This window comes from Manacus candei, unplaced genomic scaffold, assembly GCF_025592945.1.
Source record: "Manacus candei isolate 608988 ecotype Guabito, Panama unplaced genomic scaffold, ASM2559294v1 h1tg000025l, whole genome shotgun sequence".
In the NCBI taxonomy this organism is placed as follows: Eukaryota; Metazoa; Chordata; class Aves; order Passeriformes; family Pipridae; genus Manacus; species Manacus candei.
Genome location: NW_026138073.1, coordinates 11,221,334 through 11,361,265, shown reverse-complemented (window position 1 = coordinate 11,361,265; position 139,932 = coordinate 11,221,334). Strand labels below are relative to the sequence as shown.

Genomic DNA, 139,932 nt, shown 5'->3' with positions numbered 1-139,932 from the left:
TCCTCATGGGATTGCTTGGGAGGTCCAAACTCAGGTCTCTGGAAAAACCAAGCACACCCATTACAGGGAAGTTTTAATAAGTTGTACTCAAGAGAATTGTGCTCCAGGTTGCTTTGCAATCACCCCTGAGACTGGGAGCTCTAACACTGCTACAGACCTTGCAGCACTCTCAAGCAAGCAGATGACAACATAATTACAGCTGTTCCCAGGAGGGCAGAATTCTGCCATTCTCAACTGGAAAGAAAATTGGATTTTAATGAGGAGTACAAGGTGAAAAGTTCTGAAACTCGGAAGCATGTGGACAGTGGAGCAAAAAGCATGAAATGTGGCTCAGCCCTGCTCCTGCCCATTGTACCCACAGGGCCATCCTGTGAGTGAGGCTCCCTGGGGAGAGCTCCTCGCTCTCCTTGCTCCATCTGTTTCAGAGTAATTAGATCACTTTCATCCAGCCATAGGTTTTAGATTAAGTGATTTATAAATTTAAGTAATATTTCCTCTTGTTGCTCCATATTCCCACATATTCTTCCAAAAGCCCTTTCCAAGTTTCCAGGTTTTATCAAATCTGCGGACTGGGAGAAGCACCTTCCCTCTCATGGTGTCTGTATGTCCAAGAAGGCTGTGCCTGGCCCAGGGTTGCCCCCTCTATGTTTAACCTGGGGACCGAGTAGTTTATGGGAGTGGAGGAGAAGTGGTCATGGAAAAGGAGTGGTTGAAAATGTACCTTTGAATGTTAACTTGGGGAAAACTAATAGCCTTGGTTCTGGTTTTCTAAGGGTCCTTCAAGTCCTGAAAAGGCAGGTGAGTCTCAGAGCTGTACAATAAATCCATGGACTTTTCTGTGGCCCTGGGCACAGTGAATTAAGTAGGGCAATGGTGCCCGTAGTCTAAACTGCTTAATTTAAAGTCATAAGTGATTTTATAGCCCCTTACTGTTAAGGGAGATATTCCTTACCCCAGGAGTGAGACATGGACTTTTGGAAAAGGTTTAGATACTTTCTACCCTCCCTAAAGCACTCTGCAGGGCGCTGACTGTGGGGACATCTGTGCAAACTGAAAAGCAAACTGATCCTGCTGGTTCTGCCTCATTTTACTTCCCCTGACAAGTAATTGAGTGATTGCACTTTATTAATGCTAATAACTTTCTAGTTTGAGCTGTTAGTATACAGTTTGATATTTATATTTATTTATTTGTAACATCCAGACTTTGTACTGTCTGGATTAATCCTCGAGCTAATCTGATGCTGAGCCATTATTGTGACAATTGAGTATACAATTTGACATTCATGCTGTACCTGGTGTAGCTAATTTATGTAACTCAATTTATAAATTACATAAATTGGTTACATAATTTACCACATACCTTGTACACTTCACAGTAATATTCCCAGCTTGCAATTTAAACAATCTTTATACTGAGAATAATTTACGCTGAAGACTCTTGAATAATTTTGCAATCTATTCCTGGACAGATAAGGAGTCATGTTTGTTAAATAAATGCTTGCTAGTGTTGATTTTAACTTGTTAATCACCCTGTCCCACCTCCTAGATAATCCGTAGCCTGCGTGTGCGTCCTCCTGGGTGATGCTGTGCTGGCAGGGTCAGACCTGTGCAGAGGTCCATGTCTTCAGCTTCTGCCTTTCAGGAGCTGCTTGCCTGGGAATGATGAATTTCACCCTCTGTGATCCAGTGGAAACCTGACTTCAATGCAGCTGGTCCTGCCTGGAAAGCCAGCTCAGCTTCCTCCAGCCTCATCCAGGAGTGCAGACCTGGTTTCTCTATCGCCCACCCGAGCACATACCAGGTGGTATGATCATGGTGAGGAGGGGGCTTTGCATGGATCTGGGAGAGCTTGGTGGTGCAGGGGTAGAGGACACCTCCATGGGTGGTGGCCCAACGAAGTTATGTGTGACAAGTCCTTGGGAAGTCTCTGCTTCACCTAGCTGGTGTTAGAAGAAGACAGGTCCTGCTCCAAACCTCATGGCACCAAGGTCTCAAAAGGATGTAGGGAAAGGCATCGCTCACCCTGTTTGTGACAGCACCTCCAGGCATCTTACAGGCATCACCTCAGCCCTGAAGGTCCTTGCTTGCCTTTAGGAGCAGTTCCCAGCAAGCAACCCCAGCACTGGGACCCACAGGAGGAGGATGGTGCTGTTCATCGCTCCTTGCTCGAGTGGCCCGTGGGGCATTGACTGACCCATTTCCATCACTCCCGGTCACTGGTGTCATGTGAGTTGCCATAAATGTTATTGTGGGGCTTGTAGGTGTGAGCCTGGGTGTCTGACACTTCCTGTAGCCCAAAGGCAATGCTGCTCCTTACAGCTGGGCACAATGTTGACCTGCTGCTAAAAGCTGCCAGAGCTCCTGCTCTCCAGGTCTGGCTTTTCCAGGTCCCTTCCCCTCTTTTGGAGTCTGGGCTGTGACCAAGCAGCTCCCACTTGGGCAGCAAATCAGAGAGGCACCAGGGCACAGACCTGGCAGGCAGGCACTCCTGTTAGCATCAGCATCACTTTTCCTTTCCTTGTCATGTCACTTTTTATCCTGCTACCACTGGCTCCCCCACGTTCCCCAGGAGGGGCCAGTGGTGACAGAAAACATTAATTTTGCATCCAGCTGCTCCAAAATGCCATTCAATCCCTAAGCTGTTGCCCTGTGACTGATGCCTTTAAACACCACAGATACTAAACCTGCAAACAAGATATTTGGGAGAGTGGGCATGGAGGTCATCTCACAGACCTGCCAGCCAACTCCCACTGATGCTCAGTGTTCTTCCCCTCCCCATGGTCCTACCAGGAGGGGACATCCCCTCCTCGAGCCCCCTGGTATCTGGGGAACCATGGCTCTCCCCAGCTCTGCCTTTGCTCCTCCCACTCTACCTCCCAATTAGAGCCAATAAATGAGCTATTATGTGCACACAATCCCAGCACATGCGTGAGCCGGACCCATGCACCCCAAACCCGCGTGGGCAGACCTTGACCTGGCCAGCTCCCATAATTATCTCCTGCAAGGCAAAACAATTAGGAGTCTTTGCTCTCCTTTCCCTCCCTTACGCCTTCCTCTTCATTGTTCTTGGCAAAAAAAGGTTAATTAAACTCAGAAAATATCGCTTTTCTCCCCCCTCCTAAGCATGAGACTTAATTTTCTCTTTATATTTGTATTTAATTAATTCCTGCAAAAGCTCTGACTATATTTTTTTGGTATAATTTCTTCCTTTGTCTCTCTCTCTCATCGTTAATCCTTGCATATTCAGTTTTCCCCCTCCCTTTTCCCCTAGATTTGAAATTCTATTACCATTTCAGAAGGCAGGCGCTTGAAGAGAAAATTGAATACCCGTCCAGTCTTGATAAGAAGGGACATTTGGTACTAATGGTAATTTGTGAAGCAGATTTCCCCGCACCCTGTGGTCAGTCCCCACCTTGCTCTCCGTGCTTGTGGACAATGTGTGTGTGCCACGGGGGTGTGGGGATGTCACAGCATTTTGCAGCTGGATCGCTGCGTCAGGGCCACAATGCCCTGTAATCTGTGCATGGAAAAGGGGTGACATGGCAACATGCTGTGCCTGACACCTCCCTTGTGCCTTCACACCCTTCAGGAGCTGACTCTTCACCTCCTCTTTGCTTTTTTGCATAGGGGTGATGCCCTATCGTGTTGTCCCCGTGGTTTTAGGGGAAGGTGGCTTGTGCTGACTTGGTACCTGCTGTTTTCAGGAGAGCTCCGCTCCCCAATTCCACCAGCATTCCTGATCCCAACAGGAGTGGGTGCAGCTGCCTTCAGCCTCCCTGTGTGGAACACAAAGAATTGTTTTCGGGTTGTGGCTGTGGGAAGGTGTGTGGCTCATGTCTGTCTGGGTAATGGATCTTCAGTGAAGTGTCTGGGCTTTGGACACAGGGTCCTGCAGCTTCCCCACACAGCCTCCCCTCGTGCCCCTTCCTGCCTTGTTCTCGCACTTGGTGTAGGTGCAGGATGCTGGAGTGTGGTGCTGGGGTTCAAATACCTGCTGACGGTGGGAAAACAGGTCTAGGGATTTATGCTGACTTTCGCCCCCACTCCGGGCTCGCTGTCACCTCCTGTCACCTCCGTCGCACGGGGCATCCCGCGCCGGACCCCATCGTCCCGCGCTGCCGAGGGTGCGGAGCGCCCAGTGCCTGCCCATGGGGCCGGGCCCGCATCGTGGGCCGCGGTCCGTCCATCCCTCCCTCCGTCCCTCCGTCCGTCCGTCCCTCCCGGCAGCGGCAGCAGCAGCAGGTGGCACTGTCGGTCCGCGCTGCCGCCGCTCCGCTCGGCTCGGCTCCGCTCGGCTCGGCCGGGATCTCCCGGGGATGCTTGGGGCGCGGATCTGCGCTGACCGAGGGGCATCTCCGTGAGGGTCCCGGCCGAGCCCCCGTGCGGGACAGGTAACAGCCCGGCTGTGCCGGCTGCGGGACCTGGGCTGAGGCAGGTCCGAACTCGTGGCACTTGTGACTCACTGCGGACAAGAATCCTGGTTATGGCTCCGCGATCCTGAGCATTAATCGAGTGTGCCGAGGGGCAGGAAGCAGCCCCCGCCACTGGCTGGGTGATGCCCAAGTGTTCAGGAGAATGTCCCTTGCCCCGGGACAGGGTGGGGCTGTGACCCTCCCAACAGCGGCAGGACAGGGCCACGGTCATAGAATCATTAAGGCTGGAAAAGACCTATAAGATCATCGAGTACAACTGTTTAACTCCCCACTGCCAAGCCCACCAGTGAACTATGTTGCTATGCACATTTATGTGGTTTTTGAACAGATCCAGGGATGACAACTCCGTCACTTCCCTGGGCAGCCTGTTCCAATGCTTGACAGCCCTTTCAGTGAAGATATTTTCCCTAATATTCAATCTAAACCTCCCTTGATGCAACTTAAGGCCATTTCCTCTTGTCCTGTCACTTGTTGCTTGGGAGAAGAGACTGACCCCCACCTGGCTATGCCCTCCTTTCAGGTAGGTGTAGAGGGATGAGATCATGGCATTGCTGCCCCGTGCAAGTGCTCAGCCCGAGCTGGATGGTCACCCCAGAGACCCCCTGTGCAGGGCTGGGTTTTGGATCCTGCTTGGTGCCCTGCTGGGGCTAGAAGGTCCTGGGTCCCAGCAGGACAGGACTGTCGTGCCCATGGGTGCTGGAGGATCCAACAGGAGCCCCAGGGAGAGCCCCTTCACCCTGGCACAGCTGTGGCCCTGAAGTGGAGCTGGTGGGATGTGATGGGCAGCTGATATGGGACATGAGAGTCTGGAGAAACTTAGGTCCAGGGGCAGCAGCCTGGGAGTGGTGGGCAGGGCGGTGACTGCTGGAGCTGCAGAGCCCCCAGGGAGTGGCTCTCCCACCTCCCTCACTGCTGGGTAAATCATGACGGCTTGGACTGAGCTGAAGTGAAATATTCCCTGTTTCCTTGCCCAAATCTGTAGTTTCCTTCTGGCTCTGAGGCTCTGGGCCATATTGCACATTTGAATTTAAAAGCAGACTTGTGCTTGGGCTTGTTATTTATTTATTTATTCTAGAATTATTATTTTCTTTAAAATAAGGGTCCTTTTTGGCTGCAGCTCTGTGTTTCCTCCTGGAGCAGTGACTGATGGACCTGAGTGCAGAGGGCTGGGGGCAGGAGTCAGAGATTGGTCCCTGGTCCTGGAGGGTGTCTATGGGGATGTCTAGAACTAGGGAGAAGATGGTGGTGGAGGGGAGAGCCTGGGAGCCTGGTGCTGGCTCCCAGCCCTGAAAAGGGAGATGCAGAGTTAAGGCGATAGCTGGGGGTGCTAATGGGCACCCCTCTTCCCCTCCCTGCTGTAGGATTTGCCATCTGCTGTGTGAGAAGCAGCATTTGCTCGCTTCAGGGATGTCACACTGGGGATGACACGTCCCTACTCAGCATTGCTGGGCTGTCCTGGCTGGGCTGTGCTCTGCCTGTGCCCAGCAAGCCTCGTGTCCCTGAGGGCTTGAGTGTAGTAGTATGGGTTTGGGCTCTGGGGATGGCCTTGTGGTTTGGCACATCTGGGGTTCTATCTTATTCTCTGTAAAGCCAGGAGGTCGGTCATGAAATGCCCAAGTCCCAGCAGCTCATTCTTGGGGCTCTCAGTCACCTGCTGGGAGCTGAGCGGGGCAGGCAGGGACCAGCCTCACCCTTGCTTTGGGAATGGGAGCAGCACCACAGAGCACCTTTGGAGTGCAATGCTGGCAGGACAGGTGGGAAGAAAGGGTGGAGAGAGGCAGAAGGAAACAAGGATAACAAAGGAGATGAAGGAGAGGGAGCAGGGGAGGGATAGGCAAAGGAGGAGTGGCGCAGAGTGGAGGGCACTGGGGAAGGAGGGGTACAAACGCAGGAGAGAGCCTCTCTGCAGGAGCAGCCGCCCCGTGCCGCATGCCCAGCAAGCCCATCTCCCCGTCAGGCTGCTAACGAGGATTAATTGCCTGTGCTGGGCTCCCGTGCGGGGCTGCACGGCGCTGCCGCCTGCCCTTCGGTGCGGGTCCCCGATGGCTCCGTGGGTAATTTATGGCCACATCGGTGCAGGCAGCTGTTCGCAGGTTGGCAGCATTGCCACCGGGAACCTGTGCCTGTTTTGAGGTACTAAATAACCCCACCGACTCTGCTCCCCATCCTAGCCAGGCTACCCTAGCTGAGCTGCAGGTAGGAGGGCAGCAGGATGGGAGTCCTCCTGCGCAGTCCCAGTGCTAGAAATCACCAATCCATCCCCACAGACATCAGGGTCCCCGGGCCAGGGGAGCAGATGGCTGCAGCCAGCTCATGGCAGCCTTGTCACAATAGGATCCCTTAAATACCGATACCACAATTAATTGGGATTCACTGATCATTGTTAAATCTTACTACTTCACCACACATGGGGCAGGCGAGTGCAGGCAGCCGGTGTGTTGCCCAGCAGAGGCTGGCAGCACTGCTGGCACCTCGCTCCGTGCCCTGGGAAATGCAGGGAGACATATGCTTCCCCAATCTGCTCAAGCCTTGGTGCATTTTGGCCATTCCCTGCAAAGTGGTCTCAGAGGGTTTTAGCTGAAGGAGGAGGTGCCAGGGACACTGAGACAGTGAGATGGTGGCTGCCCTGCAGCCTCTGTCATGTCTGAATGGAAAAGGTTGAAAGGGGCAGGGAGAAGGTGGGGTTGCAAGAAAAGTCTCATGTGCTGGGTATTTTTGGGAATGTGGGCTCTGCTACGGTTGGATCTCTGTTCTAGGGTGAACCAAGTCATCCTGAACAGAGGCCAGCCCAGACAGAGGTATAACTCAACCTATCATTCTTTGTCTTTAGGGATTTAGTGTCTCTTAAACCTTGTTCTTCCTCACAACAATTGGAAAAGTGGGACAGAACTTCCAACAGCCTCCCCATGGTCCCCTGGCTGTGGTGAGCACTTCCAGCATCATTTCAGCAATTTACATCTCCAGAGGATGTGACCTGACCTGGTGCCTGCAGCCAGCATCACACCCCTACATGAGGAGGTCTCAGGGAAGGGTGGGTGACCATGTGGCACTGTGGAGCATTAGGGTTCCCACTGCTGCAAGCCAGGGGGCCGTGCTGGCTGCTGGCCTTGGCCATTGGCATTTTGGGGTCCCCGGGGGAGCATCTTACCTGCCTAGGACTTGCTGCCATGACTCTGTGCTCCAGCACCTTTGCCAGAGCAGAAAGGTGACGTGTTTCTAGTGTGCTGCTTCCCACAAGCAGTGATTTGCTTTCTGAGTGGTTGGCTCTGTGTTCCTGAATGTGCTTCGCTGTTTGCTACATGTGGAAATGTGTGCTCTTTGCTGCTCAGTTCCTCAGGTGCTTCTGCCATCAGACAAATTCTAGTCCCTCAGCATATGGGTTGAGGTTCATGGGGAAAGCAGGGGCCTGAAAGATGGGGAAGAGGCATGTGGGGGTCCTGCCAGGGTTGAGTCAGAATGGAGAGCTCCCCTGTGTGCAGGTGTCTTGGGAGGTCACAGCCAAGCCCCTGCCTGGGGCCAGGGAGGTGCTGGGACACTGGAGGTGGTGCACACCTGCAGGATGGGGGTTTTCTTGCTAGTAAAGTGGAGTTCCATAGCCCAGAGCCTGGTAGGATTGCAGCAGGCACAGTGTTGTGCTGGAGTTTATTAGGAGCCAGTTAATAACTCCGTACTGGATAGTTTGTTAAAGGAGTTAATTTACCCTAGGCTGTTCTCTAATGTGGGCTACAAGGCTCAGCTGTGGCCACATTGGGCTGAGCCTCTGCTGTCTCACTGCCCCAATAGAATTTGCCCTGTGGCCTCACTCCTCATACCTGGCAGCAGGGCTGGAGGGGTGAGGAAGAGCCCAAGGATGGGCTGGGGTCCCCATGGGATACCTGCTGGCATCACCCTCTTTGTGACCCCCAAGCTCTGGCTACTCCAGGGATCCCCATTCCTGCAATGGGGCACCAGCAGAGCCCTGTGGATTGGCTCAGACACCTGCCCTCCTCAGTCACCCCCCAGGTAACTGAGCTTCCTTGTGGCCCCACGTCGGGAACTGTCTTTAGGAATACGTATTGACATTAAAAAAGGCCCCTTTGTACCTATTAATTGAAGTCATTAAATTTAATGGGATGGTTATTACATGTTAAATAAATACTGGCTAATTATGAAAAACATATTTGCCAAGGTTTAACTATAGAAAAGATGCCTCAATTACATGGTTATTAAACCTCAAAAAATATACACTTTTAATAATGAAGTGACATTTAAATAACATACATTAGCTGTCTTATTAAATGTTGATTCTTTTCATATTTGAGGACTTCAATTTAGAGCGTTTTCCTTGGCATGAACCATATGATGCATCATTAGCTGTCTTTCACTCATCATTTTGTAAACTTTTTTAATAAATAGGCTGAAGTGTTTGTATTAGCCTTTGTTTTCCTAGCTCCTAGCTCTCTCTTTGGGCAGCAGGGATGTGCCAGGGGAGTGTGCAAGGAGAGCAGGAACTTCCAGGCAGATTCTCCAAATCACTAAACCTTTCCTAAAGATGGTAAACCCCTTCCTAAATCTGTCATCCTAGAATAGGCAGGCAGCCAAGCTCTTTGGGATTTCTGGCACATCCTTATGCAAAGGACCACTCTGCCTCACTCTTGGTTTTCCAGATCAAATCAGTTTGTTAGAAGTACCCAGGAGATGGGGAGCGGCAGGGTAAGAGGAGCTGCTCAAGGCTGCAGTGGAAGCACCATTCCACTGTGGCACAGGGAGGCTTATTGCTGTCTCTGATGCCAAACTGTGGGACCAATCCTTGAAGAAGTCAGTATTTCAGGATGCCTGCATCCTTCCCAGGTGAGGGGAACCTGCTTGGAGAGGGATGCTCCATGGGGCTCATCCCCAGCTGCTGCAGCTCCCAGCCCTACTGCTCACAGGGATTCCTCTGCAGGGCACTGAGCTGGGAACAGGCTCTGGGGATGGTGTGGAGCAGCTCAACCCAGGCTCCTTTCTTTAATGCATTTATTGATTGCAGTGTACACATCAGGATATAATTTAGAAATCACTCTCCCAGAATCAATTAAAGACTTTGCTGGCAATATAGGCACCTCTTCTTGTTAAAGCCTTCACCCTTCCCTCAAATGCACACCCCACCATCCCTGCTCAGCTTTTGGGGAGTTCCCGTCTCCCTCCCAGCCATCTGGGAGCGTGGGTGCCGGGATCACCCGCTGGCAGACCTGCTGCTTTTCTGAGAACTGGCATTGCTTCAGCTGCCTCCCAAACCAGCCATCAGTTATGGGCTGTCAGGGAGCCAAGACCTCTTGTCTTCCGGACTCGCTTGTAATGTTCCCTGTGTCCGCAGCGAGGTGAGTAATCTGTGCTCGGGAAGCGCTGGTGGGCAGCGCGACGCACGGAGGCACTTAAATTAATTATGAAGAAGTTAAGTCCCAGGGGAGCTCCCGCGGGAGTGGGGCTCAGGCTGAGCTCAGAGGCAGTCAATTGTGCTGACTGCTTTGGGCAGGGGCACAGCTAAGGGGGTGGAGGGTCCTCCAGCCTGCCCTGTGGCTGCTCCATTGGTGTGATGAGTTGTCCCAGCGTTAGATCACGGGTGGAGGGGGCTCCTTAAAGGCAGCAAGTGGGGGTGGCACTGTGGGCAAAAGGATGTGGCACATCCTCTGGCAATCAAATGGGTGTGGCCACCATGGGACGGCAATGTGCTGGCTAGTCCATTCTGGCTCTTGAGGGGTAGGTGTGATGGACCTTCAGCTGCTTGCACCCCATGGTGGCTTTTTCTGGGGCACAGGCAGGGCTACCTGGTACATGGGTATGGTGTTGGAGGTAAATGGCTTCCCAAGACCAACAGCTGATCCTTTTCCCCTTCCCCCTCTTGTGCCATTTGGTGTTGGCAGTGAGAGTAGGGCGCAGCTCTCAGGCGAAGGGGGCTCGGCCCAGCGGACGGTGGCTCCAGGTCTCCTAATGCAGTGGGGCATCAAGGCTGGGATGGCTGAACCAGCACCAGCCCAGCAGCGTTACAGTGACGGTCCAGCAAAGTGGAGTTTGGAGAACTTGAGATTCCAAAATGTATCTCGGGTACTGGGGTGATACAAAATTCCTGTGCTGCAGGATATGGGGCAGTCAGAATCAGCTGCTGTGGTAAGCATCAGGCTTTGTATTCTGATTTTGGCTTTGTTGATGTTATGGGGTTTATTCACAAAATGGAACTCAAAAATCCTTTCACAATGGTGACATCTCTTCCAAGACATAGAGCTTTGACTATGTCTAAAGAATTTCCCTCTTCCTTTTTTTCTTTCCTTTTCTTACTGTAGTGATGAACTTTCATCAAAACAATTGCAGGTCGGGTTTCGATTCTGTAAAACCACAATAGTCAATAATAATTTTCCCATGGAAGACTGGGATTTGGGTCCTTTATTTGCCCCCCTCTCTCCTACAGACTGTTACAGGTGTACAGACTGAAGTCAGAGCTGGAGTGAAACATCCTCGCTCCATCCCACCAGCGTTACGCACGTAGTGGTGATGCCAGGACTCCTCTGGCAGTGTGAGGAATAAACCCAGCTCAGCTCTTCCTGTGGCTGCCTGGTGAGTTCCAGGCTCTCCAGTTCCTCCTGTCTCGATGAAACACCATGATGTACAGAGCCACTTCAGGAGAGCTTGTGGCTGGGAAGCTCAAGCCAAGAGGGCACTGGTGCCTTCGAGCTGCAGTGCCCTGCTGCCCTGGGGCAAGGCTTGTGGAGCTTGGTATTTCTCAGGGTCAGACATTTCTTCCTCACCGAGGTTTGTGATGCTCCTCAAGGGATCTCTGTGCTGCAATATAACATCCCTATATAGGGAAATTGCCTTAAGTAATGGTTTCTGCAGATTTTCTTAAGGTATATTTATCCTATCTTTTATTGGAATAGAATTAAAGCGAAATTAGAAACTTAAAATAACTTTAATTGCGAACTTCATGATTCAGTATGTTGTAAATCTTTCAGCATAATATTGTGCCATAAAAATGCTATTTTGTGATAATTATTATTATTATAATTAATGTTCCTTAATTGCTAATGTCGCAGGCATGTTATCTCCCAGGTTTTCCTGCAGTGCCTCTGGAGGAGCTGCTCCACAGGGAGGGATGCAAAGGATCCAGGAGGGTGCCAGGGCAGGCACAGGCTGTGTGTGCATGCGGGTGGGTGTCCACGTGTCTGAGTGATGCTGCCAGCTTATCCCACCCTGGGGTTTGCCTCCAGTGCTTCCCAGACAGGAGGAGGCAGTGAGCAGCAAACAGGGATGGATGTTATAAGCTGTGGATAATGCCTCTGCCCCAGGCTTTCTGGTGGTCACACATGTGCTTGTGGTCACCCACGAGCTCCCTCTGACAGGCAGAGATGGGCTGAGCATGGTTTGTGGCTTTGCCTTTGGTTGGGTGGGAGCACTCTGGGGTGCCCCTCTGTCCTTGTAAGAGTGGGTCCAGATGCTTTAGTTGTGGCCCAGCAAAGGCTGAGGTATTTGAAGCGCTGACCCATTAATGAGGTGTTTGGACTTGTGGCCACCTGGTTGTTGAATGGCACGTGGTGATTATCAGCCAGACATTGGGAAACTTCACCTTCTTCTTACTCCCAGCTTTGGGTCTAGCCTCTCCTCCTCACCCCCAGCCGCCTTTTCCAGAGAACCAAGGGTAAATTAAATTCCTTCTGGTCCCTACCTGGAGCTATGCAAGATGCCAACTTTGGGTACTGCATCCCTGGAATGAAAACGAAAAGCAAACATGGCGCTGCAACCTGTGGATGGTTAATGGGCTGACTCCTCAGTGTCATCTCCAGCAAGGCAGGAGGATGCTGTGCGGGAAAGTGCCTCACTGTGGGCTTGGCTCCCACAAACTGTTAGCACCCAACCAAGAGCTGGTGAACCCCACCAGCAAGTTGGGCTGTGGGTGAGAGGAGATGCAGGGTGCAAGCAAGGGGAACATGTGGTGGAAAATGAAGACTGGCCAAAGGGAGGTGAGGAGAAGGCAGTGGGGTGGAAAAGCAGTGGGATTGATGTTGTGGCCAGACTGGGACTTAGCAGTTCTCGTTAGAGTCCTTTATTAGCTCAGAGGATGCTGCTGGGGTCTGGGAGGCAGTGGCAGAGAGAGGGTCTTTGGGCCCAGGTGTGGGGGAGGAGCAGGGAGCACGGGGATGGAAAACCCCTGATGCCAAGCGCGTGAATTTTTCATATGACCTGAAGGCCTCACTCATAACAGCGTGGGGCTGCCCAGGACCAGCTGAGAGAGGGAAGGCATGAAAACAGCCACCGAGCCACCTGCTTCACAGTGGTGAGTGTATATGGGATGAAGCTGAAACCAGGATACATTTTTAATGACTCAGGCAGGGCTGGGTTTCTTTAAATAAGACTAGACAATGAATATGTGCTCCCGAAACCGTGTAGTGCACCATGAATGCATTATTTACAGCAGCTTCTTCCTTGTCCATTTTAATTTTACATGGGTACTGGAGAAAGGGAAGGGACTCCTTGGTGTCTCGTGGCCACCCACTCGTTCCATGTGATGGAGATGAATTTCTGAGCCGCCAAAGGATTTGGTGTTAATCTTTCCACTGGCTTGAGTCATGGGGAGAACACCCATCCTGGGGATGGAGCCTGGCACCAAGAAGTAGGGGCAACTGTGGCCTGGAGTTTAGTCTGGCTGATGCCTCACCCAATCTTAATTGTGCCATTTTATGTCTTCTCCCTATGGAAGACCACTGCAGTCCCCCCTTGCCCTTATACATGATGAGCACAGCATCTCTGCTTCTGGCACAAGTGGAGGACCAGAAAGCCTTTGGGAAGTGGACAGTGACACATGTCATCCTAATAGCGAGGCAAGAGATGAGTCTGCTCCATGACAGTGGTCCTCAGCTGGTCCTGGCGAGGGAGGGTATCGGGCAGCTGTGAATAAGCAGAAGGACAGGGGCCTACAGCAGAGGGGGTGTGGAGGAGTGCTCTGAAGGACACAAAGTTTCCCCAGAAGGGATGCTCTGCCTGGTTCCATCTGGTGACAGGCTGGCTGTGGTGGTGACCACTGACCTCAGGTTCTTATTTAGTCCTCAACCATTAGGTTTCAGAGTTAACACCTTTTGCAATTAACAGGAAATCTCTTTATACCTCCGTTAGAACTGTTTGGTCAATCTGTCCTGCCTTTTACTGTCTCTGCAAGACTGGCCATGAACCTCAGCACACCCAAGTAGGGACCCAGCGCTGCTGGGTGCAGGACTCAGCGCTGCATCACAAAATGCCTCTGGCCCTAAACCTGCTGGGATGGCATTGTGCCCTTCTGCCAGCTGCAATAAATCAAAGCAGTCATGTCTCTTCCACTGGCTATTGCCGTGGTTCCTGATGGGATGGGTGTCCCCACACCATGGCTGGGGTGGTGATGCCACATCCACAGTGATGGAGGGCTGCATCTTGGAGACTTTGTGGACCTAGAGAGTCAGGCGGTGACTTTTTTCCTGTCTTCAAAATTGCCCTGACTCAAAGTCTGTGCTTGATGAACTCTGTGCAGGGACACTGGGCTGCTGGGAGAAGCACAAAGTGGTTCCAGCACTCCTGAGTGGCTGCAAAGGTAGGATCAGAGTCCAGGAGCTGACGGACATGAGGCTGCTTTCCCCAGCATCCTGGGAGGGTAGAGATGGCAGCTTGACGGCTTGGAAAATAGGCTGAGATGAAGGAATATCAATACGGAGAGCGAGCTGTTCCTGCCGAACAGCCCCGGGGCAGCTAACGTGAAATGCTGGTTGTCTCCGAGGAGTTGACAGGTGTCTGCATCAGGCATCCTGCTAATTAAGCACCATTGTGAGTCACAGAGCTGAGGGATGAAGGAGCTGGGAAGGAGCTCAGCCGGAGCAGGTATGGCCAGAGGGGATCTCTGCAGGACCTCCCTGCCCGCCGGGGAAGGACTGGTGCGTGCATGATTTGTCGGCTGGTGGATACACAGTCATCGGTCAGGCAAGTCTTTTGGGAGCTGGGGATCAGCTTGGAGAAGAGCAGAGAGGGTCATCCCACTGGGTGTCCATCCTCCCTCATTGCAGCTGCGTGTCCTGGGTCCCAGGTGCTGGCACTGCTGCCCAGACTGGCCTCCCATTACAGACCTGGCAGGGTCCCCCAGAGCATCTCCCACAACCACAGCCTCCAGCACCCATCCCACCAAACCTCTTCCCAAATCAAAGTGTGCATCACTGCCAGTGTGACAGGCTGGGGAAATGAGGATACTCCCAGACCTCTCTTTCTCCTGATCCCCTTCAAGAAGATTCTCTTCTTGCTGAAATACATAGTGGTGCTGCCTGCCCATCAAGGCCTCTGATAGAAAATTTCTCATTTCAAGGAACATGAGTATGGTGGGGTGGAGGAAGAGGTTGCTTGCCCTTTTGTGGACCCCAGTGGTCTGGAGGGTGCCTGTGGCAGCAGGCACAGGATAAAAGCTGCACTAGCAGGCAACAAAGTGCCTTCCTTCCTGGCCAGAGCTAGGAAAGGAGGAATGCTGCTGCCCTGCTGACAGCTCCTGTGCCACCCTGCATCTCTTCCCTGTGTGTCTCTCCAGCACCTTTTGCCCACTGCCCTTCACACTTCTGCAGCTGTGATCCCCTGAAATGGCTCTATTCATTACCCATTTTAATTCCACCCTGTATCCCCAGAGCTCTGCAGACACAGTTTGTTATATTGGCTGTCAAGAAGCTTAAAGAGCTGTTGATGCCTCCTGGAAAACTTTGACAAACCCTCTGGTTGGACCCAGTGCTGCTCCCCAGCCCAGCTGCCCAGAATTTCTGCTCCCAGGGCTGGATTAGCAAAGATGTCTGTGAGAACCTGAGGAGGGAAAAAAACCCATTACTGCCATCTGTGCAGAGCTGATACCCTGCTGGTGCCCATGCCCTTTGGGATGGATCCCTGAGACTGGCTGGGCAGAGTTTGGAGTGCAGAATTTGGGTGTGAAGGTCCCCAAAGCCCACATTTGGGTTCCAGACTGTTCTCTGGGCCAGCCAGATTTCACAGCCTAAAAACTTCTGGGCTGAGGCCACTGGGTTTTTCTCATCCCTGTGTGTTGCTGTTCAGTGCAGGGGGTTTAAACCAGGGTTGCAGGCTCTGGGGGGTTCATTTTGCAATGGCCTGTGGGCGATAACCAAGGGAGGTGTTGTGCTTGAGAACCTGGGTGCACCATGCAGAACTCTGCCTTTTAGCAGAAATTTTCAGCAGTCAAAAATTGCAAACAGTTATAAAAAACTGTGAATTTATCTGATTATTTTTGATCCTTCACCACTCAGACTGGGTTAACCCAGCAAACAGAGCAGAAGAGCCTCCCTATCTCTCTGGGCTCTCTCCAGCAACCCAATCCTCTCCCAGTCAGTTTCTCTTTTTGACAAAGTAGTTTTCAGGCTACTTTTAGAGAACAAAATGCCCCTCAGTCTCTTTGGTGATTTAGGGAAAGTGCCCCAGACATATCAAGAACAGATTGTCTCTCAATGTGATTTTAGTCAAAGTTGTGGGCAAGAAGTGCTGAGTCAGCGTTCAGTGTAATGAGAAGGAGCCAGGTGAACCCCTCGCCCCTCATGGCTGGGCTTTGGGTGCAGCTGCCACTGGAGCCATCTCCTGCCTCCAGCCCCCCCTCCCAGCACCCTGCAGAGCGGGGAGCTCTGTAGTGCCTTTGAGGTGCCACTCAAGCTGCTGTCCTCAGGGCACGGCGAGGCTGTCGAGGCTGTCAGCCCTCGGGGTCTGTCGGGGAAGGGGGGTGAGGATGCACGGGGAGGTTGGGGATGAACAGAGCAATTGAAGCCCCGTGGGAGGCAGGATAAAAGGCCAAGTTTCCTGAGATAACGAGGGTCTCTCTGCAGGGGTGAGTTGCCCAGACACGGGGGAAGCCATGTGAGTGACAAGCGTGTCCCAGTGCCCGCCGGGCATGGTGTCGGATGAGCCATCGGACCGGCCACGTGAGCTCTGTTGGTCACTGTGAGTCAGGCTGCTTCCCACACAGTACAATCCTGGGATCTACCCTGCCATGTCCCTCCTAACACTGTGCTGGGCTCTGGCATGGGAGTTCTTGGATTTTCTTGCTGTTTTGGTTTTTTCCCTTCTGTCAGGGCTGGGCCCTCATTGGTGGCTCAGGATGCACCCTCAGCCAGATGCTCATTCTTTTCGTGGCTCCAGCACCTTGGTTCCCCTTGTCACTGGATGGATGCTGTGGGTAAGAATCCATTTTTCAGCGAAAATAAATCGCCACAGTTTCCCATCCCAGGGGCACACGGGAATGGTAGCACTGGCCTGGAGGTCGACACTGCTGCATCGCTGAGTCCTGCTCTGGGGAGGGAGAATTCATTCCTCTTCTCTTGCCTTTGTGGCAGGAGATGGCAGCCGTGGGACCAAGGTGCCCATGCACCAGCTCTGGGAGAGAGCAAATTTAAAAGCAGTGGTGGGAGATTTCCTGAATATCTCTCCTTTCTTCTTTATTCGTTTAAGAGGTTTCGCTGTCTCGGTAACTCCCCTGAGAGACAGGAGCAGGAGCCTCTTTGGATGTGAATACCTGACAAGTTTTTAATGTGAAAGGAATTTACTAAATTTAGTCTCTTGGAGGAAGAAGAAAAAAAAAAAAGGAGAAGTGTTTCTTTCAGTCTGGGGGAAGCGATCCAAATCCCAGCCACTTCTCTGCCGGCAGAGCTTGACGATGTCTTCTCTGTCTCAAAAGCTTTTAAGTCTGGGCCCCATGTGTGTCTGTGCACAAATAAGAGATGGGAGAATGGCAGGCACCGATGCCGTGCCCTGGGGGAATGCGCCTGTTCCCAGCTCCCCCTGCCTCCTGGAGATGGATGCTGGTGAGGGCAGGATGGGGGGATAAATGAGGAAAAAACCCTGTTGTCTGAATTGCAGGGACATCATCTTTGCTCTCAGGTGGGCTCTGAGCAACGTGTGAGCATTGAGGTGCTGAGGGCTGGAAGAGAAGTGCATCTCTAGTGTTGAACTCAGCCAAATTACCCTTTTTTCCTCAATCTTTCTACCCTCGGTGGAGCCTCCAAGGGCCCAGTTTCTTCTCTTCTGGTGTTTGAGATTCACTAGGTGCCTCCTTTTTTCCCTTCCATGTCCTCTCCCAAAGTACCCTGTGGTGATCCTGCTTCCCATTTCTATAGTTCTTCTTGTCAGAGGGTCAAGGAGCTGCTACATGTTTGTAGCTCAGCCCACATGGAGACATGCACACCTGCTGGGATGGCGAGGGAGGAGATCTGCGTGTGTGACTGCACAAGGTAACCACACACCTTCTGTCATGGACAGGGCAACTCCCAAACTCCCACACTGTGTCCCTGCCCAAGGGGCAAAGCATCCCAGTGTTGAGAACTGGTGGTGATAAAGATCTGGCTGGTCACACCCTTGAAAACCTGGGTGAACAAGCCCCTTTCGCTGATTTTCCCCATGCTGCAGCACACGGTGGGCCCCAGTAAAACATAACCATCTGCAGCTCTATTTCCTAAGGGGCAGGTCAGAATAGAGCCATTCCCTGCCATTTCCATCCCAAAGGTCACTCCCAAAATCACTGGCTATCCAAATGACAAACGCTGTATTTATTCCTGGTGGCCTTTACAAAAGTCCCTTCCCCACGGAGAGATGATGGAGCATTTTGGTTGGACCTACCCAAACATGCAGGACCCCTTGCTGGGGGCAGGCAGGGCTCCAGGGGGACACAGCTGTGCCCATGAAGGGACACAAGGGCTGGCACAGTGAGAGGGAAAAGTTAGGGGAGAGTGTAAGGGTGAGGGAATGAAGGTGACAAAAGTGGATGGCACCGAGTGTGCTTAAAAAAAGACAAACAACCCCTTCAGACCCCCAATTAATATTTTTGAATGTTTTAAAAATTATTTTTATTAAAAATAATATTTTAAAAATAATATTTAAAAAATCAATACTTTGAAAAGTAAACACATAAAATATAAAATAATAAATAATATATTTATTATATATTTATATATAATATAGTATTATATTGCAGTGTATATATATTATAAGTATATATTTATATTTTAAAACATAAAAAATAATACATTGAAATTAAATTTTTAAGCAGAAGGTGTACGGTGCCAGCGGGACGATGCTGAACGGACACCCCTGGGGAACGCAGTCCCGCCGTGGGTTACAGGGGGGCGGCCGGCGGGGACTCTCAGGTGGGTCCGGGCCCCGCTCTTTGCAGTCCTCACAGCACCATCACCGCTTTTGGCCCCGGCCCCGCGCGGCATCGCCCTTTTAACGCGGGCGGAGGGCGGGCCGGCCCCTCCCTCCCTCCCTCTCTCCCTCCCTCTCCCCGTTCCTCCCCCCTCTCCCCCCTCCCTCCCTTCCTTCCCCACCTCGGGCGCCCCCTGGAGGCGGCGCGCGCTCGCGGGCGCGCCCCCGCCTCCTCCTCCCCTCCCCTCCCTTTCCCTCGCGCCGCCGGTGCGGGGCGTGCGCGCGCGCGCGGCGGCGGCGGGGGCGCGCGCGGCGGGCGGCGTTCCGTCGGGGCCCCGCGCCCCGTCCCATTCATGCGGGGCAGCGGCGGCGGCGGCGGCGCGAGCGAGGCGGGCGCGGAGCCCCGGGCGGCGGCGGCGGAGGTGGCGGTGGGGAGGGGAGGCGGGCGCGGAGGAGGAGGAGGAGGAGGAGGAGGGGACGGAGGAGAAGGAGGAGGCGGCGGCGGAGGAGAAGGCGGCGGCGGCCCGGCGGGCGGCTCGGTGTGGAATGCAATTATGGCTGGCACGGCGGAGGCGAGCGGGGACCGGAGCCGTGAGTAAACCGGGGTTGCAACTTTCGGGCGCGGCGCGCGATTGTGTCCGATCGGTGGGTTTGCTGAAAAAATAACGCAGATTTGGCTTTTATTGCCACCCCCAAAAAATTTTGGCTTTATCTCGCCATCGCTGGCCCGGGCAGGGCACGGCGGCCCCGTCGGGGGGCGCGGAGGGGCCGCGGCGGCCGGGCCGGGCAGAGCTGGGCTGGGCCGGGCAGGGCCGCGCTGCTGCCTCCCGGGGCCAGCCCGCATTGCGCCCCGCGGCCCCGGGAGCCGCCTCCCGCCGGGGGACAAAAACCCCGCCGGGACCGAGTCTCTTTCTTTACCCGCCCCACGCCCCGCGTGGGTCCCGCGGCGGGGCGCCCGGGACCGGGCAGGTGCGGGCTGGACGGGGTGGGGGCCCCCTCCGTGCTCGGAGCTGGTGGGGCTGGGGCGGTACCGCGGGGTCCCGGGGGTCCCTCCCTGCCCAGTGTAGCTGCGGGGCTCGGCCACCTCCCTGCCCGCTGCAGCCCGCCCGGCCCGGCTCCCGGCGGGGCTCGCTGCCCCGGCCCCGCCGCCCCGCTGCCCGCCCGGGTCCGGCACTGCTGGGGACGTGAACGGGGCTCAGCCTTCCCCGGACTCGCCGCCTCGGATTCCGCATCTTCCCTGCCCTGCAACCCGCATCGTGCTGCCCCACATCCCCGCTCTCATCCTTGTGTCCGCGCAGCCCCGTGTCCGCGCTGCCATCTCCGCATCGCGCTGCCCCACATTCATCGCCGCTGCCCTTCCCGCATTGTGCTGCCCCACATCCATTCACGCATTCTCGCTGCTTCTCATCCCCGCATCCCGGCGGGGCGCGGTGAGCGGCATCCGGGCTGAACTCGCCCCGGAGCCCGTAGCGCCGCCGTTCCCTCCGCGCTCCCCGTTCCCTGGCCACTAGCGGAAGGGATGCCGGGGGTGCCCTGCGAGCTGGGATGGGATATGATGGAATGGGGTGGGATGGCCGCCGTCACCCTCGTTATGATTGTTACTATTGTGATCGCGCTGTAGTTTGGCAGCGCAGCGCTGGGCACCTCCGAGCGAGGCGTGGGAGGCTGCGGTACCTGTGTGCGGGGCTGCGCGCCGGTGCGCGCCTCCCGCCGCCGGGATGAACGTGGAAGGTGGCGAATAAAGCCGGCTGCGCGCTCGGTGTCCCTTAGCCCTTTCCCATTTATGCCCAGCGAACACGCACGCCAGCTCCGGCGTACGATCGGGGAGGGATTTGCAAAATTTCTGTGGCATGCTGAAATAAATCCCGAAATCCCGCAATCCCTTCTCCTCCCTTATCTTCCTTGCGGGAAAATTCTTCCTTCTGCCCCTGGCCGAGCGCCGGGGTGGGGGGAGCCAGGGAAGGGGGGCTGGTGTGTAAACAGGGCTTAACATGAAGGTCACTGGTTAAAGAGGAGACGGATGGGAGAGAAAAGACAGGCATTAACCTCACTTGTTAGCTCCCTCCTGCCTCCTGCTTGGGGAGGACAAAACAAAAGCAGAACCTGCTAACGGGGGGATGAATATTCATAATCCTTCTCGTGTGCTTCGGGACACGGAGGGGAGAAAAGTTGGGCAGATGAGCTGCCTCCCGAAGCTGCTTTTCCTTCAAGTTGCGAGAAAATCCCTTTTTGCTGAGCGAGAGCTGTGTCGGGGGGAATTACCAGCCTTTTGCTGGATTTCTTCTTTTCATTTTTCATTTTTTCATTTCTTTTGTGTGCGGCTGCAAGAAGAAAAAAAAGGAAAAAAAAAAAAGAGGAGCTGAGGCTATTGACTACATCAAAGGTTATCCATTTGAAAACACCATTTTCCTCTGAACAGCGGCTAATTGCTTCCTGAACAATCCCAGGGTCTTTTGTATATACTCAGTGGGTAAAATGAGTGACTCGATGTCTCTCTCTCAAGACACTGGTGACCGAACAGGGCGGAAAGGTGGAGAAGCCAAGGAAAAGCAGTGGGGCAGAAGCCTCTGGGAGGATGCATGGATAATTTCTTAAGTGGCTGCAAGGAGGGAAGGTTTTTTTTTCTACCCGCTCACTGCCGTGCGATCTGCTTGTGCCAGTGGATGCCGGTGCCGGCAGCGGTGTGGCGACACGGGGCCGTAAGGAAGGCTGGTAAGGAAGTTTGGATTCAAAATACCCGATCATGTGTGTGATTTGGTGCTTCCCATCCGCCCGCGGCTTTGGCTGCCGATGCCGTTCCTCCGAGAGCGGCAAGCCTGGATGCGCTCGCAGCTCCCGAGGGTCTGCGGGGACGCAGCGCCGGGGGCTGGCTGGCTCCTGCTCTCTTGCGTGGCTGGGCTTTCTGCAGCTGCTACCCCTGAAGATTAAAGTTTTAGCGACGTTGCTTTTGTTAGCACGGTGATAGCGGCATCGGTTAGAGTTTTCCCCTCTTGGCTTGTTTTTTTTTTTTTTTTTTTAATAGAAGCATCGGATTTGGAGCAGAGCAGAGGCATCCGCCTTCGTGCATGCTGAGGCTGTGCACGGAGCTGCGGAGCAGAGCCCTTGTGCTCCGTGACACAAAACCCTCTTCTCGAGCTAGGCAGTGCCCTGCGAGAGAGAAACAAACTCCTCTGAACTCCGTTGGAGACGGGGCCGAGGGCCATGTCGGCGGCTCCCGGCGAGCTCTGTTTCACCCGAGCTCTGCGCAGCCGAAATGGAAGAGGGTAATAAAGCGGCGCTGCTGCGTTCTGGCAGGGCTGCCTCCCCTTCTCCATGGCGGCAGCAGCCGGGGCTGGCCCCTGCCCTGCTCCCCGGTGTGTCACACCGGGCCGTTTATTTCGGTGGGTACGCTGCGTTTGACATCTGCTGAACAAAGGGAAGGATCCGGCCCTAGGATCGGATTTAAAGAAGGGAACTTGTCCGTGTTTTATTTTCTAGGCTGAGTGGGGGTCAGGGCCTTTGTTGCTGCCAGCCTTGCTCCTGGCTGTAGCACTAACTGCTGTCGAGAGCCGGGCTCAGCCGTGAGCTGGGCATTTCGGAGCAGGAATGCCTGGTGCTGCCGTGCTGGCACTGCCGCCTGCCTGCAGACCGGGGGGAGCCTTGCCTGCAGCATCGGGCTTCTGCTGAGTCCCACGGGGCTTTGTTGTGAGACCGCCTTTCTGTGCAGGGTGTTTCCAGTGCTTTAGTCGTTTGTGTTTGCCAAGAAGGAGTCAGTCATGGCTTTTGGCACCTCCATAGAAGGAAGAGGAACCTTGGAAGGGCCTGGATAGCAGAGGTGCTGCCATCCCTGTGTGCAATAGCGGGAGGGTGGGCATGGGTCACCCCGATTCCCATATGCCATCTTCACTGCCTGCAAGCTTGGATTTTGCATCGATCTAAGCTGATGGGATGTATGTGTTGGGACATTGGTTTGGTGCTGTGGTCCATCAATGTCTCTTCCAGGTTGTGTCCTTATGTAGTTGTGTGCTATATGGAAGAAACCAGTGGGCAGGGGACTTCTGGCCAGTGTTTGAGTGATGAGTGGCTTGGCGGTGTGCCATGTGTGTGGAGGAAGGCCCAAGGGCAGGGAATCGTGGCTGATGTGGAGCTTGATTCAGCATGGACCACAACCCCTTACCTCTCCTGAGTAGGTATCAGAGCCCTTTTTCCCAGCAAGGTGCAGAGTGCTGTGGCTCTGTGCAAAATGAGGAGTGTTTGCCACCATCCAGTGCTGAGGTGGCTGGTTTGGCATTAGACTGGAGACAACCAGCTGCTTCTCTGTCTGGAGCCCTGGTCATTGCTATGGGGAACATCCCACTACAAATATATGGTACTTTGTGAGAACATGTATGTTCTGACATTGTCTCTGACCCACAGCCTCAGTCATGCCTCTCTTATTCCTGCCCAGGATGCAGCATGGGAGCTGTGTAGGTACCCCAACATGGTCCTCCGGCTACACTTGGAAGTCAAGTTTGAGCAAACATCTTGTCCATCATGGAGGAAAAAAAACTCCAACCAATAAGTTTTGATGGTTTCAGTGCCAGGCATGGGCAGTCCTGGCTCTTCTCCCCTGCACTCGGCATGTGGTGTAGCCAAAATACACATCTTCCCACGGGTTCATCAGAGTGTGGCTGGGCATGGGAAGGTGTCCTTGTTTGCCTTGCTTCCCTGAGCATTCCGCATCTGTGGCTGCCTCCAGCCCTTGCTCCAGGGGGAAGCCACCATTTAAAAACCTGAATGAAAAACATTTCAAAGTTTATTTTCCCTTTAGCTAAGGCTTGGCACACCTTTTTGTTGCTGGTATGCTGAGAGGTTTGAGTCTGGAGAAAAACTCCATATCCAGATTGCCAGGCTCACATTCCACAAACACTTTTGCTCCTTTCTCCTCTGAAGTTGCCTTGTGTGGTGCAAGGTGGACTATTTTGGGTGACTTCTCTATCCCCTCAGTGTGGGATGTCTTGGTGTGATGGGGGACAAATTTAACTCTGCCCTGTGGGCTATTCTGTGCTGGTCTGTGTGTGGGGGCTGAGACCCTTGTGAGCTGCCTGAACCACAAAGGAGATTTTTTTATTGCTGGGGTCAACTCAGGGCCTGGTGTGAACCAGGGTGCAATATCCTCTTTGCTCCTTGAGCTGAGATTGTGAGGGATTTTGCTGGAGAAAGTGCCCGGGGTGACAACATGCCAGGGGTGCCAGGGTCAGGCTGCATGGGTCTGGGTGATCTGCTCTGTGGGGACTATCTCCTCCTCATTTCTCCTCCTCCTTACTGGCAGCCTGTGGATCAGTCCCGGGGCTCAGTGCCCACCTGCCCATCTCGAACGTCCCGCAATCTGCTGTCCAACTTGGCACAGAGACCCGGGAGCGCTGGTAATCCAATTTGGGCAGTTTAGCTGCACTTTGCTCTCCGTGCTGCTGGCCGGAGCTCGGGAGCTTTAATCCGGCTAATGACCCCGGCTTGAGTAACCACGACCATTTGCTTGATCCAGTTTTCCTTTCTGTCGCGGTGGAGGACAGAGGCTGAGGCTGTTTCCGAGTCCTGTCTGTGGTATCCGTGACAATTTCCAGGTGTAGGTATGTGTAGGGACCAGAGGGTGAGGGGAGCGTGGAGGGCCACTGCAATCCCCACTTTCCCTTTGAGAGATTTCTCCTTCCCCCTTCCCACTTTCCTTCTGCTCTCCCTCTTTTTTGGGTAAAGATAAGCCCTTCTTCCGGAGTTATTTTGTGACATACTATTATTTTCAGAAAGGCGAAGCCAAGAAAAATAGAAACCTCTCTCTTCCTTGGATTGCCTACTGTTTAATGTACAAAATATAGGGGTGGTAATTGCGTTAAAACATACATAATTATACTGGAGGGAGAAAAAAAAGTTCTTGCTAATTGCACAGGTGTTTTGAACTGATAGATGTTGAGCGATTTGTGTTTTCTTGGGATTTTGGAGGAGCAGAGCTACGGTCCAGCATGTGAGGGGTTAGGAGCAGGGCTAGTTTCCCACAATTATTGGGAAGCTGGGATGCTCCAAACCCCTCTGGAGTAGTGTCAGGTGTGTCTGGGGCCCGATCCTTTGAGGATCTACACCCATCCAGGCAAGTCTTGATGTCATTGTAGGAGCCCTGCGAGTCCCTTTGCTTTACGTGCTTAGTTAAACAACTCCTTGCATGTCAAAATACTCAGGCTCTCCCGCAGAAGTAAATTCCTGGCAACAGGAGAGGCAGATTCCTGTGTTAGGGGATGAAATTTCCTGCGTGATGTAGACCCACATCCAAGGGCTGTTCCCCCACTTTAACACTGTGTAGGCACAACTGGGTGCTTCTGGCGGCTGATCCTTTGGGCAGGGCGGGAGGAAGGATGGTCACACACGTTTCGGATGGCACGATGTGGAAAACCACATTTCCTTCTGTGAATGCCGACCCCGTCAGAGCTGCCGATAACATCGCAGGTAATTATAATGGCAGTAAATTGTTTGCTTTGTGCATGCGGCCCGGCTTTGTGTACGGGCGGCTGCTTCGCTCTTCCTGTGCAGACTGTTAGTTTCAACAGGGGAAGAGGAAAACCCAAAAATATTTTAGGAGGAGTTTAAAAATAATCTTGGAGCCTTGGCTGGTGGGCAGGATGTTTCGCAGAATCGTGTTCCCCGCTGGTCCACGTCCAGACCTGTGGCCCTCGGAAGGCTTGACTGGATAGTGTTAAGTCCTGTCTTGTCATTTTGGCCAGCCTGAGGGCTTGCTGTCGGGCTCTGGGAGCTGGAGGGAGCCAGGAGTCGGCCCTGGGATTTGAGTTTTGGGCTGGGTGGGTCTGTCTGCCCTCTAGCAGAGCAGTGTCAGAGATGGGGCATGAGCCCGAGCTTATAGCTGCCGAGGCCTTTGTAAAACATTTAAATCTATTCCCCAGTGTCACACTCCCTCCACCCCCATCTGCTTCTCCATGGTTTTTATTCCTAGAAGTGTTGGCATGCTGGCAGAGTCCCTGCCTGCCCGCTGCTTATCTCCGTGTCCGGCTCCTGGATGGCTGTTTCCTTTCTGGAGTCAAGGGGGGCTCTCCCGTCTCTGGCGGGACCAGAATCAGCCTGATGAGCCCTGCTGAAGTCAAGAACCTGTTTTTCAGGCTGATGTCATCGGGAAGAAATGGGGGAGGAGGAAGGCAGGAAGGCAGTGCTGTTTCCGAAGGAGAGCCGCCGCTGAGCCCCATGACGCCGCCAGCAGCCCTGGCTTCCAGCAGCCCCGGCTTCCACCGCCACCCGCTATTATTCCTTATCAGCTCGGCGGAGGTGCCCGCGGGCCTGCCGGCACACGTGGGACGGGTCCTGCTCTGCACGGCCTCGTGCCTGTGGGGGCGAGAGGTGGGAGGGAGGGATGTGACCGTGCCAGGGCAGCGTGTCAGCTCGCAGCCAAGTGAGATATCTTTTGTCCCGCTGGGTGTGCCCTGTATAGCCCCCTGGCCCGCTGTGGGGTGATGGCACTTTGCTGGAGCTGCCATCCAGCCGCCTTCTTTACCAGAAGGTGGATTTTTTTGGCTTGGACAGTCCTCCCAGCACAAGTGGGCAGCTACCTCCTCTGTTTTGTGCTGAAGGAACAGATCCATTATGCTCGTGCCTGTTGGAGTCTCAGCCCCTTGTGCACGGTGTCAGGTGATAGCAGCACACCTCGGTCCAGCGTGGGTTGGGGCTGCAACCAGGATCTGCAGGGAGAGGAGCAGCCTTGCTCTGCTCTCCCTCCCAGCCAGCATCTCTTGAGCTGCATGTACACTTTGACATGTGCTCTGCCCAGGCTGGGTGGTGAGACCCCCTTGCTGTGGGTGGTGGGGTGGGGATGTGCCAGGGTGGGGGTTGTGCTGGCACTGTCCATCGGAGAGCAGAGTGCGGGCACAGCCCTGGTGCCTCCCTGTTTGTATCAGATACCCTTTGCCCTCTGTGCTGCGAATGAAGCCCCTGATGGACTCTGGGAGCAGTTTCCCCTGCAGTGGTGTTGCTGTGGGGGGACTTTTGGGCTCTTCCCCTTCTCTGCCAAGAGAGGCTGCACTAGCTCTCTGGCTGTCTCACTTCTCCTGGGTCAGCTCCACCTTGGGCAAATAAAACAAGGGGCCGTGCTGAGCTGGGATCTCCACAGGGGAAGCAGAGCCAGGACCTGAGTCATTTCCAGCTGTAGTGCTTGGGGCAGCATGAGTGGGACGGCAGAGAGGGAAGGGTGGGAGGTTGAGGGGGGAAGGAAAGGCACATATGGCTTGGGAAACCTCGATTGGAGAAGTTTTGTGGTCTGTTTGGTCTGTTTGAATCAGAACTAACTGTGGTGGCAGTTGTGCTCAGCTTGCCACAGGACAGCACGAATGCTGGTGTCAGCACGGGGCCGGGCGGAAGCATGGGAATTTCAGCTCAGCAGGGATTAAACCAGCCCCAGAATGACCTCCCTTTACGGGGAGCAGAGGGTGTCCAGCAACCAGGAATGCTCCTGTGGCAGTGCTTCATTGCAAAGCGGGAGCTCTCCAGATTCCCACTGAGGTTCCAGGGAAGAGCAGCTCTCTCAAGGGCTTTGTGCAGGCTGGTAGGAGGTGCAGAGGTGTGCGCTTGTGTTGGAGAGGGGAAAACCCAGCTTGGAGAGCTGGGCTGGAAGAGGTGCGTTGATCTGGGGAGCGTTGATCTGAGGTGTGTTGATCATCAGCTTGTGTTTGTGGCTGCCATGGCCCAGTGAGGGATGTGGAGCAGGAGGTTTGGGAGTGAAAAGTGATGTGTTATGCCACAGGGAGTGAAATCAGAAAAGGTAAGGATGCTGATGGTGAGAGGACTTCTCATTGAACTTCTCTGCTGGCTGTTGGGAAACCTGGCTTGTGCGTGACCTTCTGGTTCTCTGCAGGTCTAACTGGACCATGATGACCTCTGCCAGCAGGGCTTTTTTCTGGACATTTATATGGGGCAGTGAACTGATGGGATGTGAGAACCAGGGTCTGAGAGTGCATGGACCAAAGCCAAAGTGGAAGGTGGCCTTCAGGGCACTTGATCTGGACTTCTTTGCACTGAAGCAGAGGGCAAAATGTTGTTAATTGGTCCTGGCTGAGGTGGCAAAACACATCAGTCTGAGGTTTGAAGCCTTGAGTGAGTGTTGATAGTAGGAAGCCACAGTGCCATGTGTGTCCCAGTGCCTTGGATTGGGGTCTGCAGCGTGATGAGAGGTAGAGGGATTTGGAATGAGGTGTTGTACTCTGTGTATGCTGATGGACAAACTTCCTGAAGCAGCATGAGGAGGCAGCAGGCTGTGTCTTGTGCGGATGGCCACCCTGTGGTGCATTGGTCTCCATCCCAGGCATCAGTTGATCCAGGTCTTTATATTCCTCCCTTGGCTGCAGGAGCACAAGGAAAGGGTGGGGTGCACTCTCCTGGAAGTACACAACCAGCATGTGGGCTGCATATGGAAAGCCCCTCAGAAGCCCTCATAGGGTCTCTATATGAACTGTAATACCCAAAAGAGTTGTGGGAATAAGGCAGAGGACAGCCATTGGTTCTCACTTTCATCATAGCTAGATGGAGTTGGGAAATATGTGTAAGGTCTGGCAAGACCTGCTGAGGCTATCCTTGTGTGCCTCTCTGCCTTGGGATGCTGTAGTTGTGGGCAGCCTGCATTTCCATATTGGAACTGCTTGTGAGTGCTTTTTGGAAGGGCTCTCTGCAGGGCAGCATGCAGTCTCTTGATGGTAGGAGCACGTGGTGGCTCCAGAGCTGTTCTCCTTGGTCTGACGTGACTTCTTGCAGAGGACTGGAGAAGGGGAATTGTGCGCTTGAAAAATGCTCTTTAATTTCCTCACTGCTTGTTCTTTTATGATCCTTTCAGCTGAGGGTCAAGCTTCATGAGCCCTTGGGCAGTAGATGGCTCCTTCTGCTTGTCATGTTTCTCAAGACAAAAGAGGTTGAATTCCTCACCCAGAAGATCCTTGCAGGGCAGGAGCAGAAGCTGCTGTGCCCATATTCGCTGCAGTGACAGGGCAGGACGGAGTCCTCAGCCCCTGCCTGTGGGGGAAAACTGAAGATCCTAAAGATATTCCTGATTGAGTGATAGCAATGGAGATTGCAGCACTGGGACAGCTTCAAAGCCTGTAATTGATTTCATCAGGGTGTGGTTTGAGCCAGGGATAAGATTCATAATGATTTAACTGCTGGTTAAGGAGAGACCCCAGACAAATAGTTTTCAATGGCTGTGTATGGTGAAGGAAGGAGTTAAAGTTTAGCCCCGTTGCAGAGATTGCGTATATAGTGCAGCTCTAACTCTACCACCACCAGGCTTTCCTCATTGTTGCAAGGCTTTTCCTGGGCAGATGAACCTAAAAATACACCAGCTGTATGGTGAGGCTGCCTCTCCTGTGGCCTGCAGGCTTTTCTCTCCCCTAGATAGTTTCCCCTCTCTCCCCTTTGCTAATTACTGGCAGCTCAAAGGTGGTCCCTTCTCGACTGTTTCTTATTGCTGAGAGCAGCAAGTGCCTTGGAGAGATTACAGCTAAAGGCCCATTAGATGCCATTGCCCCTTTCTGGGGTCGGTTTTGGGGTCTGGGGTTTTCAATCCCATGCCTTCTCTCTTCCAGCCTCCCTTGCAAAGTTCAAGGCTGTAAAGCTCTAGGGGTGGTTTTCAGGGAGCCAACCCGTGGGATCTTGCTGATACAGTAGCAGGGATGACAAGGCGGGTCTGTGAGTGCACCTCTGTGCTTGTCTGCATGTTTTCAAGGCTGTCTCCGGGTATTCCCACGAGGGCTGCTGCTGTGTAGGCTAATGCCAACGACTCGGCATCGTCAGTACTTTGGACTTGCTGCCTGGATGAGTGGAGAGCTGGTCCTTAATGCTCTGTCCAGTCTTTGCCTTTTAAGGTTACTTTTTCCATCTCAGTACTCCTGCTTTGTGCTATCAAAAGTGATGATTATTTTCCCAAAGCATGAACTCTCATCCCAAACCCAAGGTTTTGGGCATACTGCAGGACCAGGAAGCTCTCAGCCTTGGAGGATGAGTGCTGCTGCCCCTTGCCACCTCTTCAGCAGCCAGCGAGTGGGGCACAGGTGTCTGTGGGGCATCTCCCTGGCTTGTTGCTGAAAGGCTTTTTGGAAGCTAGGGCGTGTGAGTGTTGACTGCAGTGAGGTGGGCAGCCTTATCCAAGCCATGCAGCAGCTGTGACCATCTCAACGTGGCCACTTCGAGGTGAAACCGTGAGCAAATGTCCTTTGCAGTGTGGGATGAAAGGGGCTGGGGTGGATTGGGCTCTTGTGCTGGCTTTGTTTCTGATGGTAGGTTTCCTGCTATAAATATATGTGTGTGTGTGTGTATATATATGTGTGTGTGTGTGTGTGTGTGCATGGAAAACAAAACACGAGCCTGTGGTGCTGTCTCGCCGGCAGTGTGGCCCCGCTGTGGGGTGAGCCCTGCGGATGCTCAGCCCTGCAGGATGCTTTGCACTGCATCACTTGCTGCCCAGGCAGCCTAGCAGGGTGTATTTTTGGTCCTACCCTCCTGGTTGGCACGCATGCATCTGGGCTGGGGTGTATTATTTTATTGCAGCCTGTTTCAGGGCAGGGCTCGGCTCCAGGGTGTCTGCCCGCCCAGGGTTTTCTGTGCCTTTGGACTGCAGTGGAGGTGTGTGTGGTGCAGGTCTCACTTCCCAGTGGTGCTCCTGTCGTGGCCCTAGACTGTGTCCTCCCTGGGGTAAGGTGCTGCTTTAGTGCAGCCCCCGGGGGTTTGGGTGTTGTGTGGTTTCAAGAGCGTGCCAGCAGAGGAGCTGTCCTGCCCTTAGCTGTACCGTGACCTCCCCATGGGGCTTGGAGGCTGTGTGGCAGCAGGGAAATGCCCTTTGGCCGCTGCTCCCGCTGGCAGGGAGCTGGGGCTGTGCATGGTCTGGTGCAGGGCTCCCTGCTGTCTCCACCGTGCTGGGCTTGAGCCTTGCTTTAATTCGATCCAAATTTCAGGAACCCATATCATCTCAAATCTCAAAGAAAGCAGACAAACTTTTGGGTGCAAATTCGTACAGTTTTATTTTCAGTAATCGCTGCTGATGGTTTTAAGCAGGACTGGACAAAACCACCACTGGTGTCAGGTCACTAGGACGAGATGTTGCTGCTGTAATATATTTAGGAGCAGAAATCTCAGAGGAGCTCTGCAGAGTGTCATCTCTCGGCTCGCCCCAGCTCTGCCTCACTTTGCTCTCGTTCCAGCTTCTGAGTTGCAGTTCCCTACATTAATTTGGGAATCTCCTGTTGGGCTTTTTAGCCCTGCTTTGTGGCAGCAGCTCGACCTCTAGTTCTCTCACCCACTTCCTAAAATAGAAGCAATGAATCATAGAAACGCACCAAGAAAGCAAGTTCCCTGTCCTGCTCTCTCACCATGGCAGGATGATGCTCCAGCAGGCATCCCCACACTGCACCAATCTCCCACTGCCAGCTCCACTGCCTTCCCTGCTCCTTCTCTCTGCGGTGTGAGTTTGCTGTTGGTGGTGATCTCCCTGACAGGCAGCTGGACATACTGTTCCTGGAGGGGCTCAGCACACGGGAGCAGTGGCTTGGTGAGAACTGTGCCAGTTTCTTGGGGTGGGAAACTGCCCTCTGGCAGTTCCTTCTGTCAAGAAACTGCACTGCCTGCTGCTGCTGGGCTAGTGGCTTTCTGAGCTAACGAGTGGGTTTGTGCCGACAGCGCCGCTTGGTTTCACACCTCAGGGTGGTTTGGGACTAATAAGCTCTGATCTGGGGTGTTCTTGGTTATGCTCTTACAACAACCTCAGAAAAATGAAGATACTGGGCAGTGTGGGTGTCCTCTGGGAGCACGTCTTGCCCTGGAGGTGTTGTGACTACCTGCTCTTTGCTGGGAGGCTTCCAGAGTTGGACAAGTTGTTAGGAATGGGGGATTAGGACCATGGGGATGACTTCCAGGGCTGGTGCTTTGATTGTCTCCATAGCCTTGGAGCTTTGTGGCACCTGGCTTTGGTTTCAGTGTTGTTCATTTGCTGTTACCCAAATATCCCTTGGAGGTGGATGTGTTGGAGCGTGGAAGGGAGCAGAGTGGGGAGTGTATGGGCAGAGGAGAGCTGGTGGAGATGGCAGATCTGCCAAGGGGGTTTGGAAGTGATGTGGAAACTTTGCTTAAGTGTTGGGGGCCCAGTGTAGCTGGCAGAGCTGCAGGGGTGGCCAAGGCTGGGCTTGTCCTTGGGGGTCTCATGTTTGTTGGGAGCAGGAAAAGGGGAAAAAAAAGGCTCTCCCTTCTCTAAGACCTCTCCATGTCTGGCTATGTGTCTTGAGAAGGGAGCAGCAGAATTGAAGGATGCTGTTTGGGATGTTGGGGTACCTGTATGGCCCAGCTGCTGGCCTGCTGATGATGCAGCCCCTCAGGGTTTGCATGTGGCCTGGCTGGTGGGTCCCAGAGCCCTGCCAAGAGCAGGCTGCCGAGGCTGGGGCAGCCCATCAGCCCGATGCAGCCCTGCTGATATGGCGTGTGCAGCTGCCCTCTGACATCTGCCCTGCCGGGTCTAGGATGCTGGCAGAGCTGCCAGTCACTGCAGGCCATATTTCCTACCTGTGCCACTCCCTACTGGAGATCCTCTGGAAGGTTATCCTGGGCTGAGTCAGAGATGGATGATAAGGAGAGGGAGGAGAGAGGGAGGCTTTCCTTCTCCACTCCCTTTTGAAAGCGGCTTATCTGCAGTGGCTGGGGAACTGAGCTGATGTTCTGTCCACGGACCTTGGGAACAATGATCCCACCCTGGGTGGATGGGTTGAGATGGTAGGATGGGCCGTGTGCTGGCACAGGGGTTTGCACAACCCCGTGTTAGTCCAGGGGTGCCTCTGCCTGTGCAGGGAAGGTGGATGGAGAAGACAGGGTGGGGCTGTAAAGAAGGGGCTGGGGAGAGCAGAGCTGTGTGTTGGCTTCCTGTGGCTATCTCCTCCCCACTGCCGTGATGCAAAGGTCACATTGGTTTGGGATATTTGGCTGGCTCCCTGCTGCTTTTCTGCTCCATGTTGGTGAGCCCCAGCTGTGGCACAGCAGGAGGCAGAGCTCTCCATCCTCCCTGCATGTGCCCCCTCATTCCTCTGGAGCCTCTCAAACCTGATGGCTGGCCCTGTGTTTCGTAATGCACAGAAATGCCAGAGGGACGTGCTTCTCCTTGCCATGCCTGCTTGCTCCCTCCAATCCCTCCTGCCCATGGCCCTCCTGGGGTTTGTCAGGCAAGCAGGTGGCAGGGATGGTGGGCAGCATACCAGGGCTCTCTCCTCTCTCAGCTCCTTTAAAAGGTGCTTTTGAGATCCTCCTTTGTGCAGGGGCTTGGGTTGTGCTTGCTGCTAACTGGGATTTTTCATCTGCTCCCAGCTCTGTGGTGGAGTGGGGCAGGGGCAGCAGGCCAGGAGCTCCTCTCGAGGCTTGTTAGCAACCATCCCTGGCTAACACCTTAGTGCTGCTGCTGGTCTTAAAGGCAGGTCAGGGCCAGCTGTGCCCCGCTGGGGTGTTTGTGTGTGGTAGGTGTACCGGAGCACATCAGTGGGCGTTGGCTGTCGGCATGCTCAAGCAGCTGCTGCTCTTCACAAGGGGGTTTGGGTGGGGGTTAGGGTAGAGTGACCCCCATTTGAGGGGCTACACTGGCTGGTGGGGCTGGTGGTTGAGTCTGGGTTGGTGATACCAAGTGCATGGCAGCTCCTTGGTTGAGACGTGCTGTGCACAGTGGTGTGTGACCAGGCAGGGTTGTCCTCGGCATCATGCAGGTTTCCTTCGTCCCTGCGCTGGGGATGTGTCTTTCTGGAGCAGGAGGTGGTGGGGGATGTTTTGGTAGGCTGCCTGCTAGAAAAGTGTGAAGCATCAGAGTCTTTGCTGGGTGGGGGGGAAAAGGCTTGACACTGTGCAGGAAAGCCTCCTAACCCTACTTTTCTTGTCTTTCTCCCTCTAGGGCTGACCGGACTGGCCGTGCCCACGATACCCTGAATGCCGAGCGCAGTGGAAGCAGAGGAGACTGTGTCCTGTTAGCTCCTCCTCCCTCCCTCATCCCCTTAGTTTGGGTTTGTTTCTATTTATTTTGTGGCTGGGTTTGGGTATGGCCTTGGCTGGATGTGAGGCTGCTGCAATGTGGCTCATTTGGCTCAAGCACCACTTGTCCATCCACATTTGGACCTTGCTGCTCTTGGGGAGCACCTGGCTACCGCTGGCGGAAGGCAGCCCCAAGTCTCCCTTTAGGACTTTCCCGGTTACAGACTGGAGCTTGACGCACTTGGTGGTCCACAACAAAACCGGGGAGGTCTATGTGGGGGCTGTCAATCGGATCTACAAGCTCTCCAATAACCTCACGCTCCTGAGGACCCACGTGACGGGGCCCGTGGAGGACAATGAGAAGTGTTACCCTCCGCCCAGCGTTCAGTCCTGCCCACATGGGCTGGTTACCACCAACAATGTGAACAAACTGCTGCTGGTGGACTACTCGGGGAATCGGCTGATCGCCTGCGGCAGTGCCTCCCAGGGTATTTGCCAGTTCCTGCGGCTGGACGACCTCTTCAAGTTGGGTGAGCCCCACCACCGCAAGGAGCACTACCTCTCCAGCGTCAACGAGTCGGGCACCATGTCTGGGGTCATCATCGAGGTGCTGAATGGGCAGAACAAGCTCTTCATTGGGACGCCTATTGATGGGAAGTCAGAGTACTTCCCCACCCTCTCCAGCCGCAAGCTGATGGCCAATGAGGAGAACGCGGAGATGTTTGGCTTTGTCTACCAGGATGAGTTTGTCTCCTCGCAGCTCAAAATCCCCTCGGATACACTCTCCAAGTTCCCCACCTTTGACATCTACTACATCTACAGCTTCAGCAGCGAGCAGTTTGTTTACTACCTGACCCTGCAGCTGGACACCCAGCTCACCTCTCCCGACTCCACTGGGGAGCAGTTTTTCACCTCCAAGATCGTCCGCCTCTGTGTGGATGATCCCAAGTTCTACTCCTACGTGGAGTTCCCCATCGGCTGCGTGCAGGACGGCATCGAGTACCGCCTGATCCAGGACGCCTATCTGACCAAGCCTGGCAAGGCTTTGGCCAAATACCTGGGCATCTCAGAGCAGGAGGATATCCTCTTCACCATCTTCTCCCAGGGCCAGAAAAACAGGGTTAAGCCTCCCAAGGAGTCTGTGCTCTGCCTCTTCACGTTGAAGAAGATCAAGGATAAGATCAAGGAGCGTATCCAGTCGTGCTACAGAGGGGAAGGGAAACTCTCACTGCCCTGGCTCTTGAATAAGGAGCTGGGCTGCATCAACTCGGTAAGTCCCTGCTTGTCGCTAGTCAAGCCAGGCTGTTTCTGGTTCCTGGTGGTGCTATCTGGCTGGACCCTTCACAGTGACCTGACCTGAGCTGTATTTTCCCAGTGGGAGGACTGGTGCCATTGGAGCAAGGTGCTCCGTTTGCCTGGTAGAATTCCTTGTGGAGATCACAGCTTCATGGTGGGGCAGCTGTCTGGATTTGGGCTGCATTCGGTGCCCATGAAGACTCCCAAGCAAGGGGCCTCATGCCGATGCAGGTGCCTGCTTTGGCTGGTGTCCCTTCCCTGTGGATTTGGGGAGTGAGAGTCAGTTGGGCTGGGAGGGTGGAATGCTCAGTCCTTAGGGCATCTGCTGCAGCTCCACTGTGGAGTCCCTTGCAGGTGCCACACGTGGAATTTTGAGCATCATGTCACCTGGGGCTTGCCAAGCAGGAGGTGTTGGAGGCAGTAGGATTTGGGGGACAGAGAGTGCAGACCTGATGGAGAGCAATGGAGAGGCTGGCAGTCCCAGCAGAAGCTGGTCACACGTTCAGCATGTAGGGACCACATCCTCTCTGTGGGGTGCTGGAGAAGAGGACAGAGGGCACAAGGCGCTGTCAGTGAGGTGAGTTTTGAGTGGCCAGTGCAAACTGTCATCCAGAGGCGCAGGAGGTGAGTGCTGGTATCCTAGAGCAGTGATTTCCACCTGAGGAAGCACTTCCCTCTGTCCCCAGAGAGGTGTCTTCCTGCCTGGTGCTCACCTGAGCACCTCTAGTCCCTGCTGGTGGCTCAACTGCTCTGTGGGACTTATGAGCTGTGGGGGGCAGGGGACCTCCCTGCTTGGCTTTCCGAGTTTGTTTTCTAGTTGAACTGTTACTGTTACTGGATTTTTTTCCCAGGCAGTGTTATAATCTAGGAGTGGTTGCTGGAGACTACAGCTCCAGGTAACAGGGAGGTCATACACTGGATATCACCAGGCTGGGCTGTGTAGTCCCCAGGCAGGGTCAGATACCTGGCTGAGGCAGGTTTTAGGGTACCAGTGTGTGTGTTTGGGAGGGTCTGCTGGAAGTCCTGACACACCTGCTGTTGCCCACCTCCCCCAAGCCCCATTGCTGGTGCTTGGCACCCATCACCAAGCCCCCAGCCCTGCTCAAGCAGGGTTTTGGGTGGAGGCAGGTGGGCAGGGGGTCCCTGTGGAGCAGCCCTGCCTTCTCTCCCACTGTCCTCCCCGCAGCTCTGGAGGAGACAGCTAACAGCTGCCTGACAAAGTAAAGGGTTTGCTGTCAAGAGCGCTGGGCCTGCAAATCAGATTTTGGCTTTGAACTAATTCAATTTTGCTGGAAAATGATGAAATCGTTACACTGCTGCCTGTTGGGTCGCGCAGCTGCTGGCTCCGGCAGCGGAGTTGTTCGCTGCTTCCTCCTGCACTCCTGGCTCACCAATGCCATGTCCCCTGGGTTTGGGGAGGGGTCTCTGCCCCCCTGCATTTTGGAGGTAGTTCTAAGCTTGGAGAGTCCTGGGATTGCTACCTGGTGGCCAGTTCCTGTGAGCAGGTGGATCTCAAGGTGCTCTCTGGGTCCTGCAGATGTGTGGCTCTTGTGGGGTGGAAGGATGTGTGCCATGATGCAGGTGTTTCTACCTTCGTATGGGGTGGGTTGGAGAGTGCTACCCTCCCCCAGGGGATCCAGGCAGTGTTTTCTGTCCCTGTCCTTCTCTGGCTGACAGGCTGAGCTGCGAAAGACATGACTGGATCATGAGTCAAGCCCTCAGCTTGCTGAGCACAAGCCAAAACAGACCCCTTGGAGCATGTTACCTCTTTCTAGCAGGAATTTCTGTGCCCCTAATAAAATAAAGCCACCTCTAGGGTGGGTGATGACAGTGATGGATCTCTTGGTGGTGAGTGCTGGCCAGAAAATAAAGGCCATGTTGTTTTTTAAGTTTTGAGGAGGCAGAATGCAATTGCTCAAGTCAGTAGTTGCTTGGGAATTACACCCCATCCCTATGGAAAGTGTGCAAGGAGCTCTCTTGCTCCGCTCCTTCATGGTTTATGCTGGAGGAAGTTTTGCCAGCATTGCACTCGCGGTCCTTGAGCAGCACAGGGCCAAGGGATGCTCATCCCTGGTGCTACAGGGTAGCTCTGACTCTCCAGAGTTGGTGTTGGAGCCAGGAAGAGAGGCTGCCAGGCTTGGCAGATAGCTCAGGAGATGTTAGTGGTTCCTCTCCGGCGCTGGCGAGAGGAGCGAATTCCTGCCTCCCATTTCTCTCTCTCTCCTTCTGGGATCCAGTGATACGGCAGCAGGAAGGGCAGTGAGCTGGCTCAGGAGCAAGACCCCTCATGCTGGTGTATTCAGACCTGAGCGTGGACTCGGGTATGGAGCAGGGTCACCTTGTGGAACCACCCTCTCCATTCCTCTGCACCAGCCTCGCTGACTAAATCACCCCTGAACCCCTCCAGAGGCTCTGCTGCTCAGTGTGTTTCACTGAGAGGGGTTTGGTGTTGTGTGAAAAGAGCCAGACTCTTTTCTTCCCCTGTGCAATGCAGGGCTAGGGTGTCTGTGTGCCTATGGCCAGATGTGCTCAGTGCACCTGCCCATTGCACCCATCCCCAGACTGGGGGGATGATGGTCTGGTGTAGCAGGGCTGGGAAAGGGCGCTGGGCTGGAGCTGGAGTGCAGATGTAGCAGAGAGCTATTTAGGGTTCTTGGAGTCCTTGACTCCTGGGCTGACAGTGTGGGCAGAGCCAGTGCCTGGAGCACGCAGGATGTGGGCATCAGTTTTCCCTGGGCTGCCCCAGGGAGAAAATGAGTTTTGACTCCTCAGTGGCATTTGCTGCCCAGCTTGCTGGCACAGGGCAATGGCTGGTGACAAACAGGCCTAAAAGCGGGCTGGGATAAGCCAAATCCTTTCCGGGGCAGCCAGAAAAATGCAGGTGGTAACAAACTGTACCACACTGGGATTATTCCCGAGCAACGAATTATGCACAAAAAGCCTGGTATCCCAGCCTGGCACTTGGTACCGGCCTCCTGCAACCTCCTCCGCCTCCTGCAACCTCCTCCCTGGCTCCTTGCATCCCCCCTCATCCTCCATTGCAGCCCCTGGAGGGGCACAGGGGGATGAGCTGAGCCTATAATGGTGCTAACTGGTGAATTACTGGCTAATTAATAATGCTGAGTGATGCGAGCCTTGCCGTGCTGTCTGCTCCCTCATTGCTTTCATAAGTGGGCTTGAAGGGAGGCAATGAGACAAGGCATGTCAAGGAGACACCCGCTACTGCTCGCTCGGTGTTGTGGGCCTGCTTTCCCCCTCCTTCAGGCCCCTTTCCCCAGGAAATCCAAATTTCCTGACCCTATTCTGGGGAGACAGGTTAGTGCTGGGAGAGAGAAGATTGCTGTGCTGTGCAGGTGGTGCCTGGGTTGTCTGGAGTCCAGGGGCAACTGAGAGGGGTGCCAAAGGAAAGCACAGAGAAAAGGAAAAACTAAAAAAAACCACACCAAAACCACCAAAACAAACAGCTCCCCCTTGCAATGGGCTGAGGCCGTGATCCCTGCAAACACCCCTGCAAATGCACGAGCAAGCAGACCCCGATGCCTCCTGCGGATCCCAGCATCCGCAGGCAGAAACGCTGCAAGGTCACTGGCCCTCGCGTGCCGTGGTGCGTGTCGGTCCCTGCCGGCGCTGGCCGGGGACAGCTGTCCCGCTGTCCTTCCATCCTTCCATCCCTCCGCCTCGACTGTCCCTGCAGCCCACATCTGCCAGGGAAGTCGGTGGGTGCCATAACCCCGGTACTGCTGCCCTTGGCCCGACCTCGCTGTGCCGCCTGTGCTTCCCTAACGAGGCAGTTTGCTGTTAATGAGCTAATTGTCGGCGTAATTATTTATCGAGGTGGTGGCGGCGTGGCGGCGGGCGCTCCTCGGTCCCGGAGCGCAGCTGTATTTGTCATTTCCCAGAGAGTATGTTGAGACAAAGCAGAGAGCAGTAAACACCGTAAACATCTCTCCTCTTGCATATTCAGCAGCCGAGGGGTTGAGGAAGCTGCAGATTGAGCTCGGAGAGAGCAAAACCTGCACCCAGGGGTGCCAGGGCTTCAATACATTCACAGCATTGCCCTTAACCCCTCTGCTACTGTAGATGGCTGGGTGGAAGGTGCTGGGGTTTATTTGGGCCGTTGGGGACAGTTTTTTCCTCAGCAAAGCACCTGAGGGATCCCTGGTGTTGGATAGGAACCGTGTATTGGCTGAAGCATCTCTGGCATTTCAATTCGTGATTGGGAAGATAATTCTCTCTTATCTGCTGTTTTAAAATTCCTAGCCTGGTTATGCAGAAGAGGATGCATAAGTGTATGTTGGCCAATGGATAGAAAAGGGAAAGGCTGGGAATCAGAGGGTGGGTGGAGAGGTCCTGATTCCCCTTCCCTCCTTTTCCCGTGGTTGCAGAGATGCATGGTGCCCCATGTTCCTGTTTTGGGGGTCCCTGGATCTCTCGTACCTGGCTGTAGGAGTTCCCCAGTTCAGTGACGGATGAGCAGCAGTCAGGCAGAGAAGGGAGTTGATCTTTGTACATTAACTCAGTATCCAGGAAAACCAGAAGTTAGAGTAACTGAGGAAGCAACCCAACATCCCCAGACCGCCCAGGGAGGCTGAACGTGACCAGCTGGCGTCGTTCCCTGTCCTCCCCTGCTGGAAGGCTGGCCTGGCACTGAGTTCCCACTGCAGCCGGGAGTGGGACCACTGGCCTTGGAGCTGGCGTGGCAGCACAGTGAGGAGGGCAAGCAGTGTTGCCATGGCTGTGGGAGGCTAATGCCGTTGTAGCTGCGAGTGTATTGTGCTGGGGCACAGAAAAGTGCCGTGTTTTCCCTCCTCCATGTGGGTGATTGTGGGTTATTGGTGGGAGCTGGTCTGGGCTGACCCTTGCTTCCCAGGCAGCAATGAGTGGGAATTACAGAGCTCTGTACTGCCCTTGTGTACGTGGAGCTTGGGAGCTCGGCATTTTCCCATATGCTCCATGCACATGCTGTATGGATTTAAAACCCCTTGGGGACTGGCATGCATTTGGAGGCTGTTGCTTGCCAAAAAACCTCTCTCTCCTTAAAATTCAAAGTTATATAAGGAACCTTGTGAAGCGGAAGAATCCTGTGACTGGATCAGGCTGTCTCCCCGTCGGTCATGCCTGCCTTGCCACTCTACCCTCCTGCACCCAGGTTCGCTGCCACCCTTGCAGATTTGGCTGAAGCCCCTTCCTGGGAGGGGATGAGGATTTTGTTGGTGCTGTGTGACCATGCGAGGCTGTTGCCTTGTGTGGGACCTCTGGGAGGCCCATGTGCCCCCCCAGGCCAGATAGCTGTGGCCAGGGTCTATTGTTCTGCTCAGCAGGTGAGGGTGACATGGTGAGGATGGTCGATGTGGGGATGAATGCTGTTGATCTGGTCCTGGTCCTGCTCCCCCGCCTGCATCTCAGCTTTCACAGGGGCAATCCCTCTGGCTTTGCCTTTCCCATCCTCAGGACTGTCTGTGCTGGAGGTCCCTTCCATCATGGCCCTGAGAACTGAGAGGGGCCGATGCAGCCCTGTTTCTGCCTCTTCCTGGGCTGAGCTTGCAAAAGCTTCTTCCAGACCCACGGGCTCGTGCTGAACTGAGGAGGCAGCTGGCTGAGTCAGGCGCCTTGTATGGGGCAAGGCAGCATGGAAAAAATGTGGGGATTTCCCAAAGACGTTCCTGCAGGAGGTGGAACAGGGCTGGCAGGTGGGTAGAGTGTTTGTTGTGTGAAGCGAGGCTCTTTTAGGAGCCCCGACTCGTTTGCCTTGGCACGGCCTTGGCTGGGAAGTGTTTTGTCTCCAGGGGGAGGCTGGGGCGCAGGATTCAGCCCCAGCTGCCTTGCTGCCAAGCTGTTTTCTTTTTGGAGCTAGCACCGGGATGAGGAGGAGAGGGATGTGTGTGTGCTGGGGAGCTTGTGCTGGCATCCCACGTGTCTGAGATAGCAGCAGCGGGGATGGAGGGGGAGCAGGGATGCTGCGCTGGCTCCCGCTGGGTTTGTAAGATGCAGAGGACAGAGAGCCTTGGTCTTGACCTGCAAAGCTTTTTCAGATGTAGAGAGGGCCTGCATGCAGACCCTCTGTCCCGAGTGCCTTACATCAGTGCATAGGGAATGTTAGGGAAGCATTAATTCATGCCTTCCTTCATCTTGTGAGGTGCGATGGCTGGGACGGGGGGGCAAGGGATGGGGCTGTCGAAGGGGCCGTAGCTGTGGGGTGAATGTGGGCGATGGCTGATGGCCGTGTGGGAGGTCCAACATATTGAGGCATTGAGGCATTGGCAAAAAGCTCATCTCTCCTCTGCTTTCTTTTGACAGCCGCTGCAGATCGACGATAATTTCTGTGGCCAGGATTTTAACCAACCATTGGGCGGGACCGTCACCATCGAGGGGACCCCACTCTTTGTGGATAAGGAGGATGGGATGACCTCGGTGGCTGCCTACGACTACAGGGGACAAACCGTTGTCTTTGCAGGCACACGAAGCGGGAAGATCAAAAAGGTAGGAAAGTCCTTAGTGATGATGATGGGGAGGGATGACTGCTGTGCCTCCGTGAGTGACTTGATATATTGGGGGTAATTTGCAAAGGGCCAGTGAGGCGCATTTTCCCATTGCTTCTCTCTGTCAACCAAATTTACAAAACCTCTGCCGTTTGGAAGGGATATAACACAGGGAAGTTGAGTCCTTGCCACTGGTGGATCACAGCCCATCTTGTTATGTCTCAGGGCACATGGGTTTGCTCTTTAGCTGCCACAAGGGGGGCTCTGTCTGTCCAGATCCATATGGCCTGGGCAGGGTGGGCAGAGGTAGGTGCTGATGGCTCCAGCCCGGTGATGGGGAGACTTCACTTCCCGTACCCCGCCATGGCACAAAAGGCTGATTGTTGGTGGCAATTAGCAAATAGCTCTGTGCGTGCCTTTCTCTGCCTGCATCTCCACAGGGCACGGATTTCCTGTTATCATAACATCATGCCTATAATTATAGCTGTACATGCCCTGTATAAACAGAGCTTCCATTAACACATCCCCAGCCAGGGAAACGCTGTGTGAAGGTCCTTGTAGGGTCCCTGCTATGGACCAGAGCTTGGCTGTGGGGTCTGACCTGTGGCTTGCTAGATGCTAGATGCTCCACACCCCATCTTGGGCACAGCATCCTGCCTTTTTGCTACGTCTCCTTATCTGTGATGGTCAGAGTGCCCTGGAAACAGCAGGGTAGCTCCCCTGGCAGGAATCCAGAGCAGGGTGCCATTGTGGGTGATAGTCCCTGTATGTCCTGCTCCCCCTGCCCGTGCTTCCCGTGGACTCTTGACCGACTCACCAGTGCCCCTGCCCATTAGCAGCATTTTTAGGTACATGGGCAGCATGTGTTGGAGTGAGAGGTAGGATGGAGGGGTCCTCTCCAGCCCCACATCTGCTTGGCTTTCTGTGGTCCTCGGGGGGGGTGCACAGTGGTAGCAGGGCTGAGCAGGGCTGCGGGGAGCTGATGGAGGCAGCTCATCCTCCCTTCCGGATCGATGAGGGATCTAAAGGGACTGGTGTCATGTTGCTGCCAGCTTCTCCTGCCTCTGGGCTCCAGATGGGGGTTTTAGGTGGGGATGGGAAGGAAGGAGCATGTGGGAGGAGAGTTCGAAAAGCCATGACAACAGTGTTACACCTCTAATTCCTCACTTATCTAGAGGGGCTGGTGGTTGGTTTTTAGATGGCAGATTTGATTTTTTCCTCTTCCTTCTTTACTCAGTTTTTCTCTAGTCTTTGCGCCTTCAGAGCCATTTGCCAGGGGTGGTCTAGTTCAGGTGCCTGACTAGTGTATGGGCTGCATGCTACAGCCATGACTGCAGCCAGAACTTGAAGCCCAGGTGTGGTTTGAGTGTCCTCCTTTCCTGCAGGGCTTTCCCAAGACCTCTTTTTCATAGTTTTAAACTTGATGCCCCAAATAGCTGGTCTCACTCTCTGGCCCTGCAGGGCAAGAGGACATGGAGCAGCTCCATGGAGAATGAAGAGATGGGTCTCAGCCCTATCTGAGCACAGGGTTGCTGAGCAGGTTTTGTAGGCTTATCCTACCTGGAGCCCTCAAATCCCCTGGGGTTGCAGAGCTCTCCAGTGGCAGCATGGGAGCACTTTGCAGGCTTCGAGCCCTGCGCCGTGAGGGCTCCTCCTCGTCCCTGCAATGACCTTGAGGTGGGCAGCCCAGCCCTCCTGCGGCAGGGGCTGCCTGGCTGCCTGGCAAAGCGCTGCCTCAGCAGCTACCTGATCCTGCCGCCTGGCTGCCGGGGCCAGAGGGAGGGAAGGGCGGGAGGGGGCTGCTGACCTGCCTTTGAGTGGCACCAGTGTGTCCTCAGCTGGGGGATGCGATGCCTGGCAGGGCAAAGTGTAGCCAACGTGGCTCCTCCAGGCAGAGGGTGCAGGGAGAGGGGCTGCATCGTTCAGCAGCGGTCACAATCCCTCTGCTTTTAAGCTGTTAGTGTTTCCCACCTTCCCCTTGGCAAGAACCCACATTAGGCTTGATGCAGCCTGGTGCCTTCTCTGCCCTCCTGCTGGCCCCCCTGCCCTTGCCAGAACCCCTGGCATCTCCTCTGGGAGAGGAAGGGCTGTGCCGACAGCTGGGTGCCCCCTCCCCCGTCCCCAGGAGCCCTGTAATAGATGCTGCTCTGCTGAGGGGCACCAATCTCGCCATCTGGGCTGGGGTAAGGTCAGGGCAGAGTCACTGCCGTGTCTGGATTTTCCTTGGATGGCAGCTCTCATGCCCAGCATTTGTCCAGGCTGTTGTGTGCAGACAGAGCCTCCTTTTGTCCCCCCAAAAAGCCACACGAGCCTCTGGCTGCCCTGCAGCCTCTCCCCAGCCCTGCCACCAACAGTTGCTGCTGAGAAGGCAGGGTGCTGGGCAGCACCTGCTGCCACCACAGCTGCAGGGAGTCCCCAGTTTCGGGGGGTGGGAGGATCTTGCAAGCAATGTCAGATTTGCAAAACTCTGTGCTGGACAGGAACTGTGGGCTGGGCTGGGGAGGCACTGGGGGGATGGAGATCCTGATCCCTGGGATACTGAATGAGTTGCGGCAGCAGAGCCCATGGCAGCCGGCTCTCAGCTTGTCCCTGCAGCATTGCCAGGCAGGCAGTTATCTTTGGCTGATCCCGAGTTATGTGGAGAGGCCAGGCTTGGAAAGCTCTTGGTCCCGCGTGCTTGCTGTCCTCGGTGCCAGCAGTCATGGGACTGGGGCGCCCGGGGAATTCCTGCCATGCCCAGGTGAGCAATGTGGGGATGGCTTCCCATGCTGCTGGGGCTGGCAGTGAGCCACTTCCTCTCTACTCTTGAGCTGGCACAGTAGGGACCTGGCCTTGCACCCTGTAGTCTGAGGGTGCTGTGGATAGGGAAGTGACATGGGGACGTGAGCCGTGGGGACGTGAGCCATGAGCATGCTGCAGCGGGAATGTCCAGGGGATGTTTGTGCAAGGGAAATGAGACTTGCTTCCTAATGCTCTGGTTTTTCCTGGAAACCACCTGTCCTCACTTGGCAATCTTTATATTGGACAGTTATCATTTTCCCAGGTTGTCTTTCGTATTTTCTGGGTGGGCACAAAGCTGTGTGTTATTGCAATGGGAGTGCTCAGTTATGTGCTGGAGAGGCACATTTGACGCTGCACCTGTGTCACCTCTTGACCTGTGTGTGCCAAGGACTTGATTTTGGCTGTGCTTGAAGTGTTGTATGGAGAGAGGGAAGGAGAATGATACTGGATGGGGTGTGCTGGTACTGCAACCTCCTCCCAGTAACTGCACCGTGCTTGGCTGGTGGCTGGAAGCTGAGGCGGTGGGATATTCTGGGAGGTGCAGTGCAGACCCTGCTGCCTTCCTTTGCTGCCATCTGCTCCTCGTTATGCAAACATGGCATTGCCTTGGGGCTTTGCGGAGCTCAATGTAGCCCTTGTGGGTTGACCCAGTTTTGGGTGCTGCTTGGTTATTTTTGGGGGGTGAGCTGAGCTTCTCTCAACACAGCTGGTGGCTCCCTGCCCACAGCCGTCCCTGGCTGCTTATGGGGCAGGGAGGCTGAGAGCTGTCCCTTCTGCCACAGCCCCACAGGAGATTCCCAGCACCACTGAATATCCAGGTGTTGGAGATTGCTAAGGCAGGCATGGTTGTGGGATAATGCAGCCAATTCATCCCGGCAGGATAGCATTGGACTACACATCCCTCGCAGTCAGCCAAGCTCTCATTTTTTGAGGATTATCTGGCTGCTCAGTCACCACTGCAATCCCTGTAGCTCCCTGCCCTGTCCTGAAACTGGCTGGCCTTGGGCATGAATGTATCAGAACGTGTCTCTGCCGGGAATCTGCTCCCCTCCAGGCCTCGTGCTTGCCACGGCTTGTTTATTCTTTCCCACAGAAAGCACAGCTGAACTGGCCCTATGTCTGCCTGATTTGGTTTCTCCACTTAAATAATTAGAATAATAAACTCTTCACACTAAGTGGGTTATCCCCATCCCTGCACGACAGGTCATGGTGCTCCTCTCCTGTCCTGGGGAGGGTGGAAGGGCTCCCCTGCAGCCTCCTGTCTTGCCGAGGGCAGGGACATGGAGGTGCTTTGGGAGAGCAGATTTGGCAGCCCATGGAGGCACCCCCTTTGAGTTCTCTTAAAGCTTTGGATGAGGAGGCTTTGGTGTGTTCACAACCCTTGGTGTGTCTGGGCAGAAAATAGGTGCTGTGAAGAGGGGGCTCTTTGGAGGATTTCCCTGTTGCCTGCTGTCTCCCTTCCGATCGCAAAAGCCCCCATGTGTTGGCCTCTAGGGTATGATGCATGACCTGATCGTGGTCCATGTGAGCTGGGAGGAGAAGCTGTCAGGCTCCCTGCCCACTCTGCTGGTCCCAGTCCCCACGGATCCTTTCGCGTCACCCTCTGCTTAGTGCTCAGGGTAAGCGGCTCCGGCTGAAAAGGGGCCCTTTGTGTCTCGGCGCGTGAAATCCGGCTCCCAGAGCGCGCGGGAGGGCTCGGCCCCCCTCGTGACCCTGCTGCTGGCTACCCTGCTTACTGCCTGTGCCTTGGATGGCTTTTATTTTTTTGTCGGGGGTGGGAGACAGGACATATTCGGGGCATGAAGCCTGCCCTGGCCCTGATGGTGTCAGCCAGTGACTCTTGAGGACTCCCTGAGCATCGACCCCTGCGCAGCCCCTGAAATTCTCTCCTGCCTGTGTTGCTGCCTCTTCCCAGCTGGCTGCCCAGCACAAGGGCCTTTTGTTCCTCCTGCCTCTTCCCTCTGCCCTCTCCCCCTCCCTCCCCATCCCATCCTCTGGAGACCCCTCGTCCCCTCCCCATGTGCGTGCAGCCCCCATGGGCGCCTGTGCCCAGCCCCGGGAGGGAGATACGCTCCTCGGAGCATGCGGCCGCGCCTCTCCCCAATCAATGGCAATAATTTTATTGGCATGACAAGGTAGCCGACGGTTGCCAAAGTGAATCCATCAAATACCTCTTGGCGGATCCCCGCCCCCTCGAGAGCTCTCGCTGGAGTCGTTAAGCTGTTTTAATCAAGGTGGAGGCTGGAGAGCTGGCATGTTAAGTGGATGGGGTGATGGGGAGGGGGCGGCAGAGCCTTCCCGGTTCCCCGCTCGTGGCAGGGAGCACTCGGCATCGCCCCATTCCTGCTCAGCAGGAAGGGGCCCTGCTCGCTAGCCTCGGGCTTTGTTGCGCCGCCCGGCTCTGAACAGGATGTCTCATTGTTGGAGGAAACAATTAGAAATTCATCGTGAACCGTTGGCCTCTGGGATCTGCCAGGGTGGTGAGGCCATGGCTGCAGGCAGCTGCCAGATTCGTCCTCGAGTGACTCCCGGAGGGGAATGCCACTGGGGTTCCTGCTCCTGCCTTGTGCAGGATGGATGGAGATGAATATTTCCAGGCTCTTGTCCCTCCAAGGGATGCTCAAGGGTGCACACACAGCCTTGGGGAAGCAGAGGAAGTGTTAGGAGGCTCCCTCCCCACCAAACCCTGCTCCCTCCACCCTCTATGCCCCCAGGCCATAACCCTCTTTTTTTTTTCCCCCTCCCCATCTGCTCTGCTCTCCGCACAAAGCCGGCAGGTGAGCGAGGAGGCCTGGGAGCCTGGCGCCCGGCCAGCCGGGAAGGCAGCAGGAGCCAGCCCTGCTCCAACCTTCCCTGCCGAAAGCGCTGACGGTGCACGTCTCGCCTCTCCCTGGCGCCGGGCGCCCGCAGGCAGCGTGCCGCCTCACCCCATCCATCAGCCCGCCCCGGCTCCCGCCGAGCAGCTGGCACTAAGGTGGTGTTGCTGCTGGACTTTGCCGGTGTCAGGCAAGGTGACTTTTGGGGAGCAGTATGTTGTGAAGGCTGGAGGAGGCTCGAGGATGAAGGTGGATCCCAAAGACCCCTTGTCTTCAAAACGGCTACCAGGTGTAAACCTGGCTTCTGTAATTGTCCCCGAAACGGGTTTGAGGGCAAAGCGCCTCTCGGCAGCCCCTCAAGACAGCTCAGTGCTGCCCTGCAGGGTGTGCTCAGGAGCTGGCGGGTCTGTGCCAGCCAAACACGGCAGCATCACCTTCATAGCTGGTCCCTGCAGACCATCCTATGCCCTGGCAGGGGCTGCTGCCCTGGAAGTAATGTGGAAATAGGGCTGGGAAAGGAAAAAGCCTGCGGGTTTCTGGCTGTGTGCCTTGTTGGTCCTGCCCCTGTTACTGTAGGGCTGTGTAAGGCATTGGTGGCTATGGCGTGGCAGTAGTGGGAGAGCAGGGTGGATGAGTGATGCTTAGGAGTCATTAGTGAGGATGCTGTGCCCCTGTAAACGTCTGGGTGAGAGTCATTGGGGGCTGGCGTTAGGAAAAGGGGTGTGTGGGCTTGCTGGGGGCGTGCAGTGCCAGCAGTGAGCACTGGGTTTTCCCTCTCGGCTGGTGGGGTTGGTTTGGTTGGTGAAGCGTGAAGCTGCTGAGCATTTTCTTCTGCATCTTTCTGCTGCTGAATGCAGGGCTGTGGCCCCTGCCTGTGACCTCTATTCTGCTGGGAAGAGCAGGAGCACGACTTTTGCTTTGGACTGTGCCTCCTGCTGGGGACCTCTGTGGTGGCCCCTTGGGGATAGGGAAAAGGCACCCCATTGAGATGGAAATGAGTTGGGAGGGCCCAACTCTGTTGGATCCCTCCTGTTGGAGCCATTGTGTCTATTCACTGACACAAACATTGACTAATTTTGGCTTTTCAGGTGGGAGAATGGCCCCTACTTCCCACCAAAGGCAACCAAGAAGGAGGATCAGGAAGGCAGCGGTTTGGGAGGCAGGGACTGTTGGTATGCCTGGTGGGAAGGGGCAGTGCTGGTGTCCTGCTTCGCCTTTGTGCAACCCCATTAACCCAGATTTAATGGTGCCTGAGGAATTTGCCCTCAGCCCCTGGAGGAGGGAAGATGTGTGCTTAGCAGGGGCTCAGTTACCTTCAGTATTGTCTGAGTCTCTGCATGTTCCAGCACTGCCTCGGGTAGAGACGTGACTGTGGGGAAGGTCAGACATCCCCATGGGCTGGCCTGCCTGATTTCCCCCCCTGGACTGGGAGGAAAATCCATCATAAATCAAGAGTGAGGTGGAGGTGTGGTACGGCACTTGGGGATGCAGGATGTGGACTCCAGCTGCCCCTTAGTGGCTGCTGGAGCCTGTCATCAATCTCTGAGACTTTGATACACGGAGAGGTCGTTTGTCTCCAGGTCCAGGCGGGGATGGTGCTCAGCCCCAGATTGCTCAGAAGAGCTGCTGTTTGGCCTCCGTTATCCCCTGCCCTTGTTAATTATGGGCTTTTCTGAAGTGGAGCAGGAGAATGGATGCTAATGCCAGGCTGGTACTGATGGGAAAGGCAGAAGGAAGGTGCCCTGTGGGGTCGGCGTTGTGGGGTGAAATAGGAGTGGAGGAGCTGGGCTGTGTGCTAGGTGGTGGTGAGGATGCAGACCCCTGGGATCACATCCCTGTTTCTCCCTGGATGCTTTCCCTGGGTGACCTGTGCTATACTAGAGTTGATCCTGGCACCTCCTTGCTCTTTGTGTACCCATGGACCAGCTGCCAGTACGAAACCTCCCTGTGGCAGTGAGAGCAATTGTCTACATGGGAAGCAAGTGGGAAAGTTTTATTTAATGGATGCTTAGTTCTTTTAATGCCATTTAGCAGCTGGAGAGAAGGAAGAGAGCCAGTGCTGTGTGACAAGCCGGCTCTCTGCAGACTAAGAATGATCTGAAGTAGTGGGGAGCATCCCTACAGTCTGGCAGAGAAAGGCAGGATGATGTGATAGTGCTTTAATTTGTCCACACTTTGTGCTCTTGAGGGCAGCATTGGTCGGTTGCTCTGTGCCGGGACAGATCTGGCGTGGCCAGGGTGCTCAGTGCAGGGATGCAAGGAGGAGTTGTGATGGTAGAGCAGGTGCTGGGGGAAGCATCTCCCTCCCTCCATAATCCCCATATGGGCAAAGGAAACAATGCTGGGCTGAAAAAAGCCAGTGTGGGTTTTATTAGCTACAACCCTAATGATGTATTTTGGATTGCTCTCCTGCGTGGATAAAAATTACCAGACCTTGAACAAAGGGGAAATAAAAAAGTCTCTCTGACCTTGAAGCTGTTCGTTCACTTGTCTTCATTTCATTCCCCTCGGCTGGGGATGCGGGTCAGTTTTGGGTGCTATTTATAGTCCGCTTCGCTTGGCGGTTTTCTTTACAAAGCGAAAGGTTGTCACCTTTGTTTCTGATACTGCAGAGAGGAGCTGCTCTAGGGAAAAGGCAGTATAAATGAGAAATTTCTCAGAGTGTTCCTGTATGCGGCAAAGCTTTGTAATCTTGAAAGATCAAAAAGCCCTGGACTGCCACCCCGAGCTACTTGTGCGGCGGAAACCAGGGTGTGTGGTGCTTGTAGGGGTATGGGATGATACTTTGCTGTGCTGACCAGTGGCTGCTGGGGCTGGTTGGCGCCTATATTTGCTCCAAAACAGCAATGCTTTCCATTTCCAAACAGCTTGGCTCACTTCTCCGCATCTGGCATGGTTGGCTTTCGTTGAAACAACGCTTTAACTTAATTTTTCCCTTCTCCCACCCCCATGAAGGAAGCCATGGCTGTGTTTCCTATCTTCACTGGAGCCACATGTCCACAGAAGCCCCACTGCTGAAGTGGCATTCCCTGCCTGCGCCTGCATCTCCTGCTCCAGCCCCTTCCCTGACAGACAGAACTCGTTGAAACAACAAATGTTGCCATAATTTAATTTTCAGGCAAACAATAGTCCGGGGACAATGTTAAATTCATGAAACTGGCTTAATGCGATGACATTTAATGAAGCAATTTGTGCGCTAGCGTGGCTGTGTGCAGCTCTGGAGTAGTGGGGATGCCACTCCACCCTGCCGGGCAGTCCCTCTTTGAGAACGAGACTGGGAAAGGTTGATGCTCCAGGGTAAAGGAGGGGGCTTGTCCTGCTGCCCCTCCAGGCTGTGTGTGCTCTTGGAGTGCAGTTTTCCCATGCTGCTCCCTGATGCTGCTGCAGTGTGGGCTGAGAGCTGCTGGGTGCCAGCTCCATGGTTTGGCCCAAATGAGAATTGGGTTAATGAGAATGTTTTGGCGCAGGAGGGGCTGCTCGCCCTCTGCAGCCTCTGCTTTCCCTGGACCTTTCCTCCTTTTGCCTGGAGCACTGGGAAGGTCCTTTTGTCCCCCCAACCTCCTTAGTGGGCCAGACTGAAGCCTCAAATGCTGTAGCACCCTATCTCACGCTCAGGGCTGGCTCTTCCCTCCAGGTCCACCCTGGGTTACAGTATCCACTGACTGTTAAGTGGGGCTGTTCCTTCCAGAGCAAGAGTTAGGAATGATGTTGCACTGGGAAAGCACAGGCTTGCTTTGGGAGGGTTACAGTTCGTAGAACAGATGAGAAGAGGCAGTTTGGAGGGTGGAGGGCCTGGCTGCTTGCTCCAGGGGTGGATAGGATTTGTGCCATCCCACCAGCATCCCTTGGGCACCCTGGCACCAGTAATGTGTAGGCTTCTGCTGTGTCCCAGGAGAGGCTTCCCTGCCGTTTGTTTCCCCTCCTTGATTGACAGGGCCCTGTAGATCTTAATTATGTGCTGGCATCCGCTGAGCCAACCTGGTGCTGCTATAGCTGGAGGCTTAATGCTGGTAATACTGCTTGCTGGGCTGGCAGCTCCTGAGGTAAGGGGTTTCCTTACCTTTCTAGGGACAACATTTAGTCCTTGCTGGATACAATGGAGCTCTGGAGCTGTGTGAGTGGGAGCTGGGGTAGTGACAGGTGAAGGGATGATGTTAAAATGCACGTGTGATTTTGCTGTGGCTGTTCTGTGGTGGAGCTCAGGGAGGAGGGAGTTGGAGACACATGGATGCCATGTCCTTCAAGGACCCCTGGTCCTATTTCCCACCTTAAAGGAGACGGCATCCATGTCTCCAGCAGGGCTCTCCTCACCTGCAGAAGTCCTCCCTGTCCCTCTTGCATCTTCCCAATCCTCCCAGCAGCAACCCCTACCAAAACCTGAGCTCCACCAAACTCATGTCACTGGCGATGCTCTTCCCAACCAGGACTTAAAGCTAAATTTTTACTGAAAGATGCAGCAAAATCCTCTGAGGATGGATTTTGGGCTCAACAGAGGTGCTCGTAGGCAAGCTTGAGGTCTGTAGAGCAGTTTGCAGTCTTGAAAGCAGTTCTGCTGGTCTTGGAGGCTGGGTCAGCACCTGGCTGTTCCCTGTTTCCCCTGGCTTTCTGCTTTCCATTAACAGTGGTCAAAAATTAGTTGGTAGCTGCTGAACAAAATGCAACTCAAAAAATTCATGGAGGGAAAATATGATGCAGTTTTGATGTGCATGTGTTTCTCTCTCTCTCTCTCTCTGTATGTATTTATTTTCCTTTAAAAGTTTCCAGAAATAGGCCTATGTCTTGGCCAGGGTGACTGCATCTGTAATTAGCTATGGAAAGTGAGTGTCTTGGCGAGGCTGGCACGTATGTAACCACGCAGAAATGCTCAGCATCCCTGGTGAGGATGTCGGGATGCAGGACCTTGGAGTCATCTGTACTGGCAAGCTTTAGTGGCAGAGGGAGTGGAGGAGCCTCTGTCCTGCTGGATGGAGTTGGGCTTACCACTGCCACACTTGGTTTCCTGGGGTAGGGTGATGCATGTGATGGTTCATATGAGAAATAAGCAAAGTCCTTTAAAAAGACTCAAAAACCTGAAAACTGCACCTCGCCCGTGTGGACTGTGCCAGGTTATTCCCATCCTGCGCAATGGATGGCAACTTCCCAAATTGATTTCTTCGTTTGTTTCTCCAGGGTTTCTCCATGTTACTCTCCCTCTCTTTCTGGTATGTTTATGAGCCTCAAGGGATCTTGTTTTTACGCTCAACGTCTAAAATTAAAGACGTGTTTCTCTCTAGCAGGTGAGATGAACACTCTCTGTCTCAGCTGGGGGTTTCCTTCCTGCCTCCCCTTCTCCAGTCTGCCGGCGGGAAAGTGTGAGCCTGTGGCTGGAGCACATAACCTGGGAATGAGACTCCTGGGCTCTCCCAGGGGGATGAGTCAGCTTCAATGCAGGATGTGTGAGCTTTGGCTTCTTCCTCCAAGGGCTTGTTGTTTTAAAAGAGGGCAAAAATTGCTACCTTCAGCCTGGGAATGGAGGAGCAGGGAATGAGGGGGGGAAATGTGCTTGCTCAAGCTTCAAAGTGTGGTTGGCCTTGGTGACTAAGGGCACATATTAATCTGCTTCTTAATGTGGGATCCTTAAATCCCTTCTGGGATGGGAGCATCTCCACTCAACTCTGCTCTCCTTTCATTCCCCCCTTTCATGTGCTGTCGCACTTGTGTGAGCATCCTCACTGCTCTTCTCTGAAAGCCTTGGCTATAAACCCATCCCAAATCTCCAGGTTTATGATTTTTTGCCTGAGACTTGGCCCACTATGCATTTCTGAGTCGGTGCCAGAGGTGATACTGCATACCTGCAGACCTGGGGTGTTTTTGCAGCGTCTAGTGAGCTCCAAGTGTCACCCTCAGTGTCCCTGCCGTGGGTGGCAGCTCTCACTGGCCAAGGCTGTTGAGTCAAAACTGTTGTTTTTGACTCCCCTAACCTCCCTAATTCTGTTTGTGCTCCAAAGCAGGGAGAAAGAGAGAGCGAGCGAGCGTTTTTTAAATAGCTTGCGAGTTTCTGGTGTTGTTTTTCATCAGGAAAATGATAGTCGTATAGAAGCAATTAATTGGAGGAAAAGTTTATGGTAATAAATGTCAAGAATGTTTCAAAGATTGTTTGGATGAAATACATTTTTTTTTTTCAAACCTCCCAACAAAAACAAAAACCTTGCCCTATTTTGTACCTTGCCAGGGAAACAACTACAAAACTTCAATTTTCTTTCTTTTTCTTTTTTTTTTTTTTTTTTTGATGTGTGAGTGTGTAACGTTTAAGTGCTTTTTTCCCCTGTTCAGCCTGTGCTCCTTAAACAAAAGCATGTGTTTTCCTGGCGCGGCTCCCTCGAGGCAGCTCTTTTGGAGTGGAGGGCAGGGTCTGTGGAGGTGATGGCTGCACAAGTCCAGGCAAGTCCTGGTTTTTGGCAGGAGCTGGAGTTCTCTCTTTTTCCGGGGCGGGGGTGGACTGTGGTCAGTTCCCTTCTCCTGCCTGTGTCCCTTTCTCCTCTGTGCCTTCTGTGGGTGGTGATGCCTGCAGCCAAAAGGAGGAGCAAGCTCGAGGCATGCGTGGAATACTTTGATATCCTGGGGCAGAAGGTGATAAAGAAAAGAATTAAAGCTTCAGAGTGATGTTAGAGCCTTGGCTGCCTCTCCCCGAGCAGCCATCGCCTGCAGCTTTGTGGGCTGTTGGTAACCCTGCCGTGCCTCTTGCTCCCTAGAGCTTGGGGAGGTTGGCGTGAAAACAATGACATTTTATAGGGGAGATGATTTCCTAGTGGGGATGTCAGTTTCTGTGCATGGTCTGAAATGTCCCTGGGGTGCTGTGGCTGTGTGAATCTGCCAGGGAGCTCTCCTCACCCCAGAGCGGCCGAACCCTGCTGTGTGCTGCCTTCCCGCCGCAGCCATACCTTTGGCCCCAGCTGTGGGGCTCAGCACTGGTGTGTTTTTCATAAAGGCTCTTAATCACATACAGGATGTTTCTGTTTGTTCAAGCAATGAAATCACACAAACAACCCACCCCCAGTTTGGCTTTCGCAGAGCATCAGCTGCTCGACCCAAGTCCTCAGCAGAGCCGGAGCAATCCTCCCCTCTCCTCCTCCAGCTCTCGACCCAGCAGTGCAGCAAGAGCATGCCTTTCATGTTGTGGACATGCCCTGGAAAGCTGCCCAGCACTGGGGATGGGATTAGATTAGGGTTGGGAGCTGGGACTGACTCATTGCTGGGGCTTGTGCTTGGCCGAGCCAGTGACAGCGTCTCGCGGGAGCTGGGAGGCTGGGAGACCTCAAGCTGGGGCCAGCCCTGAACTCTGGAGGTTGGGTTGCAGGCAGGCTCCCTGCAAGCTGCAGTGCCCCCTCAGACCCTCTCCTAAGAGAAGCACAGTTGTTTTTTGGAGAGGTAGGAGATGGGTTGCAGGCGTCATCTTGCTCCTGGGCGCTGGGATTGTGTGTTTTTGCATTACCCCAAGCACTGAGTCCCAGATGGGGACATTGCAAACCTGCCACTTTCGCTTTGGGCTTTGTCCTTCGTGGTATTGAGCAGAAGGAGAACAGGAATGTGTCAGGATGGATTGAAATAAAAAAACCACCCTGACTTTTCTCACTCCTGTTGCGTGCATTGGTCCCATGGCTGCCGTTTCCATGGCAAAGCAGCGGGCCTGTAACCCAGCCCGCCCCGTGCTCCTCGTAGTTTGGAGGAGCAAAAATCCTCGGAGACGACAAGAATAATTTAACGAGCCATTAACAAGAGTGGGGGAAAACACCGGAGGAGCTGGATCAGGGTCGGGGTGGGGGCGCAGGGAGGCAGGGCTGGCTTTTGGCAGGGAGCAGGTCACGTTGGCAGCCTGCTCGCCTCGCCTTCGATGTGTTGTGAAGTTTTGGAGGTTGCTTGAAAAGTGTCTGGGGAGCGGTGGCGAGCCAAGCGGGCCCTGGGCCAGCTCGCAGCTAAACATGTTGTTGTGTAAAATTGCAGTCAATTAATTTAAGACCTGCCAATTTCAACTGCAAAGCGCTAGGAGGTTCTGTCAAGTTTTCAATGGGATAAAAAGGGGGAAGGGGGGGATTAGTTTTCAGCACTTGGAAGGGCAAATAGTGATCCTCTGCCCAAGCCTGCAAAGCACCTCCTCCTCTCTGCTTCTTTTGCTGGTGGTAAACTCAGCTGCCAGTGGTGTCAAAAGTCCTTCTGGCGTTTGGTGTCAAAAGTCCTTCTGGTGTGTGGTGTCAGGGATGAGATGGCTTAAGAATGACACCCAGAGCCTGATGAGGTGCTGATGACCATTTAAGGGCTTGGGGAGGCACTGGCTGTGGGGGGATGACCCACTCTCCCTTGCCTTTGTAATACTCTTCCATAGCCCTGTGGTGAGCATCCCCTTTCTGGCATCCCCAAGGTGGTCTTCCCCAAACTTATCCAGTCTTACAAGACTGCAGATCCTTGGCATGTTGGGCAGTGCACTGACTGTCTGAAATAGCGGGGGAGCTGGAAAATGCTCAGGGCAGACCCAAGAGATACCCTGTTGTCCCCTGCTTGCAGCCCTAGTGGTCAGAGCTGTCACTCATGATGAGTTGCATAGACCGGGACTCACCTGCCCTGGAGAGCTGACAGCCAAGTGGGACACAGTGCCTGAACCCCAAAAAGGCTTGTCCCTCCTTTTTATGGTGGCAGTGACGTGGTGCTGCTCTGCACAGAGCCCCTCTTGGCGCCCCTGGTAAGGGGACTCTGACTGGAAACTGGGCTGGTGTTTCGCTCTGGTTACGGCAACCTTCATTGGAAATGTGTTTCCTGGGTTCTGGAGAGCATGTGTTTGTATGTGCATCTGCAAGCTGTCTTTTTCTTGGCTTTTTTTTCCTTTCCTTTTCTTGTTATTTTTTTCTTGTTTTACAGCTTAGTGAAACTTCTGAGAAAGTGCAGCTCTGCTGTGAGTAAGAGTCATGAGACTGGTGGGGCGAGTCGGCTTCAGCTGTTCCCCTTGGGCTGCCGAGGGCTGAGCTCCTTCTTGGGGCTGCTTGAGCTGGACACTTGTGCCTCTCTGGCCATGCCTCGGCTTCTCCCTCTCCTTAACCCAGCTTGCTTTTCCATCTCTAAAAACACTGTAGCCTAGATTTACATGCGTGTGTGTGTGTGTGTGTGTCCGTGTCCTTTCTGTGGTCTCATCTCTGGGCTTTTGCTGTCACCTCTGCCATCACGGCTCTGTGTCCTCCGGACACCCTCTCCAACCACTGTTGCTTTCTATTTTGTCACCAAAGGGTGCAAATCTGCGTCTCCCAGATTCCTGGGGCTCTGAGTCAGCTGTGTATCCTGCCATGTCCAGGGGTTTGTGCTTATGTGTGCAAAGGCTTTGCTCAGCGCTCGTGTGTGTGTGTGTGATGGAGCTGCTGCATGTCCCTGCAGGGCTACAGACTGGCTGCTCCTTGTTGCTGGCAGGAGAAGGGATTTGGAGGCAGGTCCCTCTAGAGCCAGGCTCTGCCGCGTAGGCACTGCTGTCTGCGGACTTCCCCAGAATATATTAAGCGTAATTTCCTCCTGCTTTGCAGGAAGCTTGTTAATATTTCACTGGGGCATGGGGGCAGCCTGCAAAGCCCGCGCTTCAAAGGAGGGCAGCTTTCAGCAGCTCTGGGGTTAGCTTTTGGTGTTTCCAGCTCCTGCTATAACTCGTTCTGTGGTTTCGAAAATAGGTAAAAAAAAATAGCAACCACCCAGCAGTGGAAAAAGCCCAGGCAAAGCCCACCTTTGCATGTTCCTGCCTTGCTGAGCTGGGTTGTGGCTCTACTGTCTGCTCCACTCTACTCTTCCTGCACTGACATTTGGGGAAAAAACTGTAAATCGCTATAGTTAAGGGAAAAGGACTGTCTGGATGCTTTGTGAGCCTACTTGGGTTTGAAATGGCTGGAAGGGGCGCAGTGCAGCCTGGCTGTGCCTTACTGCTGACAGCATGGCACTTAGGCAGGGCTTGCAGGTGGGCTGAGAAGGGTTTCCCTTCCCAGAGAGGAGCTTTTTGGGAATGACTTTTGGGGAATTACTTTTGCCTGGTCCTGGACTCCACAAATCGGAGCAGGATTGGCCCTCCAGGAGCAATAACAGAAGAATTACTGCATTGCATGGGCGTCTTTATGTGTTTTTTAAACTGTGCCTCCTAATTATAAATAATGGCTGCGATATGAGATATGATTATGATGGATGGTGATTCTGTATTCCGTGTGCATTAGCAGCTTTAACCTTGCCGGGGTAATTATGTCTCATTTCAAATTCTGATACTATTTATTTGAGGTAGGGGACTGGGAATTTAATTTTTACTGCTTTGTCTTTTAGTATTATTATTATTTGAAAAGGATACCTTTGCAAAATTGTTTTTTAATCATTCCCTCCAGTTGGCAGCACCAGTTCATTAATATTTTCAGTGCCCATGTGGGGCTGTTTTGCAAATGTTTGTAAAGGTAGATGTTTTGGGGGAATGTGAAGCTGAGGGCTGATGTATAGGAGAGGAGCTTTTCCTTCAAGATGTTGGTGTGCACCCTGCTGGCTTCAGTCTTTGCAAGGCAGTTACCTTTGGCCTTTGGCACTGGATGCTGCTGCTGCTGCTGCCCCATGTGCCTCTGCCATCCTGGACTCCCTCCTTGCATGAGGTGTCTGGAGGTTCAGGAAGGGCTGAACCATTGTCTTGCCCACCCCTCTCACTGTCTTTGATGGCACATTTAATTAAAAACCACATCAACCCGAAGATTGTGCACGTGGTCCTTAATCAGTTTGAAGTCTCTGTGAGAATAAAGTAATTATACTACTCGTTTGGTTACAGTAATTAAAACTTTAATTAACGTCATTTCCCACCCCTTGGCCTCCCTTTACAGATACTCAGGCATGTGATGGGTGCCTGCCAGGGTTGCATTTCAGGATAAAGCTCCTTATCCAGGGACTGTGTGCCTGTCCCATCTCTGCTCCCAGCACTGGGCCAGTGACCCTTGCCCGGCATTCTCCAGGCTGCTCAGTGCCATGTGGGAGCAGCTCCTTGGGTACGGTGCTGGCAAGTCCTGGTGGGTAGCAGCTCCACTTGAGATCCCCTGGAAGCAGTGGGAATGGTGGGAAGGGTGGGAGGTGTTCCTTAAAGATCTTCTGAGAACTTGATTTTGAATGTGGCCTGTGGTTTGGTCTTAGCAAGACCTGGGCTTTCAGAGAGCAGCCCTGCATTCCCAGGAGTAATTCATTAAGGAGTTAGCTGGGATTTTAACTTTCCATTGCATGGACCTGCAAGAGCTGAGATCATAAGGATTTATTGCTGAGTGCTATCACACCTGGAAAGCTCAGGGTAAGGTCCAGCATCCCTGTGCCCTAGTTTATACCCCTGGGTGAGCCCTGCCATCAGTGATGGGCTCAGTGTTGGCCAGTGTGTCCCTGTGCTCCCTGACAACCTTCAGCAGGGATTGCTGCTTGCAGAAGGGATTGCTGCCTGCAGAAGCGGGGCAGGGAGTTCTGCATCGGTGCCAAAGGAAATCCATGCTGTGTAAAACCTGAGCTCTTAAATATCTTGAGCAGCATCCTTAGGGAAAGCAATCTCTGTATTTAAATCTTCTCAATCTCTCCTTCGAAATTGCTCCAGTGTGCAGACTGAAAAGCCTAATTTCCATCCTGGTTTTGAACAGAGAACCCACTGCAGAGAAGTGATTTTCTTCACTCTGAGTTCTGCATGGGAGGGAGTCACGGCCCCATAGCTTTCTGCTGGCTTTGTGGAGACATGGAGGAGGCTGTAGTGTAACCAGGGATGTGGCTTTCCAGGTTGGAAATGGTGTAGGAGGGTCAGGTTTAGGGTGTGGGAATGAACCCTTTAAAATATGAATGAAAGGTAAGAACAGGGAATTTAGCAAGCACATCAAGAGCTCAAGGCGGAGTGAGTGAGAGGGCCTAAGTCAATTGAAAGCAAAATATTTGCAGGCACTCTGGTGTGCTCAGTGCGAAGCCAAGCTCAGCTGGCTGTTATCGTAGGTGTCACTGGCCATGGAATGTTGGAGGATTTCTTCTCTAATCTTGAAAGTGCTTGTGTTTCGAGCAAGGACTGTTTCATGAGGAAAGGTGGAACTTGGAGTTTTGATCATGGCGTGTTGATAGTGGAGCTGTTGATCTAAAGAAGTAAAAAAAAAAAAGGAAAGGAAAGAAAGGTGTGACTAACTTTCTACCTTCTCCTGATGTCATGGGTTACATTCCTATGAAGTACATCGTGTGATGTATGATCTTGTCATTGAATCTGTAAGAAATTCTGGCTGCCCGGTCCCGCTGACTGTTGGGTGTTATTATTTAATGTCACTGTGCCCTGCATATTTAGACCCTGCTCATTTATTGCTTATCAGCTTCTCCTGGGCAGTCTGGTGTGATTTGACCATGGAGACAAAACGCTAGAAGAGCCCAGAGCTGCAGTAACAAGAGGCCTGATTGGTAGGAAGGGATTAAAGCTGGTGTCAAACAGGTGAAGCCGAATCCCCTTTGTGCAGTCAGTGTTGTCCTTCTCCCTGGGTGGAGGTGAACAGGCAGTGAATTTCATTCCTGTTACACCCCTCTTGCTGCAATATGTTGCTGCAGCAAATGGCTTTTGGTTCTCACGCTGTGGAAATAGTAGCTGGTGCACTTATGTGGCTGGAGCTGAACGAGTGGGGAGCTGCTGAGGTGGGGATGCAGAAGGCATTGGATTCTGATGGATGGGTAAATTCAGGCACAAGCCATGATGCCCTGCACAGGCAGCCGCCCTGAAACAGGGGCTTGACTGGTGCTGAATCTGAGTGTGGGGCTGCTGGGGGGGACACTGGGGTGGGAGGGGACCTGATCAGGGAGAGTACCCTGAAACAGTTTCCCCCTTGGGGTATGTCCCTCCACAGCCCTCCTCTGTGTTGGCTTTTCCTGCCACTGGCTCCTCTGTTTGCAAGACCGACAGCCCCTGCCTAGTCCTCAGGCAGCTCCTCTCTCACTGCTGTGTTGTTTAGGGACCAGGAAGGAAACAGCTATTTTCCTGGAGCCAAGAGGGGAGGAAGGATCCAGCTGATCTCCAGCTGTGCTGCAGCCCTGGGAGCTCACACTTCCTCCCTGCTGTGTCCCTGGTGACGCCCTGATACCTCCTCCCTGCCTTTTTCCCCTGTAACGGGAGGGTCCCTATCGCTGCTGGCAGGCAGCAAGGCTTTGAGCCCCTGGCCATGGCTCCATGTCTTCAGTAGCCAGAAGTGTGAGGGTGGTGGGACAAGCCTTTGGCATTCATGTCGGGGTTATTTTGGTCTGGTTGCATGGGCAAGAATCTTAGTGAGGCTCAGGAAAGAGGATTTATGCTGCCCTGTAGAGCTGAGCGACATCATTAAGAGGTAAATAAGTGATGCTTGGGATTTGCAGAAGAAATATCAACTTCCAAGCTGTGGAGAGGGTAGGGATGGCAGCTCTGGGTCTGCACTGCTTGCTGGGTGAGGTGATGGGCTATGTGTCAGGGGAACCAGTAGCCAAGGGTTCAGGCTGGTCCCTGTGGGACAGAAGGATGTGATCTCCTTGGTGGAATCAGTGCCTTGGCAGTGGAGAATATGGCTTTTGTCTGGAAAACTCAGTATTGAGTCCTTCAGGTGAGAGCTGCCTTCCCAGGGCCTTCTCTGGTTTAGATATTAACTCGCCCCAGGCTGGTCACGTGCAGTCTGAGTCCTGTGGGAACCAGGAGAGTGACACATTACCCTGGCTTCATTCATGCCATTCATGCCTGGGGCCTGCTGGGACACTTGGGATGCCTACAGTAATTAATGAACGAGGGAAAAAATAATCTGGTATTTCTGTGATGTGCTTTGCCCTTCATTGCTATCACCCAGGGCGTTATTTTTACATAAAGAGGAACGGTGGGATGCAGTGAGAAGATCCCCATTGCATTTTGCTCTGCTTTTTCTGCCCTTACGTTCTGTTTTGCAAGGCTAAAATTCCTTGCCTGTCCATTACAGGGCTCTCCTACCTCTACAGCTCTGTCCTTTCTTCTCAAGGCTTGAGAAAAACAGCAGGACCCTCTTGCCTGCATGTGTTCCTCTCCCCCAAGTGGGACATTTCTGTGGTGGGATGGGGTGCTGGGATTTCACTGGACATTTGTGCTGGAATGGGCACAGTCAGGTGCAGGCTCTGTGCTGCTGAAGGAGTAGTTTTGAGGGGCTCTGTTGCTCCCACCCCAAGGAACTGATGTCCTGGCAGTTCCTGTGCTGCTCCCAGGGACACCCTGGAACTCCAGTCGGTTCTCTTTAGCCTTGGAGGTAAAGTCCTTCCGTTGCATGCAGAGTGTGCAGCGTCAGTGGCTCTGTGCACGCTCTGTGCAGAGGTTAAGTTGCATCACTGTTGCTTGGCTGACAGTCAGCAAAGACCAAGGACTGCCACCCTGCCGGGCCATGGCATCACATGGAGGGGTCCCTGGGGTCCCCTGTCCTCTGCCTGCCCTCCTCTGTGCCACTCAGCAGCTGCCAGCACCTCCCGCCCGCTCCCCGCAGCCCCCGGGCAGCGGCTGCCCATTGATTTGCTTGTCGGGTCCCCCTCTGACCGCCTCAGCCCTGAGCGATGCTGATTGGGAAATAATTGCAATAATAATAGAGATATTTTGCTCCTGAGTGACTAGACGATATGAACTGGGCTCTGAGCCAAGAGGGTTTTGAAGGGCAAAGCTGAGAAATCAATGACTCGAGACTGCTGGAGCAGCCGTGGGGCTGGGGGCTGGGGGGATGGGACCTGGGGAGCTACTGGGGAGAGAAGTGGGGCAAATGCCTTAACCCATCCCACCTCATGTGGCTCCCAGGGAGTAGGGTGACTTTAATTCCTCCCACCACTTTGTTATATCCATCAGTTCCTTCTGCACCTGTGTTTGACTCCGTCAAAGGTGCTCCTCCTATGCAGTACCCTGGCACTCGCTCCCTCTTTCCAGCGGTTCAGTTTTGGTACAAAAGAATGGAAAGGATTTTTCTGACAGCATCTTAATTGCTGGAACAGGGTATTGGGCTGTACTTCCTGTCCTGCTGATGGAGCAATGGTAGCAGACCTGGTGAGGAGAGATTTTGGGAAGGTTTGTAGACGGTGGGTGAGGAGCTGGTCAGTCCTGTGCTGTGCCATGCCGTGCTGTGTGGGCTGGTACTGGTTTGGCTGGCTCTGCTGAGCCCACTTGGCTTAGGGGAGCATCACTCGTGTGGGTGGCTGAACAAGAGGAAAAGATGGAAATGAGTTTAAATGAAAGAAAAAGGTGGTTGAGGAGTTTTGGTGAAGGTGGTGCTGTTTTTGGGGGCCTGCTGAGCAGGGTTACCCCACTGCCTCCCTCTCTCTTCTTCTTTTCCTAAGGCAAACCCCACCACCTTCACCCAATTCCCACCCCACCTGCCTGGAAAGATGCAGTGAGTGCATCTGTCCTCAGCCCACGTGGCCAAGCTCAGGATACTGCCTGGGGATGGCACACCAGCTGTAATGTGTGCTTTGAGACCAACTGTCAACCAGTGTCACGTCTGCCAGGGTTGGCTGGTATTTGTTGCTGTTAAGAGCATTGATTTAAATTAAGTATCTCCTTGGTTTTTTGCTTTATTTTACCAAAATGATTAAAGTCCCAATATTCTCTGACTCAGGGCAATGTCGGGCCCAGGACAAAAGTCTTGCTTGTATTTGTCTTTACCAAGTGAACGGGTTTCACTGAATGCAATCAGGGCAGCTCACCTTGCTCATTGGCAGGTTAGTGATGAGGCAGGAGCATCCCAACCCTGTGTGAGGGGCCAGTGAAACCTTCTCCTGCTGGGAGAGGAGGTCAGGAGGACAGGACCTGGCTTTGCTGGGTTTGAGCAGCCAGCAGCTGCCTGCCTGTCTGGTAGGAGGCATGTGTCTGATCCTGGTACATTCCTGCACAGGCAGCTGGTGGGGTGGCAGAGAGAGTGGCCAGCCAGCCAGCTGGGGGGAACAGGGGTGCTGGCTGCCAGCCTGCCCTGCATAGCTGGGATATTTCCGTGGGGCCCGTCCTGTTGCCAGTTCCAGGAGAGAGTCCTTGCGAGATGCATCCCCAAAGCCCTGCCCATGGCCCTGCTACCAGCTGCCTGTACCCTTCCTCTGGGTGCCTGGCTCCTGCCCTGTGGCACAGAGCAGCTGTAGGGTGAGCCCTGGTAAAGCGTGGTGCAGGCAATCCCAGTGATGATTTCCTTGTTATCTGAGCAAAACCGGAGGTTAATCCTTATCCCCCTGGACACTGAAGTTTGGTAACAATACATTGGGAAGGAGCAGGAGCCACTGCCTTCTCCTGCCTGCTCTTGACCCCTGGCATACCAGTACCCTCCTCTCCAACAGTACCCAACTCCCTGTCCCCACCAGCTGTGCCCACAGGACAGATGATGCTATGGCCCCACAACTGCTCCTGGCCCTGCCTGTTGCTGCACCTTCCTCAGTGTGGGGGAAAAGAGGAGTGTGTGTCCCCCCAGAGCAGCTGACCCAGGAATTTCATTTAAACCCTTTGCCTTCTTTGGAAACTGGAGAGACGTGTGGGTGGCAGCTGCTGGTCCTGGGGGGATGGCTAGCAGGGGAAGGCACGTGGAGGGACAGCTGGTGTCCCTATCCCTACACTGCTTGGGGTGAGCCCAGGCTGTGTGCCAGGAGGGGTTGTGCAGGCTGACACTTTAGGGGAGTCACTTTCCCCACCAGCCCCACTGGCTGGACACAGGTGATACCTTTTCCAGCTGTAGGCTTGTCAGTGTGGTGCTGTGTGACACTTCGTGGCAGCTGTCACCTCTGCCCTGGGTCCTCTGTTGCCTCTTTGAGGTGGCCCCATGATTTGGGGGGTGAGGTCTGCCAGGACCTGCTCTTTTTCTGGTTACATTTGCCCTATGCCTTTTGGGTGGATGGTGCCAAAATCAAAGCAGAATGTTGGGGGCATTAGCATGGCCCCACTCTAATGGAGAGGGGCTGCACACTCACTGATTTGGGTGTGGGAGCCTGGGACTTCAGTGGTGCCTCAACCGTGAGCAGCAGTGGCATGGGGAGGGGAAGGTTTCAGTTCTGGGGCTGGACTCTGCCCTCCACCCATGTCAAAGCTTTTTCCTCCTCCCAACTCAGGGATGTGCTGTGGAGCTAGACAGAGGTGGGACAGGGACCTCGTTCCAGCATCGTCTCCTCGCAGCCTTGTCTTGTCCCTGCCTGCTCAATCCCTGTCCCCAGTGGACATCCCTGGGGCTGGGGAACTCTCTGCTTTCCCCAGTGCGTGTTGAGAGGGAAGAGGGGAGGCTTTGAAATGCACTCCCGTAAATAAGCCTTTCTTTCACGCTGCCCGTCGGCACCGTGCGAGCCCCGTGGAACTGGAAAGGGTCCCCGTGAAAAGGCTGCCGAGTGTGTTTCAGGCAGATAAGTCCCTGCCTTTGAAGTGTGGCAGGCGGGCAAAAGCGCCCTCCTCTTGTAGCTGCTGCCAGCCGCTGCGAATTAATCACAGCCCTGCACAGATAAGAGTACAAAGCCTGGCTGAGCACTTCTCCTGCCCAGAGGAGGGGTCTGCGGGGGACTGCCTGGGACTCAGGATGGGGGCTTGAGAGCCTGGAGGTGAGGAGATGTTACATGGGGGTGGGAGAGCCTGTGGCTGCGAGGCAGTGAAGAGCCCCCTCTTCCTGGTGGTGGGCTTAGGAGGTGTCCCCTGTGGTGAGATGGGGTCTCTTGAGGACCTTCTCTATGTGCCTCCAAACACGTGGTTTTGGTCCTGCAGGGAGCCAGTGGCCCACCCCAGCAACTCCCAGACCCCAGCCAGACGTCTGCTGGCACATGTGAAATCCAAAAGCAGCCTTGGCATGTCTGCAGCTGCCTTCCCTCTCTGACTGTGTGCTTTCTCCCTCTCCACCTGGTGTCCCTGGCCGAGGGTGAGCTGTAAAGCCCTGTCATCCACTGCCGTCCTCCTCTGGACCCGCTGCCAGTGCTGGGTGGCTGCCAGGTCATGGCTGCTGCCTGTCTTTCCAAAAATGGGCCCTGGGGAGATGTTCCTCTCTGCCTTGTGCCCGTTGCTGGTGGCCATAAGGATGTTGGGAGGTTTGCCCCATGGCAGTTTGGACAGTGGTTGTGGCAGTAGGGAGGTGCCTCCCTACCTGGACAAGCCTCAAGGGTGTCTTTCCCAGGGGAGAAGCATCCTGCAGTGGAAGGAGCTATTTTTTTAGCGAGGTGAGTGCTCTCTTCCTCCTAAACCCTGTATGGGATGGCAACTCCTTTCTCCAGCCCAGACAAGACCATGCCCAGAAACCTTCTCCATATCTCCTGGTAGAGGACTTTGCATCTGCCCAGCTGGGACGTGCTGTGCACAGTCACTCGTTACATCAGTCCCTGGGAGTTGGGGTGTTGCAGCCCATCCTTTCCCTCATCATTCCTTTGCCAGGGTTCTCAGCTTATGGGAGTCCAGGTCCTAAACCTTCCCTCTTCAGTTGTGCTGGGTACTCACCCTGTGGGGTGGGCTCCCTGCTTGGGCAAGGAAGGTGTGCACATGGGTTTCTGGCAGAGCAGCCCCTGGGCTTGCTTTGAGATGAATCACCCGAGCAGGGTGTTTATAATTTCATGCCTCTGGTCTTCTCAACGTACTTGCCAAGGCAGCAGCCCCACAAGTCGACCCTCACTCCTGCTCCTCTGCCTTGGTTCAGCCCTGGGATTCAGCTGCCCCCTGGGGCTCCTGCAGCTCCTGGCAGGAGGCAGTGCTGCCGAGCTGGTGCCTGAAGCCAGCCTGAGGCAGGCAGGAGCGAGGGCAGGAATCCTGAGCGAGAAATTAGTGTGAGTAATTATTAGTATTGGGTAATTATATCAGCGTCAGGATGAGGAGAAAGGTTAATATGTTTATTTATTTATTTATTTATGGTAAATGTCTTTTCCCCCGAGTGGGAAGGCAGGCAGGGTGGGCAGGAAGGAGTGTATTTCCGAGGGGGGCTGCTCTGATTAAATTGCATCCTCTCCCCCTTCCCCTGCCCCCAGCTACCCTGTGGCTGCAGGGAAGGGGAGGAAAGTGGTCCCTCACGGTGTCTGTAGGAGATGGGAGGCACCTTGTGCATCCCTTGTGCTGCTCTGCCATGTTATAATCCAAGCAGCCCATCCTCTTCCTGCCAGCCAGGATGGGTAAATTCATGTTGGGCTAATCCCGCTGAAAAGGCCCTGACACTTGGGTTCCCACCTCTTGTCTGCATGGCATGGGTACTGTGGGCAGTTAGGTCCTGCTTGGCGTGGGATAATGCTGGGGTCTATCTGCTGTAGATGGAGTGGCATTCCTCAGGAGCCAGGATTGGGACCAGCACCATTTAACATCTTTGTTGGTGACATGGACAGTGGGATTGAGTGCACCCTCAGCAAGTCTGTTGATGACCTCGAGCTGTGTGTCATGGTTGATATGCTGGAGGGAAGGAATGCCATCCAGAGGGACCTTGACAGGCCTGTGTGAGGGGGGCCTGTGTGAACCTCATGAAATTCAACAAGGCCCAAGTGCAAGGTCCTGCACCTGGGTCAGAGCAATCCCAAGCACAAACATAGGCTGGGCATAGAATGGATCTAGAGCAGCCCTGCAGAGAAGGGCTTGGGGGTGTTGGTTGACAAGATGTCAGTGTGCACTCGCAGCCCAGAAAGCCAACCATGTCCTGGGCTGCATCAAAAGCAGAGTGGCCAGCAGATCCAGGCAGGGGATTCTGCCCCTCTGCTTTTGTAAGAGACCCAACCTGCAGTGCTGTGTCCAGCTCTTGGGCCCCCAACATAAGAAGTGAGGGAGTGAGTGTTGGAGTGAGTCCAGAGGAGGCTGTGAAGATGCTCAGAGGGCTGGAGCACCTCTGCTATAGAGACAGGCTGAGAGAGTTGGGGTTTTTCACCCAGGAGAAGAGAAAGCTCTGGGGAGATCTTAGAGTACCTTCGCATCCCTAGAGGGGCTCCAAGAGAGCCAGAGAGGGACTTTTGACAAGGGCATGGAGTGATAGAACAAGGGGTGATGGCTTTAAACTGAAAGAGGGCAAATTTAGATTAGGTATTAGGAAGAAATCCTTCACTGTGGAAGCGGTGAGTCACTGGCACAGGTTGCTCAAGGGAGCTGTGGGGATGCCCCATCCCTGGGAATATTCAAGGCCAGGTTGGATGGGGCTTGGAGCAATCTGGTATAGTGGAATCAGGTAATTGGAACAGGGGGGTTGGAACTAGATGATCTTTAAGCTTCCTTCCACCCAAACTATTCTATGATTTCATCATGCTATGGAGGATCATCAGGATGTGTTTCCTGACCATGAGCTAACTCAGAATCTCCTTCTGTGCCCTGCACTTTGGCAAACCAGAAAACAACTTGATTACCAGGTCTTCCAAATTTCATTTTCCTGAATCCCAAACTCACCTACAGAGTATCCTTAGCAGGGGGAGAGGTGCTAGAGAGAAGGGTTCTTGTGTGTGCACGCCCCCCCCCCCCCCCGAGCATCCTGACATGTGTCAGGCTGGGCTTCAGCCCCATTTGACTACTGAGAGTATTTTTAGGTTCTTCCTGGAGCCTCAAATTAACTGGAAGTGCTTCATGTCTGTTGTTTTTTTAATACATCTCTTTCTCTTTCCCAGCACTGCGCAGTGCAATAATGTAATGGGGAAATTACCCCGCTAGTTAAAAATTACTGCCAGTGCGACATCCAGCCATAGATCTATTTTAGAACCAGGGTAAAACTCCATCGATTATTCTGTGCCGCAACTGCGGCCCATAAAAGGATTGGAAAGGTGTGTTTGTCACATTGCCATAGCGAGGTGGGGAGATGCTGCCTTGCTGGGGAGGGGGGGATATTCCCTGTTACCCTCCCCTGGAGAGCTGGCTTGGACAGGACTTTGTAGGGGACAAACTGAGAGCTGGGAGGGGGAGCAACCTATGAGGAGATGTGGGGAGGCAGGGTTGGGCTCTGGGGGTGATGCTGGGTGCTACTGAGCAAGGGACACAGCAGGGCAGGTGTGCCACATGGCCCTGTACTACAGGTGTCAGGGGCTTGACCTCCTCTGATGTTTGGAGTAGGAACAAACATGGATCTGGGCAACGAGATACCCTTGCACAAAGGGCAGACAGAGGCTTTAGGGGTCTCTGGATTCCCCAGCATACAATGGTACCAAGTGTGGGGGTGATGGGGAGCAGAGTCTGTGCAGGGGTGGTAGCAAAGGATGCTGTGAAGTCAGGTGAGTACTAGGACCATTCTGGGTTGTGACAAAGGCTCTTCAGTCCTGTGCAGGGATGTACAGGGGGTTTTTGGCTGTGCTGTGGGCTCCCAAGAATTAGCCTGGCCCTGCAAGCCCGGTCACCACATCCCTGGGGAGAGGGTGGCCCCTTAGCTCACTGCTATGCAGGACTCATCTCTCTCTGGTTGCTCAGGGGTCTCTTTCTTAATTAAATACATTTGTTTTGTAAAACTGCCTAAAAATAATCCGGGGCTGGTGCATGCAGGAGGCTGGCAGTGAATCAAAGGCGCCGCTCTAATTAAACGGGCCGGTTTGTTTGTGAGCCGCATACATTTCCATGCTAATCAGCTGCACACCGGGATCCTGCTTTCCCGACCCGTATCCTCCTGATTGGGAACTGTGCAAATGCTGGCAACAATTTATTGCAGAAGAGGGACGAGGTGGCTGGGATGCTGGAGTGGCTGCTGCGGGGGTGCAAGGCTGTACTGGGCCGTGGGAGTGGGTGCAATGACCAGGGCAGGGCTGTGGGGTACACTTGGGGGGTTCTTCAAAGCAATGGATATGCCCCTCTGCTGTGGGAGGATCCTGAGTCCTGCAGATGGAGGTGCTGGACCAGGTCCCTGTGTGTGCCAGCAGCAGCACGTAGCTGATCTTGGGCAGAGTTTGTGCTGTCTCTCTGGGCACGATGCTTCACTGCCTGTTACTGGGCTTTTTGCAGAATGTGCTGCTGGCATGATTCCCATCCCATCCCATCCCATAGGAGCAGACCAGACCCCCTGAGCCGTTTCTCTGGCACTGCCTCCCTTGAGGCTGCCCTGTGCCAGGGGACAGCCCTAATCTGGGGGTATCACAATCGATGGCATGAGCAGGAAGTATCTGTGGCTTGCAGGGGTGGCAATCAGGTTATGTCAAGTAGCAGAGCTGAGTGCAGAGCACACACCCCTGTGTGGTGTGTGCCTCCAGCCCCGTGGTGCCTCCTGATGTGGTTATCGCTGGTACAGCCAGGAACTGGTGTACTTAGGAAGAGCTTTAACGTAATTGTGAGCCATAAGGGGATTAAATCCTTCGCTGTGTTCCTGCTCAGGGAACAAAGGCTCTTTCTGAACCTCTATTGACCCCAAACTTCCTTGAGACCCTCTTGACTTCCCCGGTCACGAGCCCAAGTGTTTTCCCTGATGGATGGGGAGATGCAAGCCCTGCCTGCGTGCGCTGCAGCGTCCTGCCTGTGATGTGCAAGCTGCTTTTGGCACTGCTGTGGCAAAATGAGGTTTGATGCTTTGCTGCAAGCTGGGGGCTCATCTGCTCCATGCTACAAGTTGGAGGGGCTTTGGGGCTGAGCAGCAGTGGGGGAACAGGGCAGCATGTAGAAGGGTGCAGCGTGAGAACCAGGGACTGTGGCCTCGCTCCCTGGAGGGAGATGAATGCCATCAGCATGAATGTGATGCAAATGCACCAGACAAATGCAGTAAAGGGAAGAAGACATTGCAGTTTGCTCTTCAGGAAAGGGTCGGGACATTTGCAGAACGGCAGGGGCGTGGCATGGCCACGCTGGTGTGGGACAGCAGGCAGCATCCCTAGTGGGGCACGTTCCATATCCCACATCCTGGGTGGGGGCTGAGGTGCCTGTGGGATCATGCTCACCCCTCCTTGCTCTTCCCACAGATCCTGGTGGACTTGCCAGCTGAGAGGAAGCACCAAGCTCTGCAGTACGAGAATGTTGTGGCCCATGAGGGCAGCTCCATCCTGCGAGACCTGGTGCTGAGCCCTGACCGCCAGCACATCTACGCCATGACTGAGAAACAGGTAAGAGCCCCCTCTGCTCTCCTGACTTAGCAACTCACACTGCAGCTCCAGCCTGCAGTCCTGTGTGCTGGGAAGCCTTTTGGGCAGCTCCCTGGTGGGGTCTGTCCTTTACTTCCTGGCACTGGGGATGCCTAGAGACCCTGGGACAGCTCCTTCCTGCTCCTGTCTGCAGGGACTGGGGATCCCAGGGACAGCTCCTCCCTGCTCCTCTCTGCAGAAACACTGTCCCAAGGCATTAATTGTTAGCAGCAGCTGCTTGAAATTCCCACGGTCCCTGGGGACAAGGGTTTCCTGACCCTTCCCTTTCTGCAAGGCCATAAACCTCCTTCCTGTTCTGGCCATCCCCTCCTGAGCAAGAGTTTTATAGGCTAGCAGGAGATCCTTGCTCTGAACGACCTTTTCTCCTCTGGAGCAGTTGCTTTTGCATGACAGGGCAGAGGGGACATGGGCTGGTGCAAACCCAGACCCCTGGTATGCACCCCTTGGTCCCTGCCTCTGCTTGTGCTGAGCCTACTGGAGGTACAGACCTAATCTGGATCTGGTGCTGCCATCCTGGCAGCACGATCTGGGCTCATGATAGGAAGTTTTGGTTGTCTTTGTGGGCATTTGCTTGATTCACGACCTGTGGGAGAGCTGCTGGTGTGAGTTCATCTGTTGGTGGGATGCATTGGAGGGGATGATGCAGGTTCATGCCACTATGGTGGCACCATGTGGTGCCAGTGGGGACACATGCCATGCCTGGTGGGGTGACACAAGGTGGCTGTGCTGGGACATGATGTGCCTGTGCCTCGCAGCACCTCAGCTCCTCTGCCTAACCAGAGGTGTGTGCAGAGTGGGACTGCCAGGAGAGCTCAGAGTGTAACAGCTTCCTGGCTGCTAGCCTGGGGGCTTGGGAGGGGGAAGGATGCTGGAGCAGGGACATGGGTTTGTCTAGACAGCCCTGTGGGGACAGCAGAACCCTTTCCTCATTCGTTCCAGTGCCTATGTCTGGTTTCTGCTCTCCTGCTGGAAGCATGTGGCTTTCCAGATGGGGCAGAAACTGCATTTTGGCTCCTCCATGCCACTGTCCTGGGCTGTGTTTCCATCGCTGGTTGTGTGTCTGTCCCAGGGCTGACTCAGCTAAGCCACCCCTCTGCGGGGGAGATGGTGGAGAAGTGGATGCCGAGGGGGCAGTTATTCTGACCTAGACTGGGGGTCTTGACCTGGACTGGGAATCTCCCCCAGGGGCCACCACAATTGCTGGGAGCTGGCACTTGTCTGTGTAGGGTCTGCCTGAAAGGGACCCGCTGCCAATGCCCTTGTCACCATGAAGGAATGCCAGGGACAAACAAAAGGGAACACTACAGATATCCTCATCTGTATGCACCCCAGGGGGACTGACTGGTCGGCTATCTCAGTCCTGTAGACATCACGCTGAGCCTGTGTCCTGCTGGGCTGTGAGGAGGGAGAACACCCCAGGTTTAGCCTTCAGGAGAGAAGTTTGCAGATTTTAATTAACGAGTGAGTCCTGCCCCGTGGGAGCAGTGGGGAAACTGAGGCACAAGTGTGGTGAGCACGGGCAGCTGCTCGGTGCTGCCGGCTCCTCGCAGCAGGCGAACAGGCAGCTCCCTGCACCCCCTCCCTGTCACCCCTCTTCTCCTCCCCTCTCCTTAATAAAGCCCACTCTCTTCCCTACTACGCTTGGTGTTATCAGAGTGCTGGTGGAAAGTAATTAAATGAACAGTTGTAACAGAGCTCGAAGGGCTTGGAGAATGAGGGGATTTTAATCAAATCTGGAGGAGCAATTAATAAAGAACTGGTAACCCTTTCGGAGCAGGGCTGCAGCAGCCGTGGGGTGCCCGGCTGGCACTGGGAGCCGGTGTGGGGCTGAGCCTGCACAGCCCACTCCCAAACCCTGCAAAGATGCAACGATGAAAGGAACTTAGTTGGGGTAAAAGCATCTCTGGGGTGGATGTGTTGCCTACAAATGTGCTGCCTGGGCCTGGGAGAGGAGGGGGCGATTGTGAGGGGCTCAACCTGCTCGCTGCTCCTGCCTCCTGCTAATGGGCCAGGGTGAGTCTGTGCTGGGTCTGTCTATGGTATCAAGGTGTGGGCACAGCAGAGAAACACTCAGCCTGTCCCCCTTCACTCTGTGCCTGTCCCCTGCAGGTGACGCGTGTGCCAGTGGAGAGCTGTGAGCAGTATGAGAGCTGCGAGCTGTGCCTGGGCTCCCGGGACCCCCACTGTGGCTGGTGCGTCCTCCACAACATGTAAGTACCACAGGATTGTCCCTGGGGCCATGCCAGCAACCTACAGTTGGTAAAATGTGTCCGTCCCCACTGATGGTCTCTTTGGGGACATCCCCCCCAAGCTTTGTCCCCAAAATGTGGAGGGGTGGAGTGGTCCAAGGGACCTGTCATCCCCTCCCGCAGTGCCCAGGCTGTGCTTATGAGCATCCATGCATGGTGAAGCTGCTGACAGGGCCTACTAATCCTGCCTATGGGCTCCTGGGTTCGACATCCTTGTGCCAGTGAGAAAAACTGAATATAAAACACCCCCAGAAGTCCCATGGGAGAGCAGAGCTCCAATATGGGCCTCGGGCACCCAAGATCCCTACCTTGACATCATCTCTGTGTCGAACAGTCTGTGTGCTGTGGTGTCAGCCCAAAGCCATGCAGGACCCCCTGGGGGATTCTGCTCCTCACCGTTTTGCTTTCATGCCCCTGCAGATGCTCACGCAAGGACCGGTGCGAGCGGGCGGACGAGCCCCAGCGCTTCGCCTCCGACCTGCGGCAGTGCGTCCAGCTCACCGTGCAGCCCAAGAACATCTCGGTCACCATGTCAGAGGTCCCGGTAAGACACCTCTGCTCCCCTCAGATTACGCCCCCCAGACACCTCCTGGCCCTCTGGAGGCATCGGGCTGGGGAGACGACAATTAAAAATAACTAATGACTATGTGACAAGGAGGGAGAAAGGGGAAGAGAGGTCTGAGACAAATAAAACATAGCGAAGTGCAGGGCATTGGTGAGGGCTGGCCATTGGTTCCGTATTGATGGAGATAATAAACCAGTTGATGATTATTCAGAAAAGACACAACTGAGCAATAAATATTTCTGCATAATACAAGCACAACCATCAGAAATGCCATTCGTGGCCAGCGATCTGTCTAGTTCAATAGCCTGTCTCTGACCCTCGCCTGAGGTAGATATTTTGGGATGAGGCTTTGATGCACAAGTTGCTGCTCTTTCTCTGTGCAGACAGAAAGGATGATGGACTTTGCTGAAGTGTTTTCCAGGCCATTAGCACCATGAAGAGAACAAGAAACAGCATATACTAGCAATAAACTGCCAGGTCTGGGTATCCAGCACTCAGGAATCCTAAAAAAGTTGGCCAAGGAGTTCTATGGCCTGTGGATATTTGTAATAATATGACTTTGTAATAAATAATTGAATATTGAGAAAAGCCCCAGAAACATAAAAGGTGCTTATTTTTTTTCTCAGATGCAGAAAGGGCGAAATGGTCAGAGACTGTTTAGTTGGACTTTAGATTTAGAAAAACTAAAGAAAAAGAGCAGGTTCAGGATACACCTGAAAAAGATTTAAGGATGGGAATATAATTTATGCCAGTCAACATGGTTTTATGTCTGACAAACCACATTTTACTCTTTGATGAATTTATGACTTGAATTAGAAGAGGGACTGCAGGGATGTCATGTCTTTAGGCTCCTACAAGGCATTTGACTCAGTACAACACAACGTTCTGATTAAAAATTAGCATTATACAATATTGATAAAGCACGTGTTAAGTGGATTAAGAACTGGCTCCGTGACAGATCTCAAAAACTCCTCATCAGAGGGGAATTGTCACTGGATGGAAACAGTTTGGAAATCACTTCTGCAGGGGTAAATGTTCTTTAGTAATGTGGAGAATAAATGCGATATAGCTGCAGATGGGACCTTCTGGAATGATGGCACTGGAAGGTGGAACGAGTGAGAGTTCCTTCAGAGCGGTTGGGTTTGAGTGTGGCTGGTTTAGCAGAGAAGCTGGGGTTTGATATTGCCAAGTCTAAAGTTAAACATGGCTGAAGATGTCCTGGAAAGTGGTGCTGGGGCTGAGCCCTTTCCAGATGTTCTGGAAAGTGGTGCCGGGGCTGAGCCCTTTCCAGATGTTCTGGAAAGCGGTGCTGGGGCTGTGCCATCACTGTGCGGCTCTCGGTGCTCCTTGGGTAGAGCCGGGAGCTGGGCAGTGTTTTCACCCCTGGGGTAATTATCTTCCTGCTGATGGCAGGATGCTGTATGGAGGTCTGGGGTGGTTGACATAGGGATGCTGTGCTTGGGCTGGAGTCCAGCTTTCAACGGGAGAGACTGAAAACCTCCCGTAAACATCATGTAAATGAGTTGAAGGCTGGAGAAAATGCCTTGCAGTGAGAGACTTCCAGAGCTCAATCTGCTTAGCTTATCAAAAAGAAGATTAAGAGGTGACTTGATTACAGAGTATAAGTGCCTTTACAAGGAGCAAATATCAGGGACTAAAGGGCTTTTTAATCTATCAAGGAAAAGCATAACAAGAACTAATGGCTAGAAGCTGTGAAAAATTCAAATCAGAAATAAGGCAAGCGTTTTGTAAAGTGAGAACTGCTGACCCTGGGGATGACTTTGTGAAGGAAGAGGTGGATTCCTCCCCTCCTCGACTCTCCCAGAGTGGGTGCCTTTCTGTGAAACACACTTCAGCCTTGACACTGCTCTTGGTTTCTGTAGAGAGGTGAGGTGTAATGGCTTGTGGTATGGCAAGGGCCGAGGATGGAGGCTGTGAGTCATTCCATCTCTTAACCCATTTAAATCCATGCTCCTTTCTTGAGCAGGGAGATACATGGATGGGGCTGTCTTGCAAAAGCCCAGAGCAGGTCTCCCCGCCACGTGTGGTGGCAGAGTAGGGATTGCACCCCATGTCTTTTCTGTTTGCTGGACTTACACAAAGAGGAGTTTTTTTGCAAATTTTCTGTGTTGATGCTCTTGCCACTCCTCCCCAGCTGGTCCTGCAGGCCTGGAACGTCCCAGACCTCTCGGCAGGAGTCAACTGTTCCTTTGAAGACTTCACTGAATCTGAGAGCCGCATTGAGGATGGGAAGATCTACTGCAGCTCTCCCTCTGCCAAGGACGTCATCCCCATCACCAGGGGCCGCGGTGAGCTTGTGCCCTGGGGTGGGAAAAAGCCTGAGACAAACCTTGTCCCATGTGCTGCCCCACAGGCAGATGTGGGAGAGCACAGTCCTCTGGTGACAGCAATCTCAGTCTTGAGATCTGGGCCTGAGCTGGGTTCTCAGGGTGTAGGAGGGTGTAGGTGCTGCCTGTGGCTGGTCGTTGGTCTCCTCCAAGCCATGGACACAGCTACTTGGGCACAGCCTACGGCAGGGGAGTTGGAACTAGGTGATTCTTAAGGTCCCTTCTAATCCAAACCATTTTATGATTCTACTTGTTGACCACTCCTGGGCACCCTGGCCCTATTTCCACCTGTGGACCATTCCTGGGCAGATGTGTTTGTAGGTGGCCATGGGCTCTGGGAAATTCTCCTGACCCCAGGACTGTTAAACCCCCCTTCAGTACCACCAGTACAACCCAAGGCACCAGTCTCCATGCCAGCAGGTTATGTTCAGCTGTAGGGGCTCAGAGCTGTACTTGGGCTCTCCTGGCCTGTTTGGTGTCTGAGTGGGGGTGGGTGAACGCTCTCTTTTTATTGCCACATTTGGGTCATTTTGTTAGTTAACTGCATGAAGTGGGGATGCCCAGCTCTCTCCAGCACATCACAAGCCTTGAGCTGAAGGCTGGGCCATGGAGTGTATCCTTTCTGATGCCTTTTTCTGCCTGGGTCTCTCAAAGGGGACAAGCGAGTGGTGAAGCTCTACCTGAAATCCAAAGAGACGGGGAAGAAATTTGCCTCTGTGGATTTTGTTTTCTACAACTGCAGTGTTCATCAATCGTAAGTGGCCTGGACTTTGTGGGAGGGCTCTGGGAACAGATTGTTGGGATGGTGTGAGACTGGGAGAGAGTTCTCAGCTTTCCAGGTGCTAATGTTGCAATAGGAAAGGGCAGTTGAGTACAGTGGTGTTTACAGTGAGAAACCTCCTCCTTTTGCCTGTGTAAACTGGGATGGTGACCAGAGTACCCACAGCTGGTTTGGGTGTGTGGGAACGTGTAGCATCAGGGCAGAACCTCACATCGAAACAGGACTTTGGGTTTGGCAAAATTTTGGAAGAAAAAGGAAGTTTACTGCATTGCAGACTGTAGCAATCAATCCATGTGACTGAAAATGCCAAGGGTCTTGTTATTCCTGGAAACAGTTAATAGGAGGGACTTGGCAATGCAAAAAGAAAAGCCTGTATTTTCCTGCCTCGGTACCTGCTTCCCAGGCTTGCTGGAGAGGGAGCTGGAAAGTTACAGCAACATGGGATGGAACATGCTGCATGTCCTGGGGCATTTACCCAAGAATTTCCTGACTGGAAGTAATTGTGAATTTTCTTTCTTGTCAGGCTGCTGTGAAATCTACTCCTGTAAGGGTTTTTAGACAGCTTGAGATATGTGTTTGATAAAATAGAGGAGGTGTGGACTATTGATGTACTGTCTAAGCAGGGTGTCTAAACTCTCAAACCTCAACTCCTGGTGAGGAATTGCCAGCACTGTGCTTGAGCTGAGCTGTGGGACTGGAGTTGATGCTGGGGTGTGTTTGGGCAAAGAATTTGGAGCTCAAGAATGCAAGTGATTTCATTACTCTGCCAGGAACCTCCCATGGATGGTGACACTCCAGCTGATCAGTAATTATAGATAAGCAAATGCCTTTTGGAAGTCTTTTTGCAAAGTGTTAAGTCTGGCTCAGGGACTCTGCTGGAATTTGCTCCTCCAAAGCCTGTTTGGAGTTCCACCTTGATCAGGGAAAAGCAGGTGAGATGCAGGCACCCTGGTTGGTCATCCGGAGTGAGCTCTGGGAGGGATGTGTCAGAGGAGGGCCCCTGCAAAGCTCCTGCATCACAGGGATTCTTGCCCTCCCGCTCTTTGCTCTTTGCTCCTGGGAGCCCTGTGCTGGCGAGGGAGGAGAGAGTTTGCAAACTTGACTTTCTGCCTCACCTTGACTCCGAGATGAGCTTTGTCTCCCTTCACGTCCTGTGGTTTCAATAACATTAGCTCAGCTTTGGCTCAGGCTGCATGTCATTATTTTGCAAATCAAAAACTAGATATGACTTTTATTTTTCTAAATGAAAGAAAGATGACTTTTAAGTACAAATGGCATCAGATTTGGTCCAATCAGCACTCCGGTGGGAAGAGGTGGAGAGGGAATTGGCATTTTATTTTATGTGCCTGACACAGAGGGGGAAAAAACCCCTATCCCCCCCCCCCAAACAAACCTACAACAAAGAGCCCTGACTGATTTATTACTGCGTTGATGTTTAATTTTGGATGCATTATTTAAAAAGGCTAATTATGGATGCATTAATATTTATGGGCTCCAGTTGGAGCTGATAGAAAAGTCCATGTTCTAGGCTGGTGAACATTATTATTATTTTTTTTTATGTCAAGAGTTTTAGTTTGGAGGTAGTTTTAACTATGTGACCTGCAGTCGAATCATAGCCAAAGAGCATGACAATACCTCCTGGGATGATGCAATACTTTTAAATACCATTTGCAGACAGGCGTCTTTAATGGATCTCTCTGGAGTTAATAGCCTTTCAGATCCAGGTTTCATATTTTGTGGAGGAAAATCTATACATCAGCCTGATAAATTCTGTATTAGGAACAATATGGTTTTCCATGAGGCTAATGTCTTTCCTGTGGAGATCTCTGATCACTGTGCATTACGTTTTCTTTTTGTATTTGGGCAGTTTTGCTTAGGTTGGAAGCCAGAGTTCTGCATGTCAAATCATTTCTCAGCTGAGGGTGAAATGTTTAGGTGAGATTTTTCAGATGGTTGTGGAGAGATGGGAGGATTATAAGGCAGTTCTTTGCTGATGTCAGCTGGGGTAGCTCCAGGGAAGCCAACGCAGCTCCACCGTGTGCGCTGGAGAGAGTCTGACCCTTCTTATTTTCAGCAGACATCTGGAAAGGCATCAGCAAAACGCGCTGCTGAAACCCTTTTGCAGGCTGTGGGGCTGGTCCTGCTGCTGTGTGAGCATCCTGGCTCTCGTTTCCCATCACCTTGCAAAACTGTTCTTCCCATGCATTTCCAAGGACTCCTTGAACCCACCTGGTCCAGGGAGGGGTTGCAGAAGGGAAAATGCTTCTGATCCCTTCTCCTGCGGTAAAGGAGGGTCCAGAGTGGGTTGTGCTGCCTGTATGTTTGGCTGTGATGATCTGGGCTGAGGGGGGTGCCTTCCAGTTAGAGCTCCATAGCTGTCCTGTCTGCTATAGCAGGGCTAAATAGTGTCACCTGTGTGGGACTGTGCCCTTCACAGACTGGCACCACTGATTCATGGGGTACTTTGTGCAGAGTCTCTGGGAGCCCTGGTCTGAGACTTGTACCCTCTCTGGGGCTCCATTCCTTTCCAGCAGAGTCACCTTGGAAGCTTCTGGGGATCCCAACTTTGTGTACCACACCCCAGCAGACTCAGGGCTCCCGTGGGGCTCAGGCAGGTGTTACCAGGCAGTGGCATCTTTTGGGCATCTTGCTCCTAAAGGTTTGTGCATCCCCTCCTAAAGCAGGGGATGCTTCTGGCTGAGCTGTGGGAAATGAACTGAATGGGGGAGTAGAAACTAAGAGTTCAATGCAGAGAAATGGGGCCCTTGCAAAGGGGGACGTGGGTGGCTGAGGGTTGCTGCCAGCCCATGGCAGGAGAGCAGGGCTGCCCATGCAGGCTCCCCTGCATCTCCTGGAGACAGGCTCTGGTTCCTGCAGTGGAAGGCATGATGAAAAATGCCATGGCAGGGACCAGGATGGATTCCCTGGGGGGTTTCTGATGGGACACAGATCAGGAGTAGGCATTTAAAGGCCACTCAGCACCTTTGATTGTCTTAATGAATCAGCCAGTCCAGCGCCTGCTCGGGCAGATGTTGAGGTTGTCTTTGTCAGTGTTAAACTCCCTCTTCAAAGCATTTGTGGGGAAATGAGTTCCCTTTCAAGATAAAGATGTAACACCAGGCTCCCTGCCTGCCTCTGGCAGTGCCCGCTCTTGCTGGTGGGCTGGGTGAGCGGGGAATCCTCACTGAAAGCCAGTGAGCAATTCCAGGGAATACTAAGATGTATTTCTTCTCACTATTTCCATGTTTCCTTGCTGGATTTCTTCTCTGGAAACTGTTTCATAAATCCTGTTGTGGTTTGGCTTTTCGGAGAGTGCGGCTGTGGGAAGGGAGCTGGCAAGTGGAGTTGGATGGGGAAGAAGATGAGAGCCTTTGGTACTTCCTTCAATTTTGTGGGCAGGTTTTGCAGTGCTGCTGTTTTTTCAAGCACCAGCATGCCCAGTGCATCACCAGACTCGACTCCCTGCCAGCATGTCCAGCCATTGCAACGTGGAAGCAAAAATCCAGGTGGTGGCACCAGGAAAGGAGAAAAATCACAGGTCAGCAGGTCTGACTGAGGGGATCAGCTGAGAGGGGATCTGAGCATCCTGGAAACCTGTGTTGGTGTCTCCAATCTGGGAGGTTGTCATGGTGCTACCAGCCCTGTGGTTGTGCCTTGCTGCAGTGGGAGCTGTGACAGTCGGGTCCCATTGTCTGTGAGGTGATGAATTTCTGCAAGAATGGAGCAGGGGCAGACATGCCAAATGGCTTTAACTCCTCCAGGCCCAAGTTACACTACTGTGGCTCTATCCCACAGGTCAGGCTTTCCCAATAAGCCTCCATTAAGTAAATGGGATTTTAATGTGTGTCCCAAGGGCTGGGAGCAGCGGGGCTGTGCCAGTAAGGTGGGGCTGGGCTGCTCTGGTGGCCAAGGCACCCGCTGGCACCCGTGGGATGATGCCAGTCCTCGTGCCACTGGGCTCCTCGCTGCAGCCTTTCCGTCTGCCCGCACATGGCCTGGCTGCTTCTCTGCTGGCCCAGTGCTGCTCGTTTCCAGATGCTTACAGATGCTTTCCTTTCAAAGGCATGGACAGATGGCTGCAAGCAGTTGAGTGAGTGTATCTGGGTTTGCATGGCTGAGCTGCATGGTGGTAACAGATCCCTGTGTATTCCTGGGCCGGGGCAGGTGGAAAATCTGTAGGATGGCCCCAGAGACAGCTTGGGATAACCTGGTTTATGTCATGTTTCTTGTGAATGAGGAGGGCTGGTACAACCTGATGTTGTGTTTCAGTGAGGGGAGGAAGCTGAGGATGTTTCAAGGGAATTACCTTTAAACCCAGAGCATGATTCTGCATCCTTCAGCATGATGGTGGATGACCCGGACCATCCTGTGGTGGGTCAGCATGTCCAGCTATTACCCTGTGAGTAAGGACTTTGGCAAAACCCAGCAGCAATGGAATAGCATTGGACTTGTGTCAAAAGGACAGAAATTGATTGAGATGGGCAGAGATGGAAGGAGGCAAGAGCTGACCTTCCACCCCATGCCTGTCCTGGCTTTGGGTCTGGGTACCTGTCAGAAAGCTGCCTGTAGGTCCGTGTAGGGGCTGGGGGGGACACTGACAGTCTGGTCCCACAGCTCTTCAGGATTTCCCCTCTTCCTGGGGCAGAGAGATGGATATGAAGCCCAAAGCACTGCAGTTCAGCCCCTCAGCCCTGACAGCTGCTGCTCCAGATGCAGGCTATGCCGGAGCTGAGTATTCACTAAGGAAGCATCTTCCTGCCAAGAGGAGGTCTGAGCAGCAGTCAGGGGGCTCACAGGCGGCTGTGCTGTGCCTGCACAGATGCTGTTTTCATCAACACGGTGTTTATACTTCCCTTTTTTTAATGGGCCTCCCCTGCTCTGCTCTTGGTGCCGTTCAACTTGCCCCTGTCCCTCCTCCCTGCCCTTTGCTCCCCATTCTTCCTTCAGGAATGCGCTGCTCCATGGAAATAGCCTCAATCTCTGTGTGTATGTATGTGTGTGCAATGCTTGCACCTCCTGTCCCTCTCATGTTTGCTGCTCAGGCCTATCTCACTCCTGTGGATGCTGTTTTTGTTTTCTGCCCTCACTGTTCAGTGTGGTGAAGAGCTCTAGGCTCCTTCGGGCATGTGGCACGCCTGGGGCTGGGAGAGCAGGAAGGAGACTAAATGAAGAGCCTGGACCCAGCACTTCTGGCTCCCCGTGCTTCCCATCAGCTACAGCTTTGCTTCAGGTCAGGCACAGAGACAGGCAGCTGTGACCTCTCTGTGGTGGCCAGAGGTGGCTTCTGCAGAGCTGCCCGCACACCCAGCAAGGAGTCGGTCCTCGAGGCCACCCCTGGGTCTGGACTCAACCTGTAGCAGTGCTTGTGGCCCTGGAGAGGCTTCTTTGCTGTCATTCTGCTCTCTCTGCACCTCTGCTTTTCTGCAGCTGTGTCGGGTGTTCCCTAGCAGGCCTAACCAAGTTTGGGATCAGTTAGGGAAGTGGAGGGAGCAGTGTTGGGAGGTGTTGACCCAGCTGTGTAGTGAGTTGTGGGCAAGCATGGAGGCATGGTGATGCTCTGGCTTTGTCCCTGATGCACTCAGAGGTGGGCAGAGCTGCCCTGATGCCTGCAGGGATGCCTGCTTTGGCAGGGGGAGGTTGCAGGCCAGCAGTGAGCCTGGACTTGTTTTGGGATGAGGCACTTGGCACAGAGTGATCCTGAAATGCTGCTCTGAGTCTGGTGCCACTCCTCTTGCACGAGGACATCAGGAGGCAAGGGGGGCATTGCTGGTGGGTCTGACCTCCTTCTCCCTGCCTTACCTGGGCTTCATCTCCACCTGGCACCTGGCCGGGCTGGGGAGGAGGCACATGGGGAGCAAGCTGTGGGTCCATGTCTGTGCTGAACCCCCACCATCAGTTTTCTTCCTGGCTGGGCTTCTTGCTCTCCTGGCACGCTTCAAGGAGGGGAGCACTTCAACACATGAAGGAGAGCCTCCCTCTAATTATCAGGAGTGATGAAAACCTCTTAGGCAAGAAGTGATGAGGGAAGAGTGCCTGACCGTGGGAAGGAGAGAGACGGCACAGATGGCATCGCGCTGCCGAGCAACCTGCTCCTGTGCCGGGAACAGACAGCAGTGGCACACGGACACACCGGGGATATGGACACTGAGGATACAGCCCCAACCACACTGCCAGCCTGACCAGCAGCTGGGGGTCCCTGCCTCAGCTCCTGCCCTGGGTTTTCAGGGAGCTGGGGTGGTCAAATAGCCATGCAGGAATGAGGCAAGCTGGAAACAGGGTTCCACCGTGTTACTGGCACACCTGTGTGCTGACTTACTCACCACTTTGTCCAGTCTTTGGCTGGGGGTGGGAGCTGACCCAGACAGGCTCTAAACGCAGCAGGGATGCTGCGGATCAAGATGTGTGTGGTGAGTGCTCTCATGGTGGCATTTGATGTCCTTATGGCTAATGGAGAACCTCAGCAGAAGGGAGAGTGTGAAAACCATCTAAGGGGATGCGGCTTTAGGAATGGCTCAGTTAAGTTAGAAGCAACTGGGTGGGCTGAAGTAGGAAGGGGGAGCCATGCACCTCGGGCTGTATATGGAGGATAACCTGAGATCCCTTGGCAAGCAGAGACCAGAAGGCCAGCTGGGACCTGTAGTAGTTAAATGGCAAAGGAGACTCTCAGGTGAGAAGAGTCCTGAACTAGCCAAGATTTGGCTTTGGCCCTGAAGAACTGCAAAGTGGAACTGCAGCTGTTGGGGCTGAGCTCCCTGGGGCAGGGCTGCATCGGGAGCTTCACCCAGCTTTGAGACGGCTTGTGAGGTGGTGGAAAGGGGACTATGATGTTTTTTGTAGACCCCAGAAGAGCTGGTGACTGGAAAATCTCTCCTTTTGCTGTGGGGGGAGGGGGAGGCAATTAGGCTTGGTAGTTATGCCCCAGCATGTGGCTTGTGACTGCTTGTACCATGCTTCTCTCATACATGACCTCTTTGTGGCTGCACTACTCCCATGAGGATTAACCTGTGCGTTCCCTGTCCTGCTCCTTCACATCCTGGATTTGCCTGTCCACTGGTTGTGCTTGAGCCCTTAGCAGGAAGACAGGAGCTGTCCTTCGGCTTTGTTTGTGTTCCCCACACCCCCATTCTCTGCACCTCCCTCCATCAAAGCAACCAGAGATAGGGGGCTGTGGCTCTGCTTTTAAGTTGAATCTCTGCAGCTGAAATAAAATTGCATATATTTGCATAAGGAGCATCTCAATTAGCATATTTGTGGGTAAAGCTAAAAGGGCTGTTCATTTGGAAGTGAAAATGTGAGCGAAACATGGAAATGACTTCCAACCCCCTTTGCAAGCAGCTTAATTAAATATTTCCTTAGTGTGTGCACATGGATTTGGGAAGCTCTTGCTGTATATGTAATGGTGTGTGAAACCCCAGGGCGAGCTGGAAGCCTTGGGTGTGTGTTTGCACTTTGGGCTGCCCTCACCCTGTGGCTCCCTCATGTGCTGTCCCCACACCTCCAAAGTGACAAGTCTGCTGGAGGGTGAGGGATTCAGTGTGCCAGGCTCTGCCACCAAAGATCTCTTGTCCAAGAAGATTGTCTTTCTGCCGCCTCACAGGGTGATGCTGTGTTTTCCTGTCATTTCCCAGGGGTAGAGGCAGAGAGGTAGCTGTGATTTAAGAGCAGGATTGGGCTGGGCAGGGCTGCCTGCCTCCTGCCAGAGCTGTGTTCAGAGAAAGAGCCTGTCTTTGTTTAAATATAATTGCTTTGGGCCTGATCCTTTTGATGCTTGGATCAGTGAGCGCAGGTATCAGCCTTCTAAGGAGAAAACTAGTACTGCTGCTTTTTTCCCTTTTCTTTTTTTTTTTTTCTTTTTTAAAGCCAGGCTGATTATTTTTACTGCCTTTTAGCTTATGCCTCAGCAGCTCTCCTGTCTCCTCCTCGGGAGAGCAGCTTGGGCTGCATGGACATGCCTGATGCAGACCTGCCCTGTGAAGGCTTGTGCACTAAATGTGGGATGTTGCTGCAATCCCCCCCCTCCCCCAGGACAGCTCAGCCCCTTCCCTCCTCACAGGGGTGAGAACCCCGAAAGCCACCATCCAGCTGTGGGGGTCCACAGGATCCCCTGTGCCTGCCAACAGGGATGCCTTGTGTGCTGAGAGGGTGTGCATTTGGAGAGGATAGCGAGGGGATGTTGGGTTGCTGCTCCTGTGAATGGTTCCACAAGGAAGGGACTCTTTGTGTCCCCTCCTGCGCTGGGGAGAGGCATCGGGTGCCTGGGCTGGTTTCTTTGGTAAGAGGAATGTAGAGCAGAGCATGGGCGTCCTGACATCCCTGGGTCCACGAGGGCATCCCCCAGAAGAAACAGGGAGAAAGGAGCAAGAGCCTGCACAAAGAGCTTGGAGAGGAGGCTGGGGAGAGAGACGGAAGCGTCTGGGGCTGGAGGGAGGGGGTGGGAGCGCATAGACACACGCGTGCACGGCTGTGGAGGGCTGGGGATGAGGGGGCTGAGGGAGGGGGTCACACACAACCTATTGTGAGCAGCTGAAAGGCCCTACAGTCCCGAAATGTTAATCTGACCCAACCTTTCGCTAGTTATAATTCTCCTCTCAATGAGCGTGCATTAATCTGGCCCTTTCTCCCCTGTTCCCCTGCAGTGCAGAGCCCTTGTTCTGCTGCCTGTTGCTAAAATCGCCTTTCAGTGAACCCAAATAAAGCTCCCAAAGTCTGGAGCTTGGCCCCTGCGAGAGTGGGGTGGGCAGGGTCAGTCTGCCAAACGGAGGAGGGAGTCTGGCCACTCCGGCTGGGACACAAACCCTGTGGTGTCAGAAAGGCTGTTTCCCCCCCTTACCATGGGCAAAACCTGGGGATTCAGAGTGTGTGGCACCTCCCTTCCCAACCTGCTGGTGCACGACCCTTGCCCCATGGATCAAGGGTCCTTTCCACCCAGGGATACGGGGTCCTGCTGAAGCATCCCAAGAAGTGCCCCTGTGGACTCTGCCTCGATGCTGCCCTGACACTGCCCACTTCTCTCTCTCTGCAGCTGCCTGTCCTGTGTGAACGGCTCCTTCCCCTGCCACTGGTGCAAGTACCGCCACATCTGCACTCACAACGCTGCCGACTGCTCTTTCCTGGAGGGACGTGTCAAGTTCTCCGAGGTAAGGCAACATCAGACTGCTCCCCTCTCCTGTCCCGGTCTTGTTGTGGCTCCTTGGGGGGCCACAGGACAGACCACTTTGGAAACCATTCCTACTGCCTCGCCTGGGGTGCTGGGAATTGCCTGAGAAGCAGTGAGGGGGAAATGGGAAATGCTGCTGGGACTATGTGCTGGTAGAGAGAAGCTGTGTGGCTGAGGAGAGGCAGCTTGGGAAGTTGGGTGCAGCCGGGAGCACTTTAGGGTGAATGAAAGAAAAAACAAAGGCAGAGACGCCAAAGCATTTTCCTTTGATGTTTGTGAAGGGAGCAAGCTTGAACTGTCATTGCAGAACGACTTGTTTTTGGAGAGTGAAGGTTGAAGTCTGTAAAACAAACCGTTTTGCTGCACCTCACACCTTCTTCGTCTCAACTGCTTTGCTAAAGAGCATGTTCTTTTGTGGGGGTTCATCCTGTGCAGCATCCATGCCACCCACTGGGGAAACCTGTCACTGGCAGTGTGCTTGCAGGACGTTCTGGTGTCCCCAGCCTGTGGGAGCATCGCTGGCTGCTTGGATTGGGTTTGGAGGTCTAGCAAGCCACTGCTGGCTCTACAGTAAATCCTGATTTGGGTCCTGAAGGGAGAGTTATGGGAAGGAGAGTTTCTCCTCTGTCCTTATTCTGGAAGGAGGCTCTGGTTGAACTTACCTGGGTTTTCCATTGCCTGTGTGTGGGCCCAGTGGGAAGGGTCCTGCTGCCTGAGGGGGGATTCACTAGCATGACAAGATTGGAAAAAGCTGCTTTCTCCTAGTTTATGCCCTGAAGAAATCTAGTGAGGATCTGCCCATCCCAGGCATCCAGAAGCCTGCTCTGAGGTCACACTTCCAGGCAGCCCTGGCATTGCTTCTGCAAACACAACACGTGGTGTCCAGACCACTGGAGCACAGTGACTCTCGTCTGCCCATTCACCTCATTGAGGTGGCTGCTGGTCTCTGCCCTTCTCTGCCAGGCAAACCCAAAAGCCTCTAGCTGTACCCACAGCTCTGTTGTCTTTGGGACATTCACAGCTCTCCCACAGACCAGCTGCTCAGAAACTTGTGTCACTCCTGAGCAGGGTGTCCTCCAGCAGACCTTTTGGCCACACTGGGACCTGGAGCAGTGCCTGGCTTGAGGTTTGGAGTGCCTGGCTCAGCCTGTTTGCACGTTGGTGTGGCCTCAGCAATTCCCAGCAGGGATGGTGAGATACCCTCAGACCAGCCGCTGCTGTGGGCTCTGTGACCGGGCTGAGGTGAGACATCTCGTCCCCATCCCTGGCCATCCCGGTCCCCAGCAGGGTGGTGTGGTGGGTGGGGGGGCTCAGTGCCAGCCCATGGCACCACTGGACAAGTTAATGGTAGACATCCAGCCCCATCCTCTCTGCAGAAGGGTTATTTTAAGCAGGATTTGGTCTGTCTGCATTGGCTGGAGTGTGGTGGGCACTGCTCAGGAGATAGAGGAACAGAGGGTAACAACAGAGCTCATCTCTGTCTCTGCTACTTCCCACGGGTGGTTCACCACGGTTTCCTGGGTAGGAAAGTGGCTGTTTTGTAGGAAAACACAGAGTGACCCATGGCACTCTGTCCTGGACATGCCGGGGATGTTTGTGGGGATTTAGGGGGGTGGCACAGCTGGAATGGGTTGTGGGTAGGAGCCACCACTCATGTAAATGTGCCTGGGAATGATGATAGCAGGAAGGATGTCCCTGCCCTCTGGCTGTGGTGGCTTTAAAGCCTGGGCTCTGGAGATTGCCCTCCTCTTTGGCTTTGCTGTGGGGCTTGCAGTGCTGGGGAAGGGGTGATGAAGCAGCACAGGCTGCTGTTCCCTTTTTCCAACTGGGGGTGCATGGTGGTGACCATAGGATGGTCAGTGATGGACACTGGAGTGTCCCATTCCAAAAAGCAGCTCTCCTGTGACAGCCCCTGCTGATGCAGAGCTGCTGTGGAGGGTGAAAGGCTCCTGGACTGCAGGAACCAAGTGTGTCAGTTCAACTTAAGCAGGTTCAGCTTGTGTTTATTCTTCATTCCCCACCAGTGGGAATGGCTGAGGACTTTGTGAGGGAACCTCAAAGCCAGGGGCAGGCCCAGTCCCAGACTGCCTTCATCTCATCTTTGCTGATGGGACAGCCTTGCAGCTGGAGCTGAGACCTGCCAGAGAAACCCAAACCACAGCCTTTGCAGTGTGACTCTAAAACTCTTACCTCTCCAGACGAACCTGGACACCCATATCATGTTCTTATCCAGCTAGAAAAATGGTTTTAATGGAGAAAATCCAAGTTGTGCAATGTTTGGGAGTTTTTGTGTGTTGGGGTCTTGCTTTTTGAGAAGCTCATCCCATCCCTTCATAGCTCCCTGCTCCTGGGACTGGGCTAGGAGGGGCTGTTTTTGGCAGGATGCAGAGCTCTGTGGGCTGTGCAGAGTGTTCCCAAGGGATGGAAGTACTGGGCAATGCTGGAATAAGTTGTGTCAGTGGTTGGACTTGTAGGGGAAATGAGTTGTCCCTGTGCCCCCACCCCTCTGGGCACCGTGGGCGCCCACCAGCACCAGGTGCTTCCTGTTTGGGCGCGGGATGACATTTTTGCTGGATGAGACACTTCTGCTGGCAGATGTGGAGCATGTGACATCACGGGGGGATTCAGCTCAAACCACGAGTCAGCAGAACGAGCCCACCTGCCTGCGTGGGGAGAGGGACACACGTGCCTACTCTGCTCCTTGGGCACCAGCCCTACAAACAGCCGTGGTGAGCCCAGCAGGGGGGGCATGGACTTACCCACCACTTACTCACCACCCCAGCTGGGTTGGCGGCAATAATTACTGAAAAATTAGGTGGGGGTGTGTGAGAATGAGCCAGGAGCTAATCCTTGCTGAGTGTGTGCGTGCACTGCAGGGAAGGCGTGTGCCACTCGAGGGGTCCCACTGCAGCATGGAGGGGGATCAAGCAGGTGGGGGCTGCTCCCTCCAACAGCACTTCTGAGCTGGGAGCTGGTGGGGAACAACTGTCTTGCAGCGGTGAGGCCACTCCATGGAAATGGCAACGGGCATGAGGTGTCTTCCTGCTATGAGTCTTGAGCTGATTTTGAAAGGGGGGGCAACTGAAGCCCTCCTTTGCAGAGGGGCAGCCATGACATGGAGCAGAGAGGTGGCAGAGCAGCACTGAGGGTCCCCAGACTGTCCCAGACCCGTTGCTATCTCTGGGTTGGAGCTGACATCACTGTTCCTCTCTGCTTTCATTTTGTTTAGTATGTTTTGGGGGTAAATAATTTCTTCCCTTTAAAAATTGTGCTTTTGGGGAATACAGTCCTGTGAAGAACAGGAAACCAGAGAGTAAAACTAGTTGGGTTTTTCTGTTAATATTTGCTAAATGAAACAATTTTGTTCTTGTTTCTCTGCATCGTTTGAAAGTTAATTAATCATACTGGCTGAGATAAAGCCTGGTGCTGTACAAGGTCTGGCCTGGCTTGCTGCAGGGTGGCAGGAGGCAGCTGGGCAGCCTTGGTCACACGTGGCTGCTGGTGGCCTTGGGGTGAGAGCTGCCCTTGCAGCTGTGCTGTGGCCATCAGCAGCCTTGCGGGAGCAGCGGGGTGGCTGTGTCCACCCTGTGTCTGTTTTCAAAGCAGCTTGTTTCAGCACATGTTATTCCTTCTTGATGTTATTTCAAGCCAACACTCCCAGGAGTATCTGCTGTAGGTGCGAGACCTCTGCCCAGCTCGGCAAAGCCAGTGCGGGATTGCATCAGGCTGTTGTTGCAGAAGTGTCACCCACGGGGGCTGCAGAGCTGTTTTGCTGCCTGAGCTCATTTATTTTTGCTCTCTCCTGCTCCCCTGTGCTTTGCACACTGGAGTCACCAGCTCCCCTGGAGCAGGTGGGAGCCTGTGGCTATTACAAGTAGAGTGCTTTGCCCTCCCAGTGTCTCCTTCCCCAGGGAGTGCAGGGGGCTGGCAGGGTGGTGCCTTGCTCTCTCCAGCTTGGACTCACCAGCTTTCCCTGGCCAGAGGCACTGTTTACTGGGCAGCCTGCAGATGGGCTGGTTGGGGTGGCATTGCTTTGAGCTGGTCCTGTCTGCTTCAAGCTTTTCTGTCCACTTGTGAAGGAAGGGGGATGGAGGCTGTAAGGGAAAGAGGAAGACCAAGAGTGTAGCTTGACAGTGCATAGCCCGGTGGGCATTAAGTCTGAGACGTACTGACTGCAATGACACAATAAAGTCCATCTCATTACCAGTCAGCCCAGACATGTGTTGCTGTTGTGGTGCCAGGTTACAGGTTCCATAGATGATTCCTCTCCCTACCTCCCACCTAAATCAACTGATGCTGTGGAAAACACTACTGCCCTGCCACCAGATTCCTCTGTGCTCTTCTGTCTCCAGAGCTGTGGGCAGAGCAGCCATGAGATGCTGGTTTGGGTCCTGGCACATGAGTGTTTACTCAAGCATGTGCCCAGCCTGCCAGCCAAGGAGAGGGTCACAGGATGCTGGGGGGAGGCTGCACAGTGTTCCCATCTCATCAACTGCCTCTTGTTTCCTTTGCAGGACTGCCCACAGATCCTACCTTCCACCCAGATCTACATCCCTGTGGGTGTGGTGAAACCCATCACCCTGACAGCCAAAAACCTGCCCCAGCCGCAGTCTGGCCAGCGCAACTACGAGTGCATCTTCCACATCCCTGGCAGCACCACTCGTGTCACTGCCCTGCGCTTCAACAGCACCAGCATCCAGTGCCAGAACACCTCGGTGAGTGCGTGCTTTGCCTTGGCGTGGGCCTTGTCTGTGGGGCTGCTCCTTCCCGCCTGCCCCGGGACCACCCCGGCTCGTTGCATGGCCAGGTTTGCTCTCCCATGGGCAGGTAACGGGGGGTTCTGGTGCTGTGGTGTTGAGGTAGGCTCTCTGCCACTTCACCCAGGTGCACGGGGAGGTTGCTTGGGGTTTTTCTGGATAGGATCAATGCTGGGGCCACCAGGTTTTAGGAGCACTTCCAAGAAAATTGGCTTTGCAAAGCTGAAGAAAGTTGTCTGGACTGGAGCCAGCTGGCCCAGATGTGCCAGAGCCTTGCCTCCTCCTTCTCTCTGCCTGCTCTTGCTTCCCCCTGACACCAAGCCATCCCACTTTACAGGTGGGATCGATCTAACTCCTCTGTGTCCTGCTGCACACAAGGAGCCCCTTACATGCAGCTGTGCTGGCCAGCCCTGCAAGTGCTTCCCCTCCTCCCCTGCAGCTCCTGTCTATCCTTGACTCCATCCCTGATTCTGACCAGCAGCTGCCTCATTCCCATCTGCCTGCCTGCCTGCCCATGCTCTCTGCATCACTCCCTGTCTCTGTGTCCTTGCTCCCTGCAGCCCTGTCACTTCAGCTCTCTCCTGCAGGCATCTCTGCCTGCTCTGCCCTCTCTGGGTGCTTTATCCCTAAGTGGGAGGGTGTTTTGCAGCCCTGGGTGAGCTGTGTGTGTACCTCTTGCTGTGCACCAGGCCCACAAGCAAACCACCCTGGGTGTTAATAGCCCCCACTGGGAGCCAGCATTGCTCAGCTCCTTGGCTGCCTGCTGGGCTCTGCACAGACCTGCCCTCATCCACATGGAGCTGCCCCCTCCCTTCTCTCTCCCATTTAATCCTTTTAAAATTTGTTTTTCATCTCCCATACTGTGAAAGCTCATTTATAGCCTAACACCAGCGCCGATCCCTGCTCCCTTTGGTGGCACGAGTGACATTTAGAGGCCATTGAAGATGAGCACTGGCTCCCTCCCTCTGCCGGTGATCCCAGGGCTGTGGAGCCTTTGGGCAGGAGAAGCATCCTGAGTTATTGCCTCCTGCCCTGGCCAGCAGTGCCGAGGGATGCCATGCTGGCAGTGCTGAGGGATGCCATGCTGGCAGTGCTGAGGGATGCCGTGCTGGCAGTGCCAGGGGGATGCCGTGCTGCTGGGGCTCTTTCTTGGTAATAGGCAGTTTGTGAAGAGCAGAAATGCTCCCGGTCCTGAGCTGCTGGCTGGAAATGTTGGTGGCTCTGTGCTTGGCCTGAAGGTGGGTGCAGGCAGCAGGACAAGGCCCAGGCCCCAGGGAGCAGCAGGACCAGAGCGGAATCTGCAGGGCTGTGCTGTGAGAAGCCATTAACCAGGTGGCTTAAGCAAAGATTTGTCTTCTTGCTGCTGCATTCAGGGAAGAAAAGAAGGCAGATGGACCTGTCAGGGCTGTTGCTCTGTGGTGTTGTGACCCTCACTGGGGCTTTGTCATGCAGGTCTGCTCCCAGCCCCAGTCTTTGCTTGTCACCTGCACGGCTTGTTCTTAGTACTTCAAAGGGAATATGATGGATGTGTGTGCAAAGAGACACCACAGTGGTGGAAGTCCCTTCACCAGGGTCTCGTTGCTGCTGGTAGCCAAGCTTGGCTGCTCTGTCTCCATTGCAGGCATGTGGGAGGCTTCTTGGGGGTCAGCTGAACCACTCTTGTCCCAGCAGAAGGCTGCTTTGTGAACTTTCTTTGCTGTCTGAGGGCTATTCTGTGATGTGTCCGTGCCTGGCCCCGCTGCTGGAGCGCCTGTGTCTGGAAACAGGCTGGAGGAACCAATGCCCTGTTCCAGAGTGTGGAAGAAGTGTGGTGTCTCTGTTCCCAGGAGAGAGCCCAGCCTGCAGGAACCGTCAGCTGGGCACAGAGCTGCATCAGCACCAAGGATCCAAAACCTCAGATGCCTTGTGCACATGGGGGAAGTGGATGTTGGCTCACAGACCTCCATTTCTTGCAGTGATTTGCTGGTCCCCACCTTTGCAGGGACAGCTCGTGAGCCCCTGCCTGGCCAGAGCCCCTTGGCCAGCCCAACCTTCTGCCAGGTCTCCTCTGTCTGGAGCTGGCAGGTCCCTTCTGCCCAATTATGGAGTGTGTGGTTTGGCTCAGTTAATTCCAAGGCAGTTTGGGACGTGTGTGCTGCAGGATGCTCCCTATAGGGAAGTGCTATGGCTGTACAGTGCTGGCAGCAACAGCCTGATGGCTCCTGTGGGCAGAGGTGCCTGCACCAGAGAGGAGCCTTTACATAACAGACATGGAGCTTGGCAAGGGGCTCTGAGTGATTTGAGCTCATTTTTCCCCAGTAAATCTCAATTTGCCAGACATGAGGGAGAGAGAGAAGCAAAACCCACTGCCTGTGGTGGGTTTCCCAAGGGGTGCCATGGCTGCCAGGACTGGTGTCATGAGCTATATACGGCCTCTGTAACTCTTCTCCAAAGGGATGGGACAGCTTGAGGTGTGCCTGCCCACCCTGTGGTCCTCACGCAGAGCTGAGGTAACCAGCACCTTATCCTGGGCTGACAGTGGTGGATGTTTGACCTGAAAATTGTCAGGGGTGCCCTGAAAACAGCACAAATTGCCAGAAGAGCATGTGTGAGGTGTTGTGAGGTGTGTCGGAGTGGCAGCAGCTCTGTGGGGCTGCAGTCCTGGGCAGGAGACGTGGTGTTCAGGCGCAGGGTGTCTTCACAGACGCAAGAGGAGAGTTTTGGTGTGAAAGAAGCCACCTTGCTTTCAGGGTCTGCTCGCCTGCTTTAACATTTGAGGGCATCGAGCCAGGCTGCGTTATGGTGTGGGGGACTCAGATTCACACTTCTGTGGTGTTTGTCTCCTTCGCGCCTTTTACAGCCCATCTGGCTGGTTGAAAGCGCTTCAGGCTCCTGTGCTGTCACCCACCCATGACCTGCTGGCTTCTTCCATTGCAGTTCATCCTTTGGGTTAGGATTTTGGGTCATGCCTGGTGTGGAGGACACTGGCAAGTGGAGAAATAGGAAAAAAAAGACATCTTCCCAGCCAGAAAGTGAAGAATGGATGTCCTCTCCTCTGAAAGGCATTTAAGCACACATTGTTTCCAGGAGTTTAGTGAGATTTAAACAAGAGGTTAATTACTCTGTGGAATTAGGGATGCTTTCCTGAGTCACTGGTGAATGGTAGGGATAATAAGTCAAGCCCCTTAAAACTCTTTGTTGTTTAGTTTTAGTGCTTGTCAAACTCCAATGACTTGTTTGCAGTTTGAAGAAAGGACATCTGTTAAATATGCAGCAGTCCATTCATTAGAGTTTGAGTGTCAACTATAAACATTGTTTGGAACACCCAATAGATCTTTGGCAAACTCAGGGGAGACCAGTTCTGGTGTCCCCCAGCATCGCAGGGCAAAAATCAAGCCAAAGGAACCTTTTCTGCCTCCTCACTTTGGCCTCTTTCTGCTCTTCAAAAGGAAAGCAATCCTAAAGGTTTGCCACATATATTGTCAAGATGCAAAGAGGAAAGACAAGCCTGTCTAAGAAAATGAAGGTTTTTGCCAATAAACTATTTTTTTGCTAATTGGTTACTTTTAATCTTCTGGAAGCAGACTTCTCCAGGCTTGTTTTTTGCAGCAGAGGATGGAAAAATGGTCACCTGTCTTAACACGTGCAGGTAATGCCACTGAATTTCATTTCCCAAACATCCCTGCCTTTGACTGTTCTTTCTCATCTACCATCCCTCAGCAGGGCTGATCCTCCTGATTGCTGCAGAAATGAAACAATTTTGCTGTTGAAAAGTGCCACAATCCTGAATCTGCACTACTGCTTGTAACATTGGACTTGATCTGATTTAGTCCTGGCCTTGGCAAAATAGCTACAGGTGTTTCTTGCTGCCAAGGGTTTGGCTTTTTCTTTCCATAACGTTCCTCATAAGGCTGAAATACCCCCCGATTTGCTCTTTTCCTTTAAATATATAAATAGGAAGAACCCCTGATCTCCTTTCCATGAGCTTGTTGTCTCAGTACTTTAAATTAAACCTCATGCCTCAGTATTTTCCCTTTCCTTTTAACCAAAGCCTCACGTGGCGAGAAGCAGCTGTGTCACCTCCCTGGCTCCCTTTTGGCTCCTTTCTTGCCCATACCCCTGGGAACGGAGAGCCCACCCTACCCACCTATTTCTGCTGTGGCTGTGGAGGTTGCTGCTCACCAGCCAGAATCGGGTCAGGATGTTCTCCTGGAGTTGTTTGTTCCAGTGATGAAGTGTGGGTGCAGAGCAAGCTGGGCTGATGAGGTGGGCACACAAGTGGGAACCAGCGTGGGTGCTGAAGCCCAGCCCCAGGTATGAATGCTGGGGAGGGAGTTAAGACCTGGTAAATTTATGTTTTCTGAGTATTTTTTTTGTTGCTGTGGAGCCTGAGTGTTGCTCTGACATATTCCCAGGGTCTCAGGTTCTCACACCCTGCTGGATTTCAGGAAGGAGGAATCCAGGTGAGGAAGCTTGTGTGTGATGGGGGAGGAAAGGAGGAGATCCATGTGAAAAGAGCAAGAGGAGATCCAGAATCAGAGGCTGAGTGTTACTGTCAAGTTGCACCGTTGTGTGGATGACGGTATACTCGGCCAAGGGTGTATTTATAGAGGAACATAAATCATACACACATGCCCTGTTCTGAGCACTGCACACCTCCGGTATATGTATCTCTAATTAACCAGCCATGGAGAGGGAAACAGGATTGGAACTCGCAGCCCCAGCTCCGTTCGCCGACAAAGCCGTGCTCTCCGTCCTAGCGGTGCCTACATTTATCTTTCCTGCAGCAGTGTTTAAAGTGAAAAGGGAGTATCAGGAGAGTTTGATAGGATCCAATTAAATTCCAGCAGATAAAATAATGATGAATTGCAGTTGAGCCCTGGCGAGACGCGATGTACATTACTGCCGTCCCCATAGTGCAGGGAAGGAGTTGAGGTCATCAACTACAGAAAAATAGGACACAGCTGCAGCCCAAGCTCTCCTCCAGAAATGCAGCCCAGGGGGATGGTGCATGTGGGAGTAAGGGTTGTTGCACGGGAAATTTGGATGTGTGGGTTTCCTTGCAGAGGAGCAGCCCCTCCGCTGCCTTCCCCCGGGCTGGGCTGTGCAGATTGCGGCTGGAGTGGGATGGATGCCCTGTGGCAAGGGATCTGAGGGCTGGGGGGGTCACCCTGCTTCCCCTGGCCTGGGAAGGGCTAGTGCTTTGGCTAGTTGGTACAGCACTTGCAGGAGCATCCTGAAGTGCATCTCAGTGTGATCTGCCCCCAGATCAGCAGCTCTGTCCCCTGTGTGGCTCCCTGGAGGCACCTTCTCCAAGTGCTGAATCCCTCATCCCAAGGGAAGCTGGGCAACTGTTGGTGCCTGTTACTGCTAGCTGGTGGGTGGGAAAGCAGTGGGCTTGCTAGAACTGAAAGTGGGACCTTCAGGGCAGGTGACACCCACAGCCCTTGCAATGTGCAAGGCTGGTGGCATCCCCTGCATGGGGACGGGGCGGATGTGAGAAGCTTATGAGGTTGTTGGTTGCTACTTGGGAAGATGCCTGAGGTAATTTTTGGGTGAGAAGCCTTGAGAAAGGCTTAGCGGTGAGTTCTCTTGCCTGAACTGCATCTCTACAGAGGGAGACCTTGCTAGGAAGGCTGGTATCCAGGTTGGTGGGGCTGAAGCATCCTCTGTCATGTCTTCCATATTTGCCTTGTAAGCTCTCCCAGAGAGGGATGGAGAGGCTGGCTGGGTTAGGTAAGGAGCCAGGCAGCTCCTATTTCAGTTGCTGACTCACTTGATGACATCTTTTCTCCCATCTCCTTCTGTGGACTGTGCTGCATGAGAGCACTTCTCTTCTGGGTGCCGTTGGTTTGCTCTCAGGGCTGTGCCTGTCGTTTTTTGCTCTCAAACATCCCTTTCCCACAACTTGTCCTTGTAGCAACTGCCAAACCAAATCATCCTTTGGCAGAGCCAAGTGGTCTTGGGCACCTCTGTAGAGCAAAATCTGGTCTGATAACAGAACTGCCTGGGTAGGTGCATCCCCACACTCACACTCATCCTGCTGCTTATCCCAGGCTGCTGCCAGCCACCGGGATTGATTAACTGGGAAGTTAATAACAGTTAAGTATTTAATGGATGTTTAGCACTGTGTTAGCTTGAAGCAGGGAGGAGCCAGCATGCTGGGACCTCCTGGCTATCTGTGGGCTCTTGTCTGGATCCCAAAGGATGGACAGATTGATAAGCAACCCTTGCCTGATCCCCACCTGCTTTCAGGTCAGGAAGGAGGCTGCTGCTTTGCTTGGATGCTGCCATCTCCCTGAGTGTGGCTGTGCCTGTGGGTGGAGAGGGCACCTTCCTGCCTGCACTACGGCAAGGGCAGCTGCAAGGAGGCCTTTCAGAAACATCCTTCAAAGCAGGAGAAGCTTTGGGAATTAGAGAGGGATCTGATGGATCTGGCGGATTAGATCTGATGGATCTCTGCGTCCCAGAAGGCTGAGCCCAGAGCCTCTGTGGCCGCAGCTCCTGTCCCTGAGCAGCCAGTCATGACTCCAGCTCTGGCATCCTGCAGGGACCAGTAGCAGCATCCAGGTCACAGACTCACTGCTGTCTCCACAGGGCAGGTGAGAGGCTGCTGACAGACTTGCAGATGCCAAGGACACATTTTTCATTGATATCCACGTTCTCTTGGTGATCCCACGCCATGAACACCAGCTGGGGCAACAACTCCTGCTCTACCACTTCCCTTCACAGTCCTGTGCTCCCGCTGCTCACGCTGTCCACTCCACCTCCGTTCCACAGCAAATTCAGCATCCTCAGCACTTGTCCTTTTCCAGAGGGAGACAGTCTCTCGTGCAATTGCTCTGTTGCCATCTCAGGACCGGTGCACGAAGAGTTAATGTTCTCCCTCCCTCTCCCCCTATTCTTCTTCCTCCAACCCACCTCCCAGAAGAACTAATTTCCAAAAGCAGCCGGGGCAGAGAGATGCAAATAAGTGTTTTGGACAGCTGCAGGCTGGATGCCTTCCCGAGATGCCAGGGCCCCAAATGAGACATGTCAGAGTACAAATTGAAAATGCCAATTTCACTTACGCTGCCACGTGGCTCGTCACAGCTAAATTCTGCTCCAGCACCGCCCTCCCCAGCACATGCTCCCTCCTGCTGCCAGGGAATGGTCTCTGCTCACTGCTCTGGGTCTGGCTGGCTCCTCGTCGAGGTCCTGTTGAGGATATCCTTGGGTGGGGGTAGGATAGAGGAAGGTGAACAGATCTGTACTCCTAGCCCGGTTCTGGCTCCATCTTTGCAGGTCTGGTGATGGGAATGTTGCTGAGAGGCTCTGTTGGTAGATGGTGGGTGGTGGGGATGTGATGAAGGTCCTCTGAGCAAGCATGGCAAGAGGTGCCATGTCTGAGAGGCTGCATGGTGGGGCTGATTGGGCTCTGCCTGTAGAGGGGAGATGTTGGTGGAGCTGTTGCATTTGCAGTTGGAGGTGTGGCTCCTGGACAAAGGATTCACTAGCCAAAAACTATAACAGGAGACCAAACCTGGCCTCTCATTTGCACCATGTAGGGCTGAGGGTGGTATGTTGCCATAACCATGTCTCACATTGGGCATGTGTCCCATTTTGGTGCCGTGTCTGATGCTGGACTGGTGATGCTGCCTGGCTGGGAGAGACTCAGCACAGAAGGGACCAGCTTTGATGGTCAGGTGAGAAGGACCCAAGTGTCCCTTGCTTTCCTGAACCACCTGGGCATGCTGACTTCCTTCATGGGCTACGTCCCTGTCTCCTGTGGAGTGGAGTGGTGCTGGGTCTTTGTGGGGCAGCAGCTGGGGCACTGCTGGAGGCGATTCTGAGGCCACCTCCTCCTGTACAGCACCAGGGCTGCAAAAGGTGACTCTGGGACTGGCTGGAGGTGGTGGCAGGGCTGTGTCCTGCCTGTGGCTGGGTGAACCTCTGCCAGCGCGTCCGCTGCTCCCTAACAAACTCCAGCAACCCATGAATCATTCATTTAATCTCTCCTGACACGCCTGTCATTTTCTCAGGCGAGGAGTGGGGAATCTCTTGCCGAAGGAGGTCATTAGCTGTCAGGGATGGTTCCAACTGCCTTCCTGCCTCCATATCGATTAAACCTCTCTGTCTGTGTGCAGGGGCTTTGCAGGGAATATTGATGGGGCTGCTGGGAGTGGGACTCAGGTGTTGAGGCAGGGGAGAGGGATCTGGGTTGGGAGGAGACACTGGCCAAGCTGGAAGGAACAATGGAGGTGGATATGTCTGAACAGCAGCAGGGGCTGGGGCCTGAGTTTGGGGTACCCTAGAGCTGGGGGACAGGATTCCCTGGCATCACCTCCCTACATGGGAGCTCAGGGGATCAGGGTGGTGGTGCCAGCCCTGAAATGGAGTGCGTCTGATGTCTGAGTACAGTGTGGGGCTGGGAGCAGGGCAACTAGAGTTGTAGTGTGGAGGAGAGGGCTGCTCTCTTCTGAGACCTTTCTGAGGGCTGGTGTGACATCAGGATGGTCCTTGGCTCTGTCCTATCCACAGCCATGTGGCCACAGCTTTGTATAATTGTGTTATGGGTGATGGGGCTGGAGGGGTCCACAAGGGACATCCTCCCACTGGCTGTTGGAGGTGACTGAATCCACTCCTGTGATGTGCCCAGGCTTCATTAGTGATGACCATAATCTCAAACATCCAACTGAGCATCCCTGGAGTGGGGAGGACATGGGGGAGGGCTCAGGTGCCTGGTGAGGAGAGATGTGTCTGTGCTGCGTAGTCACCATCTGTTTCCTCTTTTCCTAGCAGCAGCAGCTTCAGACCTTTGACTTAATGGGGTTGGAGTCTATTTAGAAACCCTCTGTTTTGCTGCTTTACCTTTTTTGCCAGTCCAGTCCACTGGTTTCATGTGCCGTGTCTGATGCTTTGACCAGTGGCTGTCAGACCTGCTTGTTCCTAGACAGCAAGTCCCAACGAGGCCCTCATCCCTCTCCTCTGGGCTGATGGGAGACATCCATGTAATGGGATTGTATGTTTCTCCATGCCTCTCACTGGGACATTTTACCTCAATGATTAATGGGTTCTACCTCCTTCTGTCTCCTTCTGCAGTATTTCTATGAAGGGAATGACATCAGCGACCTGCCCGTCAACTTGTCTGTGGTCTGGAACGGGAACTTCGTCATTGACAACCCTCAGAACATCCAGGGTGAGTGAGGGATGGGATCAGGGTGGGAAAGCCATCTGGAGCTGCCCCAACCTCCAGCTCACCTCTCTCCCCTGCTCCTTCTCCAGTTTGCACCAGTGCCTTGTAGAAGGGAACAATGTTGACAAGGTTTCTAAACAAGAGGCTTTTCTCCAAGAAGCTTTGGGAGAGAGCTCAAAGCTCTACTTTGGTGTTGAGTCCAAGGTGCTGGTGCGTCTTGTTGCCCTGTGAGTTGGTGGGAGGGGGCAAGAGCAGGTACCCTTTTCCCTAAAACCTTTTGCCCGTGGGCTCTGGGGCCCATGCTGACCCCTGCACTCCTCCTGCTGTTACAGCCCACCTGTACAAGTGCTCAGCCCTGCGGGAGAGCTGCGGGCTGTGCCTCAAGGCTGACCCGCGCTTCGAGTGCGGCTGGTGCGTGTCGGAGAGACGCTGCTCCCTGCGGCAGCACTGCCTGGCCTACGAGAGCAGCTGGATGCACGCCAGCAGCGGCAACAGCCGCTGCACTGACCCCAAGATCACCAAGGTACGTGGGGACAGATAAGTGGAGATAGTCCAGAATGGGACATGGAAGATGGGCATGGAGATGGGGATGGGGCTCTCTGGTGGTGCCTCACAGCAGCCAAATCTACTCGATGTTTGTGTAGTACTTGAATGTTTTTTGTTGCCAATTTAATTTCCAAGGCTAAAATCCACTCTCCCCCACCCCCATGCCCTGGGCTTTCTGGCCCATTTCCGAGATTCCCATCATTCCTGCACATGACTGGAGGATCCAGGAAAGATGCAGCTCCAGGGTGCTCATGTTGCTGTGTTTTCTGGGATCAGTAGTTCATCATCATCCCCTTTCCCTGAAAGCTTTTTTGACCTTTGCTTAATAAGATTGTTTATATTCATGTTCACATGCCTTTTGGGCCAAGATCAAGGTTCACAAGGAGGGACTGGTGGGTATTTTGGCTGGATACCTTCTGCTTACCCATGGCTGGCTGGACCTCAGTGGTATTAATTACTGGAGACTTAGCACAGGATCTGATCTGTTTGAGTTTCAGTGCCTTATCTGATGGAAGCTGGAAATGAGAGTCTTGGCTTTTCTCTGTGCGTGCTGCCTGCCTCTTGCACAGCATGGGCACTGCAGTGTGCTGGGTGGCAGCCATGTGGGGAAGGGGGGAACAGCCCAACAGGCATGTCCCTGCCTGCAAAGAGCCCTGCCTGCGAGAAGTACTGCCTGCAGAGAGCTGTTCGGGGCTGGTGGAGTGCTGGCAGGAGAAGGGATCCATTCCTGGGGAAGTGGGATTAAGCCTCAGAGTCCACATCCCTACAAGGAGGTCTGCTGTTTTGTGTGGAGCTGCAGGGCTCCCTGTTCCCAGTGGCTTCTCACCATGCTCAGGCTGAACTTCTCAAGTCTGGATCCCTAGGGATGATGGGGGTGGAGACTGCAGTGGCCAGGTCATGACCAGGGTGGCCTCTTTTTAGGCTGTGCCCTGTCCTCTTTTGTGTTCATGTGACTGGGCTGCAGGCATTCACACACATGCTACTCACAGCAGCTTCCCAGCAGCTGATGGTGTCCAGGGTTGGTAGCAGCTCTCCTGCCCTGCATCGTTATGAAATTTTGCAGTAACTGTAGGTGCAGCAGGAACAGAACTGTTAGCAGGTGGGCTTGACCTTAATGCCACTCTGCGTTAGTGCCATGGGGGTTGGCAGTCCTGTGGATGTGTAGCTGTTGCTGTGATGCTCCTCCAGCACCCTGCCTGTAGCCTGCTGCTTCCCACTGCCCCAGTCCCACATTTGGGCTGTGGGCAGCCTTGGAAATGGTCCAGAGAGAAGCCTGGTGCAGAGAGGGCAGCATGGGCTGATGGGGAAAAAGAGTCTCCTACAGTAATTTCATGAGGAGCTGGAGCCTCCTTCTTGCCCAGCCCACTGGAGCGCTGGTGTCTTCATGGGTGCTGGGGCTGGCTGGGAGGTGGCCGTGATTCTTCACCCTTGGAGTAAAGAATCACTTACCCATTGCTCAGTGGTGGGGACAAGCTCCTTCCAAACCTCTGCGGTGTCTTGCCTGGTGCTCTCTGTGACCCTCAGAGTGATATCCTTTCCCTTGGGAAGGGGGAATCTCTTGGCCTCAGCACCTCCTGGCCCTGCTGTGGCCGCCAGAGCTGAGAGCAAGCCAGCTGCTTGTACCCACTGGAGCCGTTCGCTTGTTGATGTAAAAGGACCCTGTGAAACCAATTAGGAGAAAAGCAGCAGTGTTTGTTGGGGCCAGGGGTCCAGAGGTTGAAGGGGGAAAAGGGGAGGCTCCAGCAGCCCCTGCTCTCCTTCTCAGCTCCCTTGTCCTGCACACCTTGTTTAGCTGTGACCTCCCTGTGCTGGGCGACCAACGATGTCATTTCATTCCTGGGCTCATTCCTCCCCGAACGCATGGCCCTTGTCAGCTTTGCTGCTGCGGAGGAGGAATCGAACATGCCGGAGCAGCTTTTAACACTCATTTAGGAACACCAAACAAACAGCCGCTGCTTGCCAGCCACCCTGGCGGAGCTTGATTTAAGGGGAAGACCCAACCTGATGCCGGCTGCAGCTGCCAGAACGAGCTCCAATCCCGTACTTGGGCAGGGGCTGAAGAGGGTTTGGGCAAACAGTGGTTCCCCACAGCCCCGGAGGGTTTTGTTGCTGTGTAAATGGTAAGCTGTAGTTGCCTTGGCGGGAGTCAGGGCCCAGGCACCAGGCCCAGCTCTGCTGTTCTGGGACATGTCCCATGGGATGCCTTGTGTGCAGGGGGACTGACTGCCCCTGTTCAAGTTTGTGTGTGCTGAAGGTGACCAGCCCAGTGTGAATCCAGAGGGCAGAGGTTAACCCTAGCAGCGATGGCTGCAGTGGGTCTGTGCAGAAACAGCCCCTGGCTCCATGTGGTCCATCAGGGCTGGTACGTGGACTGTGTCTGCTGCTGCGCATTTCCCACCCCCAGCTCATCCGCCTTTCCTCCCGCGGAGGTGATGTCCGGGAGTGAGCCCTGCACAAGTAGTAGGAGGAGGCAAAAGACGAGGAGGCTCCAGCTGGCTCAGGCCCCAGGGTTGCAGCTGCCCAGATTTGCCAGGAATGCAAAGAGCTTGCATGTGCTTGGTTGTGGCCTGAGCCTGTCCAGGAACTGGGCTTGGTGCAGGCAGAGGTGCCTTCTGGTGCTAGAGGGGCTCTTGGCCAGCGCTGCAGGAGCACGAGCAGAGAAGGGCATCACATGCAACAGTCTCTTTCCCTGGGCTAAGATGTGCTTTCTTCCTGGACTGACCCAGGCCACATTCCTCTCTCCCTGTCCTGCTACCTGCAGCTGCTTTTTGCCCTGCTCTGTTTTGGTGTCACTGGGGTCCAGCCCTGTCCCCAGACCCACCTGGGGCGTGCAGCCCTGCCATTAATCCCAGTTAGTGCTGCAGGTGGGCACTGGACCTCGGGGCCAGTGATGGCTGATGTAAAACTGCCTGTAATTGCCTGGTTGGAGGCAGCAATGGGTCCACACCTCTGTTCATCTGTCATCCTGCCACCGTCTGTCAGGCCACACCTGTCTGCTTTATTGGGCATCATCCTGGTAAATGAGGCGCAGCGCTGGGGTCCCGTCCCTTCCCAGACAGCCAGTCTTAGCACAGGGTTTACTGGCAAAGAGAAACCCTTTTCCCCCCCTACCTGCCATTTCCCCCCTGCAGGAACCTGGTCAAGATGCTTTCTCCTTTGAGGTCATCTTGGACGTGGGAACCTCATCCCTGGCTACCTGGGACCTGGCAAAAAGCCAGGCACACCCAGGTGCTTCCTTGCTGGCTCAGCTGGAGCCATGGCTGATGCTGCCCTGTCTCGTTCCCATCCCTGTCCTTGTCACCTGCGAGACAGCTCTGTCTGCAGTGGGGTGTCCAAATCCCAGCCCTCTGCTTAGACACATCTGGTATCTCATGGCTTGTTCCTGGGGGGATTTGTGGATGCAGCTGTCACTGGGGAGGTATTTCCTGCTCTGTGGGCAACTTACAGACACGCTGGCATTTATCATCACCCATCTGCTCCTTGCTGCTCGTAGGGGAGTAACACACATCCTGCGGCTGCCTGGACTGCAGCCTATCTGAGTGAGGTGTCCCTGCGGCTCTTCACCCTTGTGACAGGCCATACTCTCTCCTAGTTATTCCCTGAGACTGGCCCCAGGCAAGGAGGGACCCGTCTGACCATCACTGGCGAGAATCTGGGCCTGAAGTTTGAAGATGTTCGCTGGGGCGTTCGAGTGGGCAAAGTGATGTGCGTCCCCATCGAGAGCGAGTACATCAGCGCTGAGCAGTAAGTGCCTGGTGAGGGGCAGGCGTGCTCCAGATCACCTTGGTAGGTCAGGGACAGGGGTGCTGGTGCTAAATGCTGCAAAAGGCCTGGAGCTGGCTGGACTGAACTGGGAGAAAAGTACCTGCTGGTTGTGGTTGCTCTGGGAGGAGCCCAGAGGCTTTGGGGAAGCTCCCTCCATGGCTGGAAGTGCCAACTGCCACCACCTTGATTTCTCATGAATCTGCTGGCACCTGAAACCTTTGCTTTGGTGCCAGGACACTGAGAGCTTCTTCCCCTCATCCTTTAGGATTGTGTGTGAAATTGGAGATGCCAGCTCGAGCAAGGTGCATGAGGCACGGGTGGAAGTGTGCATCCGTGACTGCCTGCCCAACTACCGGGCCACATCCCCCAAGAGCTTCACCTTTGTGGTAAGCCCTGTGCCAGGGGACAGGTCTGGCACCCCAGGGGGGAGGTGATGGCGGTGGTTTTGGGTGGTTTTCTGTGTGAATTGGAAAATTTACCATCGTTTTCCTGGGGGGCAGGTGGGGCTGCCCTGGTCAGACATTGAGTCATGCTGGTTGAATTTCTCTGAGTCTGCCACTGCTCTGCCTCCCCACTGTCCTGCTGGCACTGCCAGCCCTTAGTACTGTGCCCAGCACACAGGTCCCTCTTGTCTGTGGTCCTGTCACCCAGTCGAGGCTGTTTGGGGATGCGGGTTTTAGTTCCCAGCCTGTCTGACTTCAGGGATGCTCTTTTCCTTTGACAGACACCCACTTTCTCCCGTGTGGTCCCAGCCCGGGGTCCTCTCTCCGGCGGCACCTGGATCGCCATCGAAGGCAGCCACCTCAATGCTGGCAGCAATGTCTCTGTGACCATCGGGGGACGGCCCTGTGCTTTTTCAGGGTGAGGGGCACAGAGGATGGTGGAGGATGGGCTACAGGCACCTTCGAAGGCAGCGGGACCCCCTGAGAGAGCAGCAGCCAGAAGCCTGTGCTGGGAAGCCAGGAGGGATCCTGGGAGCCAAACCCCCTGGGTGGCCAGAGGTGTCTCCTCTTGAAACCTCTGTGTGTCAGAGGCTGCAGGAAGAGCCCTAAGAACAGGGATTTTTCTCTAAAAGCACAAAGCCCTGAGGCATGAAGTGGATAATTTTTAGATTAGGGATGATAATGGAGCGGCTCTTTAAATATTTTCCTGTGGTAATTACTGGTTATCAGCCCTAATCGCTGCTGTTTGCAGCAGCCACAGGATGGGAATGCTCAGGAGCTGCTCAGCCTTTCTCAGGTGCCTTTTGTTTCATTTCTTGGGGTTTTTTTTCACTTTTCCTTTCTTTCTTCACCCCCCAGCTGTTTCAGAAGGGGAGAGGGGCTGGGGCAGGGGGCTCCCAGGCAGCACTGGTCCCCTGGCTGCCCTCGCCTCCCTCCTGCCCAGGCACTGACAGCTTGTGTGTTTTTGCTCCAGGAGAAGTGCCCGTGAGATCCGGTGCAGGACTCCCCCTGGGCACACCCCCGGTGGCTCTCCCATCCTCATCAACATCAACCGGGCAGAGCTGAGCAACCCAGAGGTGAAGTACAACTACACGGAGGACCCCACCATCCAAAAGATTGATCCCGAATGGAGCATCAACAGGTGAGTCGTGAGGAGCTTGAGAGATGCGTAGGGGACTGTTTTCCACACGGATTCCCTGATCCTAATGGGTACATCTCCGTGGTGCAGTGATAACTGGCAGGCTGCGGTCCAAAGACATGGCGAGAGGAGTGTGAGCAATGGCTTGGCACCAGGGCCCTGCTAACTCCTGGCCTGCAGTGCTGAGCCTGGCAGGGGGCAAGAGCAGACAGTGCTTTGGATCTGCTTAATTTCAGCTTGACATTTGGCGGCGGCAAATAAAATTAAAATATTTCCCATTGGGGGATTTTTTGAAATGTTTACATATTTTTCTAAAAGGTTTGAATTGGCTGGAGAGGAGGCAAAGGAATCCATTAAGAGCTGGTGCCAAGGGAAACCTTCCCTAGGCTGTTGATGAGGAGCAAGCTCCCCAGGGGCACGGTCGAGCTCTCTGGGACCACAGGGCTTTTAACACCAAGCCATTGAGAAGAACTGGCAGGGTTCAGCCTGTCCTGTCACCCACTGCATGTGTGGTGGAGAAAGGGATGGCAGAGAGGAACTCAACCTCCTTGGGATGCCTTCCCATTGTGGATGCTTAGTTGCCTTTAGCTTGGGAGCTGTCTTCAGATCTCAAACCTGGACACAGAGTGGGATATTAGTGTTAATTATCAAGTTTTATATCTCTGTTTGGCCTCTGGGTCAGCCTAGATGATTTGGCAGTGATGTGTGCCAGATCCTGTTAGCCATGGTGATGTGTGGGTGGGATAAGAAATTCCTGGGACATTGTGGTTTATCCAGGCTGGGACAGATGGGCATCTGGCTGGAGAGAATGGGTGCTTTCTTCCTAGAACTGGGGACCCAGCGTCAGCTGCCTTTACTAACCCATGGTCTCCACATCTCTAGTGGTGGGACATTGCTGACCGTGACTGGCACCAACCTGGCCACCATCAAAGAGCCCAGGATCCGGGCCAAGTACTGCAGCTCTGAAAGGGAGAACGTAAGTGATGCTGGTTGGGGGCAGTGCACAAGGAGGAGGGATGCCATCCCTATGCAACACAGGGCAGAAAGTGCATCCTTGCCCATGAGGTGTGATGGTGGGGAAAGGCTGAGGTCCAGGGGCTGCTGCCCAAAGAGGGGGACTGATCTCTCTGCAAAGCCTCCAGCCAGGTGCTGTCAGGAGAGGGTTAGATCTGAGTGTTCAAAACTGATGGGAGGTTTGTGGGATATCTGCAGGATATTGACAGAAAAAGCCTGTCCCCAGCGACCTCTTGCCTGCTATCCCTTGCACATCCATTGCAGACAGGAGTCTGTCTCTGCCCTGGGGTGGGATGTGATGCCCGTTGATAGAACAGAACAGGAGATTCCAAATCTAAACCCTGTGTCCAGAGATGTTGCTTTCAGGAGATCCCTGTGGGGTTTGATCCTGACCTCTCTGCTGGGAGCTGGGTGTGACCTCGGTCTGTGCCTCCTGCAGAACTGCACGGTCTACAATGACACCACCATGGTGTGCTACGCACCCTCCATTGACAACCCTGTGCGGAGCCCTCCGGAGCTCGGTGACCGCCCGGATGAGATTGGCTTCGTCATGGATAACGTCCAGGCCCTGCTGATCATCAACACCACCAATTTTGTCTACTACCCAGACCCTGTCTTTGAGCCACTCAGCCCCACAGGGATGCTGGAGCTGAAGCCCAGCTCTCCCCTCATCCTCAAGGTAAGGCAGAGGGGGCAGAGGAAGGGATATGTCCCTTGGTGGAAGTGGCGTTTTGTCTCTCCTGGGGCTAAGTCCCGCACTGTGAGAGCATGCATTTGCCTTATGTTGAGTTTTTTTTAAACATTCCTCTTTGCATGAGAACTGACAATGTCATTCCTTGTTCCCTCAAAGGGCAGGAACCTGCTCCCGCCGGCTGCTGGTAACTCCCGCCTCAACTACACGGTGCTGATTGGAGACACTCCCTGCACCCTGACTGTCTCTGAGACCCAGCTCCTCTGCGAGTCCCCCAACCTCACTGGCCAGCACAAAGTCACGGTAAGTGCTGACACCAGTGCCTTTGCTCCTTGGGTCCAACGTGTCACAGAGGTTCAGTCTTTATCCTGGCACTGGCCCTGCTATGTGTTTGTCCTTGGATAAGGACTGGATAGTCTGTGCATGTGCAGGAGCATCTTCAGGAGCCATCTTTCTGCTCCCTGTGCATCCCTTTTTCTGATTACATGTTTGGTAGGACAAAATACTTTGCCCCCTCCCCAGCATGCTCAGCTGGGTGTTCTTTTGTCCTGGCTAGCCCTGCCAACAACCTACCTTCCCTGCTGGGTGCAAGGCAGGGGGGTTCCCACCTCTTCCCCCCAGTGCTGGCACACGCTGTAAGGCCGGCTGCTTTGTTTGTGGGGTTGTAGCACAGCGGTGTTCATGCTCCAGGACTCTGCCTTGTTGAAAGGGACCCAGCACGATCCCCACCAGGCTCCCCATCCATGGGGGAACTTGCTTTACATCCCATCTGTTGCTGTAATGTTGTCTGAATGAGACATCAAACTCTCTGCCTGCTCCGTGTGCGCTGGCAGCGTGTCCTGCATGCCATTAAAGCACGTTGCACTGCTCCAGACCAGCCCTTGCCATCCCTTCATTTTGCCACATCCTTTGTGCCATGGGCTGGGAGTCATGCCCCAGTTTCCAGCATGGTGGGCACCAGCAGGGAGGGCTGCCCTGGGTGCATATCCCCTGACACCAGGTCCATTTTTTCCCCCACCATGGTGCAGATCAAGGCTGGAGGGTTCGAGTTCTCCCCGGGGACACTGCAGATCTACTCGGACAGCCTGCTCACCCTGCCCGCCATCATCGGGATCGGCGGTGGGGGCGGGCTGCTCCTCCTCATCATCATCATCGTCCTCATCGCCTACAAGCGCAAGTCCCGGGATGCTGACCGGACCCTGAAGCGCCTCCAGCTGCAGATGGACAACCTGGAGTCTCGGGTGGCCCTGGAGTGCAAAGAGGGTGAGGGATCCCTATGCCATCAGTGTGGGGGTCTTCTAGGGTTTCTTACTGCTCCGAGGCTCAGTGTGCTCCCAACCTTCCCCTGCTGCCTTCCGGAGAGGGAATGGGAATGGGCAAAGCTGCTTTGTCAGTGGAAGCGAACTCATTTTGGGTGGGATTTGGGGATTTTTTCCAGTTAAGATATTCTTCTCAATTTCTCCAAATCGGATAAAAGACAGCAAGGAGGGTACCGAAGGCTTCCTGTGAGTGGGCAGTCAGTCTCTCATTATGTGACAGACGGATGCTGTGAAATTGGACAGAATTCCTTGTATGATCCTGCTGATAAAACCTAATTGCCCATTATCCCCCTGAGCTGGCTCCAGAGGCCCTGACCCTGCCAGCCACAGCCACAGCCAGCGCTGCGAATGGAGCAGGCACCGAAAACAAGATAATAAAAAGGGGAAAAAAAGACAACCCCTTTGCTCCCCCAAATCCCCATCCCTCCGCATGCCTGCGGATGGCACTGGTGACAGGGAGAGGGGAGGGAGCTGGTGGAGGGGATGGTGTCTTGTCTTCCACAGCTGGCAGATAAAAGGATCTGCTTTTAATTAAAAGGCACAATCTCTTCCCTGCCTTTTCTCTTTTCTAGTCCCGCTAGTTACAGATAAGATAGCACGCCTTTCAAGCTGACGGTTTGTTTTTTCTCATCAGGCTGACGAGCCTGCAGTCCTCTGCCTGGCTTTCAGCTCCCTTTAAAGTGCTGTTAATTTGATTTTTCTGAGGGTTTTCTCCCCCCACCACAACCCCCTTCCCTGGTGCATCTCCAAGACTCCTCTCCCGTCAGCTTTTCCCTGTAGGTGCAATTAAAGGTTCAGGACCCCCCTGGATCATGTTCCCCTGGGAGTCACAGCTGACTCTGCTCAGATTGGGAGGTGCTGGGGTGGGTGTGTTCAAGTTCTTCTCTCAAGTCGTATTTAGGTCAAAAAGAAATGAGGACATTCTTGTGGTTTAGGCTAACGTTTTCCCTCAGAAGCTCTGGTTTTGTTCAAGTCTTGCTGTTTCCCGCTGCCCCCAGCATCCCTGGGAGGCTGCAAGTGCTAAGCAGGGGGGATTTGAGCCCCCTGGGACCTGGCAATTCTGTTCCCAAATCTGCCACTTGATTTATTCTGGGAATGTCATCCCTACACTCTGCAGCTCAGTTTCTCCATCTGTGAGACAGGGACAGCAATCACAGCCTGCCAGGAGGAGGGATGCTGAGCATATTCACGCCTTGAGGGGGTCCACCCATGGGGTGCTGGGTGTGCAGTGGTGGGCTGAGTGCCAGTGCTGTGTGCTGGGTCTCCAAGATGTGTCATTTAATTCTGCTTTTCCCACCGCAGCCTTTGCTGAGCTGCAGACTGACATCAACGAGCTCACTAACGACCTGGACGGGGCTGGCATCCCCTTTCTGGATTACCGTACCTACGCCATGCGGGTTCTCTTCCCAGGGATAGAAGACCACCCTGTGCTGAAGGAGATGGAGGTGTGGGTCTGTCTGTCTGTCTCTGTAGTGTTTCACACTGGGGATGTGCCACTGCATGAGTCCCTGTGCCCCAGGCACAGGGCTGGAGAGATGCTTTGGTTGGATGCTGGCCCGGTGTGGTGCAGCAAAGAGCATCTCGCCACGTGGCAGCCAACACGGATGTGGACTGGCTGCCAAATGGTTACTGTGCTCTCTGACATTAATATCAATATTTATATTAATATCATTGCTGCTGTCATTTTCTACAGCACTTGCTTTATTCAATTGGGTTTGTTTGATGCCTGACCGGTCACTCGTTTTTAGCAGGCTTGTCTGACATCGCCTGCTTGCTTGGCTCCATTTCCCCACGCAGAACCCATCCTTGGCATCCTTCCCCTGCTCCCCAAACCAGCTCCTTCTCCTCTCCCGTCCTCCCCACCTCTGTATAATTTAGTGCATGCAATTGCACAGCAATTGGCTTCTCATGTGCTGGGCTGCTGAGGCCGCTCTTGATTAGAGAAAGGAGGGGGTGACCTCCACTTCCCCTCACTGCTGACCCAGCACAGTAATTAATGTCGACGTGGGCTTCACAATGTATTTAGGAGAAGTAATTGGCCCTGGTGCAAGATGCACGGTCACTAATTACAACACAACAAGCTCTTACCAACTCCAAGTGCACGTGCTGGCGTTGTACGCCAGCATGGCTAGAGCACGGGCCCTGGCCCTCTGCCTGCTCTCTTTCCCTGGTCCCTAATCCCAGCTCTAGAGCATGGTGGGGACCCTGTTTCCATGGATTTCCCCTTGCAGCTCAGGTTTCCGGATGCTCAGAGCCTAAGCAGGCGTGATCGTAGGCCTCCCTGGGGCACAGCCCTTCCTGTCTGTGCAGATGCCTGGTTCTCCTCTCACCTCTGCTCTTGCTCCATAAGATTTTCCCTAAAGAGGAAGGGTGGAAAGGGTATCAAAAAGGGTATCAGAGGATGAATTTTGCATTGGCTGTGACAGGCTGGGTGGGAGTTTGTCCACTTCCAGCTCCTAATTCAAAACATCCTGCTTGAGAGAGTCCACTAGCTCAGCCTGGCCTGGGAAGCAAGGGGTTAAAGTTGCAAAGGAGAAAAAAAAAATCCCCAAAAGAGATTAAATAGAGCAACTACAGTTGTGTAAGCTTCATATAATTTAATCAGGTTTGCTTTTATTTGTCTCTTTACTCAGAGTGTAACATTAGCTATTGCAAGTGACGGGAAGGAAACAGTGCTTGCTCATGCACACACTAATCCGCAGTGAGCACCGGGTTTTGTCGGTACCAGCTCCCTTCCTCTGCAGGGTTTGGGGGGAAGCTTGTTGCTTTGTGAGAATTTAAGCCTGATTAAATATTTAATTCAGTATTGTTCATTTATTTCTGCTAATGATCAGCAAGTTAAACACAGGGGCTTAGGGAGGCGATGGGGCAGGGGCCTCAGACATTGCTGTGCTGCTCTTGATGAGGTTTTCATGTCCTCTCGTGGGATGGTCACTGTTGGGCAGGACCTGCTTCCTGTCTTATTGAAATCCTGCTGCTTTACAGCCTATGGTCTACTTTGACTGATCTTGACTGCAAAAGCACCAGCAATGCACAGGGGTGGGAATCCAGCATAACTCCTGCTGCCCCAGTTTCACTGGTGGGTCTGGTAGGTCTGCAGTGCAGCCAGTGCACTCCAACCAGCTCTGGGGTCTTGCCATGCTGGGGAATCAACTGGCATCTCTGTGTCCCCACAGGGAGCAGCTCATGCTGCTTAATCTCAGGCGTCTTCTGAGTTACCAGCATCATTGCATCGAGGTCCCTGTGTGTCTGGAGGGAGGGACTCCAGGAAAATATAACTTAAAGTATTTCCATTCCTAGCAGGACATCATTCTCAGGCCTGCATTAGGAGAAATTGAGCCATGTGGTGCCCACTAGAGGAGCCTCAAGGATGGGGGCAGAGAGGGTTTGTCACTCCCCATTGCTCTTCTGAGTTGCTCTAAGGCAGGTGTCCCCTCTCACCTGGGTAGTGAGGGTGACAGTCCCACCTGGGGACCCATATCAGAGAGTTGGCAAGGACGTGGTGGAAAACAGAGTTTTTGTCCAGTGGAAAAGAGTATTTTGAAGAGCAAAATTACAACTGTGAGGAATTTCACTGAACTGAAAAGTGCCAATCCAAAGTTTTGACTGAAGTTAAATGATTTGATGTGTCAAAACCCTGTTCTTCATTTTGAGTTGGTGTTTTGAAATGAAAAGTGTTGTTTTCTCTCCAAATACCTACATGAAATGAAATTTTACGCTTATTCTCCCATTCAGGAAGACAAGATTGGGGAATAGTTTTAACCACAGCAAGGCTTTTGTTCAGAGGAAATCTCTTCTAACAGGAAAGCAGAGTGTTGTAGAAATGTTCATTTCTGGTAAGAAGTGTGGTCAGGGCTGACCAGACCTGGGCTGCCAATGGCAGCATGGAGATGAAAGCATCCCAGCCCAATCCCTGTTGGGTCCTACATGGCCAAGTATGGCCAGAAATACACCTTCAAACATCTCATGAGAAAGGGACTGTTTCAGACTGTGTCTGGAGTGGGACATTGCCAGGTTTCTGCTGTTTGCTTCCCTGTCTGAAATCCATCTCCTCCAAACCAGGCAGGTTTGCTGCTGGCGGAGCTCAGGGCTGTGGCTTTATTTGCTTTCTGTGCAATACCCCAAGTGCATGTTGCAGTGACTTGGGTGGGAATTGGGCTGCTTGTTAGCTGAAATTGAAAATTATAATTTGTGTGTGTGCTTGGGAGAGAAAGAGTGTGTATGGGAGGGAAGTGCATTTACGTGCCTGCACACAAGTGGGAGAGAGTCTTTGTATAGAAGGGTGTGTATATATAGACATCTCTATACAGCGATGCCCTGAGACTGTTAACCTGGTGCTGGGGTATTACAAACTAGATAACACTCTGGAGGGAACTGAGACTGATCACCAAAGAGGAAGCTTGATAGTATGGAGGGAGGAAATCCATCTACTTCTTGACCCTTTTTCATCATTTCTTCTTGTGGGATGAGGGTGAATCCAGGGTATTGTTCAGCCCAGTCACCTGTTTGTCACCCTCCTGGTCATGCCTGTCTCTCAGCTTTGCTCTATCCTTTCAGGTCCAGGCAAATGTGGAGAAGTCCTTGACCCTCTTTGGTCAACTCCTGAACAAGAAGCACTTCTTGTTGACCTTCATCCGCACTCTGGAGGCCCAGCGGAGCTTCTCCATGCGGGACCGCGGCAATGTGGCCTCCCTCATCATGACGGCGCTGCAGGGCGAGATGGAGTATGCCACAGGTGTGCTGAAGCAGCTCCTCTCTGACCTTATCGAGAAGAACCTGGAGAGTAAGAACCACCCCAAGCTGCTCTTGCGGAGGTGAGTAACCAGCCGAGAGTTTGGAGCTGTGGGACAGTGCCCAGGCTCTTCTGAGTGTGGTGACACGAGCTGGTGTCCTTTGGGGGTGCTGTCAGTGATGGCTTTGGTGTTGGCTGTGGCAATGTGAGCACTGGGTGTGTGGTCAAGCATTTCCTTGCCTGTTTGCGTGCAAGTGTGTGAGGGATGTGGGACCACCTGCCCCCAGCCAACTCAGAACACCCATGGGATGTTCTCACTCTAGTTTGGCCCATGTGGGCTTATGTTGCCTGGGAAGGAGTGACCAAGGTACTCGGCAGCTGCCAGCTGCACAGGCTGGTGCAGGGAGGGTACACGCTGGTGCCAGGCACTGTGGCATGTAAGGATGCCCCCGTCTGCCTTCCCTTCTCCAGGTGATCAGGTGGTCCTCCCCACCCCTTGGCTTGTGGAGTCTCTTGCCTTGCCTGGCAGCTGCATGGGTGCCTCTGTGGGCTGGCAGCAGGCAGGAGTCCTCCTTTCCCTGCTGTCTCCTCAGGGCTTGTCCACCTTGCCAGTCACATGGGGGTTTTCCCGGGAAAGCCAAGTGGATTTTTGGAAGCTGGGAGTCTCAACGGGGCTGGTGGGAGTGCGAGCAGGAGGCAGCCTGCCAAGCCCTGCTGTGAGTCTGCCTGGCCCATCAATATTTAACGATAGCTCTGAGCTCTCCTTCATCACAGACTGATGAATATTGAAAGATACACCAAGTCCTGAACAAAAACTATTAATAAGCTCTACTGGTTCAGCTCGAGGCCCTCTGTGCCATCTTCTCCCTTCACACACCATGCTGTGCCTCCCCATCTCTACCTCCTCCAGCCCAGTGCCACCAGCCTCCAGCGGAGATGCAGGGATGGCCGAGCAGCACAGGGCTGACATGTCACCAGGAAGGCTCAAGGAAACCAGAGCATCTTCCAAACATCAGCTGATGTTCATGGCATGGCCAGACTGGACAAAGCCTGTGAAGTTTTGTGTGCTTGACCATGGGGAAACACCTGGAGAAGACCCAGGTGTGAGCTGGTCCCGGTTACATCCATGTTGCCAGTCTTTTAGACACATTGCTTTCTTTCTCTGCTGCATTTATCATGTTACAAGGGTGCCCTTAATGTTTCAAAGCATCTCATTAGCAGAGTGTCAGAGGGGTGTGTGGTGCAGACCTATGGCTGACTGGGAGTCGGGTGGGTCTTGGAGGAGCCAGCCGGTGTTCCCCATCCCTGTTCCCTGAGTGCATCCTTAGGCTCTTCCCTTCTGATTGTCCCTCCACAACACCAGGTTTCACTGAAATATTAAACGCATTTCCAGCTCCTGAAGTAAATCAATAAAATATAAATAAAAGGCAGTATGAGGAGGCCAGCACAGCAGCGGCTGATCCGTAGCAGTAGAACAGGGGCAGAGCCCAGCCTGCGCCAGTGCAGTGAGAGCTGGCAGCCCAAAGACTGTTGGTCCCCAGCCCCAGCACTCGAGGGCCCATTGCAGTTAGGACAGGGATGAGGCCCCCTGGCCAGTGCCTTGCTTGTGCCTCCCTGAGTGATATTTAACAGAGCCACTGTTCTTCCTGAAGCCATGGCGTGGAGTAAGCGGTGCCAAGGGCTGGGCTTCTCCATCCAGTTGATTAGCCCTGCTGTTGGGTGTGAGAGTGTGCTTACCGCCCAGGGCAACTGGATTAACATTGATCTAACTGGGGAGAGCTGTTATTTATTTTGTTGTTGGATAATCCCCCCCTTGCTGTGGCATCTGGCTCTATTGCGGATAAAGACAAACATCCGCCAGAGCTCGAGTGGTGGCACTTCAGATGAGCATTACAGGCTTGTCAGCAAAGGACCTGGTCCAGGGCTGGGGAGAATGTCTGCTGAATTGCTTCAGTCCACTCCTCCCTTGGCTTTCTCCCCATGTCCCTTTCCTTCTCCTTTTTTTTGTTCCCCATGATGGATTAATTTTTCCTGTTGGGGGCAGGAAGTCTTCCCTTCCCTGGAGGCTTGGGTAATGCTGTCCCCAAATGATTTAAGGAAGGCTGTGCTGTTCCAGGGGCGGGGGGGGGCAAAAAGGGCTAAACCCCATTAGCACAAGAGAAAACCTTAGAAGGGGCCATATGACCCTGAGTCAGCTTGAATAAACTCTGGGAAAGTGGATTTCCTAGCCCAGCCATCTGCTCCTGGCCCATCTGTTGGGCATGGCATTGCCCTGGGGCAGTGCATGGCATTGGGCAGTGGGACTCCTTCTGGTGGCTCTGACATTTGCGTTTCTTCTGGGTTTTGTTTCTTGAGTCAACTCGTTTGTATTTGTTTCCCTGGTGCAAGAGGAATGCAGCCACATCCCTGAGGTTATTAGTATTGCCTGTGCTTTCAGGAGCGTCTGCGTTTGCAAGTGGCTGATCTGATGATTAATGCATGGATAAGCTGAAGAAGCCTAACCAGAAAGGGTCGAGGGACTGGCTGGCATTTTTACTTTAAAAGGAGTGAAAGCCAAAGCCATGATAAAAATAATAGATGTGTTAAGGGGAATTTTAATCTTGAGGCAGAGAGATAAGGTGTTGTGTGTTAAGCTCCACCTGTAGGGCTGCACAGTTCACCTGGCTGCGGTGTCACCCTCACCTCCCTCCATGCCAGGCTGTCCCTCTCTCTGCTGGTGTGGCACATCCTGGCTGCAGTACCAGCACCCTGAGGGACCCACATCCTATGTTTCACACCCATCCTGCAGGATCTCCCTCTTGTGCATGGTCCCAAACAGACACAGGTCCCCCTGGACCTTCCCTGCCATGCTGCTTTGGAGCATGATGGCATCTGGATTGGAACCATGCTTTAGGAAACTAGGGGCAATATATAGGTTTTCTTAAGGCAGTTTTGGCTGTTTCCTTCAACTGTGTCTCCGAAAGCTGAGAGACATGGCTCCATTTTTAAATTCCTTTTGGAGCAGGTGGTTGCAGCACTGTATACCTGCAAACTCCTATATCACTCCCCACTCCCAGGGAAAGGTTAAATCTCAAGCCTGGCACAGTCTTTGTGTTCCAAAGGTACATGGAAAACAGGTTAAGCTTCCAACCACTGCTCTTACTCCTTCCTCCTTTAATCCCCTTGTTTATGGCTGAATTAGTACTAGAGATAAGTTTTACTAAAAATGTATTGGGGTCAAAGACTCTGGACCTAAATCCAGTGGTGGCTTTAACCAAGACCTTGTACTGTGGTCTGGTGGTGGTTATTATCCTCTTACTCTACTGTGGGCCCCCGGCTTTGAAGCTTTAGAGATCAAGGGGTATGAGAGAGGTCGCAGGGAAGTCCCTTGTCACCTGTAGTGGTGGCCTGCATCAGGGCAATGGCAGTGTTGAGTGCATTACAGGAGCAGAAGGCAGCAGCTGGTCCCAGGTGGGGAGAGGGGCTTCCAGCTAGATCGAGCACATGGTTTTGTGGGAGGAGGTGCTCCTGTCATGGGAATGTGGGTCAGGATCTGGCTTTGCTTTGCAACCTCAGCTCTTCCTTCAGGGTGTACTTTAACTGGGGAGCTTGAAGTAGGTTTGGTGACATTGTACCTGGCTCAGGTGTGTCATACAGTCCTCCTGTGGAGGGAGCTGCCTGGTTCCAGTGGAATGTGATAGAAGAAACAAAGTTCATTGAAGTAGAAGGTACCAGGGGGAAACAGAAAGCTGCTCATCCCCTGGGTGAAAGTCCCCATGGGATAAGGTTGAGCTCTCCAGTTCTCCAAATATACTGGAGACCAATTGCTTCTCCCTCTTTGGGGGCTACTGTGGCTCAGCCCTGTGGATGGGCAGGCTTTCCACTAGAGCTTGTGCTGTCTGCTTGTTCCCCCTACTTTGAGGATCCTGCCTTTCCACGTGAGACTTTTTAAAGCCAAAAATAATTTAGCCACAGTCTAAGGGTGAAGTGGCAATGGGTGAGATCAGAGACCTTTAATATTCTCTGCTGATGGTTTTGCTCTCTACTTTCCCTACAGAACGGAATCAGTGGCAGAGAAGATGCTGACGAATTGGTTCACGTTTCTGCTGTACAAGTTTCTGAAGGTGAGTTTGGGAAGGGATGGCAACCCTGTGTGGAGAGGGAGGTGGTTTCTGCCTTGCCAGGACAGGCAGCATGCTACCTAAAGCCTGGACTATGATGCTCCTGAGCGTTGCCACTCCCTCCTGGAGCAGAGATTGCTTCCCAGACCTCTGTTCCCATCCTGGTTTTCTGAGATGTGATTAGTAATTCTGGGTCTCCTTTTTGGGAAATAGCTGAGTTTGAGAAATGAAATCCATATTGGGATTGCTTAATGCATAGTGGGTTTGAGATCTTAACAATGGTGCCCTGAGGAAAGATAAATATGAAGCAACTCAGCTGAGTCTTGGAGTGGTCCCCATTCCTCTCTTCTTGCCTCTGCTTGTGTAACTCAGGCAGAAAAAGCCTTGGGAGCTGGTCTTTCTGTAGGCATGACTGTGATTGGAGGCTATTTCTGCCTGTTTGAGTGGCAGTTTGGTGAGTTGCACTCTTCATGTAGCACTGCCACTGCTTCTTCATCTCTCCAACACTGAGGTTCCATGGTAGGGGAACTGTTTCCTGCAGGCATCTCTACCACTGCTGCTTCCCCTGCAAAAGGTGCCTCACTGGGGATGAATGCTTGAGGGACCTGTTGACAGCCAGGGACACAGCTCTCCGCTGTGTTAGCTTGAATTCACCTTTTTCCAAGTTTCATCAGGGTAGCAGAAGAAGATATCAAAGTGTGAGCTCTGGTTTTAGCGCTTGTTCATCTACCCGTATTGAGAACATTTATTCCAACAGCACCAGTGCTTCCACCTGCTGGAGCTGCACCAGTGGCCATGTAGGTTACACAGAAGCATCTCCAGGCCATGCACCCCTGCCTCAGTCCTGCTACCGCTTTGGGATGGCTCCGTCAGGGTGAACAGCACCTGCAGTCCTGATGCGGGTCTGTCAGTCAGCAGAGCTGTTTCTTGGGATCCTGCCTGGTGTCAGTGCAGCAAGGCTGGGTGGCACGCAGCAGTTTTTGTGGGATTTCATCCCTCATTAAGATAAAGAGAGTTTGAACCATTTCCAGCCAAGAGATGAGAGCGAGCAGTAGTATGAGCAGAACTCAAGTGATCGTCAACGAGAGGTGATTTATAATATCACTTACATGCACTTGGCATTTTGCCTCTGTCGAGGGATAGCCTGTATCTATAAAAATCTCGCTAGCGTGCAGTGGAGATGGCTTGCCAGAGGTGAGAGAGGAGAGAAGCTGTGCTGGTCATGGGGAGGTGTCAAACCTCCTTCCACCTCTTTGTGCCAGGGCTTTGCCCAGCAGGGCCCCTGCAGCAGCAGTGCCCAGTGGGATTGGACAGGGCACCGGCAGGTGGCTCTTTGGGCTTTGTGGACTTGGTGGAACAGGCAGGAGTAGCTCTCCTTGTGGATAAACTCCCTCAAGGCTCCCTGAAGTGGGCAGGGTTGTGCTTTGGCCAAGCAAAGTGTGGTGCATAGCCTATGAAGGCCAACAGCGGCATTTGGGGACGTTGCATTCACATGTGTGACCTGACTCCCTTGGCCTGTCCTGACTGGGCTGAGCCATGTGGGCAGGTGGCAGGGGTATGCTCACCTTGTTCAGAAACTGCTTTGGATCAGCTCATGTACCACCACTGTCCTGCATCTGTCCTTGTATAGCCTTGTTCCCTTTCAGAGAAGCTTCTGGGTGCATCACCAGTGCAGGTTGAGGATTAGGAGCAGCAGGTGAGAGATGTGGGGATGATACCAGAGCAGTGGTTTTTATAAAGTCCTTGGCTAGACCATGACTTTCGCATGGGAAAATGCCTCCAGTCTCTGAGTGGTAGCAGCAGGAGAGATGTCTGATCTAGATGCACCATTACAGAAGAAACATACACAGAGGACCTGAATAAACTTGCTGGCTGTGAAATTTGTTGTGCTGGGATTCCTTTCCCTGGGAAGTGGTTGAAACTCCATTGCTTGAGTCACTTGAGTTAGACTGGAAGAGGCTTGAGGATGTGCTCGTGGCCTCTCCTGGGTCAGAGGAGACCCACGGGGCTATTTCTGCCTGTGTCCTGGCAGTGAGGATCACAGGTGGCATCAAAAGCAGGAGAAGCCTGTGGAGTAGATGGAGAGTATCACAGCAGACAGTTTGCCAGCAGGGAAACTGCCCCAAACTGCAGTAATTGTGCGTGTAAATGAGGCAGGCGGCCCCGTGCCCAGCTGCCAGATCGGCTCTCAGCAAACCTGCCCGGAGCAGGGCCGGGCATTCGGCATCACATGGCTGAGATATGCTGGGGTGAGGGACAGGGACAGGACACCCTCCCATGCCCAGGGCCAGCAGCTTAGGGAGCCAGTGAGGGCTGGCAATTTCAGGAGGAGCATTTATCAGACTCTTAATGAGACACCTCAGGGAAAGGGAGACGGATAAATTGAGACAAGTGCTGAAAAATGCACAATATTAGGTGCCTGATGAGCTAGATCTAGTCAGTAAGACAGTTTGGGAGTTAGCTGGCTTGCCTCAGCCTGCTCCCAACATACCAACCCGGGCATGCATGGGGTGTCTGCAGCTGCCCTCCTCCAGCTCGGCTCTCAGAGAGAGCCCTCCCAAAGCCCTTCTCAGTCAGGCCCCCAGCAGTGAGCAAACTGCATAAGGGCTGTTTGAGCACAGGCAGTGTGAGCACAGCCACATTTAGGGGACAGGCTCCCTTCTGCCAACATGAGGGGCCACCTGGCCCCATCTCAGTGGTCCCCTTGCTGTATTTCACCTGAAGGAGTTCATCTTGGGTCAACTGCCCGGCACTGGTTTCTTTGGTCCCTGTTCATTTTGTTGGTCTCCGTCAGGGATGATCCCTAAACCACCCTCACCTGTGGTGTCTCAGCACACTGTGACCCACAGAGCATCTTGGCCCTGATCTTCAGGATCTGGTGGGGCCAGTGAGGCTGGGAGTGAGGTGCTGCATTTTGAGGGTAGGACCCACACTCAGAACAGGAGGGTCAGCTGAGCTGCAATGTGGAGGATGCTCAGAGTCAGGGGGACAGGGCAGAGGGGCCGTTTTGGTTGACATTAAGGTGTCTGACAGGTCAGAAGAAGACCAGAATCCTGGGGCACACAGGGGCCTGCAAAAGCCTACATGATGCTGGAGGAGTGGTGTACCCATCAAATGAACCGCTGATGCCTCCATCCTTCCAAGGAGGCTGTAGGGCTAGCTCTAATCCATGCAGCCAAATTTCCTCTCAGCCCAGCTGGCATTTGAGGAACAGAGGAGGTGATGCTGAGGAGGTGATGCTGTGGTGTCTGGAGAGCAACTGGGATGCCACTGGGGGAAGGACTGAGCCCACCTGTCTTGGTGTGGATTCCCAGAGGTGGGTGCAGAGCTGCAGTTGGTGGGACAGCACCCATGCCTTGCTGGAGGGGGGAAGGCTGTTCACTGAGATGGGAGCAGCCATGCCAGATGAAAGCAGGAGTCTTGCTCCAGGCTGTCCTCCATCCACACCACTTCCACAGACTTGGAAGTTTCACGAGTTTTTACAAGAAACCAAAAGAAGCAACTCAGGTCTTCTGGAGGGGTAGGCCTGGGGTGCCGTGGGACCCCTGGGGGCTCACCACTCTGTGGCCAACCTTGCCTCGTCGGGCAGCCAGTGATGCGCAGCCAAGCACCCACTTGGGTCTCTCACTTTTCCAGGCTGACTTAATGAAGCCAAGTTTGCAAATGAAACATAATTTCAAAGACAGGCGTGTTGTCGGAAGGTCTGGGGATGATGTATGCCTGTTCCTGCTCGTTAGCAGCTGTCTCTTTAATTACCGCAGATGCTAACGAGATGCTAACAGCATATGGTGACAGGGAGAGCAGCCGCACTTTGCACCAAAGTACAATTTATTTGTGAGGTGGCCAGGAGGGAGGGACGAGGGCTGGTGGGGTAAAATCTGCTGGGACTTCTCCCCATCCCCTCCGTTCCCATCATACCTTTTATTCTCCCTTAGGGCTAATTCCTGTATCTGGAAGGGCTCACTGCGATGCAGCTCAGGGGAAATGTTTGGGCCCTGGGTGAGAAAGGGGTGTCCACTCCCAGTCCCCCTATACCAACACATTGCTCCAGGCTGGTTGGTGCCTCCAACCTTGGCATGTCCTTTCCTGTTCCTGAATCCAGCATCTCTGGGGGAAAGTGTCTGGTCCAGTTTCCCGTTCCCTTCCTTGCAGATTAATGCTGATGTGCCTCTGTCTGGTGGCTAAAGCTAGCTCTGACTACAGGGGCTTGCAGTGAGGGGATGTAGGTGGCAAATGATTTAACTACAGGAGACCTCATTGCCTGGTCCCCTCCATCGCTGGGAATCTCAGGGTAGGGTTGTCAATGGGTTACTCCCTTGCTTTTCCTTCCCAGTGTATTTGGCTGCCTGTGCCCAGCTGTCATTTGAAGAAACCTCCTTTGACCTCTCATGTGAGACAGAGCTCCTGGCAGATGTCAGAACTGCATCGTGCTACCTGGGCAAGAGCCCCCAGGCTGTCCCATGCAGCATACCCTTTCCAGTCCTCAGGTGCTTCTCTTGGCTGGAGCAGGTCAACAGACAGGTCGTATCCCATATACAGAGTTCCCAGATCTCTTCATGAGCCCTGAATTTAACCTTTTTTTAGCTCATCTTTGGCCTGTAGAAGGAGCAGAGTTCACAGAGGAGTGTCTGGAAACTCTGGGAAAGCGAACCTAGGCGTTGATAGACAAGGCAGCACCTTCAGTGGGCTTGGAAGGAGAGAATGAGTTCCCTCCACAAGATGAATTTTACTGTGGGCCACCTTTCCTGTAGTCTTGAGCTGGAGTCTCTTTGTGAAGCCACATATGAGGTTTGATGTTGCAGGGCCACAGCAGGCTCCTGACACGGTGATGGTTCTTGAAAGGCAAAGCTGATGCCTGGCACATTCTCACCCCTCTCTCTCCCTCTCCTTCATCCTCTGTCCTGCAGGAGTGTGCTGGGGAACCACTCTTCATGCTCTACTGTGCCATCAAGCAGCAGATGGAGAAGGGACCCATTGATGCCATCACAGGAGAGGCTCGCTACTCCCTCAGTGAGGACAAGCTTATCCGGCAGCAGATTGACTACAAAATGCTGGTTAGTGCAACCAGAAGCCTCACTGTTACTGGTGCTTGCCAGGACTGCCAGGTCCAGCTATTTAACAAGATCTTGAAGGCACCCAAAGTACTTTTCAGAGAGTGGTTTGTCCCTTCTTCTTTCCAGCATCCCTGGGGGGCTTCTTTTTCTGTCCGAGTGGTGCCCATCTCTGCCAGGGTTAGAAACAGGACCTTTGCTTGGCAAGGTTTACTCTTGCCATGGGCCTGAGAAAGTCAAACATGAACTGGATCCTGCTCCATATCTCTCCAAGCAAATCCCATGACTGTGACAGATATGGGTGAGAGATGCTGTTGAGCATGTGCTGCTTGGAGCAGTCCATGGCTCATGTTGGGCAGGGATCAAAGCTAGAGCCTTGAGAATAATGCCAGAGATGGAGAGGATTCTCCTCCTTATGAACCCTCTCCTCAGTCCAGCTAAATGATAAGCCAGGCCCTTCCCTTGGCTGAGCCTGCAGCTGGTTCTTCACTGGGGTGGGTCGGGAGGGGAGTGGAGTGTGCCTGGGCATTGCTCAGTCTGGACAGGTTTTGGTGCATTGAGATGAGGTTTGCTGACCCAGCATTCCTCCACTGACACGGTGCTCTCTTTCTGGGAATAGCTGGAGATTTGAGGGTGGCAGGGAGAGGTGGGGAAAGGAGAAAGGGAGAGCAGGAATGTGCCACGTGGCTGCAGCTCCACAGCAGCACAGGAGGTGAGAAGACATGACCTTTAGACAGCTCTAGCCTCGCGTCCTCGGATCTGCCTTTGCAGCCAGTGCATCACAGCCTCTCACTCAAGCCTTTCTGACCTCCCCTCCTGTGCAGACCCTCAACTGCGTGAATCCCGAGAACGAGAACGCCCCGGAGATCCCTGTCAAGGTGCTGAACTGTGACACCATCACACAGGTGAAGGAGAAGCTGCTGGATGCTGTCTACAAGGGTGTGCCCTATTCCCAGCGACCCAAAGCTGGAGACATGGACCTGGGTAAGAGAGAAGCCAAGCCACTGCCCTGTGGGGAGCAGGGATGTGACTAAGAGCAGAAGTCCCACAAAAACTATTCAAGGCAGGAAAATCTGTCTCCTACAGGAGCATATTTGTGCTTGTTCAGTCCACTTTTGCTGTGCTGGTGGCACTGACTGTGTTTGTGGAGCCCTGGTATGAGGGTGTGGGTCCTGCCAGTAGAGGGAATGGGGAGAGGAGCCTCCTTGGTTCTGGCTGTGGTCTGGATTGCAGACTTGAGGTGTCTGAAGCCCAAGGAGGCCAGCAGTAGTTGAAAACAGTGTCAATAATCTTGTTCCTAATGGAGGGATAGGACAATGGAGAAAAGCAAAGGAAACAGTCACCAGGCTCTTTTCCTTGAGTACTTGAATTTGCTCAACACATTGATAGTCACCAGTCCTGGGGTTCAAAAGAGGCTGGGAGGGCTCCCAGACTGTGCTCCTACCCTCTCCTTGGCTTTGTGCTCCTGTCACCCGCTAACCACGAGCCCTTCTCCTCATGGGGACAGAGTGGCGGCAGGGCAGGATGGCCCGGATCATACTGCAGGACGAAGATGTCACCACAAAGATCGACAATGACTGGAAGAGGCTGAACACCCTGGCCCACTACCAGGTAAAGGCTGTCGTGGTGGAGAGCTTTGAGCAGTCATCAGCTCCTTTGAGCTTGAGCATCTTTTCCCCCTCCTCAGCTTGGTCAAGGCCTGGGCTCAGCTCTCCAGGGGCATGGCCAGGAGGTCTGCAGTCACTTTCCTGCCTGGGCCCCATATTTATGGTCCTTTTAAATGGGGCATCTCCAGGGCTCATAGAGGCTGTTTCCAGCTCTGACCTTACTTTACCATTTTCATGCCAAGTATCTGGTGTGTTCCTGTTCTACCCCTTCCCCTGAGCTGTCGCAGAGGTATGTCAGTCCCCTTTGCTGTAGATGATGTCCCTGGGATGGGTGGCAGTATAGCTTCATCCCACCGGGGCCGGTTTCTCCCTGTGCCAGGACTGTTCCCCCCATGCCTCTCCAGTGTAGCAGCCTGCTCACACCATCTCTGCCTGCAGGTGACAGATGGCTCCTCGGTAGCCCTGGTGCCCAAGCAGAACTCAGCATACAACATCTCCAACTCCTCCACCTTCACCAAGTCCCTCAGCAGATACGGTGAGCGCACAGGGGCATCCTCCGCTGGGCTGGCAGGGGAGCTGGCACTGGGCTGGGCGTGCAGACCAAGGCACAGGGCAAGTGACTGTAACTGTGACTCATGTGAACAAAGTCCTCCAAACTCCCAGCTCTCCTGCACCATCCTATTTATTCAGGTGTTAGAGAGGGAGAGGATGTGCCCAGAGCCATCTCTCTTTGCAGTGTTTCGGACTCAGGGGAGAAAGACACGTGTGAGATTGCTGCTGTTAAGAGATCCCTTCCCTTTTATTCCCCTGAAATCTAATTAAAATAGGCACAGAGGCACTTAGCACTTAAAAGAGCAGAGTTGACGACTGCAGTGAATATGCTGGCAGGTGTACTTCAGCCTTGGTTTGGAAGGGAATAGTGCGGTCAGCTCAAACTGACGCAGGAGGCATTTGTGGTCCTGCCACTTCTGTGCTGGGAGCAAGACAGGACTCTAAAAAATTCCTTCCACAGTGTTTCTGGCCCCTGTATATCAGACAGGCTTGCATGTGGCCCAGCAGGCTGTGAGGATGGTCCCAGCAGAGCTCCCAATCCATGGTGGCTGCAGAGGCTGGATCCCAAAGCTTCTGTGGAGGGAAGGGGAGTAATGGGACTGGTGGCAAGGCAGAGGTGGGCAGGGTATGAGCATCCTCCTCTGCTTGGTGCTTGCAGAGAGCATGCTGAGGACAGCCAGCAGCCCCGACAGCTTGCGCTCACGGACCCCCATGATCACCCCTGACCTGGAGAGCGGCACCAAGCTCTGGCACCTGGTGAAAAACCATGACCACATGGACCAGCGGGAGGGCGACCGGGGCAGCAAGATGGTCTCAGAAATCTACCTGACCCGTCTGTTAGCAACCAAGGTATGGTCCAGAGGCACAGAGTTGCTGCCTGGCTTTTGCAATCTGGGTGGGGAAGGGTAGTGATTTGCATTGTCCAAAAGTGGTAAGCACTGCTTTTTTATTAGCTGCCTGCTCCCGCACGGGAGGAGCTGCTCTGTTAGTCTCTTTCCTGAGCTGGAGATGATGGTTTTGTGTGTCAAAACCTTCGGTGAATATCCCTTGAGTGGATATTCCTATTTGCTTTTTGCACCCTTTGGTGTTTTTGTATCTGTGAGCAGCTGCTGGTCTGCAAAGCAGAGATGCCTTGGGACAGGTACTTCATCTTCTTTGGTGTTTGGGAAAAAGTGCAGAATTGGTGCAGAAATGTGGGAAGGGTAATTACCTGGGCATTTGGCCTCACAGCAGGTTCCCCTTGATTCAGTACATACAAACCTTTTCCAGTGCTGAGTAGGTACCATGTGTCTGAAATGTTCCTAGAGAGGATCAGAGGGCTGTGCTGAAGATACTGGCTCAGGACTGCAGAGACTGGGCTCAGCGACTTGGTTCCCTGCCTCATGGGACGAGGGCTTTTTTGGTGATTTCTGTTGTCAGTTCTTGGGTATCCTAATGGGACCCAAAAAAGACCACATTCACTTGGTTTTTGCTCTGTATTGTGTTTTTATTTGTATGCTTTTAGCATTACAGATAATACAGTGAAGGAGACACCTCATCATTGCAGTGTTTATTTTCCAGTATAAATCACTGAGAACCAGTAGGGTTACACAGACTGTATTGTGCTGCTATTCCAGGTGTAGGAATAGAAGTGAAATTGGTTTAGAGGTCGCCATTACTTAAAGACACACCTCTCTGTTGGTGCTGGGTGTTGCTGAGCAGCCTTTCTCTCTTTCGCCTCTTCAGGGCACTTTGCAGAAATTCGTGGATGACCTGTTTGAGACCATCTTCAGCACAGCTCACCGTGGGAGCGCGCTGCCCCTCGCCATCAAATACATGTTTGATTTCCTGGATGAACAGGCTGATAAGCATCAGATCAATGATTATGATGTCAGGCACACCTGGAAGAGTAACTGGTAATGGAGAGACACAGTGGGATGGGGAGGGAACCTAACAATATCACAGTGTCCAATCCCTCCCTTGGGGAGTGGAAATACGTACCTGGAAATGATCCAGGACAAGAAAGGCCCGTATATCTGTATTTCGGGTGTGGGTAAATCCTTTGCATGCCTTCCTTCATCAGAAAAAATCCCAGGAATGCAATGCTCCCTCAGCCCTTCCATCCCCAATTCCCAGGGACCACGCTCCCCCTGATGGCTGCAGTTGCTGAGGACCACAGCAGCTCTGTTTCCATCTCACCTTGGCCTTCTCCATCCTCCGGGCTCCTCTGGGGATGCCAGTCCCAGTTCTCATCACCACTGTCCTGAAGGTGTTTCCACACTCCTTCCTGTCACTCAGCCGAGCGTGCCTTAACAAAGTCAGCACAAAGCCGAGTACACATCCTCCCTAGCCTTGCCCTCAGAGCCAGCCCCTCGGCTCTGCTAATCACTGGCTGAAAAGAAGGGCGGAGCAGCTGAGGAGCCCTCCGTGGGTGCTGTGCTGGGGCCAGGGCTCCAGCAGGCGTTGGCTCTGCAGCCCCCCTTGGCATTTTTCATTTCTGCTGCCTCACTGATTTTATCTCTCTGATCTTGCCATGATTGGAGATGGGTACCTAAGTTCCCGTGTCTGGCATTTGTTAAATTGCAGCCAAATTGCTTTTGTGTAGTTCGGTAACTGTTTGCAATTAGCAGGGCAGGAAAAGAAACATTTTTAAATGGAGATGTGAGAGCGCGGAAGTGCTTGGAACTGATTTATAACTCGGCTTCCTATATTAAAAGAAGGAGTGAAAGACAAGGGAGGAAAAAAAAAAGCCCCGCTCTTCAGGGGCTGGGCACGAAGGCTCCTGCATACTAATGCCCGTGCTTATCTCTGGGCGCTAATTCGACGTGTGGAGCTAATTTCTCCAGGCCATTCCCTTCACAAATGAAATATGTACATGCACCCAGTACCCTCATTAGGAAAGTCCTGGGGAACGAAGTGTGTTTTGTCTTAGATAAAAGCATTTGCTGAGTGTAGGTGCTGGGGGATGACAGAGCAGAGAGGCTTTCTGATGGGGGAGGCTCTGAGATGCTCCTGGGAGAGGAGAGGGACAGCAGAATTGGGAAACAGTGCCGTGGAGGGTGGCATGTGTGTCAGTATGCAGGAAACATCCAGTCAGTGGCTCGCCAGAAGACCCACTCTTGCCTTTACAGCTGAGAGCTTTATTTCCAGCTTCTAAGGCTGCCTAAATTCTCCTCTGGTGTTAAATGTGCTAATGAGTCCCTTGAGGAGTCCAGTTAACTCCCTCCTCCGACATGGGAGATGTGTGAAATGCCACACAGTGCCTTCGAAGGGATTATTGATGTGAGAGAAGGGGACTGGGCTTGGTTAAACCCATGGGCTCAGCAAGGTCTCTTCAGTGTGAGTGAATCCTTGGAGAAACCACAGATCTGCACTGCCCTGGTTTGCCTTCGGAGATGTTGGCAGTGCTGAGGAACCTTTTCATGGAGAACTATGGCCTTGTGGGGTTGGGCAGAGGGGAATGGCCATTTACCCAGGATGTTTGCATCCCTGGAGTGCTGGGAAAAGCAACCTACCCAGTTCTGGGTCATGGGGAGCTCGTTCTCCACGACTGGAGTTGCATGTATGTGCCAGCTGCCCTGCAGGGCTTGATTCAGGTGCTGACTCCTGTTTCCTTCATCCCTCAGTCTACCTCTACGTTTTTGGGTGAATGTGATTAAGAACCCCCAGTTTGTGTTCGACATTCACAAGAACAGTATTACTGATGCCTGCCTATCCGTGGTGGCTCAGACATTCATGGACTCCTGCTCAACTTCTGAGCACAAGCTAGGAAAAGACTCTCCCTCCAACAAACTACTGTATGCCAAGGACATCCCCAACTACAAGAGCTGGGTAGAAAGGTGAGTAGAGTTGGCAACAACTCCTTGCTTCACCTGGGGGAATTACAATGGATGTTCGTGAATGTAGGGACTTGTGTTGTTGGGAGGGCTTCTCTTGGCAACTGTCTGAAGAAGGACTGTACTTGTGGAAGGTGATCCCGTTGTTGATGCTTTCTCATGATTGTCTCCTGAAATGAGTTTGCAATGCCTGTTTGACAGAGCTGTTTATGACTTGCTTAAGGGTTGCTAAAAGCAACCTCCACTTTTAGGTTGTCTAATGTTTTTTGTTGTAAAAACTTGGTCTGTGCTAGGGAATTACCAACACCTCCCTTGGTTGCTTTCGAAGAGCAATGAAAAGTCAGCCTTGGACTAGAGAAGTGCCTTTTTCATACCATTACAATACCTGCAGGTTTTGCTGAAATGCTTGAAAATTATCATTTCCCTTCTCTCATCTGTCAGTACATGTCACCTGGGATCCTGATGAGAGTACATGCTCTGAGGCAGTGCTCAGGCTGCTGTCTCTGTGCTGAGGAGCAGGGAGAGGAGCAGGTTCCCTGACTCCTTTTGACACCCTCCACCTTCCCTGTTGAGCTGATGAGAGACATCCCCCTGTCCCGCTGAATTAATGCAATGTTAAAGGTGCAGGGTTTGAATGCTACTGATTGCAAATTGATGCACTCAGGCATAACGCTGTGTTTAGCTTTATCCTTTTGGGAGAGAAACCTAGATGTCCTCCAAAGCCCTCCAAATAGAGCTACTGTTAAAATGTTGTGAAGTGGAACTTCATAAAACTTAAAAAATGGCAGATTGCAGGATGCTGATGCAACTTTTTCCTTGTGGTGATGTGCTGGGTTAAAGATGGTGCCTTTTTTTTTTTTTCCCTTAACTGAGTACCCTTCCTTTTTTCAGCATTTTGACTGAATACAGAATGAACCAAATGAAAGCTGTCCAGGCAGCAATAAACATCATATTCTCTAGTTTGTAAGGATGGGACTTTGTAGCCTAAATCATTGTTTGGATACTTGCTTGTACACAGATATTTTTGTCATGCCATTGGCATGCCTGCTGCTTTGCAGGCAGTTACAAAGACAGGCTTCTTCCCTTGAGGAAGATAGGGCTTGGATCAGAAGAGATGATGTCCCTGAAATACGATGGCTGAGATGAGAGTTGAGCTGCATTGTAATAGGAGGAAGTTCTTTGCATGGGGCTGGATGGGTCTTTGGGGTGGGGTCCCGTAGGAACATCACAAGCTTCATAAGGTGAATTTCTCTGACCTTGCTATCTCTATGACAAAAATATTCAGCTCTTTATGTGTACCTGGAGGAAAAAAGGTATAAAACCATTCCAGAGTTAAACATTGGTCTAGGCATGCTGCGTCCCTGGGGAGGAAGTGGGAGATCTCATTGGTGACAGATGTTCCTGCCATCACTTACCTTTGGAATGGTCCCAGAGGCAGCTGAGCAGGGGGCAGAGATGTCCTGTGCAGGGGGTGACTACATCTTCTACTGCTCCTCTACAGGGAATTATGGCATAATCAGCATTTCTGGCTTTTGGCATGGTTGTCTTCACAAAGCTTTGCAGAGGTGGGACGGGGGAGTGGTGCGAGGGTGGCTGAGTGGGACTGATAGTCCCACCTACAGGTCTGTCTGCTGCCATGGTTCAGGCACCAGCTGAAAACAGGGCATCCTGCCAGTCTGAGGCAGGAACAGCACAGTAGAGGGCTTAGGAGGTAGGGAACCTGGGGAAACCCAAGGGATCTTGCTGCTGGAGTCATGGCACATTAGGTGTCCTCTGGAAATGGTAGGTATGACTGGAATCTTGGTCCACACAAGCCATGCACACTTGTATTGAAAAATGATGGTTTCCTCCCATCCTGCATGTCATGATAAAACCCAGAATATAAAACTGCTGCTCTAGGAGACGCTGTTCTGGGGTGATCTCTCTAGGGGTGTAGCAGATGCCTAGTTTTGTCAGAGGTCCTCACCTCAGATCACTGCTCTCCTGGCGGTGTCTAAAACTTCTTTTGCATCATTTTCTGGGTGTGAATGAGCCTCTTTGTAAAAACTGCCCAAGTAGTTATCACTAGCTGAGTTCAGTTCTGTGGGGTGGAGTGAATCCTCATATTCATCTCCTCAAGTGGTCTTGCTGCCATCTGCTCCTATCCAAGTGCTTCAGCCATGTTCCATCTCAGCATTCAGCTGATGACACTAATGATGCTAATCACTGTATCAGAAACTTCACTGAGTGAGGAATCGTGAGGAGTACAGCAAACCTGGGAGAGACTGGCACTCTGTATTTCCAGGTGGTGGGAGCAGCCGGGGCTTGTTTGCTGTGGGTAGGGTTTCTTTTTAAATGAGGCCTGAGGACACAACCCTGGTTTCCAAAAGGACCTCAGCAGCCAGTCCACTGGTGCATGTGCTTGGTGTAACCCTCCTTCTACAATGGGTTGCTGCAGCTTTGATCTCTTTGGGTTGTGATGAACATCCTGTTGGATATTTTTCCACTACCACCATGCATGTATTGCTGCAAGGGCGGGATGTGACCTTGTCTTGTGTTCACACCCCTAATATTTAATGGAAAGCAAAGGGGCATTGTTAGCAACACAGTGACCTTAGGAGAGTGGTAACAAAGCCTTGAGTGTTGCTGCAGGTGTGGAGAGTCCTGGTGTATGCACTTTGGTGGCTAAACGTGCCAATGGGATGGGAAGGAGGAAAAATGTGTAGTTTAGGAGAGGTTGGGAAATCCTTCAGAGCAGCATCTCTGGGCTTCCCAGCATGGTAAGAGGAGTTGGGCTTGACTGGGCTGGGCGCTGTTCCATCAGGAGCATGTTCTAATGATGCTGACTGCTCCATGGAGCGCTCAGAGACCTCGTTGAGCAACGGTGTTATAATGGGTGATCGTGGTGTGTCACCACTTGGAGGCAAGATGCTCTTCACTTGCCTCTGCAGTGGCTGTTCTCAGCAAGCATTGCGGCAGAGACACGTCCTCTTTTGCCCATCCCTATCTCTGACCCACTCTTCTGTTCCTGCCTTGCAGATATTATGCAGATATAGCTAAAATGCCAGCGATCAGTGACCAGGACATGAGTGCGTACCTGGCGGAGCAGTCGCGGTTACACCTCAGCCAGTTCAACAGCATGAGCGCGCTGCACGAGATCTATTCCTACATCACCAAGTACAAGGACGAGGTAAGATGTGGCGATGCGGAGTCAGGCCTGGGCTGCAACTTCGTCCTTGTGTCTGCAGTCCCCTGCTTTTTCTTATAGAAAAACACACCATGAAATGCAGGATAATAACGTAGTCCATATTTGTGCTTGAGCTGGTGGAAAAGAAAAGGTTTGGGAGTCATGAAGGCAGGTGCTGGGGTAGACAGCGCTTCATTCTCCACATTTTCTGCAGTGAGTAATGTGGGAAACACCTACTTTTCTACACATTTGGCACACGAGCTCCACGAGGCTGCAGACTTCGTGGCATTATCTCAGCATGCCTCCCCTATCCACTGCCACCAATCTGGCACCATGGAGGGAGGTATCAACACTGTGGAACTGTAAAAGTGATGTTTAGCTCCACTCCCCAGGGAAGCTAGAGGACATGGTGGTCTCGTCAGTGCTTGTTTTGTGAATGTCAGTAAGGATGGTTTAAAACCCCTCTGTTGTAATTTATACAAATTAATTCCTTAAAGCATTGTTCAGATCTACACCCCACATCTTATTAAAGCAATAAAATATGTAACTACAGTTAAATGTGGATTTATACATATAGCATGATAGTACAGGTTTTATTGTCCCAATAAAGGGGTTTGATGACTATGTTTGAATGGTGGCTTATTTAAGTGACAGAGTACCAGAACATTTCCCCACTTGGAGAAAGACAGGAAAGGAACCGGGGTCCCTGTTTTACCATGCAAGAGTCCTGAGAGGCTTCTCCCAGAGCCTCTTTGAGGTGTGAATTTAGGGAGTCCACAGGCAGGTTGTAGCAGACCTGGCCTCTGGGTTTAAGGTCAGCACTGAGATCATGGGCCAAAGGCCTGTGGAGCCAGGTGCTCTACAGGAGGGAGGAGGAGGTCCTGGCTTTCCTACAGGGATGGGAAGAAACCCTGGTGCTTGGGAAGGTGCTGTGTGGTTGTCACCATGGAGATGGTGACCATGTACTGATGACCACACTGGTGGGACCTTTATGCTGCTCCTTAAACTACTTCTGATGGCACATCCAGGTGGCCTCCGTACCTCTGTGTGATGAGTCATCCATAAAAATCTGCTGTGGGACAGCCATCATTCCTCAGCCATCATTGAGTGCTTGCTTCCTCCAGGTTGAAAGTCCCCCAAGCCCTGGGTGAGAGCAGGGAAGGGTCTGTGTGAGGGGACCACGTGGTATTAATAAGCTGCTCTTTAGGGGTTCGGGTCCTCTTCTTGCGCACTAATGGCAATCTGACATCTGTTGAGTGTCTTGCTGTTGCCTGCTCTCCAAGCATCACAAGTGTGTTCACAGCTCTCAGGAACTTCTTTTATTATTTGTAATGGGATTAATAAATCGCAGCTGTTCCCTTTGTTTGTTTTCATTCATTAAGCACAATTATATGCAGCCCGATTGCACCCTCTTTGATGCAAAATGGGAGAGAATAATTTTTCCTGTTGTTCAGTGCAATAATATGCTGTCATTGGCTGTGAATGAAAATCATAATTAATTTTCATTTGGGTACTTGCATCTTGGTAATCAGTGGTCCTGGCTCCTTACAGCAGGTGACAAACCTGGGTCTCTCTACGCTCGGCACAGGTTTTCTTTGACTGCATTTTTTCCGTAAGGCTGAGATAAGATGAGCAGATAAATGAGTGGACAGTTTGGGAATCTTTTGACGCCTCAGCATCCCAGGATACACAGCCCTCTTTTTGGGAGAGGCAGAGGAGGCAGGCAGGGGGAATAGGCTCCTCTTCCACTTCTCAGACCAATCTCATTTGGTTCCAGCTCGGGCAACTTTCAGGCATGTGGGGTTTTGGTTTCTGCGTGACTGTCATTGTAGGTATTTTGCTCAGTGTGTAGTGTGAGGGCTGAGAGCTTCTATGGAGATTGATGGGGAGGAGTGTCCCCAGTAGCAGGTTTGTGGCAGAATCTATGAGTTCTTGCCAGTCCAGCTGCTGCCCTGGGTTGTTGCTGCTAGTGGTGGTAAATCACATGTGCTCGGCTCTTGCTAGTGAATTTTCCCTCCGCGGGAGCTGATGCCGGTGCTGAGATGCAGCTTTCCCTTTTCTTTTGGGAAGAGATTCCTCTTCTGGCATCTCTTATTGCCTCAGGAGACAGGGACCAGCCTGGTCCTGCCCCAGTAAGCCTGGGGCAGAACCAGTCTGCTGGTGGCCAGAGGCTGGTTGTGGCAGTGTGGTGGGTGCTGCTCAGCATGCCCTGCCCACTGCTTCACAACTTGCCAGCGCTGCAGCAGCTCTTAATCAAAAGGAGCTGATTCCCCATTAAGAAGTTACCTGTAGGGCTCCTGATGGACTTTGCCTGCCTCCTAGTAAGTCTATTAATTATACAACAGTTTGTTTCCAATTATGCAGCCAATGAAATGGTTAATCAAGTCCCCTTTGATGGATGCCTTGATATTTAATTGCAAAAAATTTGCTCTCTCAACTAGCTCACCCAAGGAGATGAGATTTCTGTCAGGTTTGTTTTTTTAAATCAGCTTTTCTGCTCTGCTGGCATGATGTTAGTGAGACGAGACTTCTGGCTGCTGGGAGGGCAACTGCCCCTTCGTTTTACACTTCATTACTCCCTTCTCCCCACTCTGAGCCTTGTCCTCCACCCTTCTGCTGCTGCCAGTCCTTCCCCAGCCCTGGGGGCACAGCCACATCCAGCCCAGGGCAGGGGACCATCCCTCCACCCTGTGATCTATCATCATGGCCAACAGCTTGTTTAGGGAAAGAGGATTTCAAGGGAGGAACGTCATGCTCAAGTGTGTGTGGGTGCACCCCTTGAACAGGACTGAGGGCTCCCAGGCTTTGCCGGTGCATCCATCTGATGTCCCCCTCCATCACCCCAGTGCCCCCCAGTTGTCCGCCTTGGGGAAGAGATGAGCAGGGTTTTACCACTTTGGGTAGCTGAAACTGTGTGGATTTTGTCTTTTTGTGCTCATGGAACTACTTCATGGCTTGACTGTGGTCTCTCAAACACAACCGCTGCTTCCCTAAGGCATTAAAGGACTGTTAAGTCACAGACATGGTGTTTGCTTGGGTTTGGGGTTCACCCTCCAATGTTTTCTTCACTTCCCCACATGCAAATTGCCTTCTTGTTATTGTCAGGCAGGTCCCTGGTGTTACTGCAGCCCCTTGGGGGCCCCAGTGGCCTGGGTCTGTGGGGTGGCACCACTCAAAGCCATGTCCTCCACTTCACACCTCCTTTGGCCCTTCCTGGCTCCACAGGGGACAAGAACAAATGTGCACTGCTTCCCGTGGGGTCACATCCCCATGCTCTGACGCTGTCAAAGAGCCAGCGGGCAACAAGGAGCCGCTTTGGGTAGGTGGGCATCTGCTCACCCTCTCTTTTCCCCTCTCTCCCTAGATTTTAGCTGCATTGGAGAAGGACGAGCAGGCCCGGAGGCAGCGGCTGAGGAGTAAGCTGGAGCAGGCGATCGACACAATGGCCTTAAGCAGCTGAGAAGGCGGCGGCGGTGCCAGCGTCCCGGGCGGCGGAGGCGGCAGGAGGGAGGGCCGGCCAGCGGCAGCCGCGGGCACAAGACTTTGGGGCTGGGATGGCCGGACCCGCGGGAGCCTCCGCACGCTTCCCACGAACAAACAAGGAAACCTCGCGCTTTAGCGGAAAGAACTACAAACAAATCCCGACGGCAGCAGCAACGTCGATAGAACTCCCTGACCCACAAACAAACCCCCCCAGTCCAACCGGGATGAAGCAGGGACCTTGCAGAGAGGCGATGCCGGGAAGAGGAGAAGGGGGGTCGCCTGCCCCATGGACCTGCTGGGCATCCCTTGCCTGGGCAGAGCCCCTGAGCCCACAAGGAAGGAGGGTCAGGACCGCGGGGCTTTCTAGGATGGCGTTTGGATGTTGTTGTTACTTTGGTGAAGGGAGGGTGGGTGGGCTCCTATTTTTACTGTACTTGACTTGCTCTCCCTTCCTTCCCCCCAGCTGTCCACCCCCTCTCCTCCTCCTCCTCTCTCTTTTTCTGTCTCTTCCCCCTTCTGTCTCTCTCTCTCTCTGGCCTTCTGCCACTAGTGTTAACTGCTATATTTGCACAATTTACACAAGAGAAACAAAATTTTTAATTTAAAGGAAAAAATTATAACAAAAAATGGGGGGGGGAATATTCTAAATTTTTTGCAATGAACTAACAAAAATGGTTTTAAAAGATAAGCTCAAGGACTGATGCTGGGGAGATTTGGGGGTGGGGGCAGTAGGGGTGGGCAGGAAAGGGAGAAATCCCTGAGCTTTGATATTTCTAAAATATGTTCTGTGCCATGTTTTATTTGAATGTTGTTTAGTGCGAAAAAAAAAATTGAAGAAAAAAAAAGGTGGGAGTTATGTTAGCTGAATAGATGCTGTTATTTAAATGCTGCTGAGTGGTTCTGGAGGTCACAATCAGAGAGGAAGGGAGATCCCAAGGCTCTTTTTTTTTTTTTTTGCCTGAGGGATTGCTGAGGGATGGTCAGTGTTTTGTTGAGCTTGTCCTTGTTTTTCTAGTTCGGTGGCCATGGGGTGGTCTGGGCAGTGCTGCCTGCCCCTGCCTGTCCTGGGATGATTGCAGGGTAGAGGATAGTTGCAGGGGCTCCTGCTGTCAGGAAGGTTGGTGGAGAGCCAACCTGGCTTTTTGGGATGGATTCCCTGGCACTGGAGCAGCCTTAACAAAGCCCCTTTATGTTTATTTTTCCCCCATCACGTCTTTGTGCTGATGTAGGGGAAGAGACCAGATCCTCGGGGAAAGGGGAGGCAGATCCTCTGCACCTCCTGACCGGGATCCCCCCGGCAAACCCCACTGGGTTACCAGCCCATGGAGGGACTGGGATGATTGCCATGAGGCTGTTGCCCACTCTTCCACCTGGGAAGCCCAAATGTGTGCAGGACCTTCCACCCAAGACTGACCTTTCTTTCTCTGTCTTTTCCTTCTTTCTCCCCCTTTCTCTCCTTGCTGTCACCCCATCTTCCCCCTGCTGCCTGTACCCCAACAGGGGCTTCACTGGAGACCCGAGGTCTCTCCCTCAGCTGCCCCCTTCGAAATGTCAGTTCCTCGCGGGTTTGTGCTTTCCAGAGATGAAAAGGTGCTGAATGCTGCCTGGAAAGGCAGCAGGAGACCAAAAACTTCCAAAAAAATGAGCAGAACCCTTTCCTTTTCTGTACTGAGAGCTCCCGTCGCTGCCCAGGCCACAGCACACGGGGCCACACTCTGCCAGGAGCGGGTGGCTGTCAAAATCCAAGTGGAAAGAAGCCCAGCTGATTTCTGTCCATTCCCTTAAATCACGAGTTAAGGGGGGGAGAGGGAGAAATAATGAAGTTTTTAATTAAAAAAAAAATAATAAAAGTGTGTATATATATATATGTGGTTACAATCTAATTCTCGTGCCCCAGTGGGGTGCTGTATAGTTAACTGAAGGAGAATCGAACCGATATAAATACAAGATGAATTTACACAGCCAGTTAAAACAAAACAAATGACAACTGCAAAAAAAAAAGATAAAAAAAGGATACCAAATGGTCTGGAAGGAACTTCCATGCCTTTCTCACCATGCAGAACAATTGTTTGAAGCCTGCACATCTCTCATTACGTTGTAATTTTGTTTGGTTTTGTTTTGTTTTAATAAGGAGGGAAAGGAGAGAAGATACCGATTAAAAAAAAGAAAAAGAAAAAAAAACAATGACGAAAAAACCCAACCACAACAGCAAAACTATGTTTGAAAAGGATTTAATAATTGTTCCCAAACCTACGAACCATGAGCTGTCGCTGGATTTCTGAGAGCTGTGGGCTGTTGCATGACTGTGCTAGATTTTAGTCTGAGTTGATCTTTTTAAGAAACAGAAGAAAAAAACCCATAAAACAAAAAAACTGCAAGTGTTGAATATTAGAGGTTTGTTTAGACCTGTTATCTATTTTTTTTTGTTTGAAATTAATTTGTCACTTCCTTGTCCAAAAGAAAAAAAAAGAAGCAGCAAAAACACATCTCAAATGTGTTACTTGGAGAGCCTTAGAGGACAGCTGTGTGCCCACCCACCCTGTGCCAGGGCCACTGCTGGCTGCCAGCATCTCCCTGAGTGCTCTGGTGGGACAGGACCCTCTGGGGGCTCCTCGGGGGGGTCTTTTCTAGTGTTTGCTGCTGCCGCGATGGGGCAGAAGGGTGGCTGTGTCTCCCTTTGGTGCAAGATTGGCCCAAAACTTCTTCCTCTTGGCGTTGCTGCCTGGGTGGCTTTGGTGAAGGTCCTGGAAATCACCTGGAGAATGGCAGCTGTGCATCGGTGGCCGTGGTGATCTGGTGGAAGGGAAGTGGTTGCCTTGAGGTATCTGTCCAGGACTGGCATGGGTCCTACCTGTTGCAGTGGTAAGGGCATCCTGGGGAGCTTTGATTGCTGCTGAAGGAACCAAACTCATGGGTTTTGTGGTGATTGACAGGGAATGGTGGGACCTCCCTGTTGGTGATTGTAGGGGATGGAGATGTGTTTCTTAAGAGCATCTCCCTGAAAATTTCCTTTTCGACAAAGAGGGCTGGAAGCACTGTTAATTGTGGAGGGTCTATTAGCCTGTTGCTTTCCCAGCAGCAATGTTGTGGGTGCTCCCTTGGCCAGGCTAGAGGGACAGGCAAGTTTTTTGGCCGTTGTGGGTCTGAGTAAGATTTGGGCAGTGGAGAAGCTTCTGGAGAGGTCATGCTAACAGTGCCATGGTGTGGCTGTGCTTTCTGGGCTCCCCTAGTGCTGTGACCTGGCTCTTCCAGCTCCCTGGTGATGCTGGGTACCCGTAGTGTGGTCCCAGGGATCGATTCCCCTTGATTTCCTCCTGGAAAGCTTTGGGGTGTCTGCGGTTTGGTCCACCAAGGATCTCACAGCACCTCCCCACCCCTGCAGGTTCCCCTTGCTGCCTCTTACAGGGAGGGTGGTGGTCGGCGAGGGGGCATTGCAGTGCTGCCCGCAGCCTCTGGCACTTCTTGGTGCTACCTTTGCCTTTTGTGTGATGCCCAGCGTCCTTAATTGTGCCAGGCAGCCTGCCCGTCCTCCTTCGCCCCCAGCCTGGCGAGGGGCAGAGCCGGGCTGGCCGACCCCATCAAACCTTGCCTCATAACGGGGAAAGGTGGGGAGAAGCTGGGAAGCATTTGCAGGACTCCTCTTGCCAGTGGTCTTGCCCATGCCCCAAAAGGGGGTGAGACAAAGAAGCATCCCCTGCCCTGAGCCTGTGTTTCTGGGTGCTCCTGCTCTGCCCACCGCTGTCAGAGGCAGCTGGACCCTGCAGGCTGATCCCCCACCGCTGCAGCAAGGGGGTCCCTTCCTGCTCACATTGCCTTTTCTCTTCAGTTTGGGTTTAAAAAAAGTGCAGCCAGGAAGTGTTCCCCTCAGCAGGAGCCCGGTGTCATCCCCGGGGCTGGCCCCAGCCTGGGGACAGGGAGCAAGGGGACAGGTGGCGGGACTCCCCCGGGCTCACCCGCTCCTGACCAAAGCGCACAACAAGCTGTCCTTTAAGAAAGCAGGGGGGAACCTAAGACGGACCCAGTGAGAGGCAGAGAATTCTAGTAGTTTAAAAAAATTAAGTGGGGAATAAAAAAAAATCAAACACCGGAGTCCTGATTCCCTTTCTGTGATTGTTTCAGACTTGAAGCAACAGGCCAGCGCAGCTGGTCAAGCGCCCTTTGATCGTGTAAATATCCTGCTATTTCCTATTTTAATGTTCTTCAGATTTAGTACTTGTAAATAAACACACGCATCAAGGAGAGATTAAACATTTTTGCTAAAGCTGGTGTTGTGCTGTGTTTTTGGGGGTGATGTGGGTGGGAAGACCAAGCACCTTTGGGTTCCTGGGAGCAGTGGACAAATCTGTGGCTGTGCCAGGAGGGCATGATGCAAAATGGCATCAGGATGGACCAGCATCACCTTGGGCTGCTGGGTGTATGTGTGGGTGTGGGGACCCCAAACTGTGGTTGTTACACCTCCAAAAGCAGCTGTGGGGGCTGCTCTGGATGCTCACAGGGGGATTTGGGTGGTTGATGTGTGTGGGATTGGAGTGGGCTTCTCCATCAGCCCCTTTCCTGGGTTGCTCACATTAAATTGTTTTAAACTGTTTGATTTCACTCTTTGCCTTTCAAAGTGTTCAGAGCTGCTGATCAGAAGCAGAGGAGCTGAACCCTCTATGCTGCAAGAGGCAAATACCTGCCCGACTATTCTACTGCTCGCTGGGGTCCACAGGAGCCGACTGGGGCTGGGACAGCTTCCCTTCTGCCTCTTGGACACATCTTGGTCCTTCCTTCCACAGGGTCATAATGGGGTGACAGCACAAGTGCTTGGGAAGAAGTCATTGGTGGTGAGGTGATGCTGTCGTGTCTCTGCGGGCTCTGGAAGCTGCAGGGCGTCTTCTTTTCCATCTCCTCATCTTTTCTAGCTCCTGATCTTTGTCTTTAAAACTGTCACCCTGTAACTCTGGGTACCCCTAAACTGCACTCTAGGCTGAGCAGGGCCCCAAAACAAAGCAGTGGGAGAGGAAGCCCAGGGCAGCAGCCAGCCCCATAGCACCATTCTCACGGGGGTGACCAGTGATGCTGGGTGGCTACAGCACGTGTGGGGGGACATTCCCAGGCAGGAGGAGGTGAGTTTGGGAGTGCATCCCCAGGGTGTGGGGTTGGGGCCAGGGCTCTGTGCAGCACACAGACCAAAATTGCACAAATTTAGATGCTTTTTTGTTTTTTCTTCTTTTGTTAGCTTCTTCCTGACTTGGGGCCAATCTCCTGAAGGAGTGGGCTTGCGTGGCTGGTTGTACCGTGGGTGCTGAATACATGTTTTCTCTGCATTTAGTATATGTATAAACTAAATGTTTTTCCTGTTTTCTCTTGCAGTTTTCCTCCTCTCCAGTGAGAACATCATCAGCAAATATTAAACATCCACTATTTTAGCCATAGTGTCATTAAAACAAAGATTATTTTTGAAGATAGAAAAGCAAGATCAAAGTTTTCTTTTACCAATCTTTCAAATGTTTAAGAAAATAACAGTTGAACTGAATTTTGATCAGGTTTCTGGGAGGATTTAACTGAGGGCAATGGGAAAAAGACCCTCATCTCCCCCAGTTTTGTGATCCTC

The 139,932-nt window shown here is 53.2% G+C and overlaps 1 protein-coding gene across 1 annotated transcript; it reads left to right on the top strand.

The window, feature by feature from the left end:
* Positions 1-19,011: 19,011 nt before the first annotated feature.
* PLXNA1 (plexin A1) lies at positions 19,012-138,597 on the top strand. The gene is made up of 32 exons (XM_051788910.1): positions 19,012-19,163; positions 33,475-34,821; positions 41,145-41,327; positions 69,724-69,864; positions 72,013-72,113; positions 72,573-72,696; positions 74,873-75,026; positions 75,720-75,819; positions 84,869-84,983; positions 89,518-89,718; positions 98,821-98,917; positions 99,247-99,437; positions 103,053-103,204; positions 103,491-103,611; positions 103,950-104,086; positions 104,642-104,809; positions 105,689-105,782; positions 106,260-106,499; positions 106,671-106,814; positions 107,540-107,774; positions 109,133-109,275; positions 112,388-112,644; positions 116,599-116,665; positions 121,570-121,716; positions 122,538-122,697; positions 123,221-123,324; positions 123,759-123,855; positions 124,531-124,721; positions 125,598-125,767; positions 127,478-127,690; positions 130,706-130,856; positions 134,218-138,597. The coding sequence occupies exons 2-32, from the start codon at positions 33,619-33,621 to the stop codon at positions 134,311-134,313; spliced, it is 5,697 nt and encodes a 1,898-aa protein (XP_051644870.1). The 5' UTR covers positions 19,012-19,163; positions 33,475-33,618; the 3' UTR covers positions 134,314-138,597.
* Positions 138,598-139,932: the final 1,335 nt, after the last annotated feature.

Excerpts from the sequence above, each read along its gene's own strand:
- PLXNA1 (XM_051788910.1), top strand. The coding sequence starts at position 33,619 with ATGGCCTTGGCTGGATGTGAGGCTGCTGCAATGTGGCTCATTTGGCTC. Across the intron at positions 84,984-89,517 it reads GACGTGTCAAGTTCTCCGAG|GACTGCCCACAGATCCTACC; the intron begins GTAAGGCAACAT and ends TTTCCTTTGCAG. Across the intron at positions 122,698-123,220 it reads AGCTGGAGACATGGACCTGG|AGTGGCGGCAGGGCAGGATG; the intron begins GTAAGAGAGAAG and ends TCATGGGGACAG.